Source organism: Pantherophis guttatus, chromosome 2 (genome assembly GCF_059756535.1).
Source record: "Pantherophis guttatus breed Tessera chromosome 2, ASM5975653v1, whole genome shotgun sequence".
In the NCBI taxonomy this organism is placed as follows: domain Eukaryota; kingdom Metazoa; phylum Chordata; class Lepidosauria; order Squamata; family Colubridae; genus Pantherophis; species Pantherophis guttatus.
Window position 1 is genome coordinate 155508660 of NC_142064.1, and position 144179 is coordinate 155652838.

The 144179-nt window shown below is 41.3% G+C and overlaps 2 protein-coding genes across 5 annotated transcripts in view; one reads left to right on the top strand and one right to left on the bottom strand.

Moving 5' to 3' along the window:
• Window positions 1-1797: 1797 nt before the first annotated feature.
• LMTK1 (lemur tail kinase 1) lies at window positions 1798-96453 on the top strand. 4 transcript variants are annotated; one of them, XM_034412783.3, is made up of 15 exons: window positions 1798-2654; window positions 62540-62673; window positions 65038-65181; window positions 66926-67067; window positions 72337-72416; window positions 73531-73649; window positions 75060-75147; window positions 75893-76026; window positions 79590-79674; window positions 81230-81351; window positions 82657-82806; window positions 84654-87591; window positions 89281-89443; window positions 91351-91584; window positions 92752-96453. In XM_034412783.3, the coding sequence occupies exons 2-15, from the start codon at window positions 62629-62631 to the stop codon at window positions 92778-92780; spliced, it is 4473 nt and encodes a 1490-aa protein (XP_034268674.2). In that variant the 5' UTR covers window positions 1798-2654; window positions 62540-62628; the 3' UTR covers window positions 92781-96453. The 4 variants fall into 4 exon arrangements, with proteins under 4 accessions (XP_034268674.2, XP_034268672.2, XP_034268673.2 ...); XM_034412781.3 differs by having other exon boundaries at window positions 1900-2936; XM_034412782.3 differs by lacking the exon at window positions 65038-65181 and having other exon boundaries at window positions 1901-2936.
• Window positions 96454-102244: 5791 nt separating this feature from the next.
• Window positions 102245-144179, bottom strand: part of BAIAP2 (BAR/IMD domain containing adaptor protein 2) — a 183160-nt gene continuing 141225 nt past the window's right edge. The window contains exons 7-14 of the mRNA XM_034412786.3: window positions 141621-141773; window positions 134979-135206; window positions 132066-132267; window positions 129589-129790; window positions 125428-125496; window positions 124666-124816; window positions 121048-121082; window positions 102245-105702 (exon numbers count right to left, since the gene is read on the bottom strand). Of these exons, the coding sequence (XP_034268677.2) occupies window positions 105633-105702; window positions 121048-121082; window positions 124666-124816; window positions 125428-125496; window positions 129589-129790; window positions 132066-132267; window positions 134979-135206; window positions 141621-141773 (1110 nt within the window). The 3' untranslated portion in view covers window positions 102245-105632. The remainder of the gene's footprint in view (window positions 105703-121047; window positions 121083-124665; window positions 124817-125427; window positions 125497-129588; window positions 129791-132065; window positions 132268-134978; window positions 135207-141620; window positions 141774-144179) is intronic.

Sequence of the window (144179 nt, forward strand, 5' to 3'; positions counted from 1 at the left end):
TTTAAAACCCCAATAAATTTAAATATCCCAATTTAAAAACTATTGTGTTGCTAGTCCGGCCTGGCGGAATAATATGGTCTTCAGTGCGCAGCGAAACGCCCGGAGGTCGGTGATCTTACGAATTTCCGGGGGCAGTTCGTTCCATAGGGCTGGGGCTCCCACAGAGAAGGCCCTCCCCCTGGGCGCTGCCAGTCGACATAACTTGGTTGACGGCACCCTGAGGAGACCCTCTCTGTGGGAACGGACTGGTCGGTGGGAGGCTATTGGTGGCAGAAGACGGTCTCGGAGGTACCCGGGTCCTATGCCATGGAGTGCTTTAAAGGTGGTAACTAACACCTTGAATTGCACCCGGAAGACCACTGGGAGCCAGTGCAGCTCGCGCAGGAGGGGTGTCACATGGGCACAACGAGTTGCGCCCATAACCACCCGCGCGGCCGCATTCTGGACCAGTTGGAGCCTCCGAGTGCTCTTCAAGGGGAGCCCCATGTAGAGAGCATTACAATAGTCCAACCGGGAAGTAACAAGGGCATGAGTGACCGTGCGCAGGGCGTCCCGATCCAGAAAGGGCTGCAACTGGTGAATCAGGCGAACCTGATAAAAGGCCCCCCTGGCCACGGCCGTCATATGATCTTCTAAAGACAGCCGTGCATCCAGAAGGACACCCAGATTGCGAGCCCTCTCCGTGGGGGGCAGAGATTCACCCCCAATAGTCAGCGATGGCACCTGCTGACTATATCGGGGCGCCGGAAGCCACAGCCACTCGGTCTTGGAGGGGTTGAGTCTGAGCAAGTTCCTCCCCATCCAGACCCGCACGGCCTCCAGGCAGCGAGACATCACATCAAGGGCATCGTTGGGGTGGTCTGGGGTGGAGATGTACAGCTGAGTATCATCAGCGTACAGATGGCACTTCACCCCAAAACCACGGATGATCTCACCCAGCGGCTTCACATAAATATTGAACAGGAGGGGCGAGAGGACCGACCCTTGCGGCACCCCCCATGTGAGACGCCTCGAGGTATGTCAGACCTGTGGGCAAAAATTGCCATCTGACACCATTTCTTCCTGTGGATGCACTTTGGGTCATAGCTTTGGGGGGGGGGTGTTTCTCACATCATGAATTAATAGCAAGAGGGTCGCCTCAACCTGATGACTGTGTACTATGCATGCATCCATACCGCAGAAACAAGAAAGCACCCCAGCAGCCCACTAGCCTATCTAGCATGGGGAATGGGGGGAGGTGGGGGTTAGATATGAAGGCTGCGTGGAGGGTGTCGGAGATCGGCCTTGCGATTTTCACGAGAGTCCCATATACCCCTTTCCCGCTATAAGTCCTGCTATCTATAAGAGCGCCAGAAATAGAGGCGAGCGCGGACGGCGTCGCTCTTAAGATTCGCAGTGCGCCGATTTTGCAAAATAAATAAATAAATCAATAAATAAAAATTAAAAAAAAAATCTCCCGCTTAGACCAACGTCGCCCGAAAAACCACGACCCGTTTTGTGAGCCCGGCATCAGTCAAGGGCGCCACTCAGGCTCCATCCAAACGCCTCGAAGCGCGCAAGCGGACGTGCCGTGGCCCCGGTCCAGGCGGTTCGAAGCCTCGCTCCGAGCGGGAAGCCCGCCGCGCTAGCGCGTCCGGGAATGAGGAGCGCGTGCGGGGGAGCGAGGCTCGCTTGCCTTGGCCGCCCGGCGTGAATTGGGCAACGTGCGCGCGCGCGCAACCGGGGCCCCGCTGGTGCTGGAATGAAGGACGCGAGCGCGCGCCCGAGAGACCGCGAGCGCGCGAGCTCAGCCGGGTCACACTTGACTGCACGTGCAGCGACGCCCCTTCTTCGCCCCGGCGCGCGCCAAACCGTGGCACCTGGACAAGCGCTGCCCGGCCGCCTCTTCTCGCGCTCCCGCACATCACCACCACCCCCCCGCCCGTCCGCCCGGCCCCGCTCCTTTCCTGCTGCTTACTGCAGTGTTGGGGGGAGGGCAGATCTGGACCAAGATGGCGTTGCTGCTGTTGCAGTTTCTCCCAGGGTCAGCACTGGAACAGCTCCCGCCTTTGCTTTCCTATTAGCACCGGCGACCGCGGCTCTGAAGTTCTGCAGTCGCTCGGAAGCTTCTTTCCCGCCGGGGCGTTATTGCTGCCCTCTGGTCGTTTCCTCTCGCCGCTCTAGCCTCTTCGCTCCTGTGGAGGGCTCCTGTTTTGGTGCAAAGCTTCCCTCTCTGTGGCAGCCGGACCTTGGGGAGGTGGGGGGGAGAAGGGGTGGTGGTGAGCCGAGCGTGAGACCGTATTTTGGGCTCTTGCAGGCGCTCGCGAGGCTGTGCGCATTCTTTGGGTGACGGCAAGCAGTCCGACCCGGCACAATTTTATTTTGCAGTTGGCATCGTCTTTTGTTTTCATTTGGTGCTGCAGCCCCGAATACCAGGGTGGTTGCATTTTATTTTATTTTATTTTGCCTCAAAAAAACAGCCCTTATCGCCGTGGTGGTGGTAGTTCTTTAAGCGACTCTCTCTAATGCTACCCTTTGCAAGTGTGGCAATTTCTAGCCGAGCCCACTTCATCCCGTGGATACCTGAAGGAGACGCATCGGGATAATAACATGGAGGAAGAGGAGGAGCTGCAGTCTTGAATTCCCTGGCTGTGCTGTCAAGAAGAGAGGAGATGGTGATTTTTAATGTGACACCCGTGCAACTTCTGGAGTTGTGAGAGCTTTTAATCTCCCCTGCATCCCACCGCCTCACCTGCCTGGTGCCCACCGCCTTTGCTATTTATTTATTTATTTGTTTTTTTAAATCTACTTTTCGTTCTCTCGTCTTCGTACTTCCCACAACCCCCCTCCCCACTTTTCTGCTTTTGCCATGGGAATGGTGGCAAATCTCTTGGCTATTGTCATGTCGGCTTCATTTTTCAACCCCAGCTTTGCCTTCAGTTCGCACTTCGACCCTGGTAAGTTGATTTACTTCTGGAGCTTTGGAGTAAAAAAAAAAAAATTCCCCCAGATGCTCAGATGACTTTCTTCACTTTGCAAAATTACTATGTTCCACTGGCCTTCCTATTTTCCTCTCGGGTTTTGGTTTTTCCTATCCTTGCTTTCCATCTCTGCTACCAAAAAGGAGTTGAATTTTGTAGCATGTTATTCCCTCGTCTTGCAGGTTACCTGTCTCCCCCCCCCCCCCCAGCCCTGGTCCTTGCGGCACTTCTTTGCATTGTTTTAACCCTTTGCTGAAACTGTTCCAGCTTATATAATAGTTGATGGCAGGCTGGCAACTAAAGGGAGCAAACAACAAAACCCTCACACACTGCTTTTGTCTTGGGTGTAATGATTTTAGAAAGGTTCCAGTAGAACAGCTCTTTCCTGCAAAGTTACATCACCAATAATCAGCTATTCCACCCTTTCCTTCTCACTGGCCTTTTTTGGCAATTGAGAGTATGTAAAAAGAATTCTTGGGCATTTCGGTAGGAAGTAAGTAGACATGGAGACCTAATTGTTCCTGATAGATGTGCAGTATCCTTGCATATAACAAGATGTTGACCATACCAGCTGTTTAAACATAGATGGCTTTGTGCAACAAGCTGTGAATTGCCTTTTTCTTGGCTGGAAAGTTGCTTTGAATTTCAAAGAGGTAGAATTGTAGACAGGTTTGGGGTCAGAGATGTGTCTCTGCATTCTCGAAATGGTTGCTTTGAATAAAGTCAAGAAAAATAAGGAAAAGGGTAGTTATTCACCTGGGACTGGGCCTTCTCTGTGGTGGATGGCAGACGGAATTAATATCCCCCTGGTGGAATGATTGATTTACCTTAGTCAGCCATCAACCTTTTGGCTGGGTAATTGGTAGCCCTTGATTTGTGGAAAAGCAGTATGTTGTCTTGGCAAAGACCAAGTTGTGTTGCAGTCCCTGACTTACATCTTCTAGTGGTGGGTTTCTCTGCTTTTTCCTAGCCAGATATCCTCAAAGGTAGAAATGTATCATTTCTTCAATTTTCCAGTTTCTTCCTAGAGGGGTTTTATACCCATTGTCTGAATTCTTTTTGTTTATGATTGTGGAAATAAACTTCAAGGTTCTGTGGTTTTCATATCACTCCCTCCCACTCTTATACCTTGGCTCTTCATCTCTCTTCACTGATTTGTTGGTTCCATAGACCTTATCCGTATAAACTGTTCAATTGACTTAGAAACGGGTGTGAATAAAAGATGAATTTGGCTTTTAACACCCTCAAATGACACTTTTCTACCCTCCAGTGCAATCTTCAAATGAAAACAAACTGCCTTGTTCTGCTGTGATTAAAAGATTTTGGCACATTTTTCTAGATTCTATTGCAGTTGGAATCTGGCAGGCCTGGGGTGAGGTTTTGGGCTCTATTATGGATTGAAAGATCTCCTTAAAGTCATTGATTGGGTATTAAAAATGTGTGTATATTTGGAGGTGGGGTGAAGGAATTATAAACAAATAGCACTTTATTTGTTATGACTTGATTTATTTGTTCTGATTTGATTTGAGTCCTTTATTGCTCTGTTAAATTCCACAGCAAACGGCCCTACAGCGCACAACAACAAGTAAGACTCCATCCCACACTTCCATGAAGGCAGCCACCCACAGTCTCACAACAAAAGCCAGTAAGCAACAAAACCAATTTGCAAAGGCAGAGAGGAAACCCAAAGACAAGGTGCAAGATCACTGTGCAAGATCCAGAGTCAAGGTCCACAGGGCAAGGTCCACAGGGCAAAGACAAGTCTACAGGGCAAAGGCACAAGACAAGGCACAGGCAGAAACATAAGGCTAAGGTTCCCCCACCCTCAAAGCCAGGAGTGTGCAAGCCAAAACAAACAATTGTTCCTGACAAAGATAATCTCTCCTGGCCTCTGCTTAAATCAACCCAAGCCAGGTGTTCCTTGTGAGGAGGGGCGGGGCGACCTTCTCCCAAACATCCTCGCAGAACTCCTTTGAGCTTGCCTTCTCTCTATTCTAGCTGCCCTTGGATTGGGGGAGGCAGCTGTTCCTCATCAGAGGGGATCTGCTGCCTCTCAACACCACTGCCTTCTACAGCCAATCCTTCCCCATGTCTGTGAGGATAGGTAGCTCTCTGTCCAGTCGGCTACCTCTCCCAATGTCTGAGGGGCCAGGGACAGCATTATCTTCAGCCCCTGGTCTCTACAAACATTCCAAGGGAGATGCGCCATCTTTATCGGATGGTCCCAGTTCCAATGCCTCCTTTTCCTCCAAACCGAGATCTGATGGGGTCGTGACGTTATGTATATTAAACATATGTATTTCCTCTGGCCATTTTTGAACCATACTTTGCTTGGTATTATCTTTAGTGAGAATCTGTGACAAGGCCATTGGATAAAATATAGAGTTAACATCTAAGAGTATGCAGGTCCATCATGAAGGTAAGAGAAAAACTTTGTGTTGTATAAGTAATTATACTTCAGGTTTTGTGTTAAATATGTAGAATAGGTCAAATATAAAAATGGAACTCTTTCCTTACTTATGTATATTACAATGGCTGAGTGTGTTTCAGAATTATACTCCATCCATCTAGCTACCAAAGGAAGTTGACAAATTGAGTGTGAAATAATTATATTTTTGCTTCCTATCTCTCATGAATTCTAAACATAAGGGTCAACTGGAGTTTCAAAATGTCTTTGACTAGAGCTCTTTGCTAAAAGCAATATAAATATTCAATCTTTCATAAAGGCAGACACACTATGAAACATTATGATATTATATTCTAATTTCTATATTGTGAACATGCATATTCAAGGAGAAGAAAAATATATTGGCATAATTTATAAAAAGTATCCAGGAAACATTTGTTCATTGTATGTAACCATTAAATGGGAAACATTGTAAGGATGATGAGAAAAAAAGGGGAAAGGCCATATAGAAAAGATAAGAATAGATACTTTAGTTATGCTTTTTTCTCTTAGTTTGATCTCTGCTTGCTTCTTGAATAATAAATAAAACTTTGGGTGCTTTCTAAAAAAATTGCCTTGGAAAATGGAACATTTACCATATTAGGAAGTGAGAGAAAGATACTTGTTTTTATTTTTTAATACTTAAATTGAAAAAAAATAGGAAAGAGTTACTTAATTATATATAATCCTTCAAAGAAACATAAGTCAAGAAGTTACTTTAGAACTTTATCCCCAACTTGCAAAACCTATTCTATATTAAAGCTTAGTCAATATTAGTAACTAGAGAAGATGAATGGCCAGACTGAGTTTGTATTGGATTTTCTGCAAATTAACTTTATTTAGGCCATACACCAACATGCAGAAGACCTGCCTACTAGAAACTGTAATGTGTTCTCGATTAGTTGTAATATCAGTTCTGCATTATCTTAAAGTTTTAGCAAATGTATCACGTGGACAATTTTTCTGATTTTTACAAAACACCATCAACAGTGTTACCTTGTATTTTTCCATGCTTCATCATTAATTGGGGGGATATGGGGCAAATGTGCGGAACAGTTCTTGAATGCTATTGACTGTTCTCCTCAGTTAAATATCACACAGGAAATGTGGTAAGTAACATTGTTCAAATCAAACCTGAACTATTGCCATCATTGGAGTAGACAAGTTGTCTTCATTGCTAAGAAAACATCTTGAGCTAATGATTCCTGTTTTTGTTTTTCTTTGAGTGTGATTTGAGTTTCTTGCCTGAGTCAGCTGGAGATATTTTTCACTGAGCTGTTATTCTGTGATTATAGCACACAATATAGCCTTGATTATGATTTAGGACCAGAAAAGAGAATTGCTTGATATGTGGATTGTCCTGCTTCATAGAAAAGTGGCTAGACTTGGTAGATTTTTAGATTCATAGCACTCTTGAGCAAAATCTACAGGTTTAGTGCAGCATATGGTAATAATAGTAACACTACTGAAAGTTTAAGTACCTTAACTCCTAAAAAACCTGTGACAAGTTTGTACAATACTACATTTTAAAGTATGTAAACAGTTTAGTTTTATTACAAAGGACCTAAAAAGAACTGGTTAGCAACTGTATGTGGATCTTTTCTAAATGCGTATGGCAAGGCATAGACCATTTCCTTGGTCCTTTAAAACTTCTGGTTGATATTGGGGCAGATACATTGGCCTTTGCATATTAGTTTGATGCAATGCAATTATGTTTCATGTTCTTACAAATCTCCAGTTAAAGTTGGTATCAGAACTAACTAAGGCATTTGATGAGATTTGGGATTCAGAAAGGATCCCTAATTAAATTCTAGAAATTTTTGATCCTGCTACTTCTCCTTTTTCTATAGATTCATCTACACTTTCTAATAAATGAGCAAAGATAAAACCCTACTTTCCTTATTAAAGGAATTTTATAAGTTGGGTGCCATAGAAAGAAAGCAGGTGAACAGAAATGGGGAGAAAATGGGACAGCTTTAGAAAATTTGTGATTGGAACCACTAGGAATATTTTATCTAAGAATCTTCAAAATCCTAGAATCAAATTGTGACTGGATTCCTTGCAGACATACATGCAAATACTGTTAATATATTTATGAACAACACAACAATTTCCTAAAGGATTTCAGGCCCCCTCAGTTGAGACAAGGGGTAGAGGACACGTGTGTGATAAATCAGAGATGATTGATAGGAAATATAATAATAGAGCTGAAATGTACCTTCTAGTTCAACCCCCTATTCAAGCAAGAGACACTACCAGTTCAGACAAATGGCTGTCCAATATCTCCAATGGTGGAGTACCCACAGGTTCTTCAGGCAAGCCATCCCATCTTTAATTGTTCTCATTGTCAGGAAATTTCTTCTTGGTTCTAGGTTGATTCTCTCCTTGATTGTCTTGAAATTGATTGTGTATGCTTTTTCAGAGGCATGGCGCTCTTGGAAAGCTGCTGTTTTTTTAAGGAGCTGTGATAATCCATTTCTCATTAGTGATATAACATGAGAGAAACAAAAAGGGGAAACTGTAAAATAATTGCATCTGACTGAATAGTTACCATTGTGCACATATAGTGTGCATAAATCCAATGAAATACATAGATATGCCCAATGCAGAATTTATGCTGTATTAGGAATACTGGTTGGTGGTTTCAGATTCATACAATAGTGGAGAATATGCCAGCCCAACAACAATCACAGGAAAAGACACAAGATAAAAGAAAAAAAGCATGTGAGAAGCGGAGGGGAAAGTATGTGATTTAGTCAACATCAACCTGCTTAATGAAAATATGGAATTGCCTCTATAGTGTGTCAGGCTTTACACAGTATACAGTTAGTCCTCAAATTACAACAATTTGTTTAATGACTATTTGAGGTTACAGTGGCACTGAAAAAAGTGACTTATGGCAGTTTTTCACACTTACAACCATTGCAGCATCCCCATGGTCACACCTGGCAACTGGCATGTACTATATTTAAGTTGGTTGCAGTGTCTCAGGGTCATGTGATCACCTTTTGCGAACTTCTGACAAGCAGAATCAATAGGGAATCCAGATTCACTTAACAACTGTGTTACTAACTTAATAACTGAAGTGGTTTACTTAACAATCATGGCAAGAAAAGTTGTTAAAAATCCCGTCACTTGACAACTGTCTTGCTTAGCAACTGTAGTCCATAGTTACTGACTTCGGATAATCTTTTGGTTGTTTTTGGTATGCTTAAATGATAACTTATCCTGGTAGAATACTGTGCATCGATTGTGGCCTTGATGTCATAGGAACTCCACTGTGACAGTATACCTTTCCATTTGGGGATCACAAAAAAATTCTACATATCTACATGTTTATGTGAGCCATAAACATTCATTTCCTTATTGGTTAGGTTTCATATTTTAATTACCTGGCTTATATGGAGAGGGTTTCAGTTTAATCTAGGCTCCTGAGTCCCTTTCAAGCACACAGTAAAGGAATAAACTGCTGCGCACCATTTTATATATTGATTGTACTTCTCCACAATTTCTGTGGATGCTGAAGGTTTATGTAGACAACTGAATTGACTAAATGGATGAAAGATTTGAACCATGTTAAGTCATTTCAGAGAGCACTTATAGAGAGCAGAACAGTAGTGATGTAACATCAACCAGTAATGATCTGACAATACAGCAATAGTAGTATCTAAGACAATAGTAAAAAAAAAAAAAGAATTAAACTTGAAGAATGCAGAGATGCTCAAAACCTGCAGGTTAAGTCTGGAGGTTGATTTTGCTCTTTCTACCAAGCTAGCTATATCAAGCAGCATTGTCAGGCCCACCAGGTGAGGGGCAGTTGATTGTTTTCTTTCTTTAGTTATAATGGCTGCTGCTGCACAGGACAAGATGACTACAGGATACTAATGGATTCAGCATGAGTCATCAGCTCCTTCTCTGGTCATTCATTTAGGATTCTTTCTGTCGCAAAGGGAGTGTCTCTGGAAAAATTCAAAAGCCTTCTCCTCTGCTACATGCCACTTCCTCCCTGCCAGAACCAAGAAATACTTGATTTGATTGGCCTGTGAGAGCCTGTGAGAGGAAACCTGCCAAAATTGGTCTTTAGCTTTAGCCCTTAAGATACATTCATTAGGAGCCATTAAGAACTGAGTTGGAGTTGAAGGGGCACCAAGTTCTCTTTGCTCATAAAGTTAATTCTCAGAGAATCTCATTGTTCAAATGTTACCATATTGCAGTCTGTAGTATTAATTTCTGCTCCCTTCAGTTTTGGCCATTGAGTCAATGGCAATGTGACCTGATGAGAAAACAGTTAAGACAGGTGGAGCTTATTTCAATTGAGTAGATATTAAATACTGGGTAACTTTGCTTATCCCTCCTCCTGTGTGTTCTTAATTTGTTGATGTTTTGATGTCTTAGGGACCGGATTTTATTATTAGTCCCCTATTCCGATCAAATCCCTTGCCTACTTGGGGCAATCTTAGCTTCCAAAATGAAAAACCTCTTCTTCCAAGCAGATGTTTTGTCATGAATGGTAGTTTTCCTCAATGTGCTGTGATGCTTAGACATCTAATATCAGTATCAATAGCACTTAGATTTATATACTGCTTCACAGTGCTTTATAGCCCTCTCTAAGGAGTTTACAGAGTCAGCAGAAGGATGGAAGGCTGAGTCAACCAAATGTTAGGCATTTCATTTTTCATATAGTCTTGTTTTCTTCTAATATGTCTATATGGATGAGTCTCTCACCAAAGAATCTCTATCTCCTACCAATCACATCAGGTTATACATATTGTCCTTTGTGTAGCCTTTTAGTTGGCTACAGCCAGTTCACCATCAAAACCTATCTCTCATTGAGCCCTCCGGATGTGTTAAGGCTAAAGCTCCCAGACTTTTTTTCCAGCTTATCTTTTGGTTTAGAACTCTAGCCTCTACATATTTGAAGAACTCACGGTTGAGAAGATTGCTCAACCATATTTCTTACTCCAAATGCAAAGCAGTTGTTCTTTGCAGAGGTTTTTTTTTGGGGGGGGGAGGGAAAGGGAGGAGGGTGATGGTTAACCAATTTTTTTAAAAAAATTTGATTTATATGCCGCCCTTCTCCGGAGACTCAGGGCGGCTTACAATAGGCTCAGCAATACCCTTCATCCTTTTGTATATTTATACAAAGTCAGCTTATTGCCCCCACAACGGGTCCTCAATTTACCTACCTTAGAAAGGATGGAAGGCTGAGTCAACCTTGAGCCCTGGCGAGATTCGAACCTGCAGTAATTGCAAGCAGCTAGTCTTAATAACCAGCTTAATAACAGGGTGCCTTAGACCACTGTACTACCAAGGCTCTTTATTTAAGGATATTATATAATTATCTGTCTCTCTTCATGTTTGCCTGAATTTTGACTTTACAAGCAAAAGTGTACCCTGATATAAGCATGTTAATCCCACCTGGGGTCAAGTAAAGATTGCTTCAGAAGGCAGTCTTCTGTTTCTTATTAGTCTTCTGCCCCCAAACCCAGGCGAGGTTCCTATACATCTCTATACTTCTATTGCGGAATAGTTTTGAGAGGTCATACCTACTTTTCTCCAGATTTGGCCAAGAATATAGAGCTGGAGGCTAAGATACAGATTGCCTAAGGGCCCTACAAATCCGAGCATGCTTAATATATTGCCTGTCATGATAGGCCTGTTGTGTCTTCTGTAAGAGACGGGCATGGGCTGGCCATCGAAATAAATCATATTAAGGTAATACCTGCCTTAGGCAGTTGTGAAGCTTTATGCATCTTTATCATACAGTATAGTATAATAATAATAATAATAATAATAATAATAATAATAATAATAATAATAATAATAATAATAATACATCAAAATTATGTCTGCTGTTAAATTATCATCTTACATGGAATATGAAATCCTGAGAAAGACAAGCCAGAGTAAGAGTAAGCACTGAAAGACTTTAGCAAGGCTTGGTGTGAAGGAATAAGCAATGTGTAATTTCACATTTTTGGATATATGAAAAGCAGCTATTAAAATTATTGTTCCATGTCTATGATGCATGGGAGATTATGGGAGTTACAGTTTAAAATTTTAGAAAGCACCAAACCAGAGATGATTCCTTTGGAGGATTTTCTTGGTTATTTGTATTTCACCATTTTCCCAAGGAGTTAAGAGTCTTTTCCATATTCATTCCATATTCATTCATAATCACCAGATGATGAAAGATTCTGGTGATTCGAGAGAATCATGGTTATGTGGTGCCCAGGAAGGCAATATTCGTGAATTTGATGTTCTGATGATTGTGGAGGAATTATTCTGATCTGGATAGGTTATGTAGCAGGGGTGGGTTCTACTTACCTTTACTACCGGTTTGCAACGGGGCCGCATGCACGCACTCTTCTGTGCAGAAGCATTCTGATGACGTCGGGGTTGGTGGGCGAAGCCTCCCACCGCTTTTACTACCGGTTTTATAGAACTAGTGCAAACCAGGGGCAACCCACCACTGTTGTGTAGGCAATCTTACTGATTTTTATGAACTTTTAAAGGTTGGTGCTGTGGTTCTACAGGTAAACCTTTGCTTACAACCAAGGTTACGATGGCATGGAAAAAAGTAACTTATCACCATTTTTCACATTTAGGACCATTGCAGCATCCCCACAGTCAGGCGATCAAAATTCGGATGCTTGGGAACTGGCATGACAGTTGCAATGTCCCGGGATCATGTGATCACTTTTTGCAACTTTCTGAGAAGTAAAGTCAGTGGGGAAGCCAGATCACTTAACACCTGTGTTACTAACTTAACAACTGCAGAGATTCACTTAACAACTATGGCAAGAAAGGCTGTAAAATGGGGCAAAAATTCATTTAACAACGGTCTTGCTTAGCAATGGAAAATTTTGGCTCAATTATGGTCGTAAGTGGAGGACTACATGTATGGTCTTTAAAATCTGATCAGAGTCTTTTCCCAGAGACAATAGGATAAGATGGATCAGAGCAATTGGTAAAACAGGTAACGAGAAGAATTCTAGATTGAGAGAGATTTCTAAAATACTGGTGGCAAACCTGAGATGGGCTAAGCTTGGAAAAACTTGTATTATGTGCTTTAAACTATACAGATTGTGCACAGTTCTTATTAAGATAAGAACACTCCTTCCTTCAATGTTCGTACAGTTTTTCCAGGCAGGAAGTTTGATGTATTAATAGCAGTGGGATTTGCTTAGTGTTTTTCTGTTTGATTATCTTAAAAATTTACCGTCTAGCTTGATTTAGGCCTCTGAAAGTAATGTTTTTCAAGACTTCCTTGTTATTCTTAGAAGGGAATAATAGTTGAAACACAAGGATGTCACTAAGGCATTGATTATCTCAGGAAAGGTTTGAAGCAACATGTCTGACATACAACTTACCTTAAGCAGGTCTTTACAGGAGGGACTTTGATATGGGTAAGACTTCAGTGATCCTCATGAAGTTTCTCTGTGTATAGAATTATTGCAGTTTTGATGAATTGGCATGGAGAGAAATGACCGAAAATGCTAACGGGGCTGAACTGCATTACAACCTTATCTTCCCCAAAATAATTGACCAAAAAATGCCATCTTTTAAAAAAACTGTTGTTTCGTTGTGCTGTTCATAAAGATTTTGTGGCTTCAGATGTTAAACAAGGGTTAGAATATTAGATATCTAGAAAAAACTGTTGTCTTTATTGTCAGTATTCAGAAATATTGGAATATTAGTCTGATGGAGCTTGAAACCCTGAATTAAAGCATACCCTACACAAGTTTATTAAAAGGAAATTGGTTGTTGTTGTTAATGTAACAATAAAATGGATGTAAAGATTTACTGTACTTCAGTTTAACCTTAATAAACTTTAACTAGAATATGCTTGTTTATATGCATTTTCTTGAAGTCCTATTATCTCTGTTTACTGTAATGATTTGATTGTAGGGTTATCATCTGAGCTGCAAAAACTACACAAAGGTAGTGCATTATCATCAGTAGTCATTCAGTATTTTGCAGCCCATATATGGTAATTTTATTTTGGAGATCATATTTGGACTGCAAATAGTTGTTCAGAACCAGTTAGCCTCAGCTCCCTAATCATTTTATCATTCACAGTTCTTTGGTTACCAAGATAAGCACAGAGTATAATTCAACCTAAAGAAGCAAATGATAATACCAAATAAACCAAATTACGTAACAGATAATTTAATTGCTCCAACAATTAAATTAACCAGTGGTTTACAGACAAAGAAAAACAGTTTGGATCATGTTTGTTCCACAGCATCAGGAAAAAACTAAAACAGTGTTTTATACAGAAAAACAAAACTCCTGAGACATATACCCAAGGTTATGTGCCTTTTTCCTACCATGAAGAATTCATTACCCCTAACTAAGTCTTAACTTACCAAATGCTTTGATGTGGAAATTCCTTATTCCAACTGCATTTGCTTATAAATATTCCAGACTTAGAAAAAGACACAGTACAACTGAAATTAAGCCTCTAAGATTCAATAGAAAATGCAGGCCTACTAATCTCCCTTGTTTAAATCAACAGGACTTAAAAAAAAAAGCTTCATTTTGATTGGACTGTAGTCATAAACAAGGTTATTTTTGCTGCCAGTTGGGGAATCTCTGTATCAGAATTGAATGGATTGATATATTTTTTTTTTAAATTTGGGAAAAATGGTTGAACAACAGCTTTTATATTATATGTCACTACTTTTAGAAATGGGGAAATGGCATTTCTACTGAAATGTAGCTATATTTACTTGATCCAGCAAGTTAATAAAGGTGGTGTTGAACATATATAAAGATGATGGATGATAGATAGATAGATAGATAGATAGATAGATAGATAGATAGATGGAAGAGGGGGACGGGAGGGAAGAAGGGAGGGTGGGAGGAAGAAAGGGGGGGGGAAGTCCTTGATGCTTGTTTGTTTTCTTGTAGACATTTCATTACCCAAACTAAATAACATCATCAGTGCTAATAGGGAATGGGATTTGCTCTCAATCTATATTTGTTCTCAATCTATATATTTTAGTGGTTTTCCTGTCAGTGTTGGTGGGAGTGGTCTTGGAGGTTTGTTAGGCTGTTACTGTTAGCTTCTTTGGCAGTTCTTTGATTGGGGTATTGTTCACTTCTTGATGTTGGTCTGATGTTAGTGATATTAATCTATGCTCATCTGGGTGTTGATTGCTGCTGGGGAAGTATTTTAGTCTTTTTGCTCCCTTTTTGGTTTATTGATTGACTCTTTTGCATAGTATGTAGATGTTGTTTATGTCTATGTCTTTATTGATGGCTAATTTGTCAGAGTACCAGGCTTCTAGATAGATAAATGATAGATGGATGGATGGATAGATAGATAGATAGATAGATAGATAGCTATACATTTTGTGGAGTACAGTCCACATTTTTAGCTATATGAAGTACCGGTCTACTGTATTATTGCAAACATTCAAAATGCTCGATGTCTATGGAGATTCTCAATCATCTAGATCAATTATGGCGAACCTTTTTGCCGTTGTGTGCCAAAAGCGGGGGGAGTGCGGGGCAGCCCCGCACGCGTACCCACACCCATAATTCAATGCGCCCAGCCCCACACACATGCACATGTGACCCTCCTACGCTCCCCCCATTTTTGGCACGTAATGGCACAGTGGGCCCGATAGGCCCGTTTTTTGCCCTCCCCAGGCTCCAGAGACTTTCTAGGAGCCCCAGAGGCCCTCCTGAGCCGAAAACGGCCTGTTTGCCGACTTTCAGTGGGCCTGGAAAGCCTGAAAATTAGCTGGCCAGCGCATGTATGCACGCCAGAGCTGAAATAGGGCAATGCTTGCGTGCCCACCAATATGGCTCCACGTGCCACCTGTGGCACATGTGCCATAGGTTTGCCATCACTGATCTAGATCATGGATGTCCCAAAAGTGCGTTTCCAAAAGGCAACTGGACTTTCTTGGTTTTTTTTTTTCCCCTTGAAAATTTTCTCTTCTCATCTACTATAAGAAGCTTCTTCAATTCTGATTGAATGGTGGGGAATGGGATGATTTATATTCAGATGACTGGAAAAATGTAAATCCTTCCATTCCCCACCATTTAGTCAGAACTGAAGAAGCTTTTTGGATGAGAGGAGAAATGTTTTCAAGGGAAAAAAATCCAAGAAAGTCCAATTGCCTTTTGGAAAATCACTTTTGGAATTCAAAATGCTTGGAAATCCACAGTGCTTTCTAGATGCAATGTTAAATTAAAATGAATAAGTCTGAAATATGTAAAGGTCTTTAAAGAAAGTCAAACAGTATTTTTTTCAACACATAAAAAAACAGGTTTAGCATCTCAAAGGTACAATAGTAGCCTGAGTTCCAAGCAGGAAGTTCAAGAACTTCCAGTTGGAGAATAAAGCATCTCTTTAAGAGGAAACCCTTGTATTGCTTCCTTCACAGCGTAATTCTTCCATCTATATGAACTGTATAGAATGTGTTCAAATGTGTTACTGTTACTGTTTTGATAACAAAAATAATTATAAGATTAAGAATGAAAAAGGCAGCAATTAAAGGGAAGTCCATACATTTATTTTATCCATGAAGCGTTTTTAAACTAAAAGCATTGTTGTTTCTTTGGTAGTAAGCAAAATGCATGTTTCCTTATCAGGAAAAAGGTGGGTAGAGCACTCCTTAATTAAATACCATTGGAACAAGTACTGTAGAAAGATATGCCACTATGTGAATCAACCTGACAAAGAATGTTGCCATTGTTTGAACCTGGCCAATCCATTTTAAGTAGCCTAATATTCTACTCAGATAACAATATTACCTAATTCTATACAGAATTATTGTAATAGAACTATTTCTATTAAAAAAAAAATAGAAGGTTTTTATTTACTTGAACTCCAGTACATGCAATGTATTTTAGCATGGTTGAATGAATACACACACACAAACACACATCACACATCCCTAATTATTGCAGGGATGATTACTGATCAGGAATTGCAGAAAGAGAAAACCGGGAACATGAGTGGTAAACTGGATCCTCACTGCTTTTCTTTATACTGTTCTCTTTCCGTATGTTCTCCAGCAGAGATAAAGCTACTAGGCTAAATAATTGCATATATGTTGTCCACCTGTGACCCCCACTTATCTATTTTTTTTTAAAAAAAAATAGAGCCAGTTTGGTCTAATGCAGGGGTGAAATGCTTCCGGTTTGGTCCGGTTCGCTCGAACTGGTAGTAAAAAAGGCTACTGGTTCGCCGAACTGGTAGTAAAAAATGTAAAAAAAAAAAGTTCCGACAATCAGGTGAGCAACGCTTGATCATCGGAACTTTAAAAAAAACTTTTTAAGCATTTTTTTACTCCAACTGTGAGGTGCGTGTGTAGTGCATGCCAAAAGGAGGCAAGGGGTAAGTAGAACAGTGCATGCTGGCGGGGTGATCAGTTTGGTGCACAATCTTTTTTTTTTACTTTTAAAAGCATTTTTTTAGAATGCAATTTGCCCAAATAGGTTGTAAAAAAATGCTTTAAAAAGAAAAAAAAGGCTCCGTGAATCACAGCTGAGCTGCGCGATCATCAGAGCCTTTTTTTAACTTTTAAAAGCATTTTTTTACAACCTATTCAGGCAAATAGGTTGTAAAAAATGCTTTTAAAAGTAAAAAAAAAAAGATTGTGCGCCACAGCTGATCACCCCCCCCCGGCATGCACTGTTCTACTTACCCCTTCCCTCCTTTTGACGTGCACTACGCACGCACCTCACAGTTGGTGTATGGTGTGTATTGTGCATGTGCGCGCAGCGCATTTGGCGTGCAGCGCACATGCGCAGCCAGCAAACCGATAGTAAACCAGTTCAGATTTCACCACTGGTCTAATGGTTAAGGTACCAGGCTAGAAAGCGGGAGATCGTGAGTTCTAGCCCTGCCTTAGTCATGAAAACCAGCTGGGTGCCTTTGGGCTAATTACATTTCCTCAGTCCACCCACCTCACAGGAAAAGTGATGGAGGAAGGTGTGTTGGATATGTTATTTATAAAAATAATAAAGGTAGGATACAAATAAATAAAATATATATTTTAAGGAAGCAGCGGGAGATATGTACAACATTGTAAGGACTAATTCCAAGTAGTGGTTTATTTTGCCCACCCCTTTTTCATCTTTTTCATTTTTTTTTAATTATGTAAAAGCTTCTAAATGAAGCGTTCCTATTGTTACCAGTCAAAGGGCATTGTGTAGGAATTTGTCTTAATGAATGTTATGTCTGTGCGAATAAGTAAAAAGCTGAATAATCAGTAGCAAAATGTGGGAGTGTTAAGGTGAAAGATAAGAGTACTGAATACTTTATAAAATTTTGGCTGGAAGAATCCATAGCAGGGGTGAAATTCAACAGGTTCTGACAGGTTCTGGAGAACCGGTAGTGGAAATTTTGAGTAGTTCAGAGAACCGGCAAATACCACTTCTGGATGGCCCCAGAGTGGGGTGGAAATGGAGATTTTGCAATATTCTTCCCCCAGGAATGGGAAGGGAATGGGAATTTTGCAGTATCCTTCCCCTGGAGTGGGGTGGGAATGGAGATTTTGCAGTGTCCTTCCTTTGCCACACCCACCAAGCCACACCACGCCCACCAAACCACACCCACAGAACCGGTAGTAAAAAAAATTGAATTCCACCACTGATCCATAGGCTGGGTAACACAGAGTACCCTAAGCTGTTGTGTCGTTTATTTGATTTTTGGCTTAGTTTGTTAAAATAACAGTAGAGAAGGGTCTCTTCCTGGACTCCACCAGTCAGAATTCTTTAACTGACAGGATGCAACATACCTTTCCTGCTTGACCAGCCAATGTAACGGGATGAATGTAGGTAGCCTGGCCCCATATCATGTAGGGCTTTATAGGCCACAACCAACACCTTGAATTGGATCTGAAAGCAAATCGGCACACGGTGCAGCTCACAGAGCAGAGTTTTTATGTATGTCCTTCTTTAGGTGTCCGATATAGCTTGTGCAGCTGCATTTTGCATCAGTTGGAGCTTCTGGATATTTTTCAAGGGTAGTCCCATGTAGAGCACATTGCAGTAGTCCAAATGGGAGATGACCAGCTCATGAGTGACGTACCAGTCATTATTAGTATGACTGAGGTAGTCAAAAAGTAAGCTCTCCTGGTACAAGATAGATTTGAACAAGTGATGTCAATTCATTAATTTAGAGTTTTATTGAAGCATTGGATAAGTATGAATAGAGTGTTATTGGAAATTTTTAAAACATGGGCCTTTAAAAACTGGTGAAAATAATAATATTTTGATGGAAATTATGTTTTTCAAAAAAAAAAAAAAAAAAAAAACCCAGGGAATGAGGAAGGGTAGCAGATTGGTTTTTTGTTTTTTTTTAATTTGATTTATATGCCGCCCTTCTCCGAAGACTCAGGGCGGCTTACAATGTGCTCAGCAATAGCCTTCATCCTTTTGTATATTTATACAAAGTCAGCTTATTGCCCCCACAAACTGGGTCCTCATTTCACCTACTTTAGAAAGGATGGAAGGCTGAGTCAGCCTTGAGCCTTGGCGAGATTCGAACCCTGCAGTAATTGCAGGCAGCTGGTCTTAATAACCAGCTTAATAACAGGGTGCCTTAAACCCCTGTACTACCAAGGCTCTTTTTTGAGCCAAAGAGTAACTGCAGACAGATCATCAGGGTAAATACCAGTCGTGGGTTCCTCCTGGTTTGGCCCGGTTAGCGAGAGCCGGTAGCGGTGACGATATGACATCACCGAACCAGTTCTCTGTCTTTGGGAGCTGGGCCCTCCCGCCTATCCCTGCGTTATTCTGCCCTTATATATCTGCTTTTTTCCCCCAGCTGAGAGGTGCCGCAGAGCGGATTGCCGCACCTCAGCTGGGCAGATTCGCAACGGGCTTGCGCAAAACGCAAGTTTGGTGTGCCTGCGAGCGAACCGAGCATGCGCGTGGTGATCACGCATGAAGCGCGCACACAAAGAGAACCAGTAGTAAAGCCGGTTAGAACCCACCCCTGGTCAATACTTACGCATTTGCAAGAGGATTTTGGTGATGGTTTGTGGCATTTTTTCCCCAACCACTGCACCGAAGTGATACAAGATGAATTCTGTTGGACTGTTCTTGGTCTTAGAAATTAAAGCAGTGAAAGACAAAACATCTCTACTGTAAGTTTGTTCTGGTCATGATTTTTTAAAGCTGTCTTTTTTCCAATCTTTGCTGATTTCCTTTACTCTTCTGCCTGGCACGGGTGATTACCTTTTGGATGATGATAATGCAAATTCCTGTCAAAGTAAATTAAGAGAAATTTACTACAGAAGGTTTGAAATGGCTCAAATCTCTGGAATTGTTCAGAGTACAAATTATGACTATGACATCCCATTTTCCTCGTTGCCTTTCAGTGAACTGAAAAGGTTTGGGTGCGAAAGTGCGGACAACTTTCTTCGGCCTATTGCATTTATGAAAGAGAGAAAATAGTATTTGGATATATGACATTCACAAGCTTTTCTGGCTTTGAAAGGGAATAATTCAAGTATGAAGAGAAACCTACTTCTGTTTCATTTGTATCTTTTATACTTGCATTCCTGAACTGCCCATCAACTTTTCCCAACAAAACCAGGAAATGTGCATTTTATGTTTCTACATATCTCTGCAATTTTTTTTTTATCAAACTAAAAAATGAAAAACCCAACAGCCTTAGTGAACAAAGTTTCCATATATTATTTTATGAAAAGAATTGTGTCTTTGAAAATTCTGATGTTCTGTAGGATCTGAATAAAATGTGTTACATTTTTCTTTTAATTTTAAATCTGAAATTTATTGGATTTAACTCGTAATTTATGGCTATCTCATTTCCAACATCTACATAAACTTTTATGAGCACTGTGCATAGCTGAAAAAAAAATCATAATATTAAATGTTCTGGTTTATTTGTACAGATTTTTATAATATGTAGCAGAAAATAACAACAATAACAAAGAGAAGTACAATCTCCTATGTCACTCAAAGCAACATACACCAAATAAATAAACTTCTTTCTTTTGCTTTGTATCTTTTAGAACAGAGGTACATTTGCCTAAAATGTCAAATATCTCTATGGTGTATTACCAAATTAATTTTTTTTACTGGACAGAATTAGATAATTATTGAATGTAGAGTAATTTTATGAATCTTATTTCATTAAGCTTAAATGCAAAGCAGTATGATTTTTTTTCGTCCTGACTCAAACCAGTACATTTTGGAGTGAGACCTCCGCAGTGCTGAAAAAGTTGTACATTTGATTTGCACATAGTTACAGTTTGTTTCACTTAGTCTCCAAAGTAAATAACTGTGATGGAATTCTTAGGCTGTGTTAAAGCTGTGGTATGTTCCTGAGTGTATTGTTTCCCTATCTATATATTACTAAAGCTCTATGGTCTGTTTGTAACCTTCAATATGTCCAGGCAGCCATGGCACAAAAGTTTTTGAATCAAGTTTATCTAGGTTCTGTTAAGTTAAAAAATGAATATAAAATTGGGACCCATTACTCCTGTGTAATTGAAATTTCAAGAATCTTCACAACAATTGCATTTGTGAAGTTGTGACTGTGTGAAGCGTTATCACAATCAGCTGTGGTCAAGCTATCATGATTCTTGTCATTTCCTGCTAGCTTCCCACAAGCAAAGTCAATGGGAAAACCAGTAGGAACTCAAAACTTGCCCCTGCTCCAACTGCTTTTTTTGTCTGCCTGTGATCATTCTGCTTATCTGTTTAGGTAAGGAAATAGTACCTCTGAAAGGATGACCCAATGGTTCATGGGTTTAGTGACATATAAAGATAAGAAGTACAGGTAGTCCTTGACTTATGACCACAATTGAGCCAAAAAATTTTGTTCCTAAGTGAGACATTTGTTATGTGAGTTTTGTCCTATTTTACGATCTTCTTGTTAAGTGAATTCCTGTAGTTGTTAAATTAGTAATATGGTTAGTAAGTGAATCTGGCTTCCCCATTGACTTTGCTTGTCATTTTCATTTTTCATTTTTCATTTTATTAGATTTATATACCGCCCTACTCCCGAAGGACTCTGGGCGGTGAACAGCCAAAGAGATAAAACATACAGACTACAAAATTTAAAAGACAATATAAAACCCAATTAAATTGTTTGGCCCGGAACAGATTAAAATACCCCTAAAATTTTAAAACAGATTTAAAATTTACAATTAAAAAGGGAAGTTAGGCCAGGCCAGCTTTTTGAAATAAAAAGGTCTTGAGGGCACGGCGGAAGGTGCGTAAATCTGGGATCCTCCGTATCTCCGGGGGGAGCTCATTCCAGATAGCAGGTACCCCCACAGAGAAGGCTCTCCCCCTGGGGGCCACCAGTCGATATTGGCCGACGGCACCCTGAGGAGCCCCTCTCTGTGAGACCGTACTGGCCGGTGAGAGGCTACTGGTGGCAGCAGGCGGTCCTTGTCAGAAGATTGCATAAGGTGGCCACATGACCCTGGGACACTGGAACCATTATAAATAGGAGATAGTTGCCAAGCATCTGAATTATGATCACATGGCCATGGGGATGCTGTTATAGTCATAAGTATGAAAAATAGCCATAAGTCACTTTTCTCAACTTTGAACAGTTACTAAATGAAATGTTGTAAGCCGAGGGCTATCTGTAATAGATGCATTGCCTCCTTAGGCTTAAGTGGGTCAGAGCTCACTTTGTCATATATATGAAGTATTAGTTGTGAGAATGGCAGTGTCTAATGGCCACTAATAATAAAGGTTTCATTTAGCTGTGTTATGTCAACCGAGTCCCAGATATTCCTACTTTATTAGGAGAAGAAACCCATGTTCTGGGTTTCAAACACTACCAATAATACTATCCCCAAATGGGTCACAGTTACATAACAATGTGTATTTGAAAATAGCCATTTTTTAAGAATGTACTTCTTATCCTACTTTGCATCATCAGAGAGTTTTACAATTTATATTATTACCTTCCTCTGGGCATCTTGTTTCTTGGCCACCATATAGATCGGTATTTTTAAAAAATTGGTCTTTATTTATTTAAACAAACTAGAAAAAAAAGGAAGAATGGAAAAATAAAAAAGCAAAATGAATATTATATATGTAAATCCTTCATAAATGTAGGTTTGTGCATGTATATATATGGATGTGTGTATGTATTTTTGTGGGTGGGTGTATATCTCTCAAGTGATAAGCACAATTATTTAACACTCATTATCCATGTAATCATCAAAATGTATAATGTATCCTTGTGTTCATATCAGAGGTGGGTTTCAGCAGGTTCTGACCAGTTCTTGAGAACCAGTAGTGGAAATTCTGAGTAGTTTGGAGAACCGGTAGTAAAAATTCTGACTGGCCCTGCCCCATATATTCCCTGCCTCCCAAGTCCCAGCTGATTGGGAGGAAATGGGGATTTTGCAGTAACCTTCCCCTGGATTGGGGAGGGAATGGAGATTTTGCAGTATTCTTCCCCTGCCACGCCCACCAAGCCACACCCACCAAGCCATGCCCTGCCCACCAAGCCACACCCACAGAACCAGTAGTAAAAGTTTTTGAAACCCACCACTGGTTTATATGGATATATTTCTGATATAAAAAATTTTATCTATTCAGATATGGATGTTAATTCTAGATAACTGTTATGATAGGCTAAAATGTAATAACATGAACAAGAAGAAAAATAGTGACAATGACAAGTAAAATTAAGTTTTTTTCAGCTTCTCTTCCATCCTAAGGACATTTTATCTAATTAAATATTTTTTTGTAATGCATCAAATGCTTTAAAGAAAAAAAACCCACCCATTCTTCTAGTAAAGCTGTACTACTACTGATCTCATGGGCTCATCCATACAGTTTTCTAGGTGACAATATGTAAATACTGTACTTTGTTAGTTTCCTTTTCCAGATTGTTTTCCTGTGTTTCCTGTTTATCTTACAACCCCAGTTGTTTCCTTGAGTATTAAGTTTGAAGTCCCAAGATGAGACACAAGTATGACTGCAATGTTGTCATTTAAGTGCTCTGACTTATACACAGATTGGGAAGCATCTTATTATTCAGGACGACAGATATATAAGTGATAATTAGGTGAATACATATTATGTATCTTTGATTCTTAATTTAGTGTTAATTCCAAATGTAGAGAAATTAGTATCAACGTTTAAAAAATACTTTTAAAATGCCGAAGATAAATAATGTACAGAAAATGTTTTATGTAATTATTTATCTGAAAATACTTTTACTTCATGTCCCCAGAACATTAAACAAATCCAGTTAAATACAAAAAAGTAATAATGTCCCATTAAAAATTAAAACATTACAGTTCTACAAAATTAAACTCTCCATGTTATACTTTCAGTATCCTTTAATTGCCTTTGTGTTTTATGTATTCATCTGAAAATGTTTCATGCTTTGTTTCTAATTTTAAACAACACTATTTTAACTATTAAAAAAACATTGAATTTTGTATTTAAAATTAAAACTGCAGTTCCAGCAAAATGGTACAACTTGGTTATATTTTCTTTCTTTTTCTTATGTTCAGTCATTGATTTGGGAAAATCGTGAAAAACGTAAAAGCAGTGCAGGCCTGCAGGCCTGTCCTCAGAGATCAGCCTCGCTGAGCTTAATGGGACTGGAACTATGGATTGGAAATTAAGGTCTCTGTTTATGGAGAGATTTAATACTAACTGGTTGGAGAAGGAAAGAGAGTTACACCCTGTTATATCAGGAGCTAAATTCACTAGGAAAACAGCTTCTCCCAAGTCCCAGTTAATCTTCAGAGACATCCAAATAATCATTTACATTCAAAGTTAATTCTTTTGTTTTCAACAAATAATTTTTTTTTGTATTAGGGAATTTAAGATGAATTTCATTTTTTGCAGACAAGTCTTGTCTATACTTGTCATAGGTGTTCACCTTAATCCATCTTTATGCATGTCACCTCGTCTTTTGTGTAGGTCTTTTACATACTAAACTGTAATTGCCAAAGTTTTCCTGACTCTGTCTTTTTTCCCCTTCTTGACATTTCTTTAAACAATAGGAAAATCTTCAAATTTATTATAGCAACACAATATTAACTATATATATAAAAAATTGTATTCAGATCTCTCATACATATAAACAATACTTTAGCCAAAAGTCCAAAGAGCAATTTATGTTATTAAATTTTAGGTCATTATATTTATTAGAAATAGAGTGAATAAATATCTAAAAAGCATAAAAAAAAGTAATTCATAATTAATAGCATAACATTGTCTATTATTAACACTGTGACTGATATTCTAACGTTTTAAGATAGAAACAAAATTTTAGTTAGGAAGTGGCAATTTTTCATCTGGTTCTGAATGAAAGAGCACTCACCATCAATTTATAAAAGTTAAATTCATGAAAAACAAATTCATGAAAAATGAACAGTTCCTTTTTTAAAGGTTCAGCAAAGAGAAAAGAGACTGTTCCATATTATTAAATATTGTCTTTTAATAATATCCTCATTTTCAACCAGGGATGAAAGAAATAATTCCAATGGAATGTTTGCTTCTTCAGTTGGCATTCCTGTAAAATACAATAGTCTGGCCATTAGGGTTACATCTTTTTCAGAATCAGATGCATAGAAATTTGAAAAAAGGGGTTGTTCTAATGAATAGCAGGTGGATAAATGTTCATGTGAAATCGAAAGCACTTCTTCCAAATTATTTTTGTCCTTCGAGAAGGACATCTAGACAGTTTCAGCTAAGATGAGACATTATCTAAGAGATTTCTGGCACACATACAGATAGTCCTCAACCTAGGATCACAATTGAGCCCAAAATTTCCATTGCTAAGCAAGACAATTGTTAAGAAGGTGTATCCCATGTTATAACCTTTTTTGCCATCCTTGTTAAGTGATTCACTACAGTTATTAAGTTAGTAACACGATTGTTAAGTGAATCTGGCGTCCCCATTGACTTTGCTTGTCAGAAACTTGCAAATGATGATCATATGACTCCAAGAAACTCCAGCTGTCATAAATATATGCCAGTTGCCAAGTGTCTAAAGTTTGATGACATGACCATGGGGATGCTGCAAGTGTGAAAAATGGTCATAAGTCACTTTTTCAGTATTGCAATTTCACATGGGTCACTAAACAAATGATTGTAAGTCAAGGACTATCTCTATTTTGATACCATTATTTTATGATCATGGAAAGTAGAGGCCCATTTTTGCTACTTGGTATGTAGTTGAAAGGCAAATCATTTGTATAGAACCTATGCTAATCTTGCGCTTCTGTTTTAAATTAGATCTAGGGTTTGGGAATTTTGAATCAGAACAGGATGATAAAAACAGCCAGCAATGCTAATAAGACCAACTTAAGAATTACTTTTGACACATGCCTTTACAAAATTATACATCTGAGTGTTATAATTAATGAGATGAGAAAACATTAATCTCTATATATTGTTAGTCTAATACGGTATGTTGCCACATGTGATGGAATCTCCAGCTAATGTGGGAATAGTGGAGAGACTGGCAACCTTGGAGTCCTTACAGGGGACGAAGCAATGGAGACTTGACCTACTCAAAAAACCCTATCTGGCTGTTCCCAAGAGAATGCAGTCAGTCTGGTGAGATTCTTGTAAATAGGCAAGCAGTGATAAAGAAGCAACTCTGATCAACTCACGGCATTATTCTAGCTCCTTGCATCAGATACCATCCCTTGTAGAAGGAAGAATCTTTGCTGCAGAATGGGGTGTATTGCTGTTATCTCTCCAAATCTTCCATGACTTGTTAAACTGAGCCATCCTCATTTCTCTTGCTGATTTATAATTTTTCAGGGGTTGTCCTAGACAACATTATTTGGATCTATCAAAATGTGATGATTATAGAGCATTGTTATCTGATGATACCTTGTTTACTATTGTGGCTAATAAAGTTTAGAGTTACAGAACAGATGTACAGTGAAATACAGAAACTATAAACTTCCAGAAAAGCAATTCCTTTTTCTTTATGTGGATCAGACATCATTGAAAACAGAATATGCTTAAGGACCATCACGTAAGTGAGAAATTAGCCACATGTTTGCATCATCAAGGCCTGCTGAATCTGTCTGCCTCAAATGGCATCTGTGGAACACCCAAATTAAATGTTAGTTAATTAGAGGATTTAAATGGCTGCAATATTGCAACACTTCCAAATCACTTGAGATTTTGTTATTCCGGCCTGAAATTTTATACATTAGGTAAACAATACCCAAACTCTTAATCCAAGGAAAAGGGGGAGATTTTTGGAAAATGGTGGTGATGATGGTAGTGCTCTTTGCAGGACTTTGTAAAAAAAATGACTTAAAGACCTTGTTTTCTGTTGCCACAATTAAATCCACAGATTCCTTGGGCTATTTTTGGCTGTAAACAGCAGTATCTTCATTAGAAAATTACTCAACCCTAAGGACAATCAAGAGGATGATAATGTAGATGGCAGGTGTTTTGAACAAATAAAACTAAAGCGTAGTATAATTAAGGTAATAATTTAATTTGACTTGTTGTCTTTCTATTGCTGTTTCATACGACTTCATATTATGTGTAATGTTATGTTTATGAATACAGTCTAATTCTATAAATATTTATTCAGGAGTTAAATCTAGGAATCCAGTGGGACTCATACTCAGTTGTGTGTCCATAATACAGGTAGTCCTTGACATAAAGACCAAATTGAGCCCAAAATTTATGTTGCTAAGTGAGACATTTGTTGACTGAGTTTTGCCCTTTTTTTACGACCTTTTTGCCACAGATGTTAAGTGAATCATTGCGGTTGTTAAGTTAGTAACACAATTGTTAAGTGAATTTGGCTTCCCCATTGACTTTTACTTATCAGAAGGTTACAAAAGGTGATCATATGATCCCGGGACACTGTAACTGTCATAAGTATGAGTCCATTGCCAAGCAGCTGAATTTTGGTCACATGACCATGGGGATACTGCAATAGTTGTTAAAAACAATCAATTGTTGTTAAAAAATGGTCATAAGTCACTGTACACTGTACACTGCCATTGTAACTTTGAATGGTTACTAAATGAACTGTTGTAAGTCAAAGACTACATGTAGTCTCCTCTTTTCAAAGTACTGAATCATCTAGATCACGGGTGTCAAACTTGTGGCGTCACATTGCCATCACATGACATATCACAATATTTTCCCCCTTTGCAGAGCTGGGGTGGGTGTGGCCTGCACGTGATGCATCCTGCCTGTGGGCCACCAGTTTGACACCCCTGATCTAGATGCTGATTTTTAAAATTTCTTTATTTACAATCCCATTGTAAATAAGTCCTTAAATCACCAATGATAGATGTTTTTGGAAGAAAGGTGGGAACATCAATGTAATTAACAAATTGCCAAATCAGTTATAGGAGTAGCTGATTTGTTTTAGAGAAGTAGACTATGTTCTCCTTTATTTGTTTTCTTTTCCTCATGGCTAATACTTTTAGAAGAAGGTAATTTTCATTTAGAGAATTAATGTGGGGAAAAAGAGTTCACAATGTTGCCTAAATTCTTCACACAATTCTTTCTCGATCTGTATAAAACACTGAGAACTCCTGCCGCAAAATCCCAGATTTGGATCTAATTTGGCTTTTGTTGTCTTTTTGGTGCAGTAGAGTTAAGGAATCAGCTAAAAACTGGGAAACTTGAGTTTTAGTCCCGCCTTGGCCAGGAAGCCACTTGGGTGACCTTGGACCAGTCAGGAAGGAGGCAATGGCAAACCACATCTGAAGAACTTTGCCAGGAAAGCTGCAGGGACTTGTCCAGGCAGTCTCTGAGAATCCAGACGTGATTGAATGAAAGAAGAAAACTGCAATAGCATAATAATTTGCACCGTGATGGCAAATCTATGGCACGCGTGCCACAGGTGGCACGTGGAGCCATATCGGTGGGCATGCAAGCATTGTCCTAGTTCAGTTCTGGCGTGCATGCGCACGCCAGCCAGCTGATTTTCGGGCTTTTTGGGCCCACCGGAAGTCGGGAAACAGGCTATTTTCGGCCTCCAGTGGGGGAAAGGCCATTTTTGCCCTCCCCAGGGCTTCCGGGGGGGTGGGGAAGGCCGTTTTCGCCCTCCCCAGGCTCCAAGAAAGCCTCTGGAGGCTGGGGAGGGCGAAAAACGGGCCTACTGGGCCCATCATGCCATCGCGTGCCAAAAGTGGGAGTGCGGGGGGTCACACGCGCATGCGCCACGGGATAGGGCACATTGAATTATGGGTATGGGCATGCACGTCCGTGACCCCCCCCCCGCATTCCCACTGCTTTTGGCTGGGAAAACAGCAAAAAGGTTCACCATCACTGCCCTAGCGCTTACATTGTCATGCTCTGCGTTTATGGTGTCACCTTTTTTTTCTTCTATGGAAACTTTAGATTTCCTAGGGCCCTTTCTCAGTTCCTTTGGAACTATCATCTAAGCTAACTCATCCCCCTTGGACGGGTTCTGATCAATCTGCTTATTGGCACAATTGAAGAAAGAATTGCCTATTTCCTAAAAGATTCTAGAAATTCAATTTCAACTGCCTTAATCAGTTTAAGATAGTGGTCCCTCTAAACAATAGCAACTGATGAAATTGATTGTTTTCTGCAAAATGTGCTTTGGGGCACAAGACTTGTTATTTTGTTGTCTCTCTGTGTTTGATCATAGTTACTGAAGTTCATCTTGTGTCATTCTGTTTTTAAGGAGGAGGTTAATTGTGTCAAATGTTTAGTGCAGAGATAAGTATAATTTCTGCAATCCAAGCAGCAAAGATGTTTTGGGGCTTGGAGTGATTTTATTGTTGGAGATGTTGTTTTTATGGCAATTTATAGGGTGTCCTTTGCTTGCTTATATGCTTGTGAAATATAGTCTTTTTCCCCTTCTCCCTCTATTTTTCTCTTTCAGTTTCATTTTAAAAATTACAGGTAGTCCTCACTTGCAGCCACAGTTCAGCTCAAAATTTCTGTTGCTAAGGAAGACAGTTGTTAAGTGAATCACTGCAGTTGTTAAGTTAGTAACACAATTGTTAAGTGTATCTGGCTTCCCACATTGACTTTGCTTGTCAGAAGCCAGCTGGGAAGGTTACAAATGGTATCACATGATCCCAAGACAGTGCAACCATCCTAAATACATGCCAGTTGCCAAGCATTCAAATTTTGATCATATGACCACAGGGATGCTGCAACGGTCATCAGTGTGAAAAACAGTCATAAATCACTTTTTTCACGGCCATTGTAACTTTGAACAGTCACTAAATAAATGATTATTTTCTTGTGCTGTTCTTGGTAGAAGAGGTTGATGCTCAAAATACAGCATAGTAATTTGAATTGCGTAGTGTCATCTGGTTTGAGATGTGGCTTGTGACACTTGGTTGAGTGTCCTGTAATCTTACTTTTTGCTCTCCCTGGTGCAGTTTTCCTATGATGCTGTGGTATTCTTGGTATTGAAATTTCGATCGTTTATTGATATAAAAATAGTCTGGTCTAGTAGCTAAGGAGGCATGGGCTAGAATCCAGGAGACCATGAGTTCTAGTCCAGCCTTAGATATGAAAACTGGCGAGATGACTTTGGGTCAGTCATTCTCTTTCAGTCCAACCCACCTCACAGAGTTGTTGTTTTGGGGAAGATAGGAAGAGGAAGAAGTATTAGATATATTAGGTATAAGAACACAAATAAAAATGCATTATTAGTAGCAATTTACTTTAACAAAAACAAAATGTGCATAATTTTCTTCCCTTATGGCCATTCTTTAGTCTTAAAGAAAATGTAAGGTTATTTGAAGATACTGACTGATTTCAACCTGCATTTGAAATTTCACCTCATTTTCAAATAAGTGAGATGAAATTGTTTGGAAGCTCTTAGCAGGAAAGGGTTAGACAGTAGAATTCATATGGCAGAAATAGTGGCAGGTACAATTAAGGGAAGAATTATTACGTCCCTTCTGGCAAGAATATTTATGCCATACCAGGAAAGCAGAAGCTTAATTAATTCTCTCTTTAGCAATAGAAGTGCTGATGGTTATTCTAGCTAAGGGTAGAAAATGGACAGGTTAAATTTAACCAGAATGGCTATTTTTTGTGAAGATGGTCTGTTTTGTGGGGACTTTATATTATGCAATCTTTAGTATTAAATTGGCTAATTATTTTTAGGAGAGAGAGGGAGAGAGAAGAGAGAGACCTTTGTTTACTACTGGAATCAGTAATGCTTTCAGGTTTTGATTCTGTGCAAAAGAGAAGCATTCTTTCAATTAAAGGAATCGCTCTTAAAAATGAGTGCTGTACTTGTGTCAAACCTGTAAGGCAGTGGCCAGCAATTACTTTTAGTCACCATAGTAACCTTAACACGAATCATTAGAGCATTACAGTTCCTACCTATTTAAGAAGAAAGGTTATACTACGGTAGGAAATTGGAATAGTCTTCCTTCCTGTAGCCAAAAATGTGATAGCCAACAAGTTTATTTGATGATTGTTACTTATGTTTACCTCATGATAATTACTTCAGAGAGAAAACATTTGGTGCAACCCATTTCTGGGAGAAACTTCAGAGGCAGTACTCCAGTTTTGCTAGGCCAAACTTGAAGAAAAAAAAAAGTATAGAAATCAATTTATATGAACCATATCAGTTGTACAGTATACATCTTTCTGCATGCTTGTTCAAAAATAAACAAGAGTATCATTTTAAAAAGCTGCTTCTCAGAAGTGAGTCTCACTAGATGTTCGTCTGACCTAATATTCCCTGGATATTCTTCACTAGATAATAACAAAGGTGCTTTTTCAATGCTTAACGCATTGTAAGCCACCCTGAGTCTCCGGAGAAGGGCGGCATATAAATTAAAGCAAAAAAAAAAAAAAAAAGGGGGGGGGGCAACTGGACTATGTTTTTACTTCAGCTATAATATCAGGAGCGGGTTAGAAATTGTGGTTTGCTCAAAGGGATGAATGTTGAGCTGGCCACAGTTTTTATACTTAACTGATATTGGTGCTTGCGTGTTTTTGAGCAAAGAATGAAGGGTTGAATTATGACATGCATACACATCAGCAGAAGTAACCTTATCTATCATAGATGAGATGAAGTGAGATGTGTGACTTCAGTATAATATGGAAGCCTGGGAACTTCTCCTCTGTGATGACTTGCTAGTGTGATTTAGTGTAATGATAGCTAAGGAATCGGCTCCTTTTTCTTTTTAAATGGAACAATTTAGTGACAGATTTAGCATCTGGTTTGGAATATGTGGGTAACCAGAAGACAAGCATTATCTACTATAGGTTGACCAGGTGCTCAAGCAATTTCTAATAATCCCTTTTCCATCAGCAAGACTGCCTTATTCAAACTTGGTTTAAGCTTCTTAAAATATGTAATGCATACAATGGATGTTAATGGCTATCTGACAGACTTAGATCTGTTGTTTGACACAAAAGGGAACAAGAAGAACAGAAGAATGCTGAATATGAATGCAATATGGTCAGTACCTCTTTTTTCAATTACAAATATGTCTTTGGAGATTCTCAGTCATCCAGGTCATGGTTGTCCCAAAGGTGCTTTTTCAAGAGGCAACTGGACTCTCTGGTTTTTCTTTGAAGATGATCCACATTTCATCGAAGAAGCTTCTTCAGCTCTGACTGGATGGTGGGGAATGGAAGGATTTATACTCCTTACAGACAACTGGTCATTTGCATTCTTTTAGTGAGTGGTTAAGGCCACCTGGAGGTTTATTTGTGTCATCAGGGTCACCTGAGTGGTGCAAATGGGTGTGGAGCCTTCTTGGAACTATTGAAAGGGCTGTGTTGTAGGCTAGAGATAGATGATGTCATATCCCTCCCCCTCTGTTGAGAGACGGCTGTTCAATTTTGACATAGATGTCCTCTTTGACCCCAATTTCAAACCAACGGTCCTCTCTGTACAAAATGTGGACTTTGCTGTCTTCAAAAGAGTGGCCTTTGTCTTTTAAATGCAGATGGACTGCTGAATCTAGTCCTGATGGGTTTGTTCTCCTATGTTGTGCCATGTGTTTATGAAGTGGTTGTTTTGTTTCCCCAGTGTACAGATCTGCACATGGCTCACTGCATTGTACTGCATATACCACATTCCTCAGTTTATGTCTGGGTGTTTTAACTTTGGGGTGCACAAGCTTCTGCCTTAGTGTATTCTTGGGTTTGAAGTGTTCACATATGTTGTATTGACTGAAGATCCTCCTGAGCTTTTCCGATATTCCTGCAATGTATGAAATGACAATGTTGTTTTGTTTATTGTTCTCTTCGTTGTCTGTTATGGAGGAGTTCCTGTAGTGTCTTTTTTGAGATTTGATGAAGGCCCACTTGGGATAGCCACATGTTCTGAGGGCTTCCTTGATGTGCTTTAGTTCTTTTTATTTCCTATCTTCGCTGATAGACACGCCTTCAGCTCGGTAGTATAGGGTTCTGATGACTTCCATTTTGTGCTCCAGTGGGTGGTGGGAATCAAAATGTAAATATTGATCTCTCTGTGTGGGTTTTCTGTAAACTTCAATGTTAACGCTTCTTTTTTTCCTTAATGTGTACTGCACAATCCAGGAAGGCTAGACTATTTTCCTTAATATCTTCCTGTGTGAATTTGATGTTTCTGTCCACAGAGTTTGGTGAACGCTTCCAATTCCTGTGTTTTGATCTTGACCCAAGTATCGTCCACATAGCTATACCAGTGAATGGATGGAATTCCTGTGAAGGAGACTAGGGCAATAGATTATGCAATAAATAATACCTGCCTTATTAATTTTTTCTTGTTAAAATTGTATAGGTAGTCTTTGACTTACCATTGAAAATTCAATGGTTGGCCCCCCTCTGTGGCCACATGACCAAATTTCAGGCACTCAGCAACATGGCCATATTTATGGCTGATTGCAGCATCCCATGGTCATGTGACTGTATTTTATGACAGTTTTCCTCAAAACAGGCACTCTTGGTTTTTGGTAAAATCATGCCCATAGGGAAGTATTAGTTTGCTTAATGACTGCAGCATTTGCTTATTGATTGCAGATTCACTTAATGACCATGTGATTTGCTGAAGACCACTGCAAAACACATCATAAAATTGGCTGACCCATTTTATTACTGTCACCACCACGTACAACTGTAATGGGAAAGCTCCATTATAGTCATATATTGAGGACTACCCGTATACTATTTTAAAAAGTGAGACAAGAGTAAGTAACTTGAATATGGGAACCTATAGTTTGAATCCAACCCAGACTGCCTGGAATTTACAACAATTGTAACCAGACATGTCTTCAGGACATCAGATGGGGTTCCTGTTGGGTTCTCCTAGGGAATAATTCAGTGCACCATGTTTTGCTATGTTTCTAGAATCAGGATTGAGGGTTGATTATTTTCACATTTACAGTTAAAAGATCAAAACCTAAAGTTTGGAAGCCATGGATATTTATGGTATGATAAAGTTAAAATTGATGTGTAATTTAAAAATCTCTTCTTTATCTCTCTTTTTTCTTTCTTTTCTCTTTTTTCCACCTTTTTTCTTTTCTTGCACTTTTTGCTTTCTCTTTGCTTTGTTTTTTTTCCTTTTTTACTCCTTACTTTATACTGCTTTGTATTAGCTTTTAACTTTTTTTTTGAAGTTTTGATTATATATCATATAGATAAATGATGGCTCTTTTATCATGAGCAAAGAATTCCAGTGCACTTCAGCTGCTCTGTTACTTAGTGACCAGTTAGACTCATTTGTGGATCATACTCTTCTTCCTCAGTGGAATTGTTGCTATGAGAAGTATTCATTTTGATATGATTATGTGTGATATCTCCTTCCCCACAGATGAAAGAGAAATGGGTAAAAGAGCTCCTTGTGATCTTTTTAGGATGATTGAGTCACTTTTCTTGGATGGATGATGAACTAGGAGTTGAATTGGGAATTCAATATTTGAATACCTTATATTAATTAATTTCAGTAACAGAGTCTTGCAGAACTGAGATGACCTTGGACTTAATTTTATCAGTAGGTGTAGGGCAGGAATGTCAAATCGCGTCATCACAATGGCATCATGTGACATATTGGAACTTCCCCCCCCTTCACTAAATTGGGCATGGGCGTGGCCAGCATGTGATGTATCTGGCCTGTGGGCCACGAGTTTGACAGCCCTGGTGTAGGGGCTCAATAGTTAGTGCAATAGGAAGTCATACGAAACCTTGACAAGTGACCACTTTGAGTTATGGATAAAACCACATTCAAGTAATACATTATTGAGCCAGAAGACTTTAGTTCCAAGAATAACAGAGATTCTTTGCTTTGCTTTGATGTGACTACATGTTTATAAACTGAATATGACCTATATTATATTCCTTCCCAAATGAGATTTTGATATCTTCCAGGCCCAGTATCTGGAGACACAGTAACATGTTACAGTGACATGTACATTAGGGACCTAAGTGAAGAAGTCAGCAAAGATATTGTTGTTGCAATTATCTGTAGTAATAAAACACCAATAAGGTTTAAGAAGTTTCCTTTATGAAATATCCTTAATTCAGAGTCTTCACTGGGATCCATTCCATTAGTTTTAGGTTGCCAAGTTGAAACAATTTGTTCAAGCTTTTAATGAGCAATTATGTTGATTTCAGGGCTAAGTTGAGATTTTATTGACTTTATCAGTTTTCTTTGCTGCATTCACATGTTGATTAATTTTATGGATTTTATAATTTGCAGACTTTTTTTGCAGTGATTGTCTTTCTGCAATTATCTAACTTACTAAATGCCTTTTATATTTAAAACTAATATATAAATATTTTAAGTGCACAAATGTTTATTACAAAAAACCTGCGACATAATATTCTTTGGTGTGTGTAACATTTCTTTATCTAATTAATTTTCAGCATTCATAAACTACTATCAGATTATAATGGAAGACAATTTTGTTTTATTTCATTTTAATTAAAGTTCTATTAAGTTTCTATGCTATCTACTTTCTTTAAAATTATATATTGTATATTTGATTAGAAAAAAATTGAAGAAATTGGTGTTGGTGGAGGAGGTGGTATTTAAAAAGTAGACAGAATCTCAATTGCCAATTATCAAATGGAAGATCCAATTTCTTTTTTTGTTGTTGTTCTTTATGAGTAGAGTGGAAGCTTCTTGAGGTGTAAAACTGTGAGCTGAGCGTAAAGTTGGCTTCTTGCTCTGTGACTATTGAGATATTATTTTGTTATTGGCTATCTTCATTCTAAAGCAGCATTACAAATCTTTTTTGATGGGAGGTCCTTGGTTCTCTCTGAGCTTATTTGTTTTCTTACAGATGTTTCATTATCCAAACATTATCAGTCTTAGTAGAGCATCAGGTTTGATCTCGTTGCTCCTGGGTCCAGTGGTCAGGAACGGGTTACTTCTCACTTCAATATGCTTGATTGAGTCTGCTTAGCTGAGAAGCTCCGCCCCTTCGCCCAGCTTCCCCAGCTTTCTGACTCAATCTGATTGAGAAGGACACGTTGAGCTGAGCTCCTGAAAAAACTAATTTCCAGGATTTCCTACACCGCTTTTCAGAGCTGTTGGTGAGTTTTCCCAGCGTGTAGGGCTTTGCACCCAAATCCGCTGAGGGATTAGCCAGCTCAGCGGGGGCTGCAGGTTCCCTTTGGGGTTGAGCCTGGCCCCTCGCAACAGCGCGAAGGGGTAACACCCGAGACCGCTGGCAACGTGAGTTGCGGGGAAACCCTTCTGGGATTCCCAAAGGAGTCCAGGTGCCTTCGATTCAGAGCCGCCTGTCCTTCCGCAGGAGGAATTTCGTCGCTGGTGAGTGCGACGGCTCCCACGTGCAGCTAGCGGCGCCGGAGGCTTCCCTGCAGCCGCGATCTCCTCGAGCGGCGTTTGTCCACGTGGGGAGGCTTCGAGGACGGCTCCGGACTCCTTGGGTGGACCAGTTTCACTGGTCTTCTCCCGTTTGGCAGACGCTCTCCTTTCTAAAGGTATGATGAGGGGGGATGTTGTTTCAGCCGCCGCCCCCCCTCCCCCCCGACGGTCCCTTTAGTCCCGGCGGCCATTTTGAAACACCGCATGGCCTTTTAGAGGCCCTGGCTTCCCGGGCAGCCTGTAATGTTTCGGACCACCCCGGCGGCCATTTTAAAACGACCGCATGGCCTTTAGAGGCCTTCCTAACAGCGGCAATTAATGGAGCATTCAATTTGGCTGTTAGAAATCTGGAGGGGGCTTCTATTGGGCCTGATCCTTACGTTCACTAATGGCTGCATATTTACCCCTAGCTCCAGATGGCTTCCAAAAGATCCTCCAGGCCCACTAGACAACGCCTTCAGGGCGAGGATCAGCAAGATCAAGCAGCTATACCTGCAAAGAGAAGCAGAAAATCTCACCATTCTGCTGGAGCCTCTAAGTCTGCACAGTCTTCTGCTGCCTTGGCTAAGGAGGAACTCAAACTCCACAAAGCCATAGAGAAAGCCATCCAGAAGGCCACTAAAGCTGCTTCAGTGCAGGATAGTGCTCACCTGAGCCCGCCTTCTACGGCTCTTCATAGTGCAGCCCCTCTACCCAGGGAGACCTCTCCTTTACCTCTAGTTTCGGGCCCTGCATTATCTCCAGATGGGCCCCCACCTCCAGCTGAGGCTCAGGCAGGGGTTAATGTCACCTTGTTTGGGGAACAAACTGAACCAAGCCCCAACCCTGCCCCTTCTTCAATCAGGCCTCCAGCTGATCAACCGGGGGCTCCCTCTGATCCGCCCTCTGGGGCTCCAGGGACCCTCATAACCCCCATTCTAGCTTCCTACATTAGGGAAGCTATTCGAGAAGGGGTTAGACAGGAATTACACCAAAGAACTTCCTCCTGGGTATCCGACCAGGAAGGCTCTCAGTTAGATGTTGAGGGCTCTATTATTTCTTCTGGTCGTGGGGCCACTCACTGTGAGGAACTCCGGAATACAGTTCAGATCGGGGCACCCTCCTCCGGCCATTCTGAGCAGGGTTCCCTCACTGGGGCAGACCTACTAGATCAGGAGATGTCTGAGGATGAAGATTTGGCACCAGATCAGCCAGCATTTGTGGGCCTCTTCAAACCCCAATTATTCAGGTCCCTCCTTCACAAGGCCAAATTGACTACTGGGTTGGGGGTTTCCCGACCTTCAGACATTTCCCCCAAGGAAGGTCCCTCCACATCAGTCCCTCTCTTTGAGGAACCGATTATAGAATCAGAGGAGATTCCAGGTCCTAAGATTTTCAGAGACGTTTTACAACATCAATGGTCCTCCCCTGCTTCAGGGCCTAGCCCCAATTCTTTAGACAAACGCATATATAATTTGGCACCCGAACTGTCATCTCTATTGCAGGTCCCTTCGGTTGACCAACCAGTGGCAGAGTTGTCCGCTACTTCCAACTTAGCTGGTCCCCCGGAAGATAATCTCCGCCCTGAGGACAGGCGTTTGGAGCATTCCCTAGTCCGCTCCCATCAAGCCACGGCCTGGTCAATAAGATCTACCATGGCCGCTTCCTTTTTTAATAGGGCCTCCATTCTTTGGTTAAAACAATTGCAGGCTAGACTCCCTATCTCAGACGTCCGGGCACAACAGGACATTAGTAAGGTCATTGTGGCTCTAGAATATTCAGCTGATGCCACATTAAATTCGTCACGTTTCGCAGCCAAGGCCATCGGTTCTACCGTGGCCTCCCGTCGCCTGCTTTGGCTACGCCAATGGCAAGCTGACTCCAAATCCAAATGGCGTCTAGCTTCTTCCGCCTTTGAGGGACCTAAACTTTTTGGAGCGGCTCTGGATCCACTTCTGGTGGAATCCAAGGATAAACGCCGCGTCCTTCCTTCCATGTCCCGTCGGTCTGAGATTCGTTCTCAGTCGTCCTTCCGGCCTTTTCGTAACCAGGAGGGAGGATTCACGGGTGCCCGTAGACAAAGGTTCTTTCCTCCCCGTCAGTCACGGTTTCAGGACCGTCAATTCCCTTCCTCTTCCCGAGGTCAGGCCAGACGCCCCTTCAGAGGGGGACGGGGGCGGGGTTTCCGCAGGTCACGCTGACTGTCCGGGCGGGCTTCCCATTGGAGGTCGTCTGGCAGCTTTTGCCAACCAGTGGGAGGCTACCTCTTCGGACGAGTGGGTCAGAGAGACTATCAGGTTTGGTCTCTCTCTAGAATTTCTCTCCACCCCCCCAGATCGATTTCTGCCATGCCCTCTCTCCCGAGCCAGGGCATCCCGCCTTCTCGTGTTGTCCGCTATTCGGCATCTTCTCGAAATTCGAGCCATAGAACCTGTTCCTTCGGAGCAGCGCGGACTAGGCTTCTATTCACGCCTTTTTGTCATCCAGAAATCATCAGGGGGCTGGAGGGCAATTCTCGACTTAAAGTCTCTGAACCGCCGTATATCATATCGGCGATTCAAGATGCAATCCCTTCAATCCATCCTGGAGGGGATCAGGTTGGGGGATTTCCTTACCTCCATAGACCTGACGGAAGCTTATCTGCATGTCCTCATCCACCCGGCTCACCGCCGCTTCCTCAGATTCTCCTTCCAGAACGATCATTACCAATACAGGGCACTCCCGTTCGGCCTTTCCTCGGCTCCTCGGGTGTTCACGAAGTTGATGTCCGCCCTGGCAGCTCACCTCAGATCCATTCCGGTAAGAATCCAATTCTACCTAGACGATCTCCTCATCCAATCGGCCTCAGAGCAACTAGCACACACCAAGACCTTTCCACCACGCTCCGGGTCCTCAGGGACCACGGGTTTTCGATCAACTGGTCCAAAAGTCACATGGTGCCTTCCACTCGCATCCGTCACCTAGGGGCCATCATAGACACGAGGGAATGCAAGGTGTACCTCTCCCAAGATCGTCTAGACAGCATACGATCCTTAGTCAGGTCAGTGTTGATGGGGAAGGCTCCCTCTCTGGCGACTTTGTCCCAGCTATTAGGGAAGATGGTTTCATGCATTGGGATAGTTCCCTGGGCTCGGCTCCACTGCAGGCATCTGCAGTGGTTCCTTCTCCCTTACCAGAAACGGCTCCTGGGGACATCCCAGCGGAAGGTCCGTCTTCCCCCGGCAGTCCACAATTCCCTCAAATGGTGGAGCTCCAATGCCCTTCACAAGGGGAGGGAGTTCAGGGTGTCCCACTCTCTGATCCTGACCACAGACGCCAGCCTTCACGGCTGGGGGACTCATCTAGCTTCCTCCATAGCTCAGGGTCGTTGGTCCCAGACCGACCTGGAGCACAACATAAATTGGTTGGAGCTCCGGGCCATCCACTTAGCCCTCCGTGTATTTGTCACCAAGGTCCAGAACAAACATGTGCTGGTGAGAACGGACAACGTGGCGGCCAAAGCCCATGTAAATCGTCTGGGGGGGACTCGGTCTCAGCCCCTCATGGAAGAAGCCGAGAGGTTGGGATCCTGGGCGGAAGGTCATCTGAAGTCCTTGAGGGCGGAGCACATCTCGGGGGTGGCAAATTCCCAGGCAGACTGGCTCAGCCGAGCCACGGTGGATCCGGGGGAGTGGACTCTGGACCCAGAGCTGTTCACAGAGATAACGTCTCTTTTCGGGACTCCTGTCGCGGACCTCTTCGCCACTCGGGAGAACAGCCAGACACAGAGATTCTTCTCCCGGTTCCCGGATCCAGCAGCGGAAGGCGTGGATGCCCTACACAGCAACTGGCCTCCCGGCCTCCTGTATGCCTTTCCCCCTCTTCCTCTCATAGCCAGGGTCATCCGCAAGATGCTTCTGGAGAGGGCGGAACTGATCCTGATCGCGCCCCACTGGCCTCGGCGGCCTTGGTTCGCGGACCTGCGGGCTCTCTCCATCCGTCAGCCGTGGCGTCTACCTCTGGACAGGCTTGTACTACGTCAAGGATCGCTACATCATCCAGACGTCGAATGGTTGCAACTAGCCGCCTGGCGGTTGAGCGGCGACTGCTGAGAGACCGGAAACTTCCCCCCAGCGTCATCTCGACCATCCAGGCAGCTCGTCGTCCTTCGACGACTCGTATTTATGACTCAACCTGGCGGTCGTTCTCCTTCTGGTGCCAGAGGAACTCCATTCTCTCCACGGTTGCCTCCACGGAGGAAGTCCTGGTGTACCTTCAAGATCGGTTGGATGCAGGTCTCGCTCCTAACACTCTCCGCAGGCAAGTAGCCGCCCTTTCATCTATCCTTTGTTGTGGGTCCAGGGGGTCCCTTTCCAGTCGCCCTCTCATTCGGCAATTTCTCAAAGGGGCTTCTAACATTCGCCCCCCCACCATCCATAGGTACCCTACATGGAACCTTCCCAAGGTCCTCGATGCTCTCACCAGGGCTCCCTTCGAACCCCTCAGGGAGGTGCGGTTGCGTTTTCTTTCCTACAAGGTGTCTTTCCTCCTCGCCATCACTTCGGCCAGGAGGATTTCGGAATTAGCGGCACTTTCCATGAGGGCTGACCTGTGTGTTTTTCATACAGACAGGGTAGTGCTACGGTTGGACCCCACCTTTCTCCCTAAGATAAACTCTGCCTTCCACCGGTCCCTAGAAATTGTTCTTCCCAATTTCTGCCCTAACCCTTCCCACGACTTGGAACGGGCCTGGCACACTCTTGATGTTAGACGCGCCCTCCGCATTTACCTTCGGAGGACTTCCCCCTTTAGACAATCAGAGTCTCTCTTGGTCTCCTTCCAACCTTCCTCCTTGGGTAGGAAGGTCTCCTCATCTACCCTGGGTCGCTGGATCAGGGCTACCATCGCCAAAGCTTACGAAGCTCAGTCTCTTCCGGTACCTAGGCACATAACGGCCCATTCCACTCGCAGCGCAGCAACCTCGGTGGCCTGGGCTACTCAGGCCTCTATTGAGGAGATCTGTAGGGCAGCCGCCTGGGCCTCCCCTACTCCCTTCATCAGGCACTATCGTTTGGACCGTTTTGCCTCAGCCGACGCGGCTTTTGGCCGCAGGGTACTGCAGCAAGTGCACGGGGAACGGGCCTCCTCTCCTCGGGCGGGTCCCTCCCTATAAGGTCTCTGCTTTGGCATGTCCCGTTCCTGACCACTGGACCCAGGAGCAACGAGATTGGGCGTTGACTTACCTGAACGCTTCATCTGGTTGCTCTGGGTCCAGTGGTCAGCCCCTCCCTGTTTCAGTTCTCGTCGGTTCGGCCCGTTTCGGCCTTGTTTGTTTGTGTTTCATGCAGCTCTACGTGTCGGTCTGCTTATCATCTTTCGCCAGAAAGCTGGGGAAGCTGGGCGAAGGGGCGGAGCTTCTCAGCTAAGCAGACTCAATCAAGCATATTGAAGTGAGAAGTAACCCGTTCCTGACCACTGGACCCAGAGCAACCAGATGAAGCGTTCAGGTAAGTCAACGCCCATTCTCAATTTATATTCTAGTGTTGCTGGGAGTGCTCTGGATGGTTTTTTTTTTTTTAGTTAGGCTTTTACTGTTGGGTTGTTCATTAGTTCTTTGATTGGGGTATTGTTTACTTCTTGATTGTTGGTCTGATGTTAATCTTGGTGTTAATCTATGCTCATCAGGGTATTTGGCTGCTGGTGGGAAGGAATTTTCGTCTTTTTGCTCTCTTTTAGACTTGTTGATTGTATCTTTTGCACAGTATGTAGAAGTTGCTTATGTCTATGTGTCTATTGATGCCCAATTGGCAGGCTTTCAGGAATTCTCTACCAGTTTTAAACTTGACTTGGTCATGGCTTCCCAATTGAAACTATGGTTAAGTCTGGCCATATGTTGTGAAATTAAAGACTTTCATCATCTTCTGACTGCTAGTTGATGTTCATGGATAGGTTCTGCTAGTTTTCTGCCTGTTTGCCCTAAGAGGTAGCTGTTGCAGTCTTTACAGTTTCAGAATTCTGTTATTATAGTCCATTTCAATAGAGGTAGCTCTAGTTTCCAGTGAAATTGATCTCTTGGTCTGGTCTGCCTAGAGGTATTGACAAAATGCCAACAACCTCTAATTGTGTTGATTGTCCCCCTAAAGATTACAGTCACATCAATATACCCTTGAAAGACTGTAGCCTGGTGGACTTGACTGCCATTCTTGGGAAACATTGTTCTAGAGAGACATTGTTTAGAACGTTGAGCTACAAAGTTCTTTATTACAGTTTCTTGATTCTGGGATGGGATGGATTGAATTTCCCACTTTGAACTTGACTGGGAAAGTTGTAGGCATACAATGGAGCAGATTTTGATAGGATGTGGTTTCAAGCCTAGCACCCTGGGTTTGCATTTAGCACATTATCATAGAGACCAAGACAGATCACTACTGCACCTCTGTATGAGTCTTGACTTGTAGGATTTTAATTATATGCAAAGTCTGGATGATGTAAATATAGTTTAGGTGTTAGATTAAGTGGAAATACTGAGCTGGTGCAAGGCAGCTCTCTTGACAATTAATTAAAGTGCCCAAGCTCTGGAAACTTTACTTGAAGGGAGGTGGTGACAGCTTTTGTGAGGTCACTGGAATGAAATAAATTCTTCCATTCTGAAGTTCCATAAAGCTCCAGGCAAATTCTTGGGAAGCCGTATATAAAATATCATATTATTTTAAAACATTAAACTTCTTCCCCTTATTTGAAATTCACCTTAGTCATTCTCGTAACGTCCTTTCCCAAAAGGAAATACTGTGTGTATTTATTTAATCAATTTGTTAGCCACCCCAGTTGCTAAAGCAACTCTGGGTGGCATTATGTTTTGTACATCAGGGTAATGGAGCAGTATAGGCAAGGATTAAAAATACCGAGGGAAAAGAGAATAAAGGAAAACAAATATATCTGTATTAAATCCACCTATACATTAAAAGTGCTAAAGCTACACAGAAATCTTAATATCATAGTTTCTAATATCAGTGCAAAAGATGTTTGGCCAATAGTACCATGAACTGAAGTAGTGTATTGAAGATGCCAAATGAAAAACTAAATAAAATAGAAATGTCAGAATATTATGTTCTAGGCTGTGGTTGGATGTTTGTGTTTGCTTACATGTCCCTTGAGCCGAAGGACATGTTTTGGTATTCTGTCTTTCTCTACTTCCTATTAATTAATGGTCTTTAAAAGGGCCGCTTTTATCTACCTTCTCTGGGGAGGGGAAGGAACCCCTCTCCAATGATCCCAGTCATTAAGAAAAAATGTCTATACTAGTCAATCAATTATTGCTCAGCTTCAGACACACAGGTACCAATTTTAAAATTATGTAGTTTTATTACATAATTAACCATTTTTTGGTCATTTTCTTAGGTTAGTCCTTTATTGAATAGCTGCAGACGGGGTGTAAGCAAGGTGCTCTCACTAGTATCATTGAATCCAAAACTCAGGAAAAGTTGCTGTTGGCACACAAGCCAGCGTTATGTAAGCAGTCACCATCTGTAAATCCAGTGTTAGCTGGAGATAAAAGCACACTCTCATACTATGAACATATTCATTCCAGTGTAATTGCAGCCCCATTAAAAAAAACATGTTTCATTTCACTCCCCAAATCCGGTTTTGGTAGTTGGTAATTTTATCCTGATCAACTTCTTACTTATCTAGCATAATAATGGTACCCGACTCTAAAGGTCTGAATTATCTCACCCAGTAGCTTCACATTGACAGCATAGCAGACAAAGTAAGGGCCCTTTGATATACCATAGATTTACTATCTGGGTCTTGAACAGTAGACCCCAAACACCACCTTCTGAACATGTCCAGATAGGAAAAACTAGAGCCACTACGTACAAGTGTACCCAAGACTCAACCCTACTAGATAACTCAGAAGGATGATAATGGTAAAAGGCTCTGAGCGGATCAAGGGAAGCATCAGGGTTGCATTTTGTTTGTCTGGTTTCCATCATAAGTCATCCACCAAAATACCATAAGCTGGGTAAGATCCCTATTGAAATGCCCCCCCCCTCCCCTGAGGTCAGTTACAAATAGATGGATTTGGAGTTGTGAAGCTTCAATTATGTCAATCAACTACATAAGAATGCAATATTTGATGCTGATCTATAATTACAAAGATTGTCTCTTTCAGGTTGGGGGGAAGCACTATGTAATGCTTGATTCCAGACCAATAAAGATTCAGGAGACTGTTTTATAAAGAGTTACCCTGCATGTTTCTATTTTTGTCAGTGAAAAAGCCACTCAGTTTGCCAATTCACTGTCTCCTTCTCCCCCCCCCCCCCAAAAAAAAAAAAAACCCCAGTAAAAAGAAAATTAGAATCTGTCCTAATATATGTTCAGGATATATTGGTTGATTGTTGGGAAATAGTTTAGTTGGAATTCTTGTAGCCCCGTTCCTTTTTTTAAAATAATGCTTTACAAAAGACACTCTGTAAGAATCATGCTTGGAAAAAAATAACTTTCAGTTTTTTGGCAGAAGCTTTTTCATTACATGAAAATATTACTAAACTAAACTAAATAAACTAAAATATTACATAACTGGCCCCTTTAAGTAGGGAGGAATCCATCTCACATTCAAGAAGGCATTAATCATCTCTCTTAACAATGGAGACAATGCTAACTTGGCCCATTTAATCACCCAGAAAGAACAAGGGTTAGCATGAAGCTGGTGGCCCTCATCCCCCAGATACTCTGTTCGCACATGTGAGATCCTCAAGCTAAAAAGAATCCATATATACAGCATTTACCAGAGATATTTCTTTATAACCTATCCCAGTGCTCAAATCCAAATTAAAATGAAACCAGTAACCTTTCCCAAGAACAATGCAAATTGTTCACAGTGAATCTCTGTTCTAGCTACTCTTCCTCAATAACTTGATAGAGGAGATGCTAACTATCAAGTATGAAGTAGCATCTCATTCTTGCTCCGTGCTGTTGGCAGAGAACTAAGCACCTTTCTCTACAACCATTTCCATGGGATGAGATTTCAGATGGGTCTTAAAAAGGGCCCCAGTCTGTGTTTGATTTGATTAATGCTAAGAGCTCCTGCATCTGTTTCCAGCCCACTACAACTGCCAATCTAAAATTGACCAGCTAACCAGGAGCCTGTGATAAGACAGGACTGTTATCAAAATACTGTGCAGTCTCATTCTACATCTAAGGCCAAAAACTGAATGGCAAGAAATCTAACAAAGAGATATAGAATTTAAATGCCTTGAAATAAATATTTTGCAATAATTGATCTTCTTTTTCTTACTGATTCTTTGGCATTTGCAAAAAGTATTATCCTTGACTTCTTGCTGCTAGTTTCTGAATTCAGATTTAGGTTTCTTGAGAGAGTGGGAGGCAGAACGAGATTGCTTTGCTCTGTGTGAAGCTCTGTCAAAGAGAGTGATTTGTCCATGACAATGCAATTATAGAAAGCTTCTCCACTTTCCAATCAGCAGTACCAGCTGAACAGAATAGCAGTCCAGTATGTGCTCTGCTGCATATGGGGCCAGGTACTAATTGGGACATTATCACAGCAATCATGACATTGTGAAACATTCCTGTTTCTGTATGTTCAGCATACACATTTATCATACCTCAGTGTTCCTTTAAGAACTCAAGGCGTCATAGAGAGCACCTCCAGTTTCCCCAACAACAGGTTGGTTGGACAAAGAAAAAAATTAAGTTGGCCCTCAGTTACCTAGTGAACTTCCAGGGCTAAGGGTGGACCTGGACCATCCATCCATCCAACATTTCAATCAATACAGCAGACTGTTTCATATTGAAGTCTGCCAAGATGAGAAGACTAAAGTAGGTTGGTGTCATACCAGAGATGACTTCACCTAGCTCAGGAGGACCATTGTGAAATGAGGTGACTCAATTATACAACCTCTAGCAGCCTTTTCTTTCTCCACTTGCCCGCCTATCCTTCTCTCCCATCCATTCTTTCATCTGCATCTGCATTGCTCCATTGTTTTTCCCAACATGTGATGTGCTAAGGTTTTTCCTGTTTTCTCTTGATCACGAGTCTTCTCAGATACTGAGACAGGCAGTCCCTTAAATAGCTAGGCTCTATGCCATATCGGGATTTACAGATGATAAACAGCACCTTGACTTTGCTCCAGGAAACCAACTGCAGCTCATGCAGTGACGATGTTATGCAGGCATGGCAGGAGTGTCCATTATTAGCAAATGCTGCCATGTCCTGGATTATTTGTAGTTCCCACAATGTCTTCAAGGGCAGCCCCAAATTAAACACAAGTTTTATTTGATATGAACTCAGCTCCTGGTGATGTCATGAATTATTCCATGTAATTTTCTTGGCAATAATTCAAAATGATTTGTTATTGCCGCCTTTTGGTATTTTTAAAAAAACCCTGTTCTAATCTGCAACCCTCAATTTTTCTGGCTTTTTCACATCCAAATATAACCAGATCCAACTTTGCTTAGTCTTTTTTGTTTTGAGATCAGACAAAGCCAGTTAAGTGCAGCCAACCACTGAAGACATATATGTATTTACAAAACAGCCCATGTTGGACTGGGAAATGGAATACCTAGATTCAAGACCCTCTCAGCTTTGGAAGATCACTAGGATTACCTGGGGACTAGTCACTAGCTCTCACCCCAACCTATCCCATACTACCCCATTTATTGTGGGGGAAAATTGGATGGATGATTTTTGTGAGATAAGGATGAGAGGGAGAGAAAGGGGCTTCCCTTGAGGAGCACCCGGAGGCTCCAACTGGTCAATGCAGCCGCGTGGGTGATTATGGGGGCGACATGGCACTCCCATGTAACACCTCTCCTGCGCGAGCTGCACTGGCTTCCGGTGGTCTTCCGGGTGCGCTTCAAGGTTTTGGTTCTCATCTTTAAAGCGCTCCATGGCTTAGGGCCTGGGTATCTATGAGACCACCTTCTGCCACCGATAACCTCCCACCGGCCAATACGCTCCCACAGAGAGGGTCTCCTCAGGGTGCCATCTGTCAAGCAATGTCGACTGGTGACCCCCAGGGGGAGAGCCTTCTCTGTGGGGGCACCCGCCCTCTGGAACAAGCTACCCCCAGGGATAAGACTGATCCCGGACCTCCGTACTTTCCACCGGGCTCTGAAGACTTTCTTGTTTCAGCAAGCCGGCTGGCTTAAAATTTTAATTGATTAATTTTATGGGTAAGGGGTTTTAAAATTGGGAAGCCAAATTGATTTAATTATTTTTTAAATTATTTTAATTTTCATATTGTATGTATTTTAACCCTGGCTGTTCACCGCCCTGAATCCTTCGGGAGAAGGGCAGTATAAAAATTTAATAAATTCAAATTCAAATTCAAATTCAATTCAAAGAGAGAGAGAGGGAGAAAAGTTTAAAAAACAGACATCAGATTCAAGAAAATGTTTCTTTTATTTAGCTTGACTCTCAATTCACACAAACTTGACATCTGTTCTTGTCCATGGTGCTGATTTTGGTCCCTTTAACAATCTCACATTTTCAAATTGGGTATATGCAAAATATTGCAAGCATTAACTCTTCCACATCTGGATTTGGTTTCAGGTGCCCTATCTTAAAGTGTTCACAGGCCAGAGTGCTATGCCCTCCTGGGACATTAACAGAAGTGGATGATGGAGAAGAAAAGGAAAAGAAGGCCCTGAGGAAAATGGTGGGATGGGTAGGCTGGTAGAATATGCCACAGTAGAGCTATAGAAGAGAGAGAGACTTTGCTCTACTTGCTGGGTATTTTATTTTATCCAAAACAAAGAGTAATCAAAGCATTTGGTAGCTGACTCAAAATTGCATAACAGAATTTCCTGAATGTGTATTCTAGGGCTTCACACAAAAGATTTCCCCTGAGTTCTAATATAGATTGACATTATAGCATTAGACAAGTGCTCTTCCAGTTTCTTCACCCAAAATTAGTCCACAAATCATTTGAATCTAGTATGTTTCCTCTTCATTGTTTGTTTATTGTATGGTTATTATATTTTTATCCCACATTTTAAAAATATTTGGCCATCTCAAGGTGGTGAACGTACTTAATATTCCCGCCTCCTATTTTCATATGATAATGCTGTATCATATTTATCTAGTGCTGTTAGATTTCATGATGATATCTTACACACATCAAAACTGCACATGCTTGGAAAATTATTCAGAATAAATGCTTCAGATCTCATGAGAGTACAACACTTTTCTTCTGTTTTTAAAGCTGCTGAGTCTCTTTTCCAGGCTCCCACACAAGTCTGAGGAAAAGATGCCTCTGCTTTCAAAAGTCCATTCTATAAAGTTAATGTGATTCCTAAAACATCAGCATCTTTTTTTTCCAGGCTTACACATAAACCTTAAAAAAAAATGGTCTGCTTTAATGAACAGCAAAGTTCAAAGCTCTTTTAAAATGTACGTGTCATTCATCACAGTAGCTGGTTGCACATAATTGCCTCTGACTCAGCTTGGCAGCAGCTAAATAAAATTAAACTTGGTTAGCTCTTGGGTGGGAGACTAGTAGGGAATTCCTGGGCTATTGACTAGACTGAGAAATTGGAAAATATCCCTGAAAAAGGACATTGCAAACCAGTTTCAGAGTTCATTGCACCAAGAAACCTTTTTAAGAGTAGCAAGGCAAGCACAGCTCGATGGCATCTTTACCTTTAATTTTTGGATATAGGCCTGTCTCATAAAGGGTCTTCAACCTTCGTTCATTTACTGATTTTGTATGACACAATAAATAGTGCTTTATTCAATATAAAGGAACCAGATTCTTTTTATTTAGCTACACTAGAAATGCTGTGTTGATCTTTATCAGTTACATTGACCAAGGAGACTTCACATGACCTGTTTTATCCTTTATTGGGAATCTTCAGACACAGATAGCCAGAAATTGAATCTTTGCACTTTAGATGACTATAAACAATGCATTAATTTTGAGAATTTCCCAAAGAATGCTGGAAGGGATAACTAGAAGCTCTCAGAATTGTGTATACAGTACAGCTCTCTGAATATACAGAATTTATATTATGTCGTTCCCCATGTAAAAACATGACCTCCTGTCCCCGTAAGGAAAGGGGGAATTCCTTTGTTTTTGCAAAATATTTGTTCCTTTTCAGTTACAGGAGTTCTATCAAATTGACTCAGAGAGCCATTGAGGAAAATGAATCTTTAGCTATTATTAATGGGCCCGTGTTGGATAGATAGGAAGCAATGTACTAACGTAGCTGGGCTCTTGGTTATACATTGCACCTACTGTAGAGAAACAGCTGAGATCAGTTAGTTTCTTCCAATGGCAGTATGGATATGCTAAGTTCAAAAAATATTCTCTAGAAATTAATTCTGCAAGTCATTTAAACTCCCAGGCTATAAGTCTTTATTCGGTTCTGTATCCAACATTTATTTCTGTTGATATTTGAAGCAATGCAACTAATCTGGAATGCATTATTCTGCAACGGTAAATGCATTCAGTTTTTTTAAAATATAGATTTTTAATTATAACTATATAGCATCTATATTTTTTTTAAAATAAGACTCCGAGAATTTGTTGTTGTTGTTAGTCGCGAAATCATGTCCGACCCATCGTGACACCATGGACAACGTTCCTCCAGGCCTTCCTATCCTCTACCATCCTCTGGAGTCCATTTAAGCTCACGCCGACTGCTTCAGTGACTCCATCCAGCCACCTTGTTCTCTGTTGTCCTGTTCTTCTTTTGCCCTCAATCTTTCCCAGCATTAGGTTCTTCTCCAGTGAGTCCTTCCTTCTCATTAGTTGGCCAAAGTATTTGAGTTTCATCTTCAGGATCTGGCCTTCTAAAGTATTCTGAGAATACTCTGGCACTTTAAAAATCACCAGATTGATTCTGCATAAACTAATCTGCATATTTTCAAACTTTTCTGTGCAGCTATGGGAACAAGAAGTGTGTAATCCCCTGCTTTTAAAACATGATTGGAATGTAAAGGAAGGCACATTTTATTCCAGGCCTACAGTGTATTCCATATTGTTTAGCAGGCATAATAAGTTTATTAAATAATCAGAGCTCCACATGGCTTTTATCTGCTTTTGTGATTTGTTGTCAACAGACCTTGAGTAGCCAAATACAGACATGTCTCCTCTTGCAGAGATATAATTCAGTTAAGCATCTGGGATATATTTGACTTTCCAGTCTTACTGATGGTCCTGGAATTCCATAAGAGTCCTACTATAACCGAACCCAACTCACCTTACCTTCCGAAGCCAGACAAGGTCAGTGAGGTAATGTTGAGACATTTGGCAATAAGAAACCCTTATTGTTTATGCATAGATGTTCACTTGAAATCCCTTTAAACAGAAATGAAGCTTGTGTTTGTATGGAATAGCTTTGATGTTACTCAAAGCTCAAATCAAGCCAGGAGCTACTGTAATATTATTGCAGTTGCCTTCTGCTACATTATTAAAAGCAGACCCTATCCAGTATTCTAATCTTGGCACTGGCATATACCATTATTTCAAATGGTTGCACATAATTTGTGCTTGTATGTTCCTTAGTAGATGGCAGCATTTAAGCAATGCTGGCTGCTCTCCAAAAAGCTAAGCAGGGTCAGACCTGTTTATTACTTGGGTGGAAGAGCATTAGAAAAACCTAAGACTGTGCACTAAATTGAGAAGCTGAAAAAACAAACCCATAAAAATGTCATATTGTTGCCAAGAAAATAGGATAGGTGTGATTATTTATTTAGCAGAAACAGAGCATGATTTGCAGAAGACTTTACCTTTAAGTGTGTACAAATGATGTTGACAAATTAGAGAATTGCAGAAATATCATACTCAAATTTATATGTAATACCGTAGTAAGCTGAAAAGGATATATTAGAACCTATATATATATAAATATATCAATCTAATATAATAGATATATTAGATGGACGTTTATTAAATCATGAGAAAAACTTTCTTGTTATTCTTAACTATACTTATCTTGTTTTCTCCCCAAGTGCATTTCTCAGGCCTGCTCAATAGAAGTCCTTGTGCATTTACACAATTCTACTCCACGACCAGATGAGACCTCTCATGTGAGCATTGTTATGGATTATAGTAGTAATATGCTTTTATTTAGTTAGTTTATTAATCAAATTGATATGGCTGACCATCTCACAAAAAGCAAAATCTAGTTGAGAGCCATCCCCTTTTTTATAATGGGACACGTTACAATGAAGTCAGCAACTGGACCTAGGTTCTCGGCCATCCATATCTCCCCTGAGTAAGAGGAGGTCTTGAGATAACCCACGTGACCCTGCACTGATGTTCCTCAATTAACTCTTGTCTGGTTTACCTGAGTGGGCTGACAGGGTGCTTGGCAACCAGTGTATATTAGTGATGGTTGCAGCATCCCAGGGTTGCATGATTGCTATAAGCAACCTTTCTAGCCAGCTTCCAACAAGCAAAGTCAATGGGGGAAGCTGGATTCACTTAATGCCTGTTGATTGTCTTAATGATTGTGTGATTCACTTAACAATTGTGTGATTCACTACTAATAATGGCAAAAAATGAAGTAAAATTGGGTGCAGTCACCTGATGACTAACTTAATGACTGCATCGCTTAGTGACAGAAGTTCCGGTTCCAATTGTGATCATAAGTTGAGGAGTACCTCTATATACAACTATTGAAGCAGGAAAGAGATATAGATTTATTTTTACTGGTCGTATAAGAGAGATCTATTAAAGTTTTGGAAGATTTTATGAGAAGTGATATAAAAAATAATAATCTGACTTGCTCGATGTACAAAACATACTTGCTAAAGTTCTGAAAGATTTTTGGGGGAAGAATAAAAAAATGACAAGAAACTAGTTGCAGGAGTCTATTTGAAGGAGTTAAGAATTAAGGTCGTTAAAAGTATACAGAAGGAAGAAAATTGGCTTATTCAATCAAAGTTAAGATAGATAAATATATAGTTTATATTTGATAAACCTTAGTGGACTCTTGTTGATAAAAAAATGAACAATGAGAATTATGGATTTAGTTTTTAGTTAAGAGATGAAATATGGGGTGAAAAGAATATATGTTATAATTTAAGGGATGGTGATACATTTGCTTAAATTTTTTGGGATGAAGTGGAAAAGTTACTTATTTTTTCTTATTGTTTTCCTTTTTCATATGCTTTAAAAAAAGCATTGTAGCTTTTATAGTTTTTATTTTTAATTTAACCAAATAGAAATATTTTTTAAAAATGAAAAGCGATACTGAGCACTGTGCAACAATAAAATAAGACATCAAATATGTAAAAACAATCGTGATAAAATATAAAAAAATAATTGTTAAAAAATTAAAATATGAAAATCACAAGGAATGGAGAGAGTGAAGACATCAGCCACACCTAAGAAGCTGTCCAGTTCCTTGGGATCTCCGGCCATATGACATAACCAGATCTTGAGGGACTTTTGGAACATTAATAGGGATGGAGCTAAGCTGACTTCTTTGTGTGTGTGTGTGTGTGTGTGTGTGTGTGTGTGTGTGTGTGTGTGTATATGTTTTGTGTGTTGCACAAGGCAATGCCATGGCAGACAAGGCTCACCTCTACCAAACATAAGTCCCTAATAGATGGTATTGCAACATGCCTTCTCTGCCAGATCTAAGGGGACAGGCAGAGGTAATAGAGAGGCAGTCCTGCAGATAACCTGGTCTCATGCCATGAAGGGCTTTAAAGATTAAAACCAGCACCTTGAATTGGACCCAGACTGGCAGCCAATGGAGTTCGTAGAACAGAAGTGCCCGCATCACTGCATTCTGCATCAGTTGAAACTTCCAGACATTCTTCAAGGGCAAATCCATGTAGACCACATTACAGTAGTCCGTTCTGGAGGTGACCAGGGCATGAGTGATTGTGAATAGAGCCTCCTAATCCAGAAATCGGGTTTTGATAGAATCAATCTAGATCTGTGAGTTATATCAAATCCAGCTGCTTTTCCACCTCACCCCACCCCCACAATAATTGCTCCTTGGGTTAAAAAGGCTGGTTGTTGTTAGAGAAGTAACATCCTTTTTTTTTTGGTTACATCTGCTGATTTGTGTACACAAGACTCAGTGAATTTAGCACTTTGGCAAATAAAAGTGTTTACCTCCTTGAAAAATCTTTATGTATTTCAGTAGATAAAAAGTAGATATTCAATAGTGTGAGTAATTACAGAGTAAGTCACAGAGACTTTTGCAAATTTCATACATGGTGATCTTAGCAAATGCTCCTGGAACTTCCATGATACTGAAGATTGCAGCAAGACGCAGCTTCATTCAAAGGAAAAGTCAGTTTGGTCTAGTCGTGGTTCAGGCACCAGGCTAGAAACCAGGAGCCTGTGAATTCTAGTCCCACCTTAACCATGAAAGACAACTGGGTAACTTTGGACCAGTCGCTCTCTCTCTCAGCCCAAGTTACGGTAATTCATAGAGTTGTGAGGAAAACAGGAGGAAGATGTGTTGGATACAGTATGTTCACTGCCTTGAATTATTATGTAAACATAATAAAGGCAGGACACAAATAAATAAACCTCCCCACCCCCAGTAGTTGGAACTATACAGAAGCCTTTAGTCTAGATGAAATAATTGTATCCGTAAGACTTTTAACATAAATGGATGAAAGCCTATCTTTTGCAAGTATTTTATTTGGAAACCATAGCTATAGCCCTTCACTAGCACAAGAAACAATTGCCTACAGATTGGGGAATCTTAGAAGATTGGACAACACCCAAATGCTGCTTCAGTTCACTGTTCTTGGAACAGTCTTTCTTCAGGGACTGCCTGCTGGTGGGCACTAAAACCGCTCTCTCTGTGTTGCAATGATTTCCACTGCTGAACATTTCACTGTCATCGCTTTTCCTCTTTGTTCTTTGGTTTCAGAGTTTGTCCCAGAATTCACAGAAAGGATTACAGTGTATCTATTAATTGTTTGAAGTGGCTGAGCCAAGATTAGCTTGACAAAAAAACCCCATCCAAAATAATGCAACAAAAGCTCTCTTTCCCTTCCCCCATTTGCTTGGATATGTTAATATTACTAGCAGCTTGAAGCTCTTTGCCTTGGTGTACCCATGTTGCTCTTAAACCACAAACAGTTACACAAGTTTGCAAAACAAAACCTCCAGGATATATGGCAGAGCAGCTGAAATTTGGAGTAGACAAAATGATGGGGGAATATATAACTGCTTGTCTTTGCTTTTCTATCATTTTAGGATTGACAGGAAGGCCAAAGCACATATTATTAACTAGAATTAAATAAAAAATAATTCCTTCTTGTAATTTTATGTACAGTTATTACCAAAAAGATTTTTAAAATTAGTGATTTTTTTTTTCTATACCTGGTGGTTTAGTGAATACAAATATTCAGATTTCCCAGATTGATGGAATTCTAAGCCTTCTTAGTAATAAAAAAAATGTACAGGTAGTCCTCCGCTTAAAATGATTCATTTAGTGACTGTTCTAAGTTAGAGAGGCACTGAAAAAGTGACTTAAAACCATTTTTGACACTTATGTCCATTATACTTATGTCCATGGTCATTTGAGCAAAATCCAGATGCTTGGTACTGACTCATATTTATGATGGTTGCAGTGGCCTGGAGTCACGCGATCCCCTTTTGTGACCTTCTGACAAAGTCAGCGAAGAAGCCAGATTCACTTAACAACTGTATTACTAACTTAACAATTGCACTTAAAAATTGTGGCAAGAAAGGTTGTAAAATGGGTCAAAATTCACTTAACTGTCTCACTTAGCAACAGAAATTTCGGCTCGATTATGGTCGTAAGTTGAGGACTATCTGCATTGTATAATGAATAAGGAAACTTTCTAGAGATGCAAGAATAACTATTTCCTTTCTGACAGCTAGACAGCTGGTCAGCATTAGTGGACATTCTATGGGTTTTCCTGTAGCACACCTTCTGGATTCCCTGCCAATGATAATTGTTAGAACATTCCATAACAAACAAAAGTTAATTACCATTTTAGCACAGTGCAGTTTCCATTAGCATAAACACTAGTCATTTTCCAGCAGGAATCCCCAATGGTGTTGTCCCCATGCTGCTGACAGTATTAGATCATGGAGATGCAATGCTACCTTACTGAAAAGTGCAATAGCATGCAAGGGATGAAGAACACAACTGCTAACTTTCCATACTGAATTACAGGCTTATATTTCTTTAAGGACTTCCTGACAGGCAGCCCTAGATTTAGACAATTTAATACAGTAATCTCTGGTGTAGATTTTTGGAAGAAGGTTGCCGGAGTAGGATATTTATACATAGAATGAGAAGTCCATCTTGTCTTTTTTTAAAGTCACGAATTATGTATCTGCTTCCAGAGGAGGCTGGCATTGTGCATTTGCCCTACAGAACTTGAACATTTTGTACATAGTTTTATTTTATTTGTATATTTAAAACATTTTATATATTGTAATGAAGTTAAAGTTTGCAGACGGTTCCAGGCAGAAATATTTTCCATTTGTAATTGGAGTTCTTCCCTATTATTCTTATCCTACTACCACAGGAAATATACTCGGGAGAGAGGGATGAAGCAGTGCTGCACAGAGTAGTATTTCTCAATCATGACACCTTGACAATATGTGGACTTCAACTCCCAGAATTCTAAACATTGAAGTCCACCTATCTTAAATTTGTTAAGGTTGAGAAACACTGGCATAGAACGTCTTACTTGAAAGCTCTGAGACCCTCTGTCTGGCAATTTTCCTTGACTAAAGCAAGAACCAGCTGCTGGAATCCAGAGAGGATTTCCCCCTTCTGAAATTTCCCTGTCATGGAGCGATATTTATTTTGTACCTCACTAATTTCTTTTGAAAAATACCTCACCGGTTCAGCTGGGTCATTGTGACTCCGGTATGAGATGCTGTTTAATAGCTACTGCCTCAGTGATCAGCACATTGTCTCCACAAAGGCTTTAAACATAAAAGCAATTTCCTTAAGAGTGCTAGACAGTTTCCTTTCTGCATTAAACTCAAGTATTTTCACTGTTTATTCTTTTTTCCCCCTTTTTTTGCAGAGTTACTATTTTGGTCCATAGTGTGGTATTTATAGCATCATCTGTCTTTTCATTTGTAGCTCCAACAACCTTTGCAGATTAAGACCAGTTCAGCAACTTTGGCAAGGCTGCAGATTATCTGTCCTGACCAGCCTGGGTTTATCTCCTTACACTGGAGAGAGGAAGTGTGATTCCTCCAGTCTTCCTGAGCGGCTTCTGTAGAATTGGAGCTGACATTCTCCTGAGCAGTTGCCTCCCCCGTCTGTGCCCTCCTGCTTCCTCCCACTCTAAACACTTCATTTGTTGTGAGAGGTTCTGGAACAGCATTCATAGCCCAGCTGCATCTTCAAAGCCAGGGATCTGGGAGGAGAAGCGGCCCAATCAATGGTTTATAAAGCAGATGCACAGCTGAGCCATAGAATCCCTGGATTGTTGTTCTGGCTGCAGGTGCTCCATAAACATGGTGCATGAAGGCCCTTTTTGTCAGAAATCTGTAAGTGCGGCCCTCCCCAAGCCTCGTCTTCCTCCCTGAGCACAGATCCTCTCAGCTAGCTCTGCTCAGAAAAGGCCCAGCACTTTAACACAGGAAAGGTTTGCTAACAACAAGGGCTGCCCCCCCCACAAAAAAATGCATCAGGCCTTTTTAAAGGGATGGTTGCTAGTCCAACACATGGGCAGGTACTCTGTGGACAATTGAATCCTATTGTTTACGTGTGAAGAATTGTTTCTTGGTAGAATTGTTGCATTTTTCAGAGTATCATACCTACGAAAAACAGAATTTCATTACAACTCCTTCAAAGATTGCTGCTTGTAGTCTCCCCTAGGCTGTGTAGGTGGCTCAGTGGCTAAGACACTGAGCTTGTCGATCAGAAAGTCGGCAGTTCAGCGGTTCGAATCCCTAGTATAGGTCTCCTGCGTGAGCAGGGGGTTGGACTAGATGACCTCCAAGATCCCTTCCAACTCTGTTACTGTTAAATACTGTTAATCAATGGAATAGCTTGCCTCCCAAATTTTTTTTTTTAATTTGATTTATATGCCGCCCTTCTCCGGAGACTCAGGGCGGCTTACAATGTGCTCAGCAATAGCCTTCATCCTTTTGTATATTTATACAAAGTCAGCTTATTGCCCCCACAACTGGGTCCTCAATTTACCTACCTTAGAAAGGATGGAAGGCTGAGTCAACCTTGAGCCTTGGCGAGATTCGAACCTTCAGTAATTGCAGGCAGCTGGTCTTAATAACCAGCTTAATAACAGGGTGCCTTAGACCACTGTACTACCAAGGCTCTTATTGTGGGTGGTCCATCACTGGAGGTTTTCTATCTACTATTACTGCGCAAGCAGAGATACTGGGTTGAGATGACATCATTATATAATCTTCTTTAGATAAATAAGGAGTTATCTAACCCTTGTCTATGATTGGAACATGTGTGCTGTGCTCTGTTGCTGCAGAATAACATAATAGAAGGACCGAAACAAACATTTCCTAGTTTCTGAAACAATACAGAGATACCTGATAGTTCCAAGGAAGAAGAGATAGCTGCATGCCTCACTTGTGCACATAAGCAACAGCGGGGAGAAGCAAAAGAGAATAAATCACAAAATATCTGTTGCATCATTGTGATGCAAATTCCAACCTTTTGGTGAGCCTGCCCCACACAAATATGTAAGGAGTGGAGTTTACATAATGACATTGCAATCCATGTTTCTTCATTCTGACAAGATTGTGGCTTCCTCCGAAGACCTCTGCTTGTGCACTAATGTTTTTTTTAGAGGAATAGGATTTGTATGTATGCAGTGATGAAATGAATACTTTCCTCTTCTATAACATTCGTGCATTTGAGAACAAAGGAGAATATCTGTAAATGTTATCCAGTAAGCAGAAAAAAATGAATGCACATATTTTCCCTTAATTCTTCTCTGTAATATGTCAGGTAGCTCACATTTTCTCTCCCTGCTGTGGTTTTTTAGATCAGCCTTGCAACTTTTATAGCCTCAAAAGTCTCCCCAGGGTTGTTTGCCTTCAAATGGCTATTTTGGTCCTTATAATGGATCTGCATTTTGCAAACTTAAACATATACTGTAGGCCAAATAATAGGAATAACAATATATCCTATCATACTTTATATTATCTAAACACAAATTCCTAAATGATATTTTCCTTAGCTGTTTAGGCACATTGGATTATAGTTTTACTCTTACTATTCCAAATCCAATACCTATTATTACATTTAACATGTAACATGTATTGCTCAATTTAAGATCCAGCTCAATAGTTCTTAACCTGCTGTCCAGATGTGTTGAACTAAAACTTCCAGCCATGGACTCAGTTGATGTAATGAGTGGCAGGGCTGCCAATAGTTTGTTTCCCCTTCAACCCACCTCTTCTCCTTTTCTATTCACCATTTCCTATTGGACCTCCAATAACCTTATTTTAAATTAAAAAAGAAGTGAAGAAATTCTTCTTTAGACTTGGCAGAATCTACTGGGACCTTTTTACTCACCTCATTGAAACAGCTGAATCCTTTGTGCTGAATAAATGTTGCTGATATTGCTGATATTGATTTTTGAAATTCTGAATTTCTGAAAAAATATTGCATCTGGGAGAGGCCAATATTAATCAAGAAAACAATACGCAGAAAACCAATTCATTCCCCTTTCCCACTGAACAAATTGACTTCTTCTCCCAATTGCATTTTAGTTTTAAAAAGAAGAAAAGCAAAGCAGAAGAGCCTCTTGCATAAGATGTAAGCACCGAAACAACAAATCTATTTTTAAAAAATACATATAGGAACATTGCTCAAGACCCTGCTTTAGTCTAAGCAAATTCAGCAGAAAGAACTGAGACAGGTGGAAAGAGGAGGAAGGAAAGAAATTTGGAAATGGAGGGCAGCAAAGGGTGGTTCTAATGCAGATGCTACAGGACAGCTCAAGTGGGAGATGTAATGAATAAAGCTGCAAGATGGAAAGTAGAAACTCTTGTGGAATTTGTGGACTTAAGGCACCACCGAGGAGAAAAAACAAATTTTTTCCAACCATCATTGGGTGATGGCTTTATTAAGAAACGGACTCTTAACAAATGGAACATTGAAGGATCAAATATTTGTATAGTACTATAGTTTAGGGCTTTAAGGTAGGAAGTCTTAGGGATCTGATTGACTGGTTGGTTTGGGAAAGGTAGGTAGGTCCTTTGTTGATAGGGAGTAGCTGGGGTGAATTTTATTGCAAGGCAAAACAATGGGCATTTCAAGGGGGAGCAGAGCTGAGGCAATTCATTGTTAAGGAGATGGAATGTTGAGGTCTTCAACTGATTGAGGATGGGGTGTGTGTGCTGGGATTACTCTAGGTTGCAATTCCCTTGCAAGGGTTGGGCTCTTTAGATGGGATTGGGGGGGGGGCTTTCTCTGGAGCAGGAAGAATTAATTTGGGTCTGATGGGATTAGGCAAAGAAAAAAACTTGCTTTGCCTTGTCATATCTAAAAGATGGGGTGGGAGAGGAATGCAGTCTCCATTTTGTTTATTTTTTTCCACTACAGGTATTACTCATTTAACAACCACAGTGGGGACTGGCAACTCAGTCATTAAGTGAAGCAAGCACTAAGTGATTATTATGATCTTCAACTTTCCTTTCCTTTACAAACCTCTGAAGGTCATAAATGTGAGGATTGGTTGTAAAGTGATTTTTTCCACCGGAGTTATAACTGCAAAATGAGTCAGTCACTAAACAAGGGCTACCTGTTCAGACACCAGAAGGGCATCTTATGTTCTCCTCTTTTGTTCTGAGCTGCTGCCCTACATAGTCAGAAGAACATGAGGTACAATACCTCACCGCACAGGTGTCAGGAGGGGACTACAAGGGTGGGATACTTTTATTGCGGTTCCTGATATGCTGGTTCTCCAAATGCAGGGAACCATATAATTAAATCCTTACCCTAAACCAGGGCTGTCAAACTCCCGCCCATGGGCCAGATTCATGACGCACTGGCCACGCCCACGCCCTGTTTAGTAAAGGGGGGGGGGAAAGTCCTGCTATGTCACGTGACACCACCATGACAAAATGAATTTGACACCCCTGCCCTAAACCTTAATCCTAACTCCTCCATTTTAAAGGGCTACAATCTCTTACAGCAGGGCCTGGAAAACTATATAGATCAGTAGTGAGGTCAGGCAGTTAGAGCTAAGTGGCTCTCTTTCTCTCCATTCCATTCAACTAATGACTTTGTATGCTTTATTCTGCCTATTAGAACAATCAGTTTTACATTAGGTTAGTCAATGTGATATTCCTTTCTTCTCTGAATCATGAACCTAGTTTCTGGGATGTCCCCTTCAAAAACAGCATGCTGTTTCAGACATTTCCAGCTGTGCTGTCACTTCCCACTCAGCATGTATGTCTTTTGTGTCATTAATTTACCCCTGAGATGACCTCCCTTGAAAAAGCAGCTGCAAAGGCTTCAGAGGGCTTGATACTTGCTAGAGCTAAATTAGAGCCATCTATTAAAATTAAATTATCCCAGTAGGCCATAAATTAGGGATAAGGGAGTAAAACACCCTGCTGCAATTGTTCCCTTTTAAGACCTTCATCCAATCACAGGGGTGTTTTCAGTTCCTAACTGGGAGGGAGACCCCACCTAGACAATGGGCCAGAAGAATCTCAGTTTCCTTGTGGCCTGGCCATCTAAGTATTTTGTGATTCAAAGTGCATGTTGCCCTTCTTTCTCTCTGTGTGTACAAATTAAATATTTTGCAAAATTAGCGCCTTGAACACAACTTTGGGGGCCGAAGAATTTTATATTTTTCCTGTCTATGGCAAAGTATTATCAGAGACTGTAGCAGCAGATTCCTAATGCATCGGCTGTATTACAAATAGCAATATGCAAATGAGTTGCCAAATTTCTGGCCTCAGAAGGAAGAGTGCCAGCCATGGCATGTAGTTCTTATGCCCCTGGGCTTCTCCCTTGGCTGACAGAAGCAAGGATGCTTCCTTGCAGAAAAGTTAAAATTCTACTACTGAGGCTAAGCAAGGCGGGAAGAGATGCTCATTACTATGGTAATGCTGTCACAAGAAGGGTTTCTCCCCCCCCCCATTTTTTCGTATATGTGGAATTAAGCTAGACCACAAACATTTATGATTGCGCATGTGTTACAGCACCTAATGTATTGTCTAATACTTCGCCTGTGAAGAGTTTTCACTTACAGTACACTATAACCTTCATCCTCCCATTTAAGCATGCTATAATGACATCCCACCCATATTTTCCTTACATCCAATGGACTTATTTATCAACTCATGGAGCAACCAGTTCAATCATTTTCTTGGCACTATATCAATTACTTTAAATGCCAGATTAATTATTTTGCATTACAAAGCTTTCTGGACACTGTGATTGGGCTGCCTTTAATCTTTCTGCTGCTTACTGACCTTCCCTTTCTCCCATGCTGTGAGGTTAATTTTTATCTCGTCTGTTTTCTCATCTCCTCTTTGGTCTTTTGAAAGCCAGGATGCATGTCCTTCTTTAAAAGAAATGGACATAGTGAGCCTCCAAGACAGAGCATGTGCCTCCATTCTTTCCTCCTTTGGAAATCTGTACAATTTTTCTCAAAAAATCATGTTTTTTTTTCTCCCAAAGTGGGGCCTTTGTTCAAAGCCATTGCTCAAGTAGTCAGCCAGTTGACTGGCAAAAAAATTGAAATTTACCCTCTGTGTTTTCTGAATGTGTTGCTTTTTAGCAGTGTGCATATTGACAAAATGATGGGCATCGGACTGCACTGTGTATTCAGGCTGTGAAGTATACCTAGGCTGTATCTATACACATAACAATTACAAATCAGGGAAGTGCAGACGGGAGTCATCAGAGCTGTGGGAAGTGGGAGATAAGGTTACTCAGTGACCTGATAGTGTTAAGTCATCAGTATCCATAATTATGGCTGCATGGATAAAACCACATGATATATGGCAGGATTTCTGTCTTGCAGAGATTCCATGCCTGTCCAAGCTGGGAGACCATGAGATCGTTGACAAGCCTTGTTCTCTTCATAGATGAAAAAGCCAGGTTGGCTCTTTGCTTCTTCTGTGTCTCTGGATTTAAACTAGCCCATTTCTGGGAGCTGGTAGGAGAGCAGTGGGAGAAGAGAACGGCATCTTTCCTTTTCTTTCAAGCAGGATTCGAAGGATAGTGGATTCGTCAGAGACAAGTGGGTGTAAGAGAACAGGGATAAAGCAAGAGGGGATCTTTGATTCCCGAACCTGGCTTTGAGCCTGCAGGAAAAGAGAACTAAAACTCTGCAAGATATACCGTAGACTAGAGGCCTCCTACTGGGCTCTGTCTCAGCTGCATTCTCTCTGGCTTTATTTTTGCAAATATTTGGTCCTCCTCCCATCAATCTTTCCTGAACCTTCCTTTCTCATCTTCTCCCACTTGCTTATCTCCCTACAGATGGCACTCCCTTGAGTGAGCTCTCCTGGTCTTCCTCTCTGGTGGTGGTGGCCGTTTCCTTCTCAGGACTCTTCACCTTCATCTTCCTCATGTTGGCCTGTCTGTGCTGCAAGAAAGGGGGCATTGGCTTCAAGGTAAGTTCAGGGGGAGGTCCAAATCTCTCTGGCTGCCTATGGTATAGCAGTGCATAAGACAAAGTCTTCTGCCAAGTCCATGACATTAACACAGCTTTTGTCATCCTGGTAGCTTCTGGATACATAGCTGGGATTTCTGAAGTTTGTCATCTACTTAATCTAAAAGCCACCAGGCTGGGAAAGGTTACGATAACATGTCTTGTTGTTTGCAAGGAGAAGGAAATAATGCTCAATGTGAAGACAAAGCTGGAACTTGCTTTTACCATTAAGTTCCTATCAGAATAGTCCTGAAGAAGCAGCGTGGCCCGGCCTGGAATATAAAGTACAGACAGAAATTAAGAGTCAGAGGAACGACGTGGTGCATTCATGTGTCAGACACGAGAAGCATGTGTCAAGCAATCTCAGCAGCAGGGGTTGCAGCAGGAGGGCATTCAGTAGGGTAAGGAGGAGATGGTGGGCTGGGACATCAGACTAAAGCCTTGTGGCAGAGACTTGCTGAGAAGCAAGTCTCTGAGCACAACAGGGGATGGCTGTCTGGCAGTGTGATAGAAATAAAAAGGCCTAATGAGCTTTTGCAAGCCAGAGGCAGAAGCAGATGAATTGGGAGCATAAGAAACCATCTTATCCAGGTCAGATTCTTGCACATCTAGGTGTCATCAACAGCATTCGTCATGAGTTTCGGGCAGAGAAAAGTCCTTCCCATGACCTGCTACTTCATCTTCCTTAGTAAAAGATACCAAAGTGTACATGAGTCCCCAGACTCTCCCTACAGAAGCATAGTGAGACAAAATGTTGTGTGAAATGCAAGATGCATTTTCACTTTCTGAAACGTTGTATAGAGGCTTAGGCCTGGCTTTGGTTTCCAGGAACGTGGTTATTATAGAGAAACTTTCTTTTTATACATTGAACAGTTTGGGTCAGTTATGCAGGTACCTTTCTAGTCCTGCTCTTGTGTGGGTTTAAACACTCACTATGGAGTGAGTGGGGGTCCTTGTTCAGGAAAAGTTTAAGAACTTTTAGGGAAAGCACCTTCCTGGGGTTGTACTATATCGTGAGGTGCAGACGGGAGTCCTGGGAAAAATAGAATGAAGAGGTGTCAGTAGAGAAATGTAGTGAGGAGGAAAGAGTTAATAGATCGACTTGACATAGCAAAGGGGAATTCTTGAGTGTGATAACTGGATGTAGTTCCACCAAGAGATGATGCTCAAAGTTTCCTGCCTGCGATATCTGTGGAGATTCTCAATCATCCAGGTCGTGGTTGTCCCAAAGGTGCTTTTTCTGAAAGGCAATAGGACTTTCTTGGTTATTTTTTTCTTTGACAACATTTAGCTTCTCAAAGTTTTCAAAGGAAAAGAAGAAGTCCAGTTACCTGTTGGAAAAAGCACCTTTGGGCTGTCCTGCCTGTGATCTATTTCGGTTGCTTCTCTTGCAGGCAAAGGGCTCTAAAAGGAAGATCGCCTCTTTCTGTCAGTCCTCTACCCCTTCACAGAATAAGATTATGTGCTCTGTTGGCTTCGTCTGGAGATAGAGGATTTGTGCACATTGTATTACATATTGCTCAACAAAGAGACAAGAGCCTAGAACTGTGAACCAGGAGTAATTCTTTGTCCCTTATCTTTTAGTCCTTAGAAAAGTCTTTAAGTTAAGTAGTTCTTACTTTAACTTTAAAGATACAGATACTTGTTGCTTAAGTACTTCCCAATTTGGCAAGCATCTCCCAAGTTTAGCAGGCTGCCATGTGCTCCAGAAAGGCCCAATGGAAGTGGGCAGTGATATGACTTCAGAGGCACAGAATGTGCTGGAAAATGCTGCCCCCATTGCTGGCATTCTTGTGAAGGCTCTTGGCCAGCCATGGAGGAGGAGGAGGAGGAGGAGTGTTCAGCATAGAGTGATAGACAGCTCTGTGCGGTCACAGTTTATAGAGGTAGCCAGGTTCCACAGTGGGAACAATGAACCACTTCAGAATCCTCCCACACTGCCTATATAGGGGCACGAAGCAAGTTGGTGAGTGGGCTCTGTGCTTTCCTCTTGGAACAGCCACAGAAAGGCAGCAGTTCAAGGGTATCCAAGATTAAGATGCTCCCTGGGAATGCTTACCCTTTCCTACCTGATTGCTGGGGCAACCTTCAGTAGGAAAAAGTTCATCCAGGTAATTAGAAAAAGCGACTGGTCTCACTCTGCAGGACGACTGAATGAGAGCGAAGAAGGCAAAGCCTTAGGCAGGGATGGGCAAGTGGGCGGATGGCTGAGGGACGGGCAAGGTTGATGGGGGGTGCCTTGATCTTTGCGTGCAGTAGTGAGGGGAGCAGAGCACCAAGGGATGGTGTACCTATTAACACTCTTTCTCTGGGCACTCTTGCCTAGAGCTGGAGAAACGAATCCCGGGAGAAGAGGCTGAGGATGGTTTTGAGGTGTCTGCCCTGCACGGGGTCCAGCACAGTGCCCAAAACAGCCTGTAATGTAGAACTGGGGAACCCTGGGCAGCCTTCCCCCTGCCCCCTGACCAAGGTGAGGCTGCTTCTCCCACAACTGTGCTTATGACTCTGTCTTTCACCGGAGGGTGGGTGGGGGGGTGCAGGGGGGAGGGAGCAGAGCAGCCGCCGCTGACCACACTTTAAAAATCGGGGGATTGATGTGGGATGGCAGAAGGCTACTAGGCGGGGCGATGGGTTGTTGCTCTGCATTTGGATCCCTTGAAGTCTGCCTACTTCCCCATGCAAAGGTGAGGCAGGGGCTGGAAGCAGTAGCCCTGGCTATGACCTTGCCCCATGGACCTGCAGAGAGTCTGGGCAGGGAAGGCTGTCTTTATTTTGCTTTTGTCCTCTCTTTCAAACCTTTTGTCTCCATGGAGCATTTTTTTTTTTCTTTTGGAGAAAATTTGAAATTGGCTGTCATGAAATACATCCGAATCTATCGCCTTGGGCTTCGTCCTGAACCCTGCACTGCATTCCCCCACATGCATAGATCTGTGGGTGGAAAGATTTTTTTTAAATAAAAAGAAGAAGAAAAAAGAGTGACTGAGTGCACGGCTGTCTCTGTTACCCCCCAATTGTAACGGGGCATGTTTGTAGCTGGATGGGAAAGAATGATTGTATCCTTTATGTGCCTCTGTCATGGTTTGCATATCTCCTCCTGCTTCGGAGGTGGTTATCCGAAATGGAATTGCACACAGACGGGAAACTGTTTGTGTGAATCAGCTCTCCACATGGTTCCCTTCTTTCCCCCAGGGGCTACGAAGTAGTGCACCGAACCTTTAGGTTGCGGTAGTGATCCTTAGCCAGCCCAAAGTGTGCGTGGGGTCGGCTTCACACAAATGGTTTGCTATTAGTGAAAAGTGTATGTTCTGCAATTCCATTTCAAGCAGCTCGATCCATGTAGTAGGACTGAATGAGGTGTATCTGTCCATTGGGCTGTGCCTGCTCTTTTCCCAGTCTGTTAGGAGTATTCGTTAAACCATATTATGGGAGAAAATATGACAGTTACAGTGCTGTTACACTAGTCCACACTTGAGGACCATAGATTCAGTTCTTCGTACAAGTGTGTAGCACCACTGTGCGTGCACAGATTCCTCTGCTAGTGCTGTATGACATCATTTTTCTTTCCCTTCAATGTGATTGATCACACATTGTTTCCCTGTGTGAAAGAACGGACATGAGTTCTTTGCACCTTTTCATGTGTATTTAAGAACAGAGTAAATTGCCATGTATTGAATTAGCCCATTGGTCCATATGGTTTGGGATTTAATAAGTATTTCAGGCAAAGGGCCATCCCCAGCCTTCTCTGCAGATAGCAAGCACTGAGTCAGGGGTTCTTTGCATGCGGAATTTGTGCTCTGTCGCTGAGCTACAGTCCTTTTTCTTATTTGTGTATTGCTGTGGAATATCTACAAAAGGTCATCTGTGTGTGAAAACATAACTGCTGGTGGTAGTGAGGATGATATTTCAAAGCAGCCTTTATCAGTCCAATGCTTGCCTGATGTTATACAACTTCCCCGGTTCCCAGTTACTATTGAAATAACTGGGATTTTTAGGGATTGCAATCCAACAACTGGAATGCAGCAGGTTGGGGAAGGCTGCTTGAATGAGTCGAAGTTGCTTTGCATGCTTTATTGCCATAATCCTTCCATCGAGAGGAGGATTATGTATCTAGAGATGACCAAATGCATGTCTCAAACCTTCTCCTCTCCACATTCGTAACATTGCTCTATTGCCCCATTTTACACTTTCATTCTCCTTATCTTTTTTTGCCCCAGGAATTCAGTAATGCCGACGGAGAGGAATATCCTAGTGAATTCTCAGCTCAAGGCTCACCAGCCACCCAGAATGGCCCTGAAGTTTATATTCTGCCTCTCACCGAAGTATCTTTGCCAATGTCTAGGCAACCTGGGCGCTCAGGTAATCTAGTGAAGCATTAAGTTTACTTCATTAAACATTTTTCTCTGTGGATAGTTGCAGCAGTGATTTGCATGCTTTGTGTGTACAGAAGCATTGACAAATTTATGCTGTCCAGATGTGTAAGGCTACAATTCCCATGGTTCCCGAATTCCTGGGCAAGGTGTTCAGCAAGTCCCACAAATCTGGAGATACCCATTTAAGAGAGAAGTAACACTTGGATAGCATCTGTTTGGGAAAGGGAGACAGTAAAACTTTGAATTCTTCTGTTGCTGACAGTCTTGGAATTATCACCTAGATTTTGTGCTTCCGAAAAGAAACAAGGAGCCCAATTTCCCACAACTATCGGAAGAAATACTCCCTTTAATTATTGTTATTATGCTGTAATGAACTGTGAGAATAACCCTGAAGAAGAGGAAGTGCACATACAAATAGTCACTTTAACAAAATGTAATGCGGCCATCCCTTTGAGATAGGCCAAACGTGAATGGCAGAGTCATGAATATTAAAACTATTTTTATTATAGGGTCACAGTAACAGAACTTGCAACTTTGAATGTGCCTCCCCTTCCCTGCCTTCTCCCAAAGAGAACAAGAGAGGGTCCAGTCCGAGATGTTTTCTCTAATTCCATTTCTGCTCTGGGTTCAGATTTCTCTTATCTCATTGTTGTCTTGGCTGTTCTCTTGTCTTTCTCCTCTTCCTCAAAGTTATTCTCACAGCCCATTACACATGCAGATTCAAGTTGATCTTAAAAAAAGTGGGAGGACAGCATTTTTGCACCCAATCAGCTCAGTGCTCTTTAGGACTTGGAATACTAACACCATTTTAAAGATACAAGCTTTTGTAGCGTAGAGTTCACCTTACCAAGTATTTCTCTCATAATAAAAATCTTAGACTTTAAAATGCTATAGGACTCCTCTTTTTTTTCTTCTACCAAAGATCTGCATAGTTATCCCACTGCACATTCTTAATATGTTCCTTCAGTAATGATACATATTCTTTCATAAAAAAAGTTGGCATCAAACAGTGCGATGGAGGGGGGGGGAATGATAGTAATGGCACTATGGTATTAGCTCCTCTGAACTATTAAGAGCTGCATAGAAATAAATAGATAAATATGCCATTTGTATGGGGACTAAATTCACAGAGGTCTTGGAGATTGCCTGGACATCCTGGGAATGTAACTCAGATACTTTTAAAGGGTACAAGCTTGTTCACAGTCTTCTTCTTCTTCCACTTTCTCTTCCTCCTCCTCCTCTTCCTCCTCCTCCTTCTTCCCCCTCCTCCACCATCAGCCTTGACTCCCTGTGTTGCTAAGGAGAATGGAAAAGAGCAAAAAAGACAATAAGAATATCCCCACCTATCTTTAGAGTTAGTTTTAACAAATAATCAGTTTCTGCTCAATATTCTTAATAGTTTCAATACATACAAAATATTAAGGAATATATTCTATCATACGCGATAAATGTCATTCCTTTGAAATAATAGAAAATGTCATTCCTTCTTATGTCCTCTATTCATCATCCAAGGCCTTGCTCTGAGTATCTTTTATGTATTTTTTATGTAGTGATCTTTCTACCTTGTAAAACACAGATTTGATTTTGATCTCACAAACCCCAGTGCTTCAGGTGTCTGCTTAGAAACATTTATTTATTTATTTATTTATTTATTTATTTATTTATTTATTTATTTATTTATTTATTTATTAAATTTATATACCGCCCTATTCCTGAGGGACTCAGGGCGGTGAACAGCGAACGATAAAAATACATGTAATACAAACGTTAAAAAAAACCAATTAAAATATACTAAACACTCTGGTCCTAGATAATTCAAGACATCCCAGTTTAAAATAAAATCAAAAGCAATATAAAGGGAAAGTTAGGCCAGGCCGGCCTGCTGAAACAGGAATGTTTTGAGGGCACGGTGGAAAGTGCACAGATCCGGAATCTTCTGTATCGCTGGGGGGAGCTCGTTCCAGATGGTGGGTGCCCTCACAGAAAAGGCTCTCCCCCTGGGGGCCGCCAGTCGACACTGTTTGGCTGACGGCACCCTGAGAAGCCCCTCTCTATGGGAGCGTACTGGGCGGTGAGAGGCTATTGGTGGCAGAAGGCGGTCTCGTAAGTACTCCGGTCCTAAGCCATGGAGCGCTCTAAAGGTGGTAACTAAGACCTTGAAGCGCACCCGGAAGACCACAGGGAGCCAGTGCAGCTCGCGCAGGAGGGGAGCCACATGGGAGCGCCATGCTGCTCCCATAACTACCCGCGCGGCCGTATTCTGGACCAGCTGGAGCCTCCGGGTGCTCCTCAAGGGGAGCCCCATGTAGAGAGCATTACAGTAGTCCAGGCGTGAAGTGACGAGGGCATGAGTTACCGTATTTAACGAGTCCCGATCCAGAAAGGGACGCAACTGGCGAATCAGGCGAACCTGATAAAAAGACCTCCCGGCCACAGCTGTCAAGTGTTCTTCTAAAGACAGCCGTGAGTCCAAGAGGACGCCTAAGTTGCGAACCCTCTCCGTGGGGGCAATGACTCATCCCCAATAGTCAGTGATGGCATCAACTGACTATATCGGGACGTCAGAAACCACAGCCACTCGGTCTTGGATAGGTTGAGCCTGAGTCTGTTCCTCCCCATTTTTAATGGAAGTCTTTTCTTTACAAAATACCCTTAAGGCCACCATATTAATTTTGTTGGGTGTGTCAGTTTTGGATTAACATAATATACTTTTTCTTCAATGTTCTGCTTTTTAGTTTAATATTTCATTGGTATAGGCCCATGGCACGGGTGCCACAGGTGGCACACGGAGCCATATCAGTGGGCACGCGAGCGCTGCCGTAGCTCAGCTCCAGTGCAATGCATGCTCCGGCCAGCTGATTTTTTTCAGTCCTACTGGAAGTTGGGAAATGGGCTGTTTCCAGTCTCCGTAGGGCCTCCGGGGGGTGCGGAAGGCTGGTTTTACCCTCCCCAGGCTCCTAGAAAGCCTCTGGAGGGTGAAAAACGGGCCTACCGGGCCCACTGGGCCATCACATGCTAAAAGCAGGGGGGCACAGGGGGGTCGTGTGCGCGGGAGCGGGGTGCATTGAATTATGGGTCTGGGCACGCACATGGGCAACCTCCCCATGCTCCCCCTGCTTTTGGCACGCAATGGCAAAAAGGTTAGCCATCACTGCTATAGGCTATGGGGCTGAAATAAAGCCGCCTTTGGTCAGAAAGCTCTCCAGATGTGTGGATTTCAATTCTCAGAATTCTGTAGCCTGCATGACCATGGCCAAAAATCTTGAAAGCTGAAGTCCATTACATTTGGAGTGTGGCCAGGTTGGTGATAGCTGCTATAGTGAGGTGGAAGCTTTTGAGTTACATAGAACATTTCACCAGAAAATCAGACCTTCTGTGTAAAATGAAAGCTTTTACCATGAAATATTGCTTTATATGTTTTATATACATCCCCAATCTCAGTTCAGAGTTCTTAATTCAGTAGAGGGAATTATAGCTAATGTAACAAGAATTGCCTGCAATGAGCTAAAGTGAGACTACACTAGGCTCATAACGGTATGTGTCCAACATTCTTGGTTTATTCACCCAAGATCCTGTTCTGCAGATGACTGCTTAGATGTCTTCTATCCTTTTGGCCTTAGACATCTTTTTTTGTGTACTGCAAATCTCCAGGCTTCATACCTTCCAACCCACCTTTGTCAAGGGAATACATGAGCTTGGCTGGATTTCCCCACAACCCACTTGCAGCTGCTTGATAGAGAATATGTTGAGGTGGATCAAATCCTCTTTTAATCATGGAATTTGGTTCCTGTAGGCCCACCTCTATCCTGTGACGTCAATGCTTTGTTGCCATTGGAAGCAGTTGAGGAGAGAAGGATTTTTCTCTAGCATATTTTCCCCCTGTCCATTTGTTTAGAGCACCTAATGGCTTGGTTCTCGACTCCCGTTCCTCTGTAAGTCATGTTTTGTCACACATCTTCTCACATCTAAGGATGTATTTGCTGCCTAGGTTGCATATTTCCATTGAATAGCCTAGGTGAAGGCCGTGTATTCCTCCTTCCTCACCTTTTTACTTCGAAATCCTGTGCATTGCCCCTAAAGCAAGAGATCCCAAATCTTGCTTTAGTCGTTTTAGTGCCAGATATAAACAGAAGAGGAGAGCTAGTAATGGTAGTCCTTTCTTCAATAAGCTGTTATAACCTATTGATGCACAGCATATTTGAGGTGCTATTCCAGATTTTCTCCTCTCCCTCTCTCCCCCTCCCTCCTTAACTAGTATCTTCCAGATTATTCTGGTTTCGCACATACGTATGCTGTAGCGTGAGTTGCCAATGCCATCTTGTGGGCTCAGAGTGGCAAGGCATTCTGGTTTAGGGGACATGAGAATTTGTATGGGCACCTTCCCTGTGTTGCATATACCTGGAGAACAGGCACCTGTGCAGCCAACTTCCTCCATTAGCTAGCCGGGGAGCAGGCAAAACAAATAGCAACGGGACAGGGTTCCAGATAGGGTCTTTGCCCTTGATCTTTTCACCTCAGCAGAGGCTGCTGCTTGTCCTGCCTGAAGGTTTTCTCTCCCCCACTACATTGGAGACAAAGGGCTTTTTGATTCCAGATCCCACGGGCTCTGCATTCCTTCCCATGTGAAGCAACTGAGGAATCTGAGACTTGTCCCACTGGGTAGGAGGCAGAGGGACGAGCCTCTCAGCCGTGCGATGGCTCCGCTCTGCCCTGCCCACACTCTGTAGCCCAGTAGAGCATTGTGTGATCCAAACGGACCCCATAAAGAATGGATTCAATGTTTAGCTCTAGCCACCGCTGCCGGGGGGACAACAATAAAGCCTTTGCTTCTCAGTGTGATGGGAACAGTGGTGTCTGGCACTGAGGGAATGAAGGGTGGCATTGCTGCATTTGGGACATGGGAGAGCCCGCTTGAGTAGACCTTGAACAGATGCTTTCTAATGCCTGGAAGCTTAGGCAGACATCTGATTGTAGCAGAAAGCTCCTTGTTTCTTCCCGAGCTTGGGAAAAATTCTTCGGCCCCAGCTTGACTCTGCCAATGTGGCAAAGAATTGCAACAAACCTGGTTCCAGAACTTGATATCTCCACTTTTCTCTGAGGATTTTCCTGTATCTGCACCCGCATGCAGCTGTTGTCCCAGGCCTCTTCTTCTGCAGAAAGCTAGAATGAGACAGCATGGGGTCAAGCTGGCACAGCGACCAACTTATCAGAAAGAGGGTGCAGAAATTCAGACGGCTCTATGTGTTCCTTCACAGTGCAGTTGCTCAAATCCACTGACCTGGGACGTCACAGTCTGCTATACCTCAAAGAAATTGGCCATGGATGGTTTGGCAAGGTAAGCTGGGCTGATCCCCAATCTTCAATTAACACAGGAAGGATGGGAAGGAAGAGAGGACACAGAGAAAGAGCCAAGGCCAAAGGGAGTGAATTTAGTAAGTTGAAATAATAGAATAGATTTTACTCTTAGGCATAGGTGCTCTCCCTTTGAGTAGTGCTTTTGGCAGCAGAGGAGTGAGACTGTGGAACAATATATATTAACAGAATTAAAAAAAAATCGAAATGTCAATTCTGCATTAGCTCCCAGTACATAAAAGTGAGCAATTGAGTGGAAAGAACAAAAGGGTGTTATTGTTCACCTCAATGAGAGGAAATTGCCAAAAGAGGGGTGGCAGAGGTTCAGAAGTAAGGATAACTCTGTAACTGCTAGATTAGATCTGGCACTTCCCATTGACCCCATGCAGCATCACTGATTTTTCCTGTACTTATTTCTGTTGCCTCCTATTTGGGTGTCATAGAAAGTTCACCTGGTTTTCCATTAAATTGCCACAGAAAGCCAGCTGAAGAACTGAAAGCAAAGTTGCTTTAAGACCCTGGAGCCTAAGAGTAGGGTAAACAAGAATCTGTGTGCAGGGAGGTGGTGGGTAGGACATAGAAACCAGTGGAATAAATAAATAAATACATGAATTAAATTGTTATGAGGAACATAAAACTTAAGGCTAACTTATAAAGATAAATTCATACTACGTAGTTTGTCCTGAATCACTGTAGTTGCTGAGTGAACTTGTGCATTTGTAGAAAACTTGGGTTGTGATTGCTAGTGGAACATTCGTAGTCGCACATTGGAAAACTACTGATCAAAACATTGGCTTGGTACCATGGATGACTTAATGGCTCTTATGCATGAAAGTTTCCCAGTATTGTTTAAGAATGTCCATACGTGAAAAACTGAGGGTGAGAAGGGTTAGCAAATTCTTTATTCTTGCTGGATTATCAAGTTGCAGTAAATTTCGTGATGGATCTCTGGTAACCACTTAAGAGGATATTGATCTATTAACACAATTTTATATGACAACTATCGTGGCTCTCCCTAGCTCATAAAGTCATTATCCTAAATCAAAAGTGCAAGATCCCAGACCATGGTGCCTATCTCTCTCTCTCTTTCGTTTTAGGTGTTCCTCGGTGAGGTAAACGCAGGGTTGAGCAGTACTCAGGTGGTGGTAAAGGAGCTTAAGGCCAGTGCCAGCGTGCAGGATCAAATGCAGTTCTTGGAAGAGGCACAGCCTTACAGGTAGGTTTTCTTATGCCTTTAAGTAGCAGGCTATGGGCAGCATTCTGACAAAATTTCTGTGGAGCTGCACCTCTGAGCATACTACTGCTGGAATTGTTCTTTTATTTGTGGCTGTTACTGTTCCAGCCAGGATCTGTATATGAGATATGGGAACATAAGGCTTAAGTGAATGGAAACTATCAGCTTTCCCACGTTGACAGAATAAGGCTGGATCATAAGAGATGGTGATGAAAATATCTCTAGATCAAAGCATCAGTATCAAGAAGCAGCTTTAAGACTGTCTGTAATTTGGTCTGACACTGACAAAGGAGTAAAAGAGAGAGTGCTGAACTTCAGAGCTTCCTGAATGTAGCACTCATATGCTTATATAAAATCCAAATGTTAAGTTTAAAAAATTAAATGACCCAAATATAAGATTTTTGTATTACTCCGAGAACTGGCAAATTCCAGCCTTCTTACCCAATATATTATGAAATTTCAAGTTAAGATTATCAAAATCTTGCAAGGTTTGAGGACTTTGAAAATTTGGGTCTTTTATGGTGTCCCTCCCTCAAATAAATGATATTCAGAAGTTATGAGAGGATCTACATGTTTGTAATCCTTAAAGGAAAGCTAGAGAGAAGATTAAAAATAAAGGTATCCTTGAATTGAGCTTCACTCTTGATGATACATCCAGGATGTTTTTATAGCAGTTTTACAAAATGTAGTTTGCTTTGTCTTTCTTCAGGATGGTTCTTTCTACTTACTAGTCAAATCTACAGGTGCTTCCTAGGTGCTAACTAAGGGCTACGTAGGGCTGGTCCCGTTCTAGCTTCTGAAATGTCAAGAAATCTTACTCAGTATTACATCTTCTCTCTCAGTATGAATCCTGGAGTAGCAAAGAAATCTACTGTTGGATCCAGAGAATCTGACCAAGATGCACAGAAGGGGAGGGACAATGCTGGGGATGCAATGAATTACTTTACTGACTCATGAACAAACAGTCCTTATTGTTTATGAGGTAGCTGGCACAGCTTAGGACCCATTTATTCAGTGCCAGTTTGTGGTTGCACCATAGGAACTCTTCCCTGTCCTTATATAAACTGGTGTGAAAGTTGCTGGAAAAAGAAAAGAAGCACCTTCAAAGAAAATCTTTTCTCAACTAACTTAGTTGAGGTGTCACCTGTAAGCCTAGTGTACTGCTTCTTAGCTATGATCGCCCTGCTCCTTGCTTGATCTTTAGCTCTTTCCCTTACTGCTTTAGCCCTTTGATTTCTCTCATTCTATAATGCTGATGCACCTCAACCCATCACGAACCAAATCCCCTGCCAGGTCTGCAAATTTTCCCAAGCCCTCTCTTATTTGGCTCTAGACTCTGCCACTTGCTTGTTTCCTTCCAGTCTCACTTGCACCTTTTACCTTTCTGCCCAGGGCACTCCAGCATACCAATCTCCTGCAGTGCTTGGCTCAGTGCGCAGAGGTGACCCCCTATCTGCTGGTGATGGAATTTTGCCCATTGGTAAGTCCATTAAATGGAGGGGAAAATACAATTTTCCCCTCTTTTTTTTTTTTAATTTGATTTATATGCCGCCCTTCTCCGGAGACTCAGGGTGGCTTACAACGCATTAAGCAATAGCCTTCATACTTTTGTATATGTGTACAAAGTCAGCTTATTGCCCCCACAAACTGGGTCCTCAATTTACCTACCTTAGAAAGGATGGAAGGCTGAGTCAACCTTGAGCCTGGTGAGATTCAAACTTACAGTAATTGCAGACAGCTGGTGTTAATCACAATGCTATCAGTCTGCTGAGCCACCAGGCTCTTCCCCCGAACTTTGGGACAGGAAAATTATAAAAGTGTGGTTGGGTTAAAGAGCTGTTCCTTTTGTTGAGTTGTCTTGTCTCCTGACTCTTGCTGGAGTCATCTGAAACCAATGCTTCAGCAGGTACATTTCTAGTTTACAGAAGTGTATTTTTTCATTCTCTCTGCAATGAGCTACTTTGGCTTGTTAACAACAGGTGGAGAGATGCCCCTCTTTTACCTATGGAACCGAAATAAGAGACTTTCTTCTGTCTCCCCAGATACGCAGAATTCCAAAATGGCTAGGAATTCTTAAACACCCCTCCATCTTGAGATCATGGTCTCATTTTTTGACCACATTGCAGAAATGCTCCCCTCCCCGTTATTCTTCTTCAACCATGCACACCTGGCAAAGAGATATTTAGGCAGTTACAGTTGTGGTAACGCTACTGTCACCCCAACAGGGTGACCTGAAGGGCTACCTACGAAGCTGCCATGCTGCAGAGGCTCTGGCACCTGATCCTTTGACATTGCAACGCATGGCCTGCGAGGTATCCTGTGGCTTGCTGCATCTTCATCGCAACAACTACGTCCATAGGTAAGTTGAGAAGATTTGTGAGCTTGCCATGCTTTCAGGTTAAAGGCATGAAACGAAAATGGAAAAGAGTTCTCTTCAAGAATTTACAGAGTGAAGGTGGTTAGCTGGAGAACTTAGAAAAGAGAATGATTTCGAGTGAATTTAGCAAATAAGGAAGGAGCCGCAAATGCTGTTTTCAAAGGTATCCTGTGGTAGCTATCCATACATCCATAGATCTTTAGACCTACAGGTAGTCCTCGATTTACAACCACAATTGAGCCCAAAATTTATATTGCGAAGCGAGACGTTTGTTAAGTGAGTTTTGGCCCATTTTACGATCTTTCTTGCCACCGTTGTTAAGTGAATCAATGCAGTTGTTGAATTAGTAACATGGTTGTTAAGAGAATCTGTCTTCCACATTGGCATTGCTTGTCAGAAAGGTGCAAAAGGTGATCACACTTTACCTCGGATTACACTGCCACCGACATAAATATGAACCAGTTGCCAAGCATTTTAATTTTGATCACATGACCATGAGGATGCTGCAACATTCGTAAGTGTTAAAAACGGTCATAAGTCACTTTTTTCGGTGCCGTTGTAACTTTGAACAGTCACTCAATGGACTGTTGTAAGTCGTGGACTACCTGTACTAGTTTAGGGTTAAGACTTAATCTTTTTGCAGGATTTGAGAGAGGAGTCTTTTCCAGTTTTACCTGGAGACTCCAGGACTTCATCTGCTTCATCTTCTGCCGTGGAATTATGGACCCTTCCATATCAGCATTGATGATGATGATGATATTTCGTATGATATTATCTGACCCCTGGTGACTAGGAGTGGAAGTGGTGATAATCCAAGGGCATGTCTTTTCCAGAAAACAAATTTTCAAAAGCACGGATCGGCAATTCATGGTCTGTGTGTCATGCCCCACCCCATTTCCTATGAAACGATGGTATCTCCTGCTGAAATTTGAAAAGCGGGCTCTCTAAAATAATTGGGGTTGGAAAATAGAAGCTGACAAACATAAGATATCGAGGAAAGTATTGCATTTATAAAAGTTAATCTTCAGAAATATGTTGGATTTTATCTTCTAATTACACTGTTCTCATGCTTTCAAATGCATTTCTTCATGCCTATAAATGTGTCCATTTAAAAATTGCAGAATTTTGGCACTAAAAATTGCCCGTTGGGGCTTTTTAAAATTTGACAAAGATAGTAAAAGTATATATGAGAGTACGGTATTCTGTTCTGCTGCTGAGGCTTTCATGCCCCCTTCTGGATTAGTATTATTATTATTATTTTTTTACAATTATCTGGCTGGCTACATTAATTCCAATTTTTTCTTCACTTACTCATTTATCATACATATTAAATATTAATGTGTTCCCTGTCTTTTTTTATTCTGTCCCCACTCTCTTTTTCTTTATGGTTCCACCTTCTTTTCCTGAATGTGTTGATTATTTGAATGCAGCCTTTGCCTTAAAAAGAACTGGCAAGGGGCTAGGAATAAGAAACCAAGGTTCTTGGGGGAGTTGTGCCCCAAAGGAGAATTTGAGCCTTGATGTATTGTGTATTGTGGTAACTGAAGTTTGTATTTGCTTAGGCAAGGATGCACAGGGTATGCTCTTTGTAACATTGACTTTCCAACCAGCTTTTCCCCTTCCTGTGGTCTCGTCTGGGAACACGGGTTGTAGCATTTGGCTTCCAGCAAGAAACTAGACAAGCCTGGATAACCTCTGCTGTTCCTGCTCTCTTCTTATCACCCGTTCCTCCCCGTCAACAATATCCTGGTGCTGAGTGAGTGGCACTCAGAGACTCCAGCATCAGTGATTTTGTTGAAGAGGGGGTGCTTTGCCGTCTCCTGGACCATCTTTTATGGACAGAAGAAAGGGATGCCATAGATGTCTCTGGTTACTGAGCTGGAAGAGAATAGTGCCTAGAAGATAAGCCATTTGCTGCTTTGACATGCTTCTCTTTCTCTTACTCTCTTTCTCTGCCTCTCCCCCCCCCCTTCTTTCCTTTCTCTCTTCATATTTAACATAGCTATAAAAACTGGCATTATCTTTCACAGTGGATATAAAAATTTGATTGAGTGATGTTTAAAATGCCACATTGAGAAACAGGCCCATTTGTGCTGTACTAAAATGTCTCCTAAAATAAAAAGAGAAGGCAGCTATAGTGATGGTTGGGGCTCAGCAGTTCTTCTGAAATCGCAAAAGATGCAAAAACAGATGTTGAGTAAACGTGATCAATACCACGTCCCGTAGCATGCAGTTGGAAGACTAGCTATAACTACGATCATGGTCACTGATAGAAAATTCTGTGCCAGCAGCAGGAAGGAAAGGCTGAAATTGCCTTTGTTTTTTTTTGTTTGTTTTTTTTTGTTGCTTTGGTTTTTTTCAAAAAAGGCCTCTTTTTCCACACGTTTCAAGGAGATATTTCCTCTTGAGGGAGGTAGCTAAGATAGAGGACAGAGTAAGGGTCCAAGCAGAATCAAGGTGGGCAGCTGCTTTTTGTGATTCAGCTCACAAAAATTAGAGTTAATGTGCTTACTCAGGGGAGCATCTCTCCTCTGAGAATCCTCAACCCATGTTAAAGAACAGTACAGGTAGTCCTCGACTTACAACAGTTCATTCAGGGACATTTGAAGTTACAAAAGCACTGGAAAAAGTGACTTATGACCCTTTGTCACACTTACAACCATTGTAGTATTCCCATAGTCACGTGATCAAAATTTAGATGCTTGGCAACTGACTCATATGGTTGCAGTGTCCCCGGGGTCATATGATTTGCAACCTTCTGACAAGCAAAATCAAGGGGGAATCCAGATTTACTTTGCGCCCGTATTACTAACTTAACAACTGCAGTGATTCACTTAACAAAGGTGGGAAAAGGTCATAAAACGGGGCAAAACTCACTTAGCAAATGTCTCATTTAGCAACATAAATTTTGGGCTCAATTGTGGTTGTACGTTGAGGACTACCTGTATTCAGGGTTTGTGGATAAATTTGCAGCGGTTTTCTTTTAAAACAACTGGAATCAGAAGCAGAGCTTTTATGTGGCATAGTTTTTGTTAGATCTTGCAGAGTGCAGACTCATTAGCAGAGCAGGAGGTGAGTTCCTGTCATTATTATTGATATCTGCTTTCTGTGTCATTCTTAAAGTTGCTAGACCATGCTCAGGTCTAGCCTTGAAAACTCTACAGGTGATCAGTTGCTTCCATCTGTCAATCAAAAGGATGTGCCCTTTAAACACATGGTTTTATGGTAGGAGGATCTTGGTAGAAAGTCAAGCTGAGCGGCTGAGAGAAAGCAGAACTTATCCCAGTTGGTATATTGTTGTATGGTGGCTTGGATTTCCAACTCTGCTTCTTTCTGAGGATTCGTTTCTTGATATATTTCTAAGGGTAATCAGCGATATTCCTTGTTGCCTTTGATAAACTAAGTAATAAAGGCTGATTAGCAGTTCTACCCTGCACAACAGTTGCCACTCCCTAGTTTAGGAGTTCTGCTGCTAATCTAATCTGCATCATAATGGCCCTTTGATGCTTCATGGATAAACTCTGTTGGATATTTCTTTTGTCTAGTGACTTGGCCTTGCGGAACTGCTTACTCACAGCTGACCTTACTGTCAAAATCGGTGACTATGGCCTTTCTCACTGCAAATACAAAGTAAGTGTGTTTGGGGGGCAGGGAGCTGGTGGGGGGGTCGGGGGGGGTCGGGAGAGGGAGTGAGAGCACTTGCTATTGACAGGGTTCGGAGAGGACTTGAAAGGCTGACAATGAAAGCAGCTCTCTTTCAGGGATGGTTGAGAGAGGAAAGAGGGGAAAATGGGTAAGAGACAAATACAGGACATAATACACCAAGGAATATCAGAAGCTAATGCACATTCACACACAGGATCTTATGCATATATACATTGTGAATACGTTTTTCTCATTCATATTTTATATGTGGCAGCCTTTAAAGGTGGCTCAAAAATTTAAGCTGATGCAAAAAATGGCTGGGCCAGCATTGTTGGAAATGAGGTGAATCTGCCAGTGCATTTCCAAGCTGCATTTAATGAGCTCTTTGTAATTTTTTTTTTTTTAAAAAACCCTTAAAACCTAAGCCCTCTAACTTAATGAAGCACCTGCACCCACTTGCTAATACTTAAAGACTGCAAAGAAGGCTTTTCTTATTGGCCTGATCCTTAGGAGCAATCATATTGGCAGCTGCAAGAGAAAAGACCTGTCTGGACATATAGACACATATCTCTTGAATGATCCTGACAAATGAAGTTCAGGAACCCCCATCACTATCGTTTAAAAGACTTAACTGTTTTCTATGATCTTCCCTTAAGTCGTGTTTTTAGGGGAGGTTTTTTTGGGGGGGGATGGGGTTTGCTTTACCCTCATAACTTTTATTAAATTGTATAGATATTGTTTGTTTATTCCATAAGATGCTTTGGGAAGATTCCGTGTATTCTACAAGGCAGACTAGTAATAAAATAAAAATTAATAAACAAGGGCCAAATGACTGAGTTGGAGAGGTGAAAAGGGCTAGAAGCAGGGGTGAAATCCAGCAGGTTCTGACAGGTTCTGGAGAACCGGTAGTGGAAATTTTGAGCAGTTCAGAGAACCGGCAAATTCCACCTCTGGCTGGTCCCAGAGTGGGGAGGGAATGGGGATTTTGCAATATCCTTCCCCCAAGAGTGGGGAGGGAATGGAGATTTTGCAATATCCTTCCCCCAGGAGTGGGGAGGGAATGGGGATTTTGCAATATCCTTCCCCCAGGAGTGGGGAGGGAATGGAGATTTTGCAATATCCCTTCTCCCAGGAGTGGGGAGGGAATGGAGATTTTGCAATATCCTTCTCCCAGGAGTGGGGAGGGAATGGAGATTTTGCAATATCCCTTCTCCCAGGAGTGGGGAGGGAATGGGGATTTTGCAATATCCTTCTCCCAGGAGTGGGGTGGGAATGGAGATTTTGCAGTATCCTTCTCCTGTCACGCCCACCAAGCCACACCATGCTCACCAAGCCACGCCCACGGAACCAGTAGTAAAAAAAATTGGATTTCACCATTGGCTAGAAGCAATTGATGGAGATGTTCAGTAGTGCCAACCATAATTTTCTCGGGCAAAAGGGTTTGGCAGCTCTAACTTAGGACCAGGAATGAGGGGGCAGGTGTTGTTGTTGATGCTGGTTTGTTTGATGTGCTCTCCCTTTGGCCCTGCATGCCCGGCAGGATGACTACTTTGTGACCACCGACCAACTATGGGTTCCATTACGCTGGGTAGCCCCCGAATTGATTGATGAAGTCCACGGCAACCTGCTGATCGTCGACCAGACTAAGACGAGCAACATCTGGTGAGAAAAATCTGGGTTGGTGAATGAAATCCACTTGGCCTGGAAGGAGAGTACTGGCTCCAAAGCTTTTAAGACAAACAGAGTTAGAGAGCCAGGTTGGTCTAGTGGTTAAGGCATGAGGCTAGAAAGCGGGAGGCCATGAGTTCTAGTCCCACCTTAGCCATGGAAGCCAGTTGGGTGACTTTGGGCTAGTTACTCTCTCTCAGTCCAACCCACCTCACAGGGTTGTTGTTGTTGTTGTGGGGAAAATAGGAGGAATAAGGTGTGTTGGATATGTTTGTCACCCTGATGAGTTATTTTTAAAAATAACAAAAGTGGGATACAAATTAAATAAATAATAATAAATAGATAATGTTGAAAATGCAACTGCTGTAGTAAAGGTAATCTTATTGAAGCACCTAATATTAATTGTATTTAAACTTTACTGATTGTCTGTTTATTTATGTGCTAAATTCCAAATTGTGGTGCTTGTTTTTATCGTTTAGGGCTGAGTTATATAAAAGAGAATCTCCCCTCCCCCTTCCCCAGTGCATCTTCTTGCTCATTAAGAAAGTAGGACAGCGTTTTAAATGACAGCCTTTGCAGTATGGAACTGACGTAACAGTTTTTGCAAGACTTAGGAGCTTGGTTATTGTAGCTAGAAGTTAGTGATAGGACTACTGAGCGGTGTGTTCATGTGCACCACTGGAGTGACTCAGGGGTGGTATTCCCTTACCTTCGCTACCGGTTCGCAAATGTGAGTGTGTGCGCCGCCGCCACACATGCACAGGGCCTTCCACGCATGCACAGAGCGTCAAAAACGTGGATAAATGGGATGTGATTAGGTCCGGGAGGGTGGGCGGAGCCTCCTGCAGCCTCCGCTACCGGTTTGCCCAAACCAGATAGAAACGGGCAAATACCACCACTGGAGTGACTCTGTTTCACAGTGTTACTGGAATTTTTCCTATAAATAGGTTTCGTTTCTGTTTTCCATGTCTAGATTTCCCCCCCCCCCTCTTGATGGTGAATTACAAAGGATGCTTCTAGGTAAAAGTTTCTTTAAGGCAATTGTTTTGCCTCTGTCACAGAAATCCAGCTTTCTCCCCCTGCTTTGACATGCACCCTTTTCATTTGCTCCTAAGACTTCTGTCCATAGAGGGGAAAAAATATGGTATAATACTTCTCAACTAGAAGCACCTGAATATTTCAGTAACTAAGAGAGACTGCTCTGACATCAAAGAATGTGATCTTGTGTATCGATCTTGCATTCTGGCCATAGTGGTTTTGTTTTTTGTTTTTTGTTTTTCATTTTTCCTCTCTTGGCAGGTCTTTGGGTGTGACTATCTGGGAGCTGTTTGAGTTGGGTGGCCAGCCCTACTGCCATTATTCCGATCGGCAAGTCCTCACTTACGCTATCAAAGAGCAGCAGCTTAAACTTCCCAAACCACAGCTTCCGCTCTCACTATCTGATCGCTGGTGAGTAACTAGGTGGGGACAAGGGTTTTTAAAGTGATTGAAATATATAGGGGCAAAGATGGTGGAGGGAAGGAGAACTTCTTCTTGAGTAGGTGTTCAACCTACTTGAACATGTAGGTATTCATCATATTTGAATAAGCAAATATCATGTTTGATGGTTAATGTGTTAACTCTTGTGCTATTGAATGAATGAAAGATGGATGGACAGATAAAGGTAGTCCTTGTTTAACAACTGATCACTTAGTGACTGAAGTTACAATGGACTGACTCAGAACTACATATGACCCGCTTTTCCCTTCTTCTATCCCTTCCTACTTTCCTCTTTCCTCCTCTCCTACTCCTTCTCTACTTCCCCTTCCTTCCCCCCTTCTATTCCTTGCTCCCTTTCTAACCTTCTCTCCTACTCTTATTTCCCCTCCCTTTCTTCCTCTCCTTTTCCCTTTCTTCTATTCCTCTCTCTCCTTCCTCTCTTCTCCTTCTTCCCTCTGCTCCTCCTTCCATTCTCTTTCCATTGTTGTATTCATTTTCAATTCAATATTTTCCACAATGGTATCTGTGCAACCCCGATTTCCCCCGCCCACTTATTAACTATATTTTTCAAAGTCCCCATTACATTTTTTAAATTATTAACAATGTATTTCAACTCATTCCATTTTTACATTAAAACCTTTTAACTTAATTAACCTTCCACCTCTTATTTTCCTTAGCTCCTAATTTCTTATTCCAACATCCATTAATTATTTTCCTCATTTACTAGCCTTTCAATTTTATATCTTAATTTCAGTTATTTTCACATTTAAACCAATCTTCATTTCATATTGCGTCTGCTAATGCATTTTACAATAAACAATATATTTCTTCTTTTTTACTTCTTACATACAGTACATCATTTGCTAGCATATGACTCACTTTTGAAGGTCACGTGATTGCATTTTGTGAGCTGGGCAACTGGCTTGGATTTATGTCATAGTCATGTGACTGTGATTTTTTGTGTTTGGGGCTGGTTTCCAATGTTTACTTTCAGGGTCTGGCAAAAAAAAAAGCCCATTGGGGAAAAGGGACTCAGTTAATGACCATGGTGTTTACTTAATACTGCCGTGTTTGCTTAAAAATAAGAATAACAGAATTGGAAGGAACCTTGAAGGTCTTCTAGTCCGACCTTCTGCTCAAGCAGGAAACCTTCTACCATTTCAGACAAATGGCTATCCAGTCTCTTCTTAAAAGCCTCCAGTGATGGAGCATCCACTACTTCTGAAGAAGGCAAGCCGGCCCACAGATTAATTGTTCTTACTGTTAGGATCATGGCAAAAATGGCTGTAAAATTGATGGCAGTCATGTGGTGATCCCCTTAATGACGATCATAATTCTGGGCTCAGTTAACAGTCGTAAATTGAGCACTAGTTGTGCCTGCCTAAGGAGTACAGAAGTGCATATGATGAGAAGGAGCTAGATGTCTTGAATATGAGTCAGTAGGGTAGCCCAACTGCTAAAAAGGCTGAGATAGTCCCAAGCTGCTTCTATAGAAGCAAATCCTATCAGAAAAAGCCTTGTTTTCTTCGGATGCTGTTTTCTCTGACCTTTCCCCCCCCCCCTTTATCCAGGCCATTTTTCTTTTTTTTACATGAAGCAGTCATTATTATATAAGACAGCAGCCTGTCTTAAAGTGTATTTTTGGAGATGGAATAATAGTGTTGAGAAGAGAGGACTAACTCCATACAAACAGATACATTATGTAATGAATTATGCACTAATGGGGGAGGATAAGCTCTTTGTGGGGTGCAGAATAGCCACTTTCCTGACAGCAAAGGACCTTTGGCTCATGGCTGCTCTCTTCTTGCTATTCACAGGTATGAGGTTATGCAGTTTTGCTGGCTTCAGCCAGAGCAGCGCCCCACCGCAGAGGAGGTGCACCTTTTGCTCTCCTACCTCTGTGCCAAGGGGGCTTCCGAAGTGGAGGAGGAGTTTGAGAGGCGCTGGAATTCCATGAAACCCGGAGGCACCGGCGGTTCAGGCTCTGGCTCTAACCACATGGGTTTGGAGCTTTCCTCCTTCCCTCTTCTGGAGCATTTCTCCAGTGATGGTGACGATGTTCTCACTGTGATGGAGACAAGCCATGGCCTCAACTTTGAATACAAATGGGACCAAGGGAAAGCTGAACATCTCCCAGCCTCAGCCATGAGCCCTGGTGGGGCTGCACGCTATCATGAGCTCTACTATTCGGCGAGCAGCAGCAGTGGAGGTGGGCACCTCAGCCTGGGGGTGTCCCCCTCTTGCTATGAATGTAAAATGCAGGGATGCCCTGGTTTGCACACACCGGGGGTGGTCCCTGTGCTGAGTGCCCATAGCCCTTCTCTGAACAGTGAGTACTATATTCGCATTGAAGAGGTGGCATCTGAAGGCAGTGGGAATGACCTTGATTATACCGTGTGTTCCTACAGCCCTGAGTTCAGCCATTCTTCACACTGGCAAACCAAGGAGGACCACTATGAATCCAACAATAGTCCCACCATCTCACTCACCATGGAACCCCTCCTGGGTCAATCAGCACACCCTGAAAGCCACTGGGAACCCTCTGACTATTACTCCTATGGAGAACAAGACAGTAAAGAGGCCCCATACTATGAGGACTCCCTGAAGGACAGTGCTGAGGAATACCTACTCAAGGATTCCAGTGCTTCTGAGTGGCCTGGTCTAGCTTTGCAGAAAAGCATTTTTGCTGATCCACTTGGTGTGTCACCATCAGTAAATTACACCTGTAAGGAGGCTCTATCAGATTCAGTCATTTTGGAAGTGGCAGAGGAGGAGTGCTTGAGTGATAGTCCTAGGAGTGAAAGAAATGAAAACTCCGAATCTCCCTCTTCAGGCAAGCCTTGGACATCTGACATCTCAGTCAAAAATGATAACGATCACCTACTGCCATCATGTGAACCCCTTGCCAAAGATAGCTGGTGCTACCGACATATGATCACCTTCCAGGGATTAATGGCACAGCCACTGGACACAGTGCCACGGGATGAGCCAACATTAGGGATCAAAGATCTGCGAGCAGCTCTGCTAGGTGGGGAACACATGACATCATTATCCCATATAGGCTCCCCATGTCCAGACAGCGATTTTCCTGCAGAAGAAAATGACTCAGTTGAAAGTGCTGCTACATTGCCTGGCATAGAAAGCTCTACAGATCCCTTGATAGACAGCAGAGTGGAGAGCCCAGAAGCCACCACCCCACCATTGGGGGAAGATGTTTTGATGGGTCTGTCGTCAACACCATCACCCTTATCTTCCAAGGAAGAAGTTGCCAGCAGCATGGAGGCTATAGATCCAACTCTGCTGGATGAATCAATAGCTGAGGTGTCAAACATAGAAGAAGACCCTATGGAAGAGACCTCCACTGGATGCTCACCTAAGTTGCCACAGGAGATCAATATAGAAAGTGGCAAGAACACCAGTAGTGAACAAGATAGAACACCAGACAAGACTGTTTCCAGTACCAGTTTCCCTGACTTGGATGAGGCCAGTGATGAGGACTCAACTGATCTTACATCTGGAGTTTTTATTGACTTCCCAGTTGACTGTCTTGAGCAGCAAGATATAATCCCCACTTTCAAAACTTTACAGAAGCAAGTAGGGACCCCAGATTCACTAGATTCATTGGATATCCCCTCTACCACCAGCTCCTGTGACACCTTCAGTCCCATAGCTTATATATCCTCAAGCCAGCCTAAGGCTCTGGATAGTGGCTATGATACAGAGAACTATGAGTCACCTGAATTTGTCCTCAGGGAACCTCATGAGTCACGAGAATCTGAAGGTTCTGATAAATTGGGAACATCTGAAGATAAGGATGATCAAGTCAAAGAGCAGAGTCTTTCTGATTCTTTTACTGCTGAGCTGCAGGCCTTAAATGAGAAGAATCCTTACCGTGACTCTGCATATTTCTCTGACTATGATACTGAAGGTGGCACTCGGGAGGATGGAGAAGAGGACAGTGATGCTTCTGAGGAACATGAACCAGAAGTCTCCCAGTCACACACTGAAGAACTGAAGGAAAACTTTGAACCAATTGGCAGGACAGATGAGCCTCTGCCAGCTGGTCCTGAGCCCATTTGTCCACATGAAGACTGTGTGGGTTGCATCTCTCCAGGAACGGAGGACCAGGACACGGGGAAAGACAGAGATATTAACTTGTCACAGGAACTGTTGGTGAATGAAGCAACTGTTGATAAGTTGGATTCAAACCTATTTCAGGATAAGAATAATGGGATTGTTGTGCAATCCCAGACACCAGCCCCCACCACCAGATCTTTTGTCTTGTCTCCTGTGGTCATCAATCTAGAGGAACCCACCATAGGTGGTGAAGAAAATGAGGTAAAGGATTCAGGACAGGAGAATGTGACAAAGAACACCGAACAACCTGAGGAACGACAGGCAACTGGCCCTCCCAAGGAACTTCAGAGCAACCTTGGTCTCTCGCTCAAATTGTCAGTGGTACCATCCCAGCTCTCATGTAGCCCCACTGATCCTGAAGAGGAAGAAGATGACACTGAGGACAGTGATGAGTCAGATGAGGAACTGCGGTGCTACAACATTCAGGACCAGAGTGAGGAAAGTGAGGAGGAATCACCTGCTGTGCCCATTGTAGTGGCTGAGAGCCACAGTGCCCGTAACCTGCGCAGTCTGCTTAAGATGCCCAGCCTAGTGGTGGAGACATTTTGTGATGACCTTGAGCGTAAGAAGAAAGCTGTTTCCTTCACCGAAGATGTTACTGTCTACCTCTTTGACCAGGTAACTTGTTGGGGAGGGGTTGAAAAGACAGAGTTCTAAGTAACTTAGAAAAGGACTCAGGGAACAGAGTGCATCCTGTGCTAAATATCGTCATATCACAAGGCCAAAATATGCAACCTAATTCCTCCTAGAGCAGCGGTGTCAAACTCGATATCATTGAGGGCTGCATCAGAGTTATGTTTGACCTCGGAGGGCAGGGGGGCGTGGTCAGGGTGGGTGTGGCCAGCTCAATATCACCCATCAAGGCTGCCCTCTGCCAGCAAAAATGGAGCTTGGGGAGGCTGTGTACGGCCTCCCCGAGCTCCATTTTTGTTGGCAAAGGGCTGCGGGAGGCTGTCATGGCTGAAAACGGAGTCCCAGCAGGCCATGTGCAGCCTCCCGAGCTCCATTTTTGTTGGCAGAGGGCTGTAGGAGGCTGTTGCAGCCAAAAACTGAGCCCAGGTAGGCCATGGCCCTCCTGAGCTCTGTTTTCACTGGCAAAGGCACCGTGGGCCGGTGCTTCACTGTTTCCAGGGTGGGCTCATGGGCCAGATCTAAGCACCCTGTGGCCCAGATCTGGCCCCTGGGCCTTGAGTTTGACACCCCTGTCCTAGAGCTTTTAAATTATCCTTTTTTGCCATTGCAAAGCTGGGGAGGGTTAATGGGTATCCAAAGCACCTAGAAGATACCAGGTTCTTTATACTTTATGGCTACTATATCTGGACTGCAAAATCCAGGTCTTTCTAAATTTCTTGGTGGTCAACTGGATCTTTGCAGTGCACTTCTGATTATTCTACCTACTTCAACTAATTGCTTACTGGCTTCTGATTGTAATATTCTGTAATCTTAGCCATAACAATACCAACCAGTCTCCTCTAACCTCCTGCCCTCATGATGAATTGGAATACAAATCTCATCTCCCATGCAAACTTGATTTAGGTCTTCCTAGATGAGCAAAGGTTGGGAGGGCATGACTATAAACAGGGCTAGCAGAACTGGGCTGTGACGGAGTTTCCTGTTATCTCTGCAATATGCTGCTATCTACTGTGTTTCCCCAAAAATAAGACCCCGTCTTACATTTTTTTTTGAACCCTGAAATAAGCGCTTGGCCTTATTGTGATGTGCTCAAAAGCCCGGTTGGGTTTATTATCAGGGGATGTCTTATTTTGAGGGGAAACAAGGTAGTACTCAGATGAAGCTTGGTTATTCTGAGTAAAAGATAGCAGCATATGGTAGAGATACAGAAAACTCTAACACTTGGCTGTCAGTGGCTGTCTGGAATTTTGCAACCTGGATTAAGTAGTTCTACACAATCTGGATGAACACTAAAACAAACTACATGTTCCAGCTAAATCTTAAAGTTAGACCTCACATTTTTAATTAACATAGATATGAGCCATGAAAGAGGGAGGAGGTTGTTATGGTTACAGCTTCTTGGATGCTGAAGGTACTAAATAAGTAACTTTCGGGTTTTCATAGCACAGGGGTCTCCGACCTTGGCCACTTTAAGCCTGGAGGACTTCAACTCCCAGAATTCCCCAGCCAGCTTTGCAGCTTTGCTGGCTGGGGAATTCTGGGAGTTGAAGTCCTCCAGGCTTAAAGTGGCCAAGGTTGGAGACCCGTGTCATAGGGTGTCCTGGATAATAGCAGAGTAGTTTTTCCTCCCTCAGGTTGTGAACTAATTGTATCCATTGCATGTTTTATATGCAGGAAAGTCCCACAAAGGAACTTGCAGAGCAGCCTTTCCCAGGAGTGACAGAAGCTTCGCCAACGCCACCTAGGCAGGTGGAGAGCAAAGCTTCCTCAGGCTTAGCAGATGAGATAAATACACCCAACAGCACCTCAGAAGGGAGCTCCTCTGAAGAGAATACAAGTATGGATCGAATGAGGAATTGAGGCCCATCATGTTACACCCTCATCACTATGTTTACACTCTCTTGAACTCAGCTCATTTTGCCTTTTTTCTTAGCAGGATTAATTACTTTATCTTCCATAGATAGTTAAGATTAGAACTGAATTTGATCTGTTTGGATTAGCAGAATGCATGTACCTATTTTGTCTAAACTAATGAGTTTCACATCAAAACTTAATACAGGTAGTCCTCAGCTTACAACCAAAGTTACGATGGACCTACCCTTACAACATGGATTCAAAGTGCTGAGGGTCACCTCCCCTGCAGTCACATGACTAAACTTTGGGCGCTTAGCAACATGGCCACATTTACGGCCATTTGCAGCATCCACAGTCATGTGATTGAATTTTACAATGATTTTGCCAAAACCTGTCATTTCTAGTTTGGGGCAAAATCGTACCATAGCAAGGCATTGGTTTCCTTAACAACAGCAGTGTTTGCTTAACGACCATGGAGGCCACTTATGTGCTGCAAAAAAAGGTCATAAAATGGGGTCAATCAGATGACTGACCAATTTTACAACCATCACAACTTACTACTATTATGATAGGCAGGCTCCATTACGGTCGTAAGTCAAGGACTGTCTGTATGTCCTGCATGTGGAGTTTGTTGCAGCTTCTTCCATATGTGTATTTTCTCAGAAGAATCCTGCAGATTCAGACAACTTGGTTCCATTTCCAAAAATTCCATCTGTCTTGGAAAAAAATATCAGAAGGAATCTGGATTCATAAAAGTTTTGCAGGCCAGCATAGTGACTGCTGGTCAGTGATATACCTGATCTCTCTCAATGTCTGCTATATTTCAGATTCTATATTTGTCTTGGGATCAAGAAGACTTTTTAAGTTTTTCTCTTATTACAAACTAATTTATGAGTAGGAATTTCCAGCTTGTAAATTTGGTTGCTGAAAGCAGCTCATTGAACAGTGTGTGATGGCCATCATAAGATCATAGAGAATGACGCTGTAGTAAGGTACAGGTAAACCTCAATTTATGACCACAATTGAGCCCAAAATTTCCATTGCTAAGCAGGACAGTTGCTGAGTTTTGCTGTACTACCTTTTACTACCTTTCTTGCCTCAGTTGTTAAGTGAATCAGTGGAGTTTTTAAGTTAGTAACAGAGTTGTTAAGTGAATTTGGCTTCCCCATTGACTTTGCTTGTCAGAAGGTTCCAAAAAGTGACCACCTGATCTTGGGACACTGCAACCATCATAAATATGAACCAGTTGCCAAGCATCTGAATTTTGAACACGCGACCATGTGTTCAGATGCTGCAGAGGTCGTAAGCATGAAAAATGGTCATAAGTCACTTTTTTCAATGCCGTTGTAACTTTAAACAGTCACTAAACAAGTGATTGTAAGTCAAGGATTACATATATTACTGCACTCTAACCTCGCTGGTGCAGTCGTTAAGAGTGCAGTACTGCAGGCTACTTCTGCTGATTGCCAGCTGCCTGCAATTTGGCAGTTCAGATCCCACCAGGCTTAAGGTTTACTCAGACTTCCATCCTTCCGAGGTGGGTAAAATGAGGACCCAATTGTTGGGGGCAATATGCTGACTCTGTAAACCGCTTAGAGAGGGCTGTAAAGTACTGTGAAGCGGTATATAAGTCTAAGTCCTATTGCTAAGTGCTATTGCTATATATTGCAGAGCGATTATTTCTTTTTCAGCCTCAAGCCTTCCAAATGAGTTGTGTTTAAACTTCTAGGCAGCCTGGTCAAAATCCAGCATGCCTGGAAGGTGTCACATTGCAGTCTGATAGAGGAAATCCTGTTGGACTTTGGGAAAGTTTGTTGTAGAGAGTGGACAAAGGGAGTAGCCTTCACATCAGCCTCTTCATCTTTCCTCTACCTATCCTTTCCGTTTCAGGTGGTGGCTTTGGATGGGATGATGACTTTTCCCTCATACCTGTGAAATCACCTGTCCTGTCCTCATTGACCTCAGAGGCACCTGAGGACAGTCTCCACAGACTGTCACCCACACTAGTATCTGCTCAGAAGCAAGTGCTGCCCATCCAGTTTTCACGCTTCACAGTCTCACCTGCTGCAGTATCACGGTTCTCCATCACACACGTCACTGATTCAGATGTTCAGCCTGTAGGAGGTAAGGTCCGTTCTGACATTTCCAAAACTGCAGAAGAGAGTGACCTTCCTAAGGAATGGAAAGCCTCCCAAATATCCAGAAGTTTCTTGTTCTTGGGGCAAGCATTGTGGAATTCATGTGATCTGATTGTGGAGGTCTCATATTAAAGCCAGGAAATTAAATATTAAATAATATTGAAATTCTGGATAGGACATGAACTGTTCTGAATTGGTTACTTTTATCCATTGCATTGAATCCTGCCCCAGGCAGGGGCCTCTTCTAATCGTTGGTTGAATCACACTTTAAGGATTTATTTTACTGAGGCCACATTAATATGAAATTATTTCAGTTTTCCCAAACTTTTAAGAGATCATTGCAATATTTGTGGCATTAGATTAAAGGAAAAGAACAGCAATGTAGAAGATGGCATTGGCAAACCTCTTCCATACCGTTGCTGAGAAAACAATGTAAATATAACCACACAGTCACCAGAAGTCAAGCTTGACTCAAGAGAACTTGATTTATGATGGTCTTTTTTAGCAGGAGTTTAGAGATTTACCTTTTCATAATCCAGAGTCATTCATTCATATGACAGTAGGAGGTTTAGGATCCTTCTTCCATACTTCCAATGTTTCTCTTTCCACAAGTTTGGTGTCGTGGTTAAATGCTGCCTTAGAAATCAGGAAACTTGAGTTCTAGTCCCACCCTAAACATGAAAGCCAGCTGAGTGACTTTGGGCCAGTCCCTCCTTCTCAGCCCAACCCATTTCACAGAGTGGTTGTTGTGAGGAAATAGGAGAAGAAAAGAGTATTAGGTACTGTATGTTAACTGTCTTCAGTTACCTGTAAAATAATGAAGGCAGGATAAAAATTGAATTTAAAAAACCTAATATTTCTCATTCAGATAGAAGCCAGGCTGGCACAAATCCTTGGAAGGTAGATGACTTGCCCGTGGAAACTGGGAAAGAAACTTTTCCTCAGATCTTAAAACATATCTGACCAAAAGGGAAGTTGTGAATCCCTTTTACAGATTAAGCTTCTGTCCATATGTCATGAACTGAATTCAAACTGTGACTTGCAGTCCTGAGGCATCTGGAGGAGACCAGATGTGTTGGGAAAGCTAAGAAAAGGGCCTCTGAGGCCTCTAGTTCTGTGATTGCAATTTCTAACAGTTTCTTCCCTTTTCTAGGCAACAGTGAAAATGGCAACAGAGAGTGAACTTGGCTATCTCTCCCTTTTGGACTTCCTACTTTGCCCCCATGGCACAGTTTCTGCACCAGGGGACATGAGCACGGATGAGGCCCAGGAGCTGGCTGGAGCAGAACTCTGCAGGGCCTCGTTCAGATTTTATTGGACAGATTTTGACTGCCGCTGGGCTGGAACCACCTTACCATGAGGTGGTTTGCGATGGTTGTGCAAACATGAGTGTGTGTGTGTGTGCACGCATGCACACACACCCAAGAAGGTGTTTGTGTACAAATAGACACATATAGACATATAGAACCTATAGCATTTAAAGGGTAGATCTGTGACTTTGCTAACATTGCCACATAAGCCATTGTAATATTCCTAGCTCATGCCTCTTGATGTTCTGACCCACACCGACTTCCCCAGTTGGGGCACTGCCCTGAGACATCCTCCCCCTGCCTGTTCTGTGAGCTTATCGTGTCTTCTTTCCACGCCCCATAGGGGATATTGAGAGAGCACATAGCCTTGCGCCTTGTGCCATTCCAACATGCTTCAGGTGGATCCTCAAGCACTAGTACTTATGTCTTGCCACAGGGGGCAAGCTCTCCTTGTCCTTTCTTCAGTGTGCTGTGTCCAAATATCAGGTGGAGTTGATGGTCCAGCAGACACAATCAGTTACCAGAAGAGCCAGAGACAAGTGTAGGCCAAACACCTGAAACAGGTAGGGGAGCCAGCTGAAGTGAAGGTCACATTTAATGTTTTGAGCAGGGAAGACTCCTAGTCTCATCAGCCATTCCCCCCCCCCCTTTTTTTTTTTGCTTATGTTTTTCACTGACCCTGTCACTCAGCTGCATCATGGTTGCAGAACTCAAAATTGTCCCCACCCACCTCCTTTTGAGAATCACAGTCTGGTCCCAGGTACTCAGCTCTACTGGAGACTTTGCCTTCTGTTTATGGGCAGGATCAATATGAGCAGCCCGGAAATGGTGTCTGGATGGCCTTCAGCACTTCCCATTTCTCCTCCTCAGCTTTGAGAGAGCAGCCTGAATCCCAGGAGGTGGAATGGGAGTACAGGAATTTAAAAAAAAAACACACAAAAAACTTATTTAAATGTTTTGCTGGCTGGGAGAGACTGTGGTGCTGAGACCTACCAAATGCTATCTTCCCATTTTCTGCCATCTTCATCCTTTCTCTATTACAGCATTATTCAGGGAGTGCCTCCCAGAGAGCCATGATGTCACCTGCTGGGAATGTGAGAGGAATACCAAGTCTTAGGGGTGGGTTTTTCTCCAAACTTCCTTTGTCACCCTTCAGCTGCAGAAAGAAATGCCCGGCAGATGCATAGCAAAAGCAGATCAAACTGCCATTGAAACTATTTTTGTACAAAGTTTACCCATTACTGTATCACCTGCCCTAACAGAGTGGCAGATTTAAGTTATTGTTGCCAAAGAGATGTAAAGAGTTAACTTTTATCAAGGCATCTTGGGCAAGGGGAGGGGAGGGGGACAGCTGGGGGAGAAGGAAAGTAATAGTTTTGGGATTATTTTGTTTGTTAGATTTTGATTAGTTCAAGGTTTAGGATAATTGTGCAATTTGGACTGTGGGGTAAAATGGAAAACAAGTCAGAGGCATGTTGCACTTAGGAGTTGTGGCTCATGGGGACTATAGACCAATCATTGGATTTGGAAATTGGGGGGGGGGGGCGGGGGCAAAGAGACAAGAGCAAAAGGCAGCTAGTAGCTACTGGGCCATTTCCTCACAGAGTCAGAGGAAACACATAGGAGACCCTACAGAGCTGCAGAATGTTTGTGTGTTGTGCTTCATTGTGCTTCCAGTTTGGAGTATGTTGTGACTACAGGTGGCAAGCTTGGCACTGGTACTGATGCCCATCCTGGTTCATGAGCACAGCTTTCATTTTCATGGTTTACATAGGCATAGCCACGTGTGAGGCAATGATTCATCATCCCTCTATTAGGCAGCATTTAGGTGATAGTGACAGCCAGATTGTTTTGGCTTACTTTCTCCTGCCACCGCTACCCACATCAGTTCCAGCCAGCTGGAGAAGTGTTTCATAACGTGCAGTTCTAAGTGTAAACTTAGTGGAGCAAGACATCTTTAAGATGCTGCATGTTTTCAGTCAGTTATGTTTTCTTCCCCCAGAGTCCGAATGCTTTCTATGTCTGATGTTTCTTGCTAAGACCCTTTTGTGAGTTCTGTTTTCTTCGTCCAAAGAGGTTCAAAGGTCACCAGAATCTGTTCACAGCCTCCTTTGGGTGGTGGAGACCTATACGCCTTTTCCTCCACTTCTTCTGAAGCCCACCATGGGCAACACAGATGCCCCACTGCCTCATTTCTCCTGCTGCTGGCTGGTGAACCCAAATGAGTAATACTTGTCCTTCCTTGGACTACCATATATTTCCTTAGCATGATCAGAACACAACAGCCTGCTTGTGGGTTTAGGGCACTCTTACTTGCTTTTTTTGAACCAGAGTCCCTGAGAAAACGAGTGCCAGGCTCCAGTACGGAGCTGGATTTAGAGACAGCATTCCTATTCCTTATTGGTTCCCCCCCCCCTTTTTTTTTTGTTTGTTTAAGGGTTGGTTTAATTTTGATGCCAACTTGAGAAGGAGGCAACACAGGAGCCATGTTGACCTACACCAGCAGCTACTGAACCCAGAAGCCAGGGAGAGCTGAAGGGAACCTTTGTATACTTTGCTGTCTGCATTTTGCCCACTAACATCAAAAGAGAGATAGGCTGAACTGTGCCCATTCCAAAATTTCAATCCAAGCAAGTCCTTCTGACCAATGGCTTTGGAAAGAAATGTGTGCGAACTATAGATGTTTTCTAGAGAAGGTGTCATTTATTGGCCTCTGGCTGAATGCACTTTAAAAATACTTCACTATCACAAATCAATTTGGGAGCAGCTGAGATGTATGCCATGACACAGGTTTAGTGGAACTCTCCCTTTCCTCCTCATTGGGTGCCAAGGACATTGGCATCATCTGGAAATGGAATCTGGTGGTCTACATTTCCCATCCACTCTCCATCTTTTTCTGCAAACCAAAATGGTATATAATTCTCTTGAGCATTCAAAGACTGGAACCTGGGTTAGTTAGGACAGGCTGAATGAGGAACAGACAGGGTCTTGACCTCTTGGTAATGAAATTGACTAATGAATAAGAATGTATTGGAGCCCAAGTTAATTCTTCAAACATACAGCTAACTACAACCACTTTTATGGGGTGGTGGTGGAGGTAAATATCTTGGTCAGAAATAATGTAGCCACTGAAATTCTTAACTAGACAAAGATTAACCAATGAATGAAATTCTTCATTTTCTGCAATATACCCAGAGTTCCATTTCCCTCCCCGGTTAGTTTAGAAAAATCCACAGGTATTTTGGAATACCAGGCTTGTAATAAATCCCAAACTGCACCTAAAAGATCCCAAATTACCCATCCTTACCTGAGCTTTTATATTGCCCTCTATAGTACTGTAACTCATTTAAAATGCAGTCAGCTGCGTTTCCAATGGGATTTGCCCCATTGGAAGTCCCTTTCCCAAGCTCCCACAAATTAAAAAAAAGGAGAGATTATTATAATTGATTTCTTCCTTTCTTTGCATTCTCAGATCTGTTTTCGGCACCTGGAATAAGAAGAGTTGGGAACTTAATAGGCAGGGGAATAAAGGCCGGATCCACCCATAGGAGGAATCTTTGCTTGCTCATTTTATACGGAGCATCTCTATGATGCTGTCACAACCCACTCACCTCGGCTCTTTTTTCCAGTTTCTTCCATTTCTATTTATAAACACCATAAGTGTAAGTGAGCTTCAACTTTTTAACAGCTTTGACATGTGCTGTCTGCTGCACTAATCTGTTGGGCACCATGCTATTCACTCTCATAGACGGATAGATGAAAAATTGCACTAAAATGCACTTTCCCTGAAAACGAATAAACATTTTAGCAATAACTTGAAATAAAAAGCACTTTACCCCCAACTTTAAAAAGTCTAAAGGGGGAGGCTGCATTTTTGTTCTCCTATCCATATAGCTTTATGTCTATGTCCTTCCTTATGTATGTGAAATATTGCAGAATGTGCACAGGCTGATCAAAGAGGATACCAGTCAAAGGGTGGTTTACGTTTTCTCCCTTCAGGCATTTTACAATGCATCAGAAACTTCAATTTTTTTTTTTATTTTTTTTTTACAAAGCTGATCTTCTGTTTGGAATGGATCAAGTTGAGAGCTCTACCTGAATTCAAACCCAGCTAAAACTCTCCTTCCTTCAGATTGAGTCTGTGGTCAAAGAAAAATGTCTGATCTAGTCATATCCTTTATTTACACAGTAGTGTTTCCCCAACCTTAGCAACTTTAAAATGTGTGGAGTTTTAACTCCCCAAAATCCCCAACCAGCAATACTGGCTGGGGATTTTGGGGAGTTGAAGTCCACACATTTTAAAGTAGCTAAGGTTGAGAAACACTGGACTACAATGTGCAGCTTTCCATCCATTGAGATGAGCATCTAAAAAGAGGTCTTACCCAAGATATTTTTTGCTTGTAGCAATAATTGTTTAGTACCAGAAGCGTCCAGTCTGATGGTACCCTGTCCATTTGGGAACATCGCTCTCATAATTCTGCATACTTCCCACCAGTTCATCTTACACACCTGGTGAACCAGTAGAATGTTATTGCCAAATGCAGAACTCTGTTCTGTGTTTGGGGAATGTAACTGATATCCGCCTGGACTGATGTAGCTGGTGAAAATGCCTCTGCCGCCCAGAGATGAGGGAATCCTAGGGCTTTACAGATACTGTCATTCCAACTTACCTTTGCATTTGGACATCAAAAGCTATCTTGTAGGTGCAAGGATAAGCCTAAATATACTTCCACAATGCCTGATAAAACTGAAGACAGAGCAGTTGCAGCTTTTGTTTGTTAAGATTTCCAGTGGCTATTTCTGCCTTGAAATAACGGGCATGTTCTGAACATGCCAATTAACACACCTTTACAATCAGTTTGTATTATATTCAAATCAAGCAGACATTTACAGGGCATGTATAGTTTAGGCTTCTCTGATACTCTGAGGAATGCAAAAGACTCATTAATTCTCATTGTTCTGGGATTTGTTGTTTCCCCTTTTGGCATACTCAGCCTATTATTTCTTAGCCTTGGTTTTTCCCTCTGCAGCGCCATTAATTAATGCTGAACTGGAATAATTTGTGGATGGCAAACAAGGCTGTACTACATAACAGCCAAGATAGCTTAGGAGGGTAAGTGAGTTAGGATGCTCATGGCCAATATCCATTATCTCTACTGGAGTGACCCAGAATGATCTAGTTATGTTACAGTATTTGTTGGGTAAATATATACACCCACCCTCTTTAAAATAAATATGAAAAAGTCCATCCTGCAAGCTTCAGACAATCCCACCCATTACTTGCTTGGGAGCCTTCTAAGCTCCATCAGAGCAAATGGATCCAACCTCCCAACCTGGACCCCCTTTGGTTCCTAGTCCCACTCAATTTTAGGAAATAGCTCTCAGCATGTTATACGATGCCTGGAGCACAAAAAAAAAAAAAAAGCTGTACACGTCAGCTTCAGAATGTGAATAACAAGGGATTCTCCTCCCAATTCATGAGCGTGATGGAAAGGAAGTAGGACTGGGATTGTTTTTGAAGCATTCCAGTGTCTGAAAAAGCCAACTCCAAAGACTGAGAGAGGCAGGAGGAGAAATCTGATCTAGAGTTTTAACATCCATTTCTGAACTCGAGAGGGAGAATTGCCACACTGTACTGTATGGCAGGGGGCTGTCATTTGGACAATATTGATATTCCTCAACTAAAAAACTAGGTCCATACATGTGTGGTGGGGGCTGGGAAAAAAAATCTGAAGCCCACATGCCAATCTTACTTTCTATAATACATAAAAAATGAATTTTGCAAAGTATAGCAAGTTGCAGGATTCACACAAGTACAAGATTTAGATTTATTTCAAAGAGTGCAAAATACCCTGTGGCCTGAGAACAATTAACTAGTAGAATGGCTTACTTCCAAAAGTTGTGGATGCTCCATCATGGGAGATTTTTAAGAAGAGACTGGGTAGCCATTTGTCCGGAATGGCATAGGGTCTCCTGCTTGAGCAAGGGGTTGGACTAGAAGACCTCCAAGGTCCCTTCCAGCTCTTATTTTCTATTCTGTATTCTGCTACTGTGATGAACAAGAGACTAGAGCATAAGATGCCTTTAAGAAAAGAGTAAAAAGCAAATGAGGCGTAGATCTTAAACCTCAAAGCTCAAAAGAGACAGTCCTCCCTCCCTTTTTGCGACATATCTTAACTTGCCATAAAACAGACTTTAACTACAAGAGACTCTTCTAAACAGGTGTGTGCAAGTGCCTAGAGACCAAGCAGGCAAAGCTCTTTAAAAAACCCTCCTTAAATTGAAGGTTGCTATCCATTATTGCATTATTAACCATAAAGCAAAAGTTTGGAAAAATGATTTAAAAAATCAAGTAATGTTGGCTACAGAGCAGTGGTGGGTTGCTCCCGCATCTTTAGAACTGGTAGCTCTGCCCACCCGCCCAGACATCATAATTGACAATCTGCGCATGCGCAGAAGTGCGAGTGAAGTGTGCACGCGCTTGCACTCCCGTTGCGAACCGGTAGTAAAGGTAAGTAGAACCCACCCCTGCTAACACAGCTGTACAGTCATTTACTTCTTGGGCAGGTTTAATCCAAATCCAACATTCATTGGAAAAAATTAAAAGAAACTATCCTCCAAGATTCGTTTTGATTTATGAACGAGAAGCCTCTTGGGGAAAAAACAAATTTAATGGCAGGGGTACTACTATTCCTTATTTTACCATGGGGAGATATTTGGGAATCAGAATTGAGAAGAATTTGAGAAGCCATGGGTAGATCTCCTCGAGTAGACATTTGAGACAAAGCAAAAGGAGAATTTTACCAAGAAAAGGCAGGCCACTGTTGAGTATTTCCAGATTCTTAGCACCCCTCAATTTCATTGGGTCTCACATCCTCCAAAAAATATTCTGTGTAGATGTCCTGCACCTGTCTGGATTTTCAGCAACTATCAGGCGGTATTGGTCCACATTAGTACATGCAGAAATGATGGTGCTGGCTTTAGATAGTTGAGAGCTGTACCCATGCACCTGGAGGGGTTTTGTGTGTGGAGTGTGTGTGTGTGTTGTGTGTGTGTATTCTCATTCTTCCACATTAAATGAAATGCAAATCTGTCAGCTACACAGTGTGATTCTAGCTTGCCACTGCCATATTCCATTTTCTAAGGCAAAGACAGAACCATGACAAAAGAGCAGGTACAGGAAATAGTAAGTAGTTACAGCCAAGTTTGGTCTCTTAAGTTTCATTTCCTTGATTTCCTTATCTAGTTACCTTTGAAAAGGCTGCCCCTATAGGTATATGGTCTATAGTAACAGACAGCTGTCAACCCCTGAGAGACTGCATGAGGTCAGAACAAGAGCTATGTTTTGGGTTAATGATCTTCTTTGAAACAGAGAGAAATAGAGAAGGGTGGGCTATTTACAGTGTATTTTATTGATACGGGTCATAATTGCTGTATTTTTTATCAGTGCTGAGTTCCATACAGCTCCCAGCATGTGTGTCAAATACCATTGGTCCAATAACTATTAAAAATAAAACATTTTTAAAATAACATAACTTTTGCTTGTTCTTCTCCTCCATCTGTGTTTTGAAGACAGCAGGAAATAATGAAATTATGGATGGTACTGATTCACCCAGAAGTCTTGAGAGACAGTGAATACATCAAACCATGCAGTGCAGTAATGGTTTGCATATAAATTGACCGACCCTTTCTCGACAAAGGCTCCTATGCCTCAGGTAACCACCGGAGAGAAAAAACTGGCAAGATTCAGGAAAATTGGCACCTGCATTGCTATGCTTGTATTGCAAAACGGGTCAATTTACTACTGTGAAAACTTCTTGGAACAGCTGCCAAGAGGGGCAACACACCAGCTCAGGAATAGTTGTGATCACTTTTTCAAAGCCAAATCGCAACATAGCTCTAATAGCTTATTCCTTGGGTGACAGAATTAGAAACAAGTTATTTTCCTTCTCCAGTTGATGCCCAATGCCCTAAGAGATGAGAATGTTGAGTGGGGAAAAACTGTAGCTATTTTCAAGAATTCACGGAGGCATGTCTTCAGAAATATTTAGTAGGCTTAAACCAAGTTCAACCAAAATTGGTTGAATTTGGTAATCCAAGGCTAGATCTATTTCTTAACTGGGTAGGAATAAAGCATGGATTACAGCCACTGGATGAGAATTATACAGGGATTTTTTTAAAAGATGGGGCAGCATTTATTATTTGAAACTTTTATCACTTCCAACTAAGAAATAATAAATTATTATTCCTTCCTGCAGCTATGTAAATTGGGCACTGAGACTTGGGCTCTAGTATTATTTGGAGCTTGGTCTGGAAGCTCTTTTAACACTCCCCTTGATGTGGCATAATAGAAAAAAACTTCATTTATCTACCATAGTTTCTTACCACAATTTCCTTTGATGTCAAGAGTCAACTCTTGTTAAAATGTCCAATCATTTTCTGATTTTAATGCCACTGTATGGGTGATTAACCAATCAGAGGTTCAGTATTTTGTAATTTTGTAATTACGATTAAAAATGCAACATGCTCAAAGACACCGCTGTGGTATTTTTGGAGGCTAATTTCCCTGCAGGAGGCCAAAGCATTGTAAGCACCCCCATCCACAAAAGGAATAAGCTATTAGAGCTATATGGTGATTTGGCTTTGAAAAGGTGATCACAATTATTCCTGAGCTGGTATGTTGCCTCTCTTGGCAACTGTTCCAAGAACCCTTGCACTTTTAATAGTAGGGTTCACAGCACTGTTGTAGTTATCATTAGCCTGCATGCCAAACATTTAGCTGGGCAACGAGGGGAGAAGGTAACATTCAGAAGGTAATATTCCTAGTTGTGTGTAATTCACTGGCTACTGGCCCATTCTTTCATTGTTACTAAGAGCCAGCCTCCCAATGCTAGTCATGGTGGTTTCCAATTGTGTTCAGACCAGGTATGTACTCTTATTCCACTAGACCTTGGCTAACCTACTGTTGTTTTTCTTGTGGCACAAACATTGGTAAGTCACAGGATACATTTCCATATCATGGAATAGGTTGTGGCTGTGACTATAAATTATGTCTGCTTATTCCCAAGATCCACCACATATACCAACTTGCTCCACTTAATTTTTTTTTTATTTCATTTGAATTGATAAGCCACCCAACCCCAATTCCAATTTTAATGGAAGATGTACACCATACCCTTATCACACTGCATTAGAAATTAAGAGTTAGGCATGGATTGTTTCAAATCTTAATTTCACATGATCAACATGAAGGTAAGAGGGTCTTATAACATTGTTCATCTGGGAAAATTAGTTAACCAAGAAATGTATAGGCAGCACAAACACACCATAAGACCACCAGGAGAACCTCTTTTAATCTTCAAGTCCTAACAAAAGAGACTTTTGAAGAGCATAAAGTGATCAAGTAACATATCTAAAGCAGCTTTCCCAACCTGCTGCTTCCCTCAAGCACTAGGATTACAATTTCCAAAACTCTCAGCCACATAATTTGGTTGAATTGCTCAGATGCATCCTCAGCTATGTTAGTGCTTTGCCAACTCTTACATATAGTACAGTAACAATTTCCCATTTGGACCTGTTTAAGAAAAAATATTTAAATAGTTCAAATAGGAAGATATACCAATTAGGATGGAGAGAAGGGTATCAAAAATCATGAATTTTAAAAGTTACTACGATCAACCTTCCCTCGAAAAACATTTGCAGATGGACCCTCTCCCTCATTTGCTATTGCAAGTCTTCATCCTACCTTTGAATGAAAGAAGAAAGGCAATATTAAGCTCCATTTTCTGGCATCTCCTACGTAAGATGTTCCCACAAACCGTCCCATTTTCATAGACTGGGCACCTAAAAAAACAAACTGAGGTAATCTGAGCCTCAGCTAGCCCATTCTACTTTCTGATTCTACTGGATAGTTCATCTTGCAAGAGCCAATGTTTGTTTGGAAATCTTTGTATCTTTTGTCTTTCATTCAGTCTAGGAGCTGACAGCCCTGCCACCCCTCAGCTCCATTTGGCGAGCTAGAGTTCCTATTTGCCTTGAATCATCTAGTTTCTCAGCCTTAGTAACTTTTAAGATGTGTGGATTTCAATTTGCCAGGTTGAGAAACACAGATCTAAATAATTCTAGAGCAAAGGGTGCACTGCTGAAAATATTACGTAAGAAAGGAATTGGTCTGAGAGAGGAGCAAAGAAAGGAGCTAAAAATCAATCTTCCTCCTTAAAGAAAAAAATAATTTGGCAAAGTTTGACTTTTTAAAAATGCATACACAACACATACAAACAGCAATTTTTCAAAGCAGTACAGTGTGGCTGAGAATCTTCATTATATTTATGTGAACAGAGACCATAAAGTAAATGATTCAACAACTGGAAAAATGATTTTCAAGAAAGAACTGTAACAGAAGAAAGATGGAATAATAAAAAAAGGCAATTGTAGCACATGTGATCAAAAACAAGGCCAGTGAGCTTCATCTTTTAAATAATTTTCCTTAGGACTGTGGCCTTATATGAACTATCAGAGTTAGAGATTTTCTGTAATTGATTTTTAGCTAAATTTCTTTATATAAAAATATAGATTTTGAGATATTTATATCTGTGCATCATAAGCCACAGGGAAATGTACAACTCGTGATGGAAATGCTCACTAACAGAAAGTCTCCAAGTTTGCATAGGAGACTTAAACAGGATCTACATAGCATGCTAAGCCACAGTTTAGCTTTGATTTATTGAATAAACCACAATGATTGGGTTCACTCAACACATTAAGCCAGACAATACAAGTCTGGGCTAAGTGTATCACAGAAACCAGTCGATGTTTTTTCAGAAATTGAGAACAGAGAGCACAGAAACTATGATCACATTTGAACTTGAATGATTTTAATGATAAGATTGGTAAATTTATATTCAAGGCAGCTGTGACTGCTTTTTAAAGCCACTGGAAAGAAACAAAGCAGCTGCAAATGACTTCAGGTTGTACAAAGGATCAGATGAGGGAGGCTGTTTAATATTTGGCCAAAGTTCACACCAAAAGCTTTGCCACTTTTAGAGGAAAAAAATACCATTATTATTATTTCTTTCTGGGAAGAAAAAGCAGCAGCTCTATATAGATTTTGTACAGTCAGCTGGGGGCTACTATTATGTAGAATAAGGCAGAAGTTTGCATCCAGTATAATTCATTAGGGTTTGTTCAATAAGAATTTAAAAGGAAGAATGGGTAAATGGCATAGAAACTGAACACAGCTCTTAAAAATTGACTGCTAATTTGCCTCTTATCACTTCATATTTGAAGTCAAATGTATTTTAGGAATTGGGTTTGTATTGCTCATTATCACCAGACTCTGGCGCTATAACTGGAATTCAAACAGTAAGAGCACTCCAAATAGTGGGTAAGTCCAGTTCCATTTTGATAACTATTGTTTCCTAGAACTAATCACTAATCTTGGGTTACATAAATACAAGGAGCGAGCTGAATGGTCTTTGTTACATCTTACCAGACTTTGAGAGCCAATAGGACAGAATGTAAGAAAAAAAGCTTATTTGTGACTGAATTAACATCTACTTTAGAAGGCAAGTGCAACTTAAAAAAACAAACAAAAACAAACCAAAAACAAACCAGGAATACAGTATTGGCTTAGTCACAGAACAAAGGACCTTTCAAACAGCATGGACCCAATACCAAGGCAGAGGTCAAGCTGTCTAAACTAACTTATTTTGGCAGCAGAAGACACACCTGCACCAGTCAAGATGTGTCAGTAAGAAGACACAGCAAGGGGAGTTTGGGCATTGTAGGACTAAACTAGCTTTTTAATGGTCCCTCCTTGGTCTATTTAAAGCTACAGAGAAATAAAACAAATGATCAAGCAACAGATGGTGCTAGTTGCACACAGAAAATATTCCTTTCCTGCATAACATTCCCCAACCATCCTAATATGCTGGAAAAGGTATGCACAATAACTTATCCATCAATGGGCCTTGCTGCTTAAGGATCATCACAGACAAGCAGGATAGATGTAGGATCATTAGGAGAGAAAAGACCATTAATAAAAATTAAAGTGACAAATTGAGACAATTGCTTTGAGGAGCCCAGCTCTTCTAAACATTGATTCAGTAAAACTTTTACTTTTATCCAGCAAAAGTCCAATGCAAGGTAAGGAGGGAGCTACCAGGAAACGCTTCGGAAGATTCAAGTCCGTGTCAGTTCCAAGTGTTGAGTGAGCAGGACCTGGGTCGTGCATTTCATCTGATGGCCTTAGGTAGCCCCAAGGTTTCCCTTGACAATTCTGAAGTCCTGTTCAAATCCATAGGTTTTGATAAAAGATGAAAAGGGATTTCCAGGAGAAGTTTTAACTGACAAACATAGGACACTGCAAAACTGCAAGGTTCATCTATCTCCGTGGCTATTCTTAAAAACATTTATGAACGTTGCATATAGCTGCAAAAGCAAAGAAGGCAGGGCCTGCTTTCTGGTCTATCTAGGTCTCCACCCAAAATAGCAGCGTAGCATCCCTTTCAAAACTCATCGTTCTCCAAGGGTCAAGTTTCTCTTCTATTTCTAATGAGCAAAAGGAAAAAGCACACCAGCATGCCATTTAAATGCCATTTAACTACCAAAAACAGAGTTGGAGGGAAAGACATGTAAACTGTACAAGGACCTCACAGAAATACAACACAGGTGAAAGGTGAAATCAAAAGGTGCAAGGTACCCGCCGTAACCCAACATTTCTGGATCAGCTGATGAGAGGAGCTGAACGATCATTTGTCACCGTTGGTTTGAGCTGGACGTTGGCAAAAGGATTCCTGTAGAGAGAAAGCAAGGCATAGTTTTAGCCAGAACTGTTTCAGGACACAAGCGGTCTGTATTGACAAGGACAACAAAACGAAGTGGAATGCAGGGATGACGCAAACACCAAACAAAGATAACTACAAACATAGTCCCCACCACAGCCAAAGAAACATCATGTCTTCACAAAACAAGCATCACTATGAATCTTTAAACAATGGCTTTGCCTGGAAAATGTCTTTAGCCTAAATGCCAAGTTTCAGTGACAAACTATCTCAATGTTTCCTTTCTCCAGCCAAGCTTAAATGCATGGAAGACTATCCAGGACATGGACGGATGAATAGACACTGCTTTGTGTCATGCAGAAAGCAACACACACACACACACACAGCTGTAAATAGATGTTGTCCACTTCACCCTTCCCTGATCACTCACCCACAAATATGTTGGACTACAACCACCATTAGCCCAAACAAGTTAGAGCAATATGCATTGTAGCCAAACGCACTGGGAGGCGTTGGCTTCAGGTCAAGTGATGGGATTGGAACGTAGGCCACAGTTGCCATGGGCATGACATCAAAAAATTCCCTCCTCTTATTGAAACAAAGAAAGTAAGCTGCTTTCTCAGAAAAGTTATCTTGGCAGGAAGACAGTGTAACTCTCCTTTAGGGGAAGGTCGACTTTTGTCTTTGTTTCCTGACCATACCTCATTCACTGTTGCTCTCATCACACGATCTCCACTGTGGCTCTAATCAGTATGAATTTCTTCACGGAGAATTTGGGTATCACCTTGTCATGCTCCACATTCTTGGAGAGTAGGAGAGTCACAGGGTACTTTTATCGGTTCTGGACTATAAAAATCTGCTTGCCTGTAGATTACAACTAGTTAGATGATCATCTACTAAGACTCTTGGAAGAAATGTTCATGCCAGTGGCAACATGCCCCAGATCCAGGAAACACAAACAGCTTACAGCCCATGAAGTTTGGAACAAAAATACAAAAACAGCTAAAGAACGTAGCGTGCGTACCTTCAAGACATAGGCTGATACTAAAGATTCTTCTGATCAACATATTGCATGTTCAATCATGTCAATCTTATTTTAATGGCTTCCTTTCTCAAAAAAGAAAAGTGCTCTTCTATTTTAAGTTGGGCAATGTAAGAAAAATTCATCTACTGTTCTTCTGATAATTACTGAGGAGTGTGGATAAATATGCAACCAAAGTAGCATCACCCATGACCAGAAGAGACATTTCGGAAAGGTGGAGAGGATTCTGACATTTGTGGAAGCACTCCATGTCCAATAGCAACAGGAAAATCCTGGAACTCCATTTCCACATATCTTCATGAGGACTGAATACACTCAGTGGATAGGAATAATGGCTGACTGGCAGAAGAAAGGAGGAATGGAATGGCTCATCTGGAAAGAAGTCTTAGCTGGTTGACTGCAGTCAGGAATTTATTTACTTACTTTTTCAATCAATCAAGCATAGCCACCCATCTCAAGCCAGTGAGTCTTGGGGGGGGGGGGGAGTGAACAATCATAAAATTATTCCAGAAAGCCACATTCTGTTGCAGCTCCAGCTTGTTCTTCCATAAATTCAAGCCATATGATAGTAGAATTTCACCTCCCAATTAGAATTCTAGGTCTTCTATCAATTGGTCAACCTTCATGTAAAGGAGGAGGAACCTGTAATTTATTTCCAGGTCTCCTGAGCAATCAAACTATTACCAGATTATTCTTCTCCCCACCACCCCAGCAAAATGTCACCTGTTATTGAGATATATATATATACATATATGTATGTATTGTTCCCACATACAAAGAAAGCATTGCTTCCTCCAGAACATCTGGCATCTATTCAGGGCAAGCTGCTGCTCTCCCAATCTTTCTTAAGAAGTAACTGTTGTGAGTCTACTTTACTCTCAGGGCAGGCAGGCTGTTCCACCATGGACAAATCTAGAACCAGGCTGAGGTTACAGAGTGATGTGGGGGAGACACTTCCAGCCAATTACAGATTCCATTTCTGATCTTTCCTGGCTCAGAGTGGCTGGAGGGGGCGTTGCATCAGCTGTTCCCCAAGAAGCAACAATTTGCAGAGTGTGGCTCAGCTGCAGAGAAATTGTGTTTGAAGACAGTCCAGACTTATTGGCCTTTGGCCAAAGAGAACAGATTTCAGATCCTACAGTCTTCTCTCTTAAAATAACAAGCAGCCTACTTTCTCTTTAAGAGACACAGCTTGTCCAAGGGATAGCCAATGCACTATACACACAAGCAATTTGCCTCTTTGTAATTTCTGCTCTTTTGGGCCACATAGATTTTCTTCTCTAAAGACACGAGCAGTGGGAATACTGCATAAACCACCTAAAAAAAAGGAGGGATTTTTTTTTTAATGGATTCCATTCAGTCCATATTTGCCAACTCAGTGATAGGGATTTAAAGACTGTTTCTGGAGACATTAGATGGACCCTCTTCAGAATCATTCACCAAGGCAAGATATATACAGTACCCCTGTTTTTGAAAGCTAGAAGCTACATGTACAGCAGGGCTGTCAAACTTGCAGCCCATGAGTCACAATACGTCACGTGACGACGCTGTGACGCCACAAGTTTCATGCCCCTGATGTACAGCATGAGTGGAATGTTCCTAAAACAATCAAAGTATTTTATTTTGGTGGTAGCATTGTTTCATTTGATTTTCTTTAAATTGTGTTCTGTTTTGTGGGGTCTACAGAATGTCAGATTTTCTTTGGTCTTATATATTCGTGACAAGAAAAAAATGTCTGTGCAGTCCTGTATGTGTCCACTTTAAAAAAAGTTCCACTGAGTTGAATTAGGCTTAATCCCATGTAGATGCAGGATGGATGTTTGCCATAAAAATAGGCAAAAGGCATTTTCCACCCAGCAAGATCAACCTGAAGCCAACAGAAAGAAGCTTGTGTGTTCAAAGAAAACAGGTGGCCCACAATTATTTGCAGAGGAAAGAGAAGCTCAGGGGATTCATAATGTAGAATGCAAATGGATGCTTAGAGTAGCAACTATATAGTCAGGGTGAGGAGCTGAATTACAATTCGTAGCAGCTCCTGCCCACATGGCTAATAAACTGGGATCCTGGGAGATATAGTTCAGAAACATCTGGAAACTCTAGTTTCCCCATTCCTGGCAACTGATGCTTGGTGCATGAAATGAGCAATTTCTTATTGGAAGGCCAGGGGGTATTGCTTTGTCTAATGCTATTGGGGATTTTAAAACCAGTAGTGCATTATCTTTGTTTAAATCAATTGTACGCACAGGGTACCTACCCATACTCCCTGACTTAACTTTAATTTTAAAAATTAAATAGGAAGATGGCAAAGAAGATAATATCTCTAATTTCCAAGAATGTCTCTAAAGACCAACATAAAATGTAAACTAGGGTAATATAGCGCATCCAGCAAGAAGCAAGAACTTTCCCAGTTTGTCACACCCACCACAACAGATCATTCACCTGATGGTAGTCCTTTAAGTGTGCCCTTGAATTTCAACGTGCCTATCTGATAAAGGGAAAAAAAACCCACTATCTATTTCTGGCCTAAACATTTCATATATTTCTTCTGAATGCAAGCCTGCTGATGGCATCTTCCTTTTGCCAAGACTGTCTAAAGAAGCAGCCTACATTTTTTGTAAGTTTTCATAAAGCATGATTCCATGAGATAAAGAGAAAATTCAGCCCATATATGTGCTCTTTTCTGGGTTCGGAAAGTCACCCGGTACACGATGATCCAAGTCTGGGCCTGTTTGTTCTAAACCATCAACAGAGAAACAGAAAACAATTAAATGACCTGGCTTCCTCCTAGGTTTAATTGACGTACGGAGATTAAGCATCAAATTCTCACAAGAACTGACCTTTATCAGGTGCTAAAGGGAACTTAAAAATGAAGCGTCTCATACAGTGATCTTCAATTTCAAACTCAACGTGACTGACTACCAGTGGTGTCTCAATAATATACTCTCTATGATGGGGGAAGGAGTTGGGTGGAATGGAGAAATGTTCAAGTCTAAGCTAAATTACAGGAGAAATTGGCTGGTGGCATCTTTACGGTTTGACTCTTATCAGCAGAAATTCTAAGAAAACCACGATATCCTTTAAAAAATCCCTGTGCAAGAGTGTAAGGAGGCCCTTTATTTATGAAAGACGGTAGTCTTCTTCACTGCCTTCCAGTGTATGCCTAAGATAGCGATACAATGGAAGCAGCCCGCAGTGTGCTTAGCACTGTTGCATCTAAAGCAAGGCTGGGTATTCTGTAATCCACATGCAAGTCCTCAAATCCCTTTTCTGTGCCTCTGCAGTTCACAAAACCACATTGCCAAATTTAGGAGCAATTGATTTTCCCACCAGGTTTGAGTAGGAAACCAAAAGGGGAAAAACAATTCCTTAAATCTCCTCTCCACACATGATGCAGGGAAAAAAAACCACTATTTATTCCGATGACATCTTCATATCCATTAACTGCTGTGTTTCCTGTAGTTCTTGGCTGATGAAAAGATAATGTAAAAAGAAAAAAAAAACCAGTTTATATCCCATAAAAATTTATCTCAATGAAGGAAAATGGAGCCCAGAGCCAAAAAAAGAAGCAGGGATTCAATTCTAATTTTGGCTGCTCTCAGAGGCCCATGACCTGCTGTGTTGCTCCCAGGTTACCAAATATGCTTCATTGGGAGCTCCATTTTTCCCACATTACCTCTGGGTTTAGAAAACTTAGAAAATACATTTCGTTCATCAGTTTTTTGATTTGTTAATTGAGCTTAGCATCAATTTTAATACAGGTTTATATTATGTTAATTTATGTTTGAAATTGGTTATATTTTCCTTTTAACATTTAACACTATTTGCTAGAATAAAAAGCAGAGGGTCCTCTTTATCATTTTGGCATCTGGCTAGGGCCGTATGATGCCAAAATGCTAATCACATCTTGTGATGTCATGAGACAACTTCTGCAATGCAAGTACCAAAGGGATGGAGTTTGCCTTAGGGCATCCCAAGATAGGTGGTACCACTTTTCCCTCCTTCTCCAGATGCTCATGAAAAAAAAAATGCTGGCGTGTAAATCAATTGATTAAATAATGGTCATAGAAGAACATCAATCATGCCCAGATCAGTAATCTATTAATAAAACAACCATGGAAAGCCATTGCCTGAAGGAAGACTTTATAATATTGTATTAAGATCTGGGTTCAACTTAGATTCAGTTGGAAGTATTTATTTGACCAAAATGGTACTTTCTTTGCACAAAACTAGACAGCATTTCCAAATAAGTGTTTTCATTCGGCAGAATCAAGTACCTGTGGGAAAAAGCTCTAGAAACTAGGAACTGCTGGATAACTGACAAGAGAAAGTATTTCCTCTTATGCTTGTAGGAAAAGAAAGTGTTATTTTGAGAATGTTTGCTAATCACACAGTAACTGGTCCCCGGTTTGCTTTGCAATGTAATGTAATGTTTCTACGCATCAATGCAATGGCTAAATATTAACTGCAAGATATGAACAAATAGACGTGGAGTATGCACACAATCATTCACATGACTTCTTTTAAAGAGGCCACAGCTGATAAATCGACGTGTGCTGTAATCTGGAGGGATCTGTAAGCATTTTATGCTATTCCTAAACTTATTGCATGCCGTTCCAATTCAGGTTGGCTGCAGTTACCCAGCCTTGGCTGGTCTCCAAAGAGGCTAAGTATCATCAACTCAGGTTAATATTTGGATAGGAAACTATCAGGAGACCTTCCCATTGTATACTGGGAAATTTTTAAAAAAATACTAGAAGAAGATATTGTAAACTACTTAAGTATTATTTACAAGAAAAAGATAAGGGTCTTCCCAGGTGATCTGCAGAAGCAGTAGCCCAACATCTCTTTAGTGAGAGAGAAAGAGAAGTTGGGCTTGCTGTGCAGATATAAGTAGAGAGGCACCCCCCTTCCCAGCCTTTTGGGCACCAGGGACTGGTTCCGTGGAGGGAGGTTTTTCCAGGGACTGGAGAGACTAGTTTTGTGTGCTGCCTTCATCTCATAGATGGGGCTTCACTTGTTTGTGTGGCCTGGTTTCTGCCATGCCAAAGACTGGTGCCGGTCCATGGAGTAGGGGTTGGGGACTCCTGAAGTACAGCATCATTGCTCTTTTGGACACATTTGCAACCGGTACAGCTCTTTAAAAAGGGCTGCTCAGTTCACAGCAGCAAATTTAATTATTCTATTTTTAAAGCACAGGGAATTAATATTTCCTACTTAATTAATGCAGGAACTTAAGGTGACCCCCTTCTCCCCACAAGGGATGCTAAAATAGATTATTGAAGCTGAAAGGGAACAAAGAGAGAAAGTATTGAAAATTGTTCACACTGTGACTCACCAAGGAATAGTTAACTATTTTTGTAATAGCAAATGGGAAGGGAGGAGAAATGTGAGAGCCTGACAGGATTTTTTTAAAAAAACAAGTGTATTGCTGCTGAGCAGAGATGGAAGCCAAGATGGGGGAGGGAGAGCCATATCTACTTTATTCCCACAACCCTTTAGTCCTAACCTGCGTTTCCTTCCATTTGTCCTAGGGCTTGCATAAAAGTAGCTGTTTGCCAGCGTGACCTCCATGCAAGGCTAAAATTGCAGAGGGATGAAGGACCATCTTTTAAAAATAAAGCATATTTTATTTTATTTTATTTTATTTATTTTATTTTATATTTTATATTTTATTTTATTATTTTATTATTTTATTATTTTATTATTTTATTATTTTATTATTTTATTATTTTATTTTATTTTATTTTATTTTATTTTATTTTATTTTATTTTATTTTATTTTATTATTTTATTTTATTTTATTTTATTTTATTATTTTGTCTCACACTGACTTGTTCCTAAGAATAATGAGGCAAAAAAATATATGACTGGAAACATAAACAGTTTAGAAGAAAAATTGGCTCATTACCTTGTTGGCACTCTCCTGCATTCCTTCACATACAATGGGAGCTTTTATGTGGGCACACACACAAACACACACAAAAGCCATTTGATAATTCCAAGTTTACATTCCCATCCCTGACAAAGGTGGCAATGGGCAATCTGCAGGTACAAGGTCTCTTTTCTCACAATCAGACACCCGCAGCTGCAGCTGTATTGTCCTAGGTCTAGGACAAAGTCCTGGCGTAAAAGACATGAAATCAAACAGAACCACTCGGAAGAGAAAGAAAACCAAGGAGCCCAAACCTGGTGTATTTGCCCAACAATATTGCAGTAATTACGCAAAAGCTTCAAAATGCTCGCTGGAAACCAGAAACCCCAGTGCCCAGATTTTAAAAGCTCAGTATAAATTCAAACCCAGGAGCAATGTAGCCAAAAGAAAAGGTTGGGGGGGAAAAAAGAAGAACCAAGGAAAGGAGGATTTTAAGGTTGGTGAATATAAGTGTGGATTGCAAAGAGAGATTTACTCCCAAGATCAGAGGATCAAAAGGAACCATTTCCATTAGCCAAAGAAAGGTGATGAAATCCCAACACCCATGGTGCTGTAAGCAAATTGAGCCATGCTCTGAACTGACCAGTTATCTGCAGAGAATGGAACCCTTCAATAGACTGTCTGCAACTGTTCAACCAGGCTAAGTTTTCCATGCCCTCCATCTCCATCTGTGGTTCCATATGCACCAGCATTTAAAAAGTCAGTCCAGAGCATTCTTAGGAGTGAAGTGTGGGGCAGAGGGAGAGCAGTGGGCACGTGGAATAAAAGACGGTAAACTTACAACTACTGTATACACAGTCAGGGATACATCTCAAAACCTGGCCACTTCAACATCCGGGCTGTAATGGAAAAATAGAGAGGCTGTTTGTAGACCAGTATGTGGCAAACACGTATAAATCCATTCTAATGGAGAGGGGACAAGGGTAGGTTAAGGTGGAGCCTTCACTGATCAGGCCCCTTAAAAACAAAACATCCAGTGGAGAGATGTTTCTTGATTAGATGTCAGCTAGTATAGTATAGACTTTATTGTCATTGTACATCATGTATACAACAAAATTGGTTAGTTCGGACTCAAGAGGAAAGAGAGTTCACTTTTTTCACCTTTGGCAAATTTAATTCTTTGCCCCCAAAGTCAATGGCAAGAGAATTAAAGAGAAGGAGGAAATTGTTTTCTTCTCAATTGCCTCAGGTTTAAAAAGAGATGACTATGGCCTGGCTTCCTGCTAGAGAAGATATTTCACTTAACACACTTCCCCACAAATGTAAACTTTTCAGATATATTCTTTCAAAAAGCAGCCACCTTTTTCCTGGGTCTTTGTAACTTTCCAGGTTACAGGTAGCCCTTGACCTATGACCAAAATTTCTGTTCCTAATGGAGACGTTTGTTAAGTGAATTTTGCCCCATTTTACGACCTTCCTTGCCACAGCTGTAAATCACCACAATTGTTAAGAGAGTAACATGGTTAACTGGCTTCCCCATCGATTTTATTTGTCAGAAGGTCACAAAAGGTGATAACATGACCCAGGGACACTGCAACCATCATAAATATGAGTCAGATGCCAAATGTCTGAATTCTGATCATATGACCATGGGCAACGGTCATAAGTGGGGAAAAACAATCATAAGTCACTTTTTTCAGTGCTGTTCAGTCACTAAATGAGCTATTTATTGTAAGTTGAGGGCTGCCTATACTTTGAATTTTTAAAAAATGTTTGGAATGATGTTAGGGTTAGGGTTAACCGTGCATATTAACTACCTGAGGAAAACTGGATGTAGCCTCCACAAAGTGAAACCAGGCTGCGGTGGGATTATTTTTGATTACCACATGGACAGCAACATAGTGGGGAAGAAAATAAAAGGCTAGATTGTCCCAATATTATTTTGAGTTAACATAGATACAGCTGAACATATTGTATCTTTAGAAATCCCCAAGGTGCTCTGCTATAATTCTTGCACTTTCCCACTCTGCTGACCTCCAAATATCTCAGTTTTCAAACTCTACATTATAGAGTCAGAATGACTGAAGGCTGGATATTGTTGAAGTTGCAGTCCAAAAGCTTAGGAGAACTATAAACAGAACTGTTTAATTTTTTTTATCTTTAACAACTTTTACCTTTAACTACAATTATTAGCTGTGGCCTAGGTTCTCCTGTAACAAACTCTCAGGTTCTAGTGATCCGATTTTTGGTAAACACTCTGACAAGCTTCATACCTAAGCTCTTGACCAAAGGGGTTTGTTGGAAAGAGTCTTCCACCAGATGTTGGTGATTAGAATTAGAACAGGAACAACTGGTTAACCTTATAGATTCCTGTCCTGGGTTTGAGCAAGTCTCTTTTTCAGACTTGCTTTTTAATATGTAGAACCGGAATTACAGTAACTTGCATTCTCACCGTGATGAAGAGATGACTGAGCATTAAAGGGTAGTTGAGATAATGGGGATTGGGCCAAGAGCCTTTTGTATTACAAATACGCCAGCAATAACAATAGCACTTAGACCCAAAGATGCTTTTTTTCAAGAGGCAACTGGACTTTCGGTTTTTTCTTTGAAGACGTTTCGCTTCTCATCCAAGAAACTTCTTCACCTCATAGCACTTAGACTTATATACCACTTCATAGTGCTTTATAGCCCTTTCTAAGTGGTTTATAGAGTCAGCATATTGCCCCCAACAGACTGGGTCCTCATTTTACTGACCTCAGAAGGATGGAAGGCTGAGTCAACCTTGAGCCCTGTCAGGATCAAACTCCAGACTGTGGGCAGAGTTAGCTTGCAATACGGCATTCTAAACACTGCGCCACCATGACTCTAAACAATCTAAGTGTGAGTGTATAACCTGCCAAGGATAAAGTCAGCTAAATAAATAGACCTTTAAAAAATTTGAAGAAAATTACCCAAGCCCAACTCAATGGAGGAAGTAAAACTTTTATTCAAATATCATAGTACAGGGCACATTTCTTTTCAGCTTGATTTTGTTTTTGTTGGGTATTTTTTTTGTTTTTGTTTCTTAGCTTTTTTTAAAAAAAAAAAAGAAAAAAGAAAAGAAGAACACAATTCCCCTCCCCACCAGCACTTTTACAGTGTTCACACAGTACTTGTGCATTTTCTGCTTTGTTTTTTTTGTCTGTATTCTACAGACTATCCTTGATGTAAACGTTGTTTGAGCAAAGCTATGACAATGAGGATCTTACTACATATGCCCCAAGTCTATTATATAAAACAAAAGCTTTGTTATATATGTAGAGATAGAACTTTCGTATATACAATTAGTCAAGATAATATTGCCAGCTGCTTCCAATACAGATCAAATATTTTGACTGTTTTTTACTTAACTCACATTGGCATCACACAAGGGCATCGGCAAGTGTGGTTAAAAAAAAAGTCAATATGGTAGTTAAGACAGTATAGTCAAAGCTTGGCCTCTTTTTAAATGTGCGTTATATAAAACACAGGTGGAGTTTTGATTGCACCATTGTGGGTCACCATCTTGACTTTTTTGGATCATATCCTGCAGTCACCCTTGGGTCATAACAGGAATACAGCTTCACACTGTAAACTGTAACCCATGGTTTCCCAACCTTGGAAACTTTATGACGTGTGGACTTCAACTCCCAAAATTCCCCAGCTGCTGCTGGCTGGAGAATTCTGGGAGTTGAAGTCCACACGTCATAAAGTTTCCAAGGTTGGGAAACCCTGTTGTAACTCAAAGCTGAAAGCCTTCAGTCTTTAGCATAGCTCATGTGTCTGACCTCCTGGAATTTGCAGTCCCAGTCAGTAGCCATTAGTTTCAATCCTACTTTGTTTGCCCCTGAAATTAGTTAAGACACATAAAGAAGACTGAAGGCTTTTTTTTTTTTAAGTAAAGGAACGTGGCTGAAATTTCAGCAAAAAGAAAAAAAGAATTTCCATGTTCAGAACTGGAACTTCAAAACATAGGCAGTTTGGCCCTCCCTCTCTACCAAGAAGACAAAAAAACCCCTCCAGTTTTATAAAGAGAAAGTCTTTGGATTGATCTGGCAATCTGCATAATACAATAGAAGAGGCCTTTCCCCTCCCTTTTACTCCACTGCTCTTTTCAGCATAACTGTGAGGTAACAAATACCTTCCTACAAAATATATATCATAATAGAATAGAATAATAATATAATATGCTTGTGTCTGTCATATATATAAAACAAAATACTTTACAAAATGGAGACTGGGTTGGTGCTCAGTTTAACAGTCCAATACTTGCCAAAACCAACACAGTAATACCCGAGCAGCCCAATGCCCCTTTTCTTTTGACACAGAGAACTGATTTTGTGATGAAAGTTGCAAAAAAGGATAGTTGAAGTAACAGTACGTACACCATATGCCATGCATATTTTGTTTCCAGATTGTTGGTTTAAAAAAAAAAAAAGAGGTTGGGAATCTTGCACTTATTTTGTTATAAATGTGCACCTTGCATTAACCTCTCTGAAAAGAAAGAATGCAATAAGAAAAGTAAAATAATTTATAAAAGAAAGAGAGGTGGGGGGCGGGAGAGATGCAGCCTCTTTATCTAGTTTATCTCAATTGCATCCAATAGTGACTGTGAAAACTAACATTCCTTATTTGGATGTTTTTCTGCTTCAAAATGGGTGGTTGCAAATACCAGGGGATGGGGAAGGAGCAGCTCCTAGAGTTCCTCAAAGAGTGGTCCTCAGGGTCCCAGGGATGAGAGGAGGAGCTGGCACTGTTGCTTTGAAAAGAGGACAGGCAGGAAGGAAAATGTGCATCTCAGTAGAAAGAAGGAAATGAAGGGGACAGAGAAGCAAAACAAGGAAGTCTTCCAAGCAGCAGCTGCCATTTCTAGTCAAGATTCCTTCTCTCACACTGTAGATACCAACGTGCCACTGCCGCTGTGGAACAGAAAGAAAAAGCACACAATTCGGCCCAAACTCACTTCACCAGAAAGAGAGAGAGACAGAGAGATAATAACCAAGAATAGATGGAGTAGCACCAAGTAAGTAAGCTGCAATTCATTGATACTGGAATTAGGGAGCAAGGGTAGAGAGAGGGTGGGCAGGGAGCAATGAGTAGACAATTTGCAGCTTCATTGCCGCTCAGAAAGGGCAGCTTCTCTTAGTAGCAGAACCACTACATTAGAAGTGGTTGCCATACTCAGAAAACAAAAGGAAAAGAAGATTAGGTTGCTGCTCTGTGACATCTAATTGCTTGGATGTGGATTCTGCATTCATTCCTGGTTTTATAAGGGGCATTTCCATCACCGTGTCTCAGTTTGAAGGCCACAGGAAAAAAAAGTGTAGTCTAACAAATATGTAACTAGAGATGCAAGAAGAGCCAAATGTGGAATCTACTATTCATTCCTGCTTCAAAAAAAACCCATACTCTGTTTAACTGGGAATATTGCATTTAAAACTCAAGTTGTGTCCCAGTGAACAAATGACTCATGAATGCACTGCAGAAAACGGAGACATGTTGTGTGGTGCACCTTCAGTTAATTCAATCCACCAACCATGTCTGTTGAGAATGCCTATGGCCCTGCATGAGTTGCAATGCAACATAAAGAATAGTCATATTTTCCTGTCACTGCACACAGCAGGGGAAACTCTGCGGTAATTAACACAGTGGCATTCAATAAAGCTCATCTTCCTTTTAAGGCTGACTAACAGGAAGAATGAAAAAGGATACTTTATGGAATGATGATGTGCAAGAGGTCTGGACATGAGAAAAAAATGCAAACAAAAATGACTGCTGCAAAAAAACGTAGAGAAACTGATATCATACAATGTAAAGAGGAAAAAAAAGGATGATTACAAAGAAGAGAGCAAGGAAAAAATGTAATGGAGAAAATGCAAAGCAATTTTGACGGGAATCAAAATTGTTTTGGAAGTGTGTGAAAAGGAGCCTCCAGTAGTGTAAATAAAATAATTAATGAATGGTTCAACATTTAGTAGGGAGTAAGTCGTGGATGCATGCTGTGTTAGTTGTTTAATGTATTTATGAATAAATATATAAGTAACTAGACATTCTGTCACCCATTGAGTCATTGTTTCAGAGATATTTCCTTACCTAAATAGAGAAACAGAATAACTATAGGTGGGCAAAAAACCAAGAATGATTTCTTTTATCTTTCTTCCCTCCCTCCCTCCCTTCCTCCTAGAATTCCTGCCAGCTTCCTCATTTGCTTTGCTTGTGGGAAGCTTTCCAGGGAGAAAGTCTGTGGGCAAACTGGCAGGGACTTGCAAGTCCAGGGTTAGCAGGCAGGTAAGTGGCTGTTGCCAGGTAGGAGAGTGAATACAGGAGTGTGGAAGAGGAATGGTGTGGATTAGGGAGGGCATGTGGGATTGTGCAGGAGGTGCACAGGTTGGGTGTGCAGGGGTGTGGTGCATGTTGGGAGGGGAACATGGAGGTGAGCGAGAGGTGCCATGTGGATTGGGGCAGACACACAGGAATGCAGCAGAAGTCAGGAAGGGAGCATAAGGATGTGCAGATGGTCATAGTGGCACAAACAAAGAGGGGCTGGGAAGGTTGTAGGTGTGGGGGAGACTTAAACTGAGCAACCTGCAACTTTTCCTGCTGGCCTCTCCACTGGCTTGTGGGAAGCTGTCAGGAAGCATTGGAAATGAAGATCATGTGACTGCAGCCGAGTGTGGCAGTGAAGTGGTGCTAAATTTGCAGCAGCACAACTGCACTGAAGTGACCACACCTTTCCCAAATTTCATTCCCAAGGGAGTAACTAATCCTGGCATTCTATACATTAGCCCATTTGAGGTGCCTGGGTTCAATAATTGTTGCCCTATGACCGCACCATTTTGCCCAGTTCATGACAATGAGAAAGACAGATGCTTATGGTGACATTTGAAGACGTGCTGATTGAAAATGTGGGCACATCCTATATTTGCAGAAGATGCTATGCTGTTGGCTAAGGAGCCAAATTATATGCTAGTGAACTGAAACACATTATATGATGCCACAAGCATACAAGTACAAATAAAGGAAAATATTTGAAGTTCATGGTTGAAATGAAGGGTCCTTTGGTACCCTCTGAGCTTGGTTGTTTTCTGGCAGTCGTTTCATTACCCAAACTAGGTAATATCATCATTAGTGCTAGTCTGGGTAACATCATCACTAACACTGATGATGTTCCCCAGTTCAGGTAATGAAACATCTGGAAGGGAACAACCAAGCTCAGAGAACAGCAAGGACCCCTCAGGTATAGAAGTCTGAGAATTAATGTATCAAAGATCAATGTAATTTTGTTTGACATGGAAGATGGAGTGAATGAATTCAATTAATTCATAAATAACAACACACACACACACACCAGGAAAAGTAGATGAATTCTGCATCTTGGCAGAATGTTTATTAAAGATGAGAAAATGGATGAGGAAAATGTCCTTTCCCCTACTTAGTTATATGGAAGTAAGAGTTGGGAATGTCAGGAAAAACATAAAAGTCAATCGAATGCAATGAGTATAGTTAGTTTGGAAAAACAAGAAGAGATAGGATCAAAAACGTATGAACATAAATGTGAACCACCTACAAAAAGGTGACCAGCAGGAAAGAAATGAGTTGAAATAATGAATAAAATTTATAAAACAAAGGAAGAGTGAGTGGGTTAACAGGAAGAACACCAAGGAAGTTGTGGTTGAATGCAAGAACCTTCAAAAAAGAGATGAGAAGTTTAAAGAATGAATGTATGAAGTGGGGTATAGATATAGCAGAAGTCATGCCACAAGGATAGAAAAGTATAATGAGATATTCCTTGTTATTTATTTGCAGCATTTTTATACAGCCCACTCAAATGAGTCTGAGCAAGGTGCATAAACATTTTCTGTATTTTTGCATAATACTGGCTTGAAAGGGAAAAATCATGTGGGCTATATATGTGTGAGAACATTTCAATTCAAGAAAATAATAATAATAATAAAAGTGAAGATCCTCAGTGTAATTTATATCCTTTTTGTGAAGAGCCAGAGCCAAATCCATTTGAAAATACAAGCAATTATGCCATGCCTTGCTCAAAAAAAAACCCCCAGGGGATTTGGCCCCTGGACTCACAGTTCCTGCATGCTTTAAAAACATGTGGTTCTCTGGGAATTTCTTTCATTCAAGCTTCTGTTAGGCTGTGTGACCAATCTGGAAAGCTAAGCCAAGATTGGACCTGAGAGGTTGGACTTTAATGGGAAAAATTGCAGAGCTGCATGCTAGACTAAGGAGAGTAAAAAAAGAAAAAAAAATTCAACTTCTGTATAATTTTCAGGACGCTATATAGGGCATGTCAGTGAAACCACCAGAAATTGCATTTGACGTCACTTTTAAAATTTTGCCCAAACTTTAGCTTCTCATATTGAAACGAACTCTGTAGATTCATAATGGATTTGAAAATGAAGTATCTTACCTGCTTGAGGGTCTTGCCCCATAGTCATCCAGTCCCTGCAGAAAAAAAAAACCAAAGGGGGGGGGGATATCAGCTATGGAACCATAATGCATTTGCCACAAATATAGCAATGGAAGTTATGCATCTGCCTTGTCCCAACAGCCTCCCAAGGCATAGTCAAAGTACTTGGTCTCAAAAGTACGACAAAAGACATTGGCCAAAAACAAAAAAAAAAATTATGTTCATTTCACCAGAGGGTGATCTTTTATGGCAGATCTGCGAGATTAAAAATAGTCTCCAACATAAAGACATGCAGTGCAAGGATGCTAAAAAGGGATTGTGAAAAATGCTATGCACATTGCAAAAACGCTCTGTGGTGAATACAGCTTGATAGCATTTCAGTTCCTGATGGAGGAAAGCTGAATCCTCCATCTCTTTTGCATGTCATCTTCTCTTCAGAGAGAGGTAGAACAGATGAAGTCAAAGCAGCCATGCACAGTGAAATGCAGCCTGCTACTTTCATTGCTGCTCTCTGATGCATCCAGGGAAGAGAAGAAAAAAAATAATAAAAGTGCTTATTTTTCCCTTTTTTGGTGAAGTCTAATCATACAGCTACTGTAGATGGAGTGAAACATATTTGAGTCCTACTATGTTGTATGACAGTGTATAGGTAGTCCTTGACATATGACCACAACTGAGCCCAAAATTTCTGCTGCTAAGCAAAACAGTTGTTAAATGAGTTTTGCCCCCATGTTAAGACCTTTCTTGCCACAGTGGTTGTTAAGTTAGTAACGTGGTTGTTAAGCGAATCTGGCTTTCCCATTGACTTTGCTTGTTGCAAAAGATGATCAAATGACCTCGGGACATTGCAACGGTCACAAACCATGCCAATTGCCAAATTTTGATCATGTGACCATGGGGAAGCTGCAACGGTTGTAATTTGGAAAACTGGTCATAAGTCACTTTTTTCAGTGTCGTTGTAACTTTGAATGGTCACTAAATAAATGGTTGTAAGTCGAGTACTACCCATACTAAATTGTGAGTCTTTGAACATGGCTGACCTACAACTCCTATCACAGCCAGCATCATCCAGTGATGAAAATGTTGGGGAACTGAAGATCAAGTAATATCAAAAATGCCGCCAGTTCCCGATTCTTGATGTAAAAGGAATCATAATCTTGGATAGTTCTAGGGATTTTCCGCCAGCCTGAACTAATATACCCTTACTCCTGTTCAGACCTATGAAGATATTTGGCTCAACTACAGTACTTGTAATCAGTTTTCACCTGATTACGGGAATAAATATTCTAAACAAAAATATAAAACGTTAGATCAGATGTCAGCTGTTCAGGCAGCCTGTAGTTGAAATGGAAGGACTATACTCAAATATATTCAAAAAGTACCATGGTAGCCTCTTAATTGGTATATGTGTGTATTAACGATAAGTCACATTCTTCTTTTGCTGTGATCCTTGGCTCTGACATGTGTCTAGCCAGAGAAAAAGGGGCTTCTGAATGAAAATCCCTGACTTGAGCATCAAAGCTCGCCATTAAAGAAATCCAACGTCTTTCTAGCCAAAGCCACTATTATTCTGTAACTTATCTCTTCACAGCACACTCTGACAAAGATACTGAATTCTAAAGACCCCAAGAAAAGTATGGACTCTTATGCTTAGAAAGTCTCTGGTAGTGTAACCTCTTTACAGCCAAAAATAGTGCCTTCATTCTAATGCTAAGTATTCTTGGGCTGGTACCATTCTTCTCAGTTTGCTACCCTTGATAGGAGATAAACATTTTAATGTGGTTTTCCAACAAAATTAAATTCAAAGTGATTTACCTCCCACCCACCCATCCTTCTTTGCCTACTAATGTGTATTCTGTTTCTGTGTCCTTCATCTTATTTTCCTTGTCTCCATCCACCCATTAGCTGGTGTTAATCTTCTCAAACCTCTAGAGACACCACATGGAAGGTCCAAGGGAGAGGGGATGGGGGAAAAATAAGCATTGTTGGCCTAAAAGCCATTGAATTCTGCAGCTAGATACAGGTAGAACAGCCATATGTTACCAGTTGGGTATTTACATTGCCCTTTCCTGCCAGTCTTTCTGCCTTACCCATCACTAATTTGCCAATCAGTTAATTCTTTACCTCTACCCATACTATATTGCTTTTTTGACAGCTGTTTACATTTGTTTTTTAATAAGCCTTTCATCTCACTGGCTTCTTGCGAATGAGGAAGATGGGGAGCCAGGATACACGTGTTAGGTAAGCCACAAAGATGCTTGAAGCAGAAAACAGGCTTTTGAAACCCCAATGGAAACATTGCGTTCTTGGGACTTACGGCTGTTGACCTAGAATAAGGCTGGTAGGAGGCAGGTGACACTGGGAAGAGGCCACGGGAATATTCATTAATTGCACAACCGTAGGGCATAAGGTACTCCTATAAATAATGAATACAAGCAACCTGTTGGCAAGATAAGCCTCACCTGCTTGTACGAATACCTGTGTTACGAAACAGAAATTTTTAGGAAGGTTCACTTCAGCAATGGTGCAACCAGATCTACTTTTAGCAAGGCAGCCTCCTACCTACCCACAATGTACACACCGCACCTTTGATTTTTGGCCCAAGTTTCCTTCTGGTGATCAGCTTCAAAACATAATGGCAACAGTAATGTCATTTGATTGTTGGGTTGCGTGTGGAAGATAACTTTGCAGATTTAGCACAAAGAAGGCAGAATAACTGCTACATCAAAGGAAGCGGCTTACTCACTTCCCGTCCTAGCTTTCAACATTGCAGAAGAATTTTCCAAACAATTAGAGGGAGGCAACAGAAAGAGTTATCAGGGTTATACCAATGGCATTATTAAGAAATAGTACCACAAGGATCCGACCAATTCAAATAGTTATAAAGTCTAACAATAAGGAGTTGGGTGGGTTTGGAAATCTTGTTGTTCATTGCCCAAAGAACATTTCACAGAATCAAGCATCTCATCACAAGGCTTCCCTATCCTACAGGGGAAAATAATGAGTTCAGACGGATATTGCAAGTTGGCTTAGTTGAAAACAAGAGCCGGTAGTCCATCGGTGGGCTAATCTGAAGTTTGTTCCATTCAAACCACAGTTCACATGGACTAGCTTTACTCAGACATTGGTCTGAACCACGTTTATGGCTTAGTAGTCTGTGAACCAGACTTCTATGGCTTGTTACCCAAATCACAGTTAAAATACGCTTTATTAATACTCAGCTAGAACCCTCTCGTTTCATTGTACCAGCTGTAGAAAAAGTTGCAGTGCCAATTCCTCCTTTATTCTTCGTAATCAGAGCAGCTATATTTAAATGATCTAAAACCCATTTCATTCTCACCAATCCATACAGCCATTTGATTTAAGCCATTTTTTGATGGTCAACGACCATTTCAAAAATTTAGTACAAATAAAGATTTAAACCATACCCAACCAAAAGTAGAAGACATGTACCACTGACACCTGCAGAATGGGTTATCTGAACTGGTTCTCTGAAAATCCACCTTCCCTCTCCACTGAAGGAGCCTTAGAATCTACCTCTGGTAGAGTCTCTCCTGATTGGTGTATTCACTCACAATGGTTAGGCCCCCTCTCCTCTGAGTTGAAAAGGTGTCTCACCTGGGGGAATGCTGGCGCCGCCACGCTGTACGGCCTCTGTTTGAAAGTGCTGACATTTGGTGTTTGGAAAGTTCGGGAGGACATGCTGTAGTCGGGAGGGGGGATATCGTCTTTGTCCAATAGGTTGCCTGTACTACTGCTTTTCCCCTGGCTGAAGACATAAACACATTTAGTCAGCATCTCCTCTGTGGCAGAATTTTGCAAACAGAGTACACTTTATAAGCCATTAAGACTTGCCTCATTCCTTGCACGCAGACAAAATTAGGATTCTTCAGATTCTCTTCCTCCCACATGTCTTTCTCTATGGGAACCTACTCAGAATCACTAAGGGAACATCCTCCTCCTGTCACCACCAAGGCCTGGAAGCCTTTCCATCCGGGGCCATATGCGTTCATTATGTTTACCACATGAAACACTGTCGTAGGACTTTTTCCACCCAATATATTCACACTGGCTTGCCCCAGATCATACATGCATGCGTACACACACATATATGTATCTCTGTATGTACAAATACATACAGAGTATGTATACACCCACGCAAAGAGGCCCCATGTACATTTTCACAGCAGAGCCTGAAATCTTAGTTTGAGAAACATGAAGCCAGTCTAATAAAATTCCTAATGAAAGATAAGCCAGAAGAGGGCAATGCAGGACAGATCCCGCTTCTGGCTAAATAAACACAGGGCTTGTCTGTTTGAGTATAAACATTATTCAAATGTCAGATGATTGCACTGCATCCATGAAAAAACACTTTCTTACCTCATGTGTAATCTATCGCTCCCATCACTGTCCAACACACGTGTGTAGGAGAAAGGAAACCAGCCTCTCCTATAACACAAGTAGGAAAAAAAAGAGAAAAAGATCCATGTTTTTTCCCCCCATTCAGTGAAGGGGATACTGAAGAAGGAATATTAAGCCATTAGAATTTCAGTATTCTGTAGCCAAAGTAGAGATGCCTATAAGCCACTTCTCTCAATACAGTGTAGTAATCTCCAGGACGTATAAGCCTCAAAGCTTAGCTATGCAGTCAAAATGAACCAATCTTCTCTGTGTTCCCATTACAGTATAACCTCAGTTTGGACTATTGACAGCAGAAACAGAAAACAGAATGTGTCAGAGAAAGAAAGGCACAATAGATACTCTCTCATCAGCCCTAAGCCTAAAGAGGACACAGTGAGACCCAGTGAAGTCCAGTTCTTTATTTGTTTCATCTGGTTACTCGTTAGGAAATATCTCCTTAGTTCTAGGTTGCTTCTCTCCTTGATTAGTTTCCATCCATTGTTTCTTGTTTTGCCTTCTGGTGCTTTGGAAAATAGTTTGACCCGCTCTTCTTCGTGGCAACCCCTCTAATATTGGAAAATTGTTGTCATGTCATTCTCAGTCCTTCTTTTCACTAGACTAGATAAACCCAATTCCTGCAACTGTTCTTCATATGTTTTAGTCTACAGCTCCCTAATTATCTTTGTTACTCTTTTCTGCACTCTTTCCAGAGTTTCTACATCTTATTTATAATATGGAGACCAAAACTGGATGCAGTATTCTAAGGGTGGTCTTAATAAGGCTTTATAATAAGGCATTATATATTATTTTCAATTATTTAATAGACCGAATCTTGCCAGACTAAAGCTATAAGCTTCTAACCTAATAGATATACCCTGGTGTTTATCCAGGGTACACCTGAAACTCTTCCTACCTAACTGCCTCCCCTTCCCATACCCTGTGCAATCTCTTGTTTTAGGCCCCTCTCTGGAACGTGCTGCCTTCTCCCTGGGAAGCCACAGTTCTCTTGTGGACATGCCATTTCCTCCAGCTGTATATTTCATCTCATATCTGTACTATTCAAAAGCCCTACTCATTGAACTAGCTTTTGAGTACCCACAAAGCTTTCTCCATGCATTCCATTTTCTATGGGAAGAATCCAAAATGCCTCTTAATTTTTAATCCTAGTCTTGAATAAATTAAATATCCTCCAGTTGAAAGAAAGATTAAAAAAAGAAAACAACCCAATAAAGAAATTGTCACTTCAAAATGCTTACTAGGTTATTTACTCTCCATTCTATGACATGACACAGTTTACGAGGCAGTAGTATGGTTGAGGTCATCCTTTCTTCCTATAATTCTTTTTATCTCCAGCAACTCCATGAAGAATGGTGATGATGTAAGGGAGGCCTGGGGATGAATTGTTTGGCCACTTCTTTCAAAAAGTAGGGAACTGTGGACAGCTTTTTAGAAATATGTCCCCTTCCATATGCATGAACTGCACCAGTGCTGCTTCTCTCTGTGCCTTTGACTCTGTCCCTCATGGAAGGTCTTTGGCAAGTGATTTACTCCAAATTTACTCCCAGATCAGCTGCTCTTTCAGAAGATAGTCACTTCCCAGTGGTGGGAATTCTTGCAGGATCCAATCTGGGTCGGTCACCGGGACCAGAGATTTTGTCTTCCAAGCTTTCAGACTTGCACTGGAGCCCATCTCCAAGGAATTTCTCTGCCTAGGCTGGAGAGACATTTCCTGAAGATGGGCTCCAGACTGAGTCTGAAAACTCGGAAGACAAAACCTCTGGTCCCAGTGACCGACCCAGATTGAATCCTGCAACATTATCCTCGGACACGTATATTCGCCTTCATTCATGTGGGAATTCTTGCCTCATCTTGCCTTCCAGTTCCTTGGATTCCTCCCACTCCTCCCAAAGGCAGGGAGCCATTACACCTTGCTATCCTTCCCCACCCTGCCAACGTGACAGCTTTGCTACTTCAGTGCAGTAACTTTGCTTTTTTTTTTTTCTTGCCAGAAAACAAATGTAGGGAAGCAAAGGCAAGGAGGGAGGCTGTGGGGAATAAGACACCAGATGAACATTTTTGAACTCCCCTCCCACTGGCCAGCTGGGCAAAAGCGCCAGCAAGCTTCATGGCAGCCAAGAAGTATGATCGCAACTGAGAATTTAGGGAGTGAAAGCATTAGCGATGTAGAAGTGTCTTCAGACAGATTTATAAGGAACTGAACATATACTCCACCTGTCAATTGCTTTAAAAATGTTCAAAATGTCACATTACTGAATGTTGATGGTTTGCCAGTGAACTTCAGCAGAGTGGCTTTGGGAATGTGCAACAGGATGATGATGCCAAAAAGGGCTGGAGGCATATTCAGCATGCGTGTTACAGTAAGAAGGGGACATTAGAACAGAAGACAGTATTTGAATACAGGTAGTCCTCGACTTGCGTTTAGTGACCATTTGAAGTTACAATGGCACTGAAAAAGTGACTTATGACCGTTTTTCACATTTACGACCTTTGTAGCATTCCTCATGGTCACGTGATCAAAATTCAGATGCTTGGCAACTCACTCATGTTTATGATGGTTGCAGTGTCCAGTGGGCATGTGATCCGCTTTTGCGACCTTCTGACAAGCAAATGGGTGGGGAAGCCAGATTCACTTTACAACCGTGTTAGTAACTTAACAACTGCCATGCTTCACTTAACGACTGTGGCAAAAAAGATTGTAAAATCGGGCAAAACTCACTTAACCAAACTCACTGTCTTGTATAGCAACAGAAATGTTGGGCTCGATTGAGGTCGTATGTTGAGGACTACCTGTATCTAGAATGATTTAATCCTGGATCTTTTAAAGGAAAGCTGCTAATATGTGTGGCAGTTTCCCCAAATGGCCACAGGTGTCTTACTGCCATCTGTGCTTTTACTTTGTGAAGCAAGATTTTCTTGCTGTCCAAATTTATTGTGCACAGTCTTACCAGCCAGCTACTTTGACACCTTGCCAGCTTTCCGGGTCACCCCATGGACAGTGGACACTTGGGCTAAAAAAATGAATGACCAGATCAGCAGATTTCCACCCTCACTAAGGCTTCCTAATCTGGTTCTGCTAATTATGACAACCATTTGCTTGGCAACTGGCATTTGTTGTTAAGCCAGTCACAAATTGCATGGACAAAGGAGTAAAGGTATGGCTATATTTAGTGAACAATGGAAAAAAGACCGGAGCTCCAGATTTAGAGCTTTAAATACTGAAATGTGGGGAAGGAAAGAAGAAAAAAAAAAAAGATAAATATTCAGTATCTATGAAAGCGCTTACCTACACAACTGTTGCCAAGGAAGACTTTTTTTTTTTGCCCTAATCCTAAGCAAACCTATTATGCCAAAGCAAACCTGCTGGAGGGATCCACCCCAGCGACAGCTTTTATTCCTAGTTACACTACAGACTCTCCAGGAATTAAAAGCCTACAATTTCTGCCCTCCCTCTTCATTTTTTTTCTGGCATTCCCCAGCGTGGGAGCTGTGTTGTTGAGGGCAGAACTGTTTATTATACATTCCATTTCTTGGCACATCAACTTCGGTTTTGGCTACCAGAGCAAAGATTTCCAAATCAGGGTAAGGAAAAAAGTTCATTGGAAAGTCACGCTACGTTTTAAGCATAAAGAATAATAATTTGTCTTAGGCTCAAAGCTCATCAGAGTTCCCTAATGTAAAATATTGACTTGCGGTGTTTGTCTCCTCTCTTTCTTTGATTTTGCATTGACTTTTTAACACAGATGCAAAATGCTGGAACTGTCATTGCAATTTCTGTAGCAATGTCACACTGGGGAAAAGACCAAAATGACGAAGAGGATCACACATGAGACAGCCCACACTTTGCTCTACCTACAGCACCCCAGCATACCCAAATTGTACCCCTGAACCTTGGGGACAAAAGGAAGCATGGCTTTGGGTGTCTGAGGATGGCTCAGAACAGGCAATTGTCACTACCCTTCCGGGGCTCTGAGAGGTTTAAAAGTTAAGTTACAGTCCATAACATTGATTATGCCCACCACTGTGCTAAGAAAGCAATTGAATCCTGAAGAAAACACCTTAATATCATCAGAAGGAAAGAAAAACCAATTCTGAGGCCCACAAACTGACAAGCATACTCACAATTTGGTCTTTTCACTCTCTCCATAATGCCAGCCATCTCGGGCCTCAGGCACTAGCAACGTAATAAGGTCTCCTTCCTTGAAGCTCAGAAGGGTGCTGTTGTCCCCAGCAGCATGAGAGAAAATGGCTCGCACTCTTGTTCGGCCATTTTTTTCTAGTCCTGCCGCCATGGAGCTGGAACGGGGAAGTGTCTTGTTTTCAGCTGAAAGACAAGACAGAGATTGAGTCCACTCTTTTCGATAAATAAACCTTTTTTTTTGTTACTTTACTACTGTGCTAATACTTCAGTTACCGGAGAAAGTTTGTCATTTTTTTAAAAAAATAAAAGATTGCAGATTGCAGATTTACAGGTAATCCTCGACTTGCGACCGTTCATTTAGTAACGGTTTGAAATCGCAACAGCACTGTGACTTACAACTGGTCCTCACAGTTATGACTCTCACATGCACGTGTTTAAAATTCAGGTGCTGGCAACCAGCATATATTTAGGACGTTTGCACTATCTCAGAGTCATGTGACTGCCATTTCCCTGACAGCTTCCGAAAAGCAAAATCAGTGGGGAATCCGGAATCATTTAATGACATGATTCACCAAATAACTGCGGTGATTCACTTCACAATTGTGACTAAAAGATAGTTAAAATCATCATAATCTAAAACATTTATCTCTTGATCATAAATGTCAATGAATTTGTAAAGCAAAAGAAAATACCAAATTTCCTGATAAAACACCCACACAGATATGATGTACTTTTTAAAACAAACATTACCTAGTGCTAGATACTTGTGCATTATGTAGAATTATTAATAATCATAATTATGGCATATGAGGGACACAGTGGCTCAGTGGCTAAGACACTGAGCTTGTCGATCTTAAGGTCAGCAATTCAGTGGTTCGAATCCCTAGTGCCGCATAGCAGGGTGAGCTCCCGTTACTTGTCCCAGCTTCTGCCAACTTAGCAGTTCGAAAGCACGTAAAAAATGCAAGTAGAAAAATAGGGACCACTTTTGGTGGGAAGGTAACAGCGTTCCATGCGCCTTTGGCGTTTAGTCATGCCAGCCACATGACCACGGAGATGTCTTCGGACAGCGCTGGCTCTTTGACTTTGAAATGGAGATGAGCACCACCTCCTAGAGTCGGGAATGACTAGCACATATGTGCGAGGGGAACCTTTACCTTTACCTTCATTATGGCATAAAAGGAAGCAATGAAAATTGTCTTTTTGTTATTATGGTTCTTTTAATGGTTATGCTTGAATTATGCTGATTATTTAGCTGTGTTTTAATTGTGTATGCCAACCAGAGTCAGAGGCGTGAGATGGCTAGCTATATAAATTCAACAAATAAATAGTAACACAGTACAATAACCTCATCATGTTCCATGCAATGAGTACTTCGTTTCTTGCTGGAACCAAGCAATACAGCCATAGTATCGGGGCTCATATAATCTCAGTAGGTGGTAACATCTGGTTGACTTTCTCTGAGCTCCAAGCTAAACAGGGAAGGCCAGGGAAGGCCTCGGATGAGAAAACTTTCATGGAATGCTTGTGCTACTGACTAGCCTGGAAGCTGAAACACATCCCAGCAGGTAGCAGTGGAAAACTACTTCTCTAGTGTTGTCAGGAATGCTGCAAACTGTGTCCATGAAACTGAGCCTGTTTCAAAGGTACGTTTTACCTTAGTCACAAGATAATAAACATTGCAGAGTGATGTCAGTCTAAAGGAGACATTGTTCACCACTGTTCCTAGTATGATGCAAAAGAACCAAGCCTGCTGCACCACTTTGGAGATACAGCTTTGTTGTTCATAGCTTTTGTAGGAAAAAAGCTTCTTCTTCAGGTATGTGCAAACATCTGACTCATCAACTTCTATTGTGTAAGGCTTGCAAATAAGAAACAAGCACATCTAATTAATTTCTGACAAAGCAAACTGACAAAAATTTCTGTCAGCAAACCTGATGCAATTTTTGAACTGTCTTAGCTCCCCAAATTTTCAGTGCTTTCTCAATACCAGTTCTTGTTTCTACCAGCAGAAAGATAGGAGATCTAGCTGGACCCTTTTAAAAGACTCAACATGAGAAATGCTTTAGAAGTTGGTGCCATTTTTGTGCTTCTATGCCAGCTTTCTCCAAATCTCTTGGGACTGTTGCGATGGCTGGGGATTTAGGGACCTGTAGTTTTTGCACAGGTGGAAAGCCTGGAGAAAGTTTTAGGCCCTTTCTCCTACTGCAGGGGTGTCAAACTGGCGGCCCGCAGGCTGATGCGTCATATGCAGGCCACACCCACCCCAGCTCCGTGAAGGGAAAAAAGGTTGTGAAACGTCACAGGATATCAATGTGACGCCGTGAGTTTGACACCCGTGTCCTACTGTGTTGCTCTATGGGAGTTCAATGGCCATCTCACCCACAACCTGACATATGTGGTCCTCCAAAATGGAGGGAAGGGGAGAGAGAAATAATCTCTTACAAGAATGACTTACTGGCTGCATAGCTGTTTTTCGGCATTACACTTTTACGCACAGGGAGAGTATTGGAGTAAGAGTCACTCAATTGCTTCTGAGTTTGTGGTGGGGATAAGGACTTCGGCTGAGGCGGCTTTCGGTCAGGCCAATGGCTGTAATCTTCACCTTCTGAGCCAGAGACGCCATTCATTACTGGAATGGTCTCTTGTGCAGACATTCGCTGGAGAAAGAATGGGGAGAGAGAGAGAGAGAGAGAAACACAGATATGATGCTCGATACAAGCGTTCGTTTCGCACAACCATTCTGCCTTGTTCAGAAAATATTACAGGTAGTCTACATCATGCTGCGCTCTCATTTTTCCCACCACTTCCTCCTTAATTCTTTATTTTTCCTGGCAGAGAGTTGGAAAGAACAATTACTGATTAAGGAGGAAAAGATGGAGCACAGTGTATTTTGACTGGCAGACTGGGGAAATAAGTAGTCCCATCAAACGGCTTAAACCTGTACAGGTAGTCCTTGAATTACAACCATTCATTTAGTGACCATTTGAAGTTACAATGGCACTGAAAAAAGTGATTGGTTTTCACACTTACGATTGCTGCAATATCCCAGTGGTCACGTGATCAATATTCAGATGTTTGGTGACTAGCATGTATTTATAATGCCTTGGAATATACTGTCCAGTGGTAAAATCCTATTTTTTTTACTACCGGTTCTGTGGGTGTGGCTTGATGGACGTGGTGTGGCTTGGTGGGTGTGCAGGGGAAGGATACTGCAAAATCTCCATTCCCACCCCACTCCAGGGGAAGGATACTGCAAAATCTCCATTCCCACCCCACTCTGGAGCCAGCCAGAGCTGGTATTTGCCGGTTATCCTACTACTCAAAATTTCCGCTACTGGTTCTCCAGAACCTGTCAGAACCTGATGGATTTCACCCCTGGTACTGTCCTAAGATCATGTGATCACCTTTTGTGATCATCTGACAAGTAAAGTCAATGGGGAAGCTGGATTCACTTAACAACAGTGCTACTAACTTAACAACTACAGTGATTCACTTAACAACTGTGGCAAGTTATAAAATGGGGCAAAGCTCACTTAACATCTGTCTTGCTTAGCCACAGAAATTTTGGGCTCAACTGTGATCGTAAATTGAGGGCTACCTGTAATATGACCTCAAATCATGGCTCTTCTTAAGCTAGCTTGAAGATATTCAACTTTGCCCAGAAGGACATGCCAAAATAAAACCATTCTTACCAGGATATACCACATTGTATAATAGCTGTCAGAGTACTATGAGTTCAGCTGCTTTGTGCTCAAGTTTGCAAATCTGTTTAACTTAGAAGTTCTTCACACAGTTCCTGGCCAGCCTATCCCAGGTGTAATCATATTACAGCTGTAGAACTGAACTGAATAAATAAATTTTGGACAGCAACTGGGAAAATCATTAATGCAAGGTAATGAAAAGAAAAACCAAAGAGCTCTGAATTGTTTAAGTGGAAACCCAAATACTTCAATAGGAGGAAGCATAAATTCTCTTAATCCCTCAATTTTCCTATTGCCACTGAATTTAGCTTTTGAATACAGATGTAAATTTAGAACCCAGTCAGTTACTGACTTCTGCAAGTTTATCAGCAATGTATCAACAGATTTCAGCTCCGGTGTCTTGTTTTTCAAGAATGAACAAAAAAGGCCACCCGAAAGGCTTCTTGTGACAATACATTTTAAATTGTATTCTAATTATTTATTGTAACTTAATATACTGCTTTCAGTTTACACTTAAAAATTAAAACTGAGGAATTAAAACAGTTAAAAGGCCAAATAAAAATCACCCCAACCCTAACTGTAAGTTGCTAGGATCCAATGCCCACCTTCCTAAACTAGAGCAGATGGGGCCAATCTTGGTCTCAAGGGGATAAAGTTGTTCCAAAGTGAATGGAGAGCAATAAGAACATTTTATTTGGGACTCTACCTGTTTTGTCTCCTGAAGGGAAAATAATTAAAGCATTCTCTCTCACCTTGAACACCCAATTCTTTCTTTCCAAAAGTTATGTCCTGAAGGTAACTGGAAGCTAATCCATATATGTAAATACCATTACCAGTTGGTTAATACCAGGACTCTGAAGTATATTGAAACCTGCTGGCCACCAACACAAATCCTGCAGAACTGGTGTGACACTGCTATGGTAGCTCTCATCTGCCAGCAAAATGGGCAGCTGCTCTCTGCAGTTTTTCAATAGTCTTGAAAGGCAGCATCAAGTACAGCACGTTGCAGGATTTATGAAATTATAGTTGCTAGGCTGCTACTTCAAAAGGGGCCATTTAAAATGTAATGAGGCTGTTAGCCTCCTTAACTCTGCAGGGAGTACACTCCAAGACTGGGGCAGCAACAGGGAAGGCTTGAACCCAAAATGCCAGCAGATGAATTTGCCTCCTTAGATGATGGCAAACTCCCTCAGATGATCTTAGTAAGCATGGAGGTTCAAACAGAAAAAAGAGTCTTTTCTCAAATAGCTTTGTTAGGTTTTGGTGGTAATGACTAGCACTTCATATTTTGCCAAGAAATGAACTGGCATGTTTATATTCTACAGAATAAGTGCAGAGAGACCTATTAGTTTTGCAAAAGTTGTCTTTAATTCAGAAACAATATGTGCTTTGTATCTGAGCAAAATAAGACAACATACCCAAAGTATGGAGATTCTTAAATGTACAATAGTCATTTTAACTGGTTTAAACCAAATCAAAACTAAATCCATTTTAATTCTAATCCCTTTGCACTTTAGAAGTGTGTGACTTCCACCATGCCAGTGAAAGGACCACTGTAGATTTGACTTAGAGAAAAATTTGCACACCCCAGTACCAAACCTACATCTTTCTGTCGAAAAATGAATTATGACATCTCCCCCCAGTTTATCAATCCACGCTATACTTACTCCTACAAAAGGTGCCAGCTCTGGAGGGACTGGGAGAGGTTTGGCACCAGGTATAGGGTCCGAGATGATGAGATTTGACTTGGATGTTGACAGAGGTGTAGCCATAATTGAGCCATTGCTGCTGAGGGCCATCTGCTGCATAAGCTGGAGAGCACGGTCTGGGATCTTGTTGGGATCCGAACAAGATTGTTGCCATAATGGGAGCTTCTGTGTCAAGATATCTTTTCCCTGAAAGTTGTCAAAATGAGAGAGAGAGAGAGAGGTCAGAATGTAAGAAAAGGTAGGTAAAATGAGGACCCGGATTGTGAGGGCAATAAGCTGACTTTGTATAAATATACAAAAGTATGAAGGCTATTGCTTAACTCATTGTAAGCCGCCCTGAGTCTCCGGAGAAGGGCGGTATACAAATCAAATCAAATTAAAAAAAAAAACAAAAAACCCAGATAAGATTTTAATCCAAAAATGGAAGGAAATCAACAAATTCCCAAACATAACTTTCCTGAGAATGGAACTGGTACACTAACTGGCCAATGATTTTTTGATTCTAGGAGAAATTAAACTATTGTAATTTTGTAATTTACATAGATTGACTAGGTTTATTTGCCAGTTATTCAGTTAGAGCAGGAAAAAAGGCTGATTTGGTGTTTGTGTACCACTGCTTTGAAACTGTTCTCTGAGATAAAACATATCTGAGAAATACAGATAGAATGAGGCTGGATAAGATTCCATTTTTTCCCTTTTAGGTCCACTGTAAAAGGGGGCAAATCATAAAGGGAGAAAATAATAATATTTTCCATGCTAATCAGTCAATTTTCACTGTTCAAGGTTGGAGGTGTCTTTATGATTGCCTCATGAATCTAAAAGGAGGAGAGGAGAAGACACAATAGAACAGGTCTAGTCAAAGAGATTCATATATATTAGGCCTGCTACTAGTTAGGACACCAAAAATATACAGCCAAAGAAATGAACTAGACCCAGTTGTGGTAATTTAATTTAAAAAAGAAAATATTTCGGACTTGTCAGTCTCAGGCAACTGCAAGATCCCTTTCTTTCATTCAAATTCACCACGGTGTTATATTAAACTAAGAAACACAGTTAAAAATCACCTCAATCATTGCTTACTTATAGCCCAGATAAACATTTAGCTCTTTTTAAAGGCTATTTATTTTCTTTAGGGTAGACGTAGTGTTAAATATAAAGCAAGAGCTTCTATTTCTGTTCCTGGGCTGCAGCGGCTTCCCTTCCAACTTCACTCCCAAGAACAGTTTCAGCTTGCTTCTCCTTCCAGGAGCTCTGGAAGGAGAAGCAATTAAGGAAGTTGGAATCTTGGAAGCCTCCATTCACATATAGAACCCTTTAGCATATGCAGCATTTTTAATCTTTTTAAATTTTGCACAGCTGTAAAGGCACAGAATGAACCATGTGATACAAAGAAAATACTCCAATCCTCATAAGATGGGGCCAAGCAAAATTGAAATCCTTCTCAAATGCAAAAGTAGCCAGCTCTATTTTTTAAAATTTAACACAAGTACTACATGTTCATTTTGAAAAAAAAAAAAAAACCTCAAGAGGAGTGTATAGCCTAAAATAATCACAGGTGAGAACCTCTCTTCTATAGGGAATGTATGTACTCTTCCCGTCTTGACACAGGCAGTACCAAAATGTTGTAACTGAACAACCTGAGAAAGGAAAAGAAACTGGAAAGCCAGGACTTGCACATTACACCTCTGTGCATTTCTCTGGCTCCTTCTTCCCACCTCTCAAAAGAGGTATTTTACTCCAGTGGCTGTTCACAAGTTGTTATTCCAGGCACTTTTTCCTTAATTAACCAAGCATGAGTGCCGTCAAGAGAGTGGTTTGAGCCAGGGGTGGGATCCTACTGGTTGAACAACCGGTTCGCTGAGCTTCGTGCATGCGCTCTCGCTTTGCTTACCCATGCGCCAGACACATGCTGCGCGCGCATGTACAATTTCCATAAAATTGAACTTCCGCGTTGCAAACAAGGAAAGGAGCAAGGAAAACAGCTGAGGACAGCCAATTCAATCTGCCGCCCCGATCAGCTGGGCTTCAGAAGCAGAAATAAAGGTCAGTATAACCCGGGGGACAGGCAGGCGGGCCCACTTTCACAGCAACAGAGAACCAGTTCGCTCTTTGCAGGAAGTGGGAACTACTGGTTCGGGTGAACCAATCCGAACTGGTAGAATCCCACCACTGGTTTGACCTGACACTGTTTTCAGGAATATGTAATTCTGACACAAGCAAAAATATCTAACATCCTGGATGAAAACATTTAGTACTGAGCGCCAAGTGGGAGATCCTTGAGGAAAACGAATGAGCTGGGATATAAGAAAATGCCCAGATTTTCACATCTATCCCTTTCTCTTCACTTGCTCCCTTCTTTCACTGGATGGAAATCACATGGACATGTCTTCCTGAGGGGCAGCCCGTTAAAAAACCCCTTCCACATAAACACATTCAAACCAGGTTACAAGCCTTGCATCCCCAATTTTAATTTCCTGATTAGCAAAATCTTTGTGAGTTGTTCTGAAAAATTTTTTTTGAAAGAGAAGCATATAAAACATGGGTGTTCTGGGGCAAAAGGAATGTTGAAAAAAGACATGTAGCGGGGGGGGGACAACAGATCCTCACAGAAACATTTACCTCAATAAACTCGCTCTTTCTCAACAACGCTGCCCAAGCAGAGTGGGCTCACTCTCTCCTTTCTGCTTTCTTAACAGCTGAAGGTTCAGCACAACCGTTAGGGGCAAAAGGTAAAGAGGAAGTAGTACGTGTGAGCTACTTCTTTAGGAAAAAAACAAAACGAAACCAATTGCTTAGTTCTGCACATTCCCTAGGATGCCCTCAAGGTGCCTAAACTGCACAAATCAGCTGCTCCACAGTAACCATGCTATCTGAAAGGAGGTCTGAGAATAGCCTTTGGCAGCCCCCAGGTGAGCATAGGTCAGCTGCAGGAGGAGAGACTGTCGCATAATGGCTGCCTGTTATTTGGGTCTTTGAACAGGAACATGAGAAAAGGTTGCGTTTTGCAGAGAAGGCCATTAACTGCTAATGTCACGTAGGTGGAAGAAGCACCTTCCCGTGAAAATGTCAATAATAGCTCCATGGATCATTTTGGTGAGGATCTCTCCCTTTCCTCTCCTCCATGAAAGCACATTAATTGTGTGCATGGAAATAATTCTCCCTATCAGGATGAACAGCAGGAACTTCTTAGCTTCCATTAAAAGAAGAGCTGCTATTCTGGAAAGTCCTGCTGCTTCAATCACTTCTTAATCCCCTGCATTAGTTTCAGTTTTCCCTCTCCACCCCCCCCCCCCCAAAAAAAAGTCCTTAAGTCTAGAATCTCTGGGACCAAAGGGCACAAGTAGGAAAGCAGTAAAAACAGTCCAGGGGATTCAAAAAATAACAAATGGTAGGCAAACGTCCCAGCTTTTTAAGTAAAACGCAGATTGGGAGCAAAAGAACGTTCAATGCTTCTCATTTGAAGTAGGAATTTACAGGCAGTTTTTGTTGAAGGACTACTTGTCCAGCAACTGTTCAAAGTTATGATGGTGCTAAACAAGGAGGATTTATGATGGGTCCTCATAGCTGTGGCCATTGCAGCATTCCCATGGTCACATCATCGCAGTTTGGACATTTGGCAACTGGCTCATAATTATGATGTCACAGTGTCCTGCGGTCATGTGATTATTTGCGACCTTCACTTCCAACAAGCAAAGTCAATGGGAAAGCTGGCAAGAAGTTGCAAATGGTAATCATGTGACTGCAGGATGCTGCAACCACACCGGATTCACCTAATAACAGCAACTGAGACTGTCACCACTGCTGGCTTAAGTTGACACAGTCATGTGACACTGTGCTTTACAACCACATTGCTTAATGACAGAGTTGTTAGTTCCAATTATGTTTGTTAAGCAAGGACTACCTAAATTTGAGTTCAGACAAGAAAAACAGTGGCACAAAAAGCAGTTGTGCAGCTTCTTAATTTCTCCTGTTCTATTGGAAGCAGCACACTTTGTATTTATAAGCTCCAGACTGAAGAGCACACAAGGGCCATTGTGCCACTCATACATCACCTGCCAAGAAACAGGCACACCTGCCCTGTTTGGATGCCTAGCTATTATTATGGGAGGGTGAAGAGAGGGTGAAGGAAAGGTAAACATATGTGCTGGTATCTTCAGGCAGAATATACAGTGCTTCCTGCTTGCATAATGTATGGTTCCTAAGGGAAGGCTCCGTCACAGAAAAATTGTTATATAGAAAGAATAATGGTGGTGGCTTGCCATAACTCTTGCGTGAATGGCAAGATACACCTTGGTCCCTTCACGAACTAAGAACATTGTTTGTTTATGTGCCATAAAAGTGATGTTGACTCTTAGCAACTATCTAGATAAGATTTTCATGACAATCTGTCCCTAACTTGGTTCCTCAGGTTTACCAATTCTGCTCAAAGTCCATCCAACTTGCTTGCTGGTCATCCTCTTCTTCTCTTTTCTTCCACTTTTCCCAACGTTAGAGCCTTCTCCAGAGGTTGATATTCAGTTGATATTCAAGATAACAGCAAAGCTAAATTTAAGTAGAAGCCCATACTTCCCGGAAGATTATGATGACATTTTGAAGTATCTGTGTGGGTGTTTTGTATATGAGTATGTGAATGTTATAAACCAACACATCCAAACCAAACCATACAAATGGTTTTAATCTGGAATGTAAGAGTGTGTAGTCACATTTCTTGAACAAGTTATAAAACAAGCCACACATGCTTTGGCACAACTCCCATGATCTCAGCATCTAACTGTAAATACCACCAAGATAATCTACTTAATAAAAATGTAAATTAAAAAAAAAACCTCTTCATTGGAGTATTATGACAAAATAACAGCAAGAAAAGAAAATAATCCACCAGATGAGAGAAAAGAGTGTTCTTCTATTTCTCCACATATATTAGCCTGACATACAATTCTACTTGAAGAGTGTTTGTGACTCACTGAGATTTTGCAGTCCATTTCTTTATTACCTGATTAACTTCAATCTAACCAGTTTGATACTATAGATGAGTTGAGTTATACATGGAGGAAATGCAGAGACAATAATCACACACACACACACACACACACAGCAATAAACAATAAAGGTTTTTTTTTCTCAAACCAATGCCAATAAGAGCCTGCTGATACTAACAGAAGAAATTATTTCACCATTAAGAATAACAGAATAACATCTACACTTCCATGCTCCCTATTTTCCTAACTTTTCTTTTCAGACATGAAAATAAGACACATGTTTTATTTAGACTGACTGAATTTGCATGGGTTGACATGTAGTTAAGATATTCTTCCCCAAGGATTTTGCCACTAGGCAGCAAAGTTGCTTTTGATCTGAATATCTATTACAAATTATGCAGGGCCACCTCCCAAACCTTTGATCTTAATGGACTAGTTTCCTTTGTTTACCCACATAGAAAGTACTACTGGTAGGCACTCTTCCTACACTAATGGCAGTCCATTATAGTAACTATGAGCTAAAGATAACATAGCCATGGATAATTTGAAATAAGGTATTTTGTAATTAATTATAAAGAATGCTTCCCATAGGAAAATTCTTTTATTTTGAATTCTTTAAAAAACATACTACATGACGTTAAAAACTGGGCATTATAGGGAATTAGAAGGAACTAAAGGTTACAATTAAAGGAGATGAACACTTGACTTACTAAAACAGAATGAAGCAAAATATTTTAACACTGGACATATTAAAGGATATATTTGAACAATGGGCCCAGAAGTTAATTTTAAGTGTCCTCCTCTATAAATAGACTGTGTTTAAAAAGTATTATGGTAGAGAAACAAGTGTTACTTTATATGATCGAGACTGATTTGAAAATGGATTTAAAAATGGCAGGCTACAAGAATTATATGGAATTATATGGAATTATATGGAAACCAGCTGATGTGTTAATAATTAAAATGGATATTACAAATAACAAACCAAGGGAGTGACCTGGATACTTTTGAATATTGGACTTACAAAACAGGCCTGTTAAAGCTTTGAAGAATTTTATGAAAAAATCAAGAAAAAATCAAAACAAATCAAGCTCCAGGATATTATTTGAAGGGACTAAAGATCGAAATTGTTAGCAGTAAAAGGAAGAATATGGAACTGGTTTTTTTGATCAAGTTTAAAATAGATATTTTATCATCTCTGATTACCTTTTTTTTTTTTTTTAATTTGATTTATATGCCGCCCTTCTCCGAAGACTCAGGGCGGCTTACAATGTGCTCAGCAACCTTTAATGGACTTATACTCACATTAGAACTGAAACAAAGAAGCTTTATGGATTTGTTTGGGGTATGGGGAAAAATATCATTTATTGCATTTTAAGAGGTGATAATTTACTAAAATTGTTTATACTTGTGATGAAGAGTGAAATCACTTCTTTATATATTTCTGTTTTTCTTTACTATATTCTTATTTTTTCTTTTATGCACCTTCTCTTTTTCTTTTTCGTTGGTATTAATTTGTATTGTTGTAAATTGTAATTGTAATCTTTAATAAAATTACTATTTAAAAAAAAACCTGTATCCCTGGAGTGGTTTAGTTTACTTACTAAGTGCCCCTGCTTACCTTGGAGTGGTACGTAAGAGCATTTTTGGCCACTGCACACTGCTTCTCCACCAGGAAACAAAATCGACGCCTCTCCTCTGTGAGTGCCATCTTGTAACCATCAGATACATAGTTCTCCAGCTCACTTTGTTTATTGGTCATTGCTTCAATAAACTGGAAGAAAAGAGAAAACATACAATATTAGAGGTGAGTAGAAACTAGCACGTTAATCGCAATATGAGCCCACAAACCTGCAGGTATTCTGAATACAGCAGATTCCTTTGCAAATCTTACAACTATTCCAGTTGCTTCAGAGAAAGGAAGCAGAGAGAAAGAAGTAGGCAGAATTTCTGAGAGATTCCTGATTTGATGTTCAGCTGCAGCCTGGACAGCAGGGGGCACTGGGCCACAGAGCATAAGCCTGCTGAGAGAATCTCTCTCCTTCCCCCTCAGTAACATCCATCCTTAGTCATCTGACTTCCCTCACACAAAAGCTCCTGACTCAGTACGTGGGCTTCAGATGTTGTGTGGGTGGCAGAAGAGCAGAGAGATTCTTAGTCTCCCTCCTACTCCCTCTGCACCTGGATACTGCTAATTCTCTACTGCCTATTGCTATGAATCGACTTTGGTGGCTCACATAAGTTTAAAGGGCCTTCAGAGGATTTTTGTGTTACACTTTCTCAGTTGAGCTCTCCTTTGTAGGCTACTGAGAATCAGCTTCCCCTGCTCTTTCTGAAAATCATAAGAGGACAGAGGTCCTCCTCAAAGGCCTGCAGGTGATGCAGAGAGGCTTCACACTGTCCACTTGAACCAACAACTCCTCTCCTGTGAGAAGATGCAACAAAGAAAAAGAAGACACCCTCTCAAGAGCCCCATATCCCCTTTTAACCAAATAGCATCTCCTCATCTTCAAACTTTGACATAAAGTCATCCACTTAATTCTGCAACCAATGGCCCGAGAAATCCACAATGCAATAAATTTCCTTTCTCACATTCAGGGGTTTCTCTGCACTCAGCACTTCCATGCTCAGTTTCAATAGCCTAAAAGTCTGGAATATCCTAAAGCATTTTAGATGTAAACCTTCATGGCTTTAAAGGTCATTAACTGCAAAAGAGTTAATAGAGCCTCTTCTTTATTGTATACACCAGCCCCTTGAGCAATCACTTGTGCCTGCTTTCTGGATACCCACCCTCCCTCCCTCTCTCCCTCCTCACCCCAAAAGACTCTGCAAGCAGGCTGCTGATGCCATTTCAACAAAGGCTACTGTGAGAAAGGAAAATGCCTTTCCTAAGAGGAAGCCTGTTGCAGGATAAATGCACGTTTTCCTCCCATTAGTATTTATTCAGATGCTAAATGTATATAGATTCAAATATATTGTAGCCAATTAAAATAAATATATCAGCTACAAATCCTGTAATTAGATGATGGTCCATTTCTAGCCAAGGACAAAAGCAAGAAAGGCGCAATCTTGAAAAGAAAAATAGCTCTAGGCTATTTTACTCTGATCATGTGCAGTATAAACAGCCAACTTTTAATTTCGTTTCCGAATCCTTTTCTTTCCTCCAGCATTCCCTGCAGAAAGTGGGTTCCATTTTGAAGTGACAAAGAATTGCTTTTCTTTCTGCCACCTCCTTTATGATATTAATCCAACATGGCTTCCTTTCCATAATAACCACAGAGCTGTCCTTGTATACTACAATATACAAGATTTTCATCTTTATGGAAAAGAGAAAACAAGGAGGAACTCAGTTTCCTTCCCATGCGCTCATGATCAAGCCACTTAAAGCTTCTTTATATGGAATTAAATCAATTTGTCATAACTTCTGTTTAATTACAGAATTAAATGGTCCTCAACTTATGGCCATTTAACAATAGTTCATAGTTATGATGGCTTCGGAAAAGGTGATTTACAACCTGTACTCGCACTTGTGACCATCACATCACCCTTCCAGTCATGTGACTGCAATTTGGGCACCTGGCAACCAACTCATATTTATGACCAATGGCAGCATGATTATGATTTGCTAACTTTTTTTGCTGATTTCCAGAAAAAAAACCACTTATTGGGGAAGCTGGAGTCCCTTAATAACCGCAGTGATCTGCTTAATGACCACCATAAAAATGATAATAAATCAGGTTTGACTTGACTTATGACAACTACTTATGACAGAAATTCCAATCCCAATTGTGGTTGTCGAGAACTACCTGTATGCATTGTAGTGTAAATTCGTTTATATTCATGCTGAATGCCTTTGGAAAATTCTTGTCATTCCCTGTATCATGCTCACAGCATCAAGAGAAAGAGAGAAACCATAAGCTTTTCCCTCTTAATTTATAGGTATAGAGCAGGCCTTTCAAACTGGCGTCCCACGGGCTGGATGCATCATACACAGGCCACGCCTACCCAGCTCCGCAAAGGCAAAAAACATTGCAATACCTCAAAATTCGTCATGTGGTGCAATCAAGTTTGACACCCATGATATAGAGTATATATTTAGGATATATATTATAGAACATTTACCAACCAAGAGTGCTAATTCAGTTGTGAATCCTCTACTGGATCCACAAAAGATCAGAGG

What these genes read in the sequence shown, in the direction of transcription:
- LMTK1 (XM_034412781.3), top strand. Translation starts at nt 2,849, where the DNA reads ATGGGAATGGTGGCAAATCTCTTGGCTATTGTCATGTCGGCTTCATTT. An exon ending in CCCCCTGCCCCCTGACCAAG is followed by an intron (nt 65,182 to 66,925) that starts GTGAGGCTGCTT and finishes TTTTTGCCCCAG; the next exon opens with GAATTCAGTAATGCCGACGG. An exon ending in CTCCTCTGAAGAGAATACAA is followed by an intron (nt 89,444 to 91,350) that starts GTATGGATCGAA and finishes TTTCCGTTTCAG; the next exon opens with GTGGTGGCTTTGGATGGGAT.